This window comes from Corvus hawaiiensis, chromosome 3 (assembly GCF_020740725.1).
Source record: "Corvus hawaiiensis isolate bCorHaw1 chromosome 3, bCorHaw1.pri.cur, whole genome shotgun sequence".
Taxonomy (NCBI): Eukaryota; Metazoa; Chordata; class Aves; order Passeriformes; family Corvidae; genus Corvus; species Corvus hawaiiensis.
Window position 1 is genome coordinate 6,552,599 of NC_063215.1, and position 144,179 is coordinate 6,696,777.

The 144,179-nt window shown below is 40.6% G+C and overlaps 1 protein-coding gene and 1 long non-coding RNA gene across 3 annotated transcripts; one reads left to right on the plus strand and one right to left on the minus strand.

Annotated features, from left to right (window-relative positions):
• Positions 1 to 30,740: 30,740 nt before the first annotated feature.
• PTCHD4 (patched domain containing 4) lies at positions 30,741 to 118,425 on the minus strand. Of its 2 annotated transcripts, none has more exons than XM_048298838.1 (3): positions 117,821 to 118,425; positions 93,279 to 93,759; positions 30,741 to 39,032 (listed from the first exon to the last, which is right to left on the minus strand). In XM_048298838.1, exons 1-3 carry the CDS (start codon positions 118,244 to 118,246, stop codon positions 37,399 to 37,401), a joined length of 2,541 nt encoding a protein of 846 aa, XP_048154795.1. In that variant the 5' UTR covers positions 118,247 to 118,425; the 3' UTR covers positions 30,741 to 37,398. The 2 variants fall into 2 exon arrangements, with proteins under 2 accessions (XP_048154795.1, XP_048154794.1); XM_048298837.1 differs by having other exon boundaries at positions 117,647 to 118,425.
• Positions 80,667 to 87,367, plus strand: LOC125323670. The gene is made up of 2 exons (XR_007202604.1): positions 80,667 to 80,711; positions 86,827 to 87,367. It is a non-coding gene; the product is annotated as an uncharacterized LOC125323670 (long non-coding RNA).
• Positions 118,426 to 144,179: the final 25,754 nt, after the last annotated feature.

Here is a 144,179-nt window from a genome sequence, read left to right on the forward strand (position 1 = left end):
CTTTCTTTGAAGGTCGTGCTTATAAACGGCTTAAAAATAGTTCTCTGAGTGAATCAGGTGTTACTTCTATTAGCTTTCTTCAAAGCCAGAATAAAAGAGTAGATTTTTTTTCCTTTCTTTCATAGACATTACTCTGATATCCTGAAAAAGAAACTGATTTTTTAAAATAAATTATGAGCAAATATTTATTTTTAGATCAGTAGAAAAACTATAAGATCAGAGGGAGCACCATAACAGATGCGCTCTCCATGGAGATTTGGAGATTAGTGAGGAGCTTTCTGCTTATGGTAAGCTTTTTCTGGAGTTGAAGCTGAAAATAAAAGAAGAATTAAATGAGGATTTAATAAAAAGAAGTGGTTCTGGTGCATCTAACACCTACACATGGATGTTAAAACAACCACAGTTTGCAGTTAGAAATGAAAAGGGGGTTTGAATCCCAATACAAATTATGGTTTTACTGTTGTATTAAACTAAGACTTGTTCTTTATCCGATTTTGATTTTCAGATGTAAAATACTGTGAACCATGAGTACTTCTATGATGTGGTGCTGGAGCAGCCCTAAGTCTCACTGAGTCAGTTTGGGCTACCCCTGAGATTTTACAAGTCCATCTTGGCTATAGCTGCAGTCCCTGAGGGCGCAGGGCTGTGGTTTGTGGGAATCTGGGTGGACCAGAAACACATTCATAAAATTGCTGTGCAACAAGAAAACAAATTTGTGTGAACCCACCTTTAGTTTTGCTGCCATTTTTCCAGGTGTTCAGCATGTAGAAAGGATGGTGGGGTGGTGAAGGCAAGATTTCTCCTACAGAGCTAATGTTTAAAGCAGATGGATATTCACCTTGTGGAAGGCAATCCCCTTTTAGGATGTTTCAGGGCGGTCAACAATAATTAAGTTTTGTGTTAGATTTTTTCCCCCTCAATTTTTTCTCTTTAACTGTCAAAAAGAACAAGAATTAAATCAGAAAGTGGAATGACTCAATTGGACAAAGTTTTAAGTGGGTTATTCACTGATCTTGGTCCTCTGGATCATTATATTTTATATCTTGACTTCTCTAATTTTGATTTTGTGCTGATGGATAGGGACAACTTTTGATTCCAGCTATACTGGTTAAAAATAACTTTTCAGATTTTTTTCCTTCTTAAAATATGACAGTCAGAAGGAAAACTGTGGGGGACTTAAAGGCTGTACATATCCAGTGGGAATCAAATGTCAGACTCTAGTCTAAATACCTCACGTAAATAGCAAGTGTAATAAAGATGTTTTCCCCATTTTCTATTATGACTTTTGAAAGCTTTACTTGGGATCCGGCACACTGAGTAGTGTAGGGTGCACACAGAGCAAGGGGATGATGGAGGTCCAAGCATCCTTTCCCTCCCACTGGGAAAAGGGATTTTAATCAGGTACTACTGTATTTCAAAGAATCTGGGTCACATGCCTGTACCATTAGTTTCTCTATTTTCCTCTGGTCCAATCGCTCTTTAACTGTTTAGACAAAGTGTGCTGCCCATCCGAAGAGAGTGAGAAGGAGAAGTTGAGATGGATATCCATATCTTTCCATTAAATATTTTTGTGCAACAAGGGCTCTTGTCCAAGGAACTAGACTGTAACCTTGAAAGCTCTACCCCAAAAACCATACACAAACTTTTTTCATATGGATGTGAGGCTCAATTTCTACTTCTCTGAATGTTGTCTTTGCCAAATTCACTCTTAGGGACCAGTATCTTAAACTATGAAATCAGTCTTTGCTGGAATTATTTCCTAGAACAGTTCTTCCTTACCATGGTGAAAGAAAATTCTTTTAGCAAGGCATTCATTCATTTAAATAGAGATGAATCTTGCAGTACTTAGAATTTCTCCTGGAATAATTGTGTGGGTTTTAAAATCCCTTAGTGGAGTGCCTGGAAAGGTGTTTAGGGTTTTGTATAAATCAATAGCCACGGGATGTAGTTTTGTGCCTATCTCAGGAACCCACATGAACTACTACTATGTGAAGAAGAAAATCAGCAGGAAAAAGAAAGAAGAACAATGAGGGAAAAAAAGGAAGAAAATTATACTCTAGGTGAAAGCAGTTTGCTGCTCTGTCCACATGTACAGTAAGGTACATTTGGGGATAACAAAAAAAAAATTTAAAGTCTTGATGATTATTGAAAGGAAGTGGAATAAAGGCTAAAGACATCACAAATGACAGAGATAAAACCTCCAGCTTTAAATAAAAGAGTTTAAAGTTTTGTAGCTTTGAAGTTTTCTATTCCTCTTCCATTCTCATCCAATTCATAATCTTCCAGAGGTGAGAAATACACACTGGATTTTACTCATGTGGAGTTTTGCATAGAAATTGATAGGAATTAGTGCTCTAATGAATCACAGTCATCTTTGAGCAGACAGTGAGCCATGTTTCATTGGAAAAGAGAGTGAGAAAATGATGATGCCCACTTCCATGGTGTGTTAAACAAGACTTGAGGCTTAAAAGAGCAAAATGAAATTGTTTATCCACTGGTCACACCAAGCTCTTCCTCATGATCTACAGTGGGGCACAAGTGGATGTGCAGGAGCTGCACACTCACTACCTGCCTCTTTCTTCTGATGCCCCACTGCTGGGGCACTGCACGAGCAGAGAAACCTGGATATGGTCTGGCTGAACTCTGCTGAGCAGAAATAGAAGCACACCAAGCTGGCTTAACATCTGTTTTATTCTTGCCTTGTGCATAGAAGGGTGGGACAGCTTCATGCCATTGCAAACCCTTCCAAGGTCACAGTAAATCTCAAAGACAGGCAAGCAAAAATATCTGCAGCACACTAATATTCTGGCTGTACTCCAACACCCCTACTTTTTTTGTTGGCTGCCATTTTCTCTGTCTGCTCAGGTAACTGCCTTTATTCCAAAGGTTCCTCTCAGTTTCAGTGCCAGTTGGCACTGGCACACACAACCCACCCAGGTTGGGCAATAGTCCATTGGCTATGTTGTTGAGTAACTGTGCAGATTCCTATCACTCATTTCTCTTCCATCTCTATAAAGAGATTGATTAAGACGAACAACCCTGCTGGGATGCTGCTGGGATTGATGCCAGAAAGGGCTGCATGGCACAGAGGCATAGCATAGCATAATAAAAGTCATGTTGAGTATCAGAAACTTCACCCACTTTTGGTGGCAGAACCTGTTGCTTCCAGAGATTATGCTTCATGATTTGAAGGAACAGAAGTAAGAAATCAACCTGTGGTGCTATTTACAGAAAAGCTGTATCTCACCAAGGAACGACAACAAGAGAAAGGTTTGCACCTGAACGGCTGAATAGAAAGAGACATCATCAAGTAACAGATCTGTTTCCACACAGGTGGGCATACAGGGACCTGTATTAAGCACTGCCACAGCCCTGCTGGGAATACACCTTCAGTCTGCCACATTTATTGCTGTTAACATCAGTGGCAGGGACGCTTTCAGGGAGGAATTAAGCTCTGCTGTTTGAAACATGGATGCACCATTCTGTGGAAATACAGTGGACACGTAACTGTGCTTAAGCCCTCTGAAGAAAAAGGGTTTAGTGGGTAGCTGACAAATCATTCAGGTTTGGTATGGTGAGAGCTTTCACAGAGGGTGCACTGAGATAAGAAGAGAAGCCATAAATTCTGGTAGTCAAACATGGCCTTTTTGGAAGGTTTTGCCTTGTTTTTCTCTAGCTCCACTTTAATTTTTCCCTTCTCTGGAAAATTCTCCAAGTTCTCATTTGTCACAATATTTCATTCATTTTCTTATTCCCTCATCAGACATGAGTCAGGATAATGTTTTCATTACATTATAGTCTCATTTTTGAAATGTTGCTGTCAACCTGTTTTTTGTAAATAGCTTGTATGCTTTACTTAAATATTACAAGCCTGTTAATGTCAGTAAGTAGCATTTTTCTGGCTTAGGTAAATGCTGAAACATATACCAATGGGAAAAAAATGTTTCAGACAAATAAAAAGTGACAGGAGATATCCTATGAACTGCTGTTTATTAGAATTTCAGTCTTGAAGACTTACAGGAAGGAAAAAATAAAAAGAAGATGCAGTTCCTCTTCAAAGAAATTGGTTTATTATATTTGTTTACCTTCCTGTAGAGTTCCTTTACTTATTAAGGGATGGCAATTGGATACAAAGAAAGTTGTGGGGCAACTAGGGAAGGACAGGGTGTTTATCTGTTTTCAAATACCAAATGAGCCTTGTGCTCCTGCAAGGTCAGGTTCAGCTCAAGTCAGGAATGGTGTGGCACCTCTGATAGATTTGTATTAATAAAAGGGATACTTGGCAAAACAGTGTTTCTGCAAGAGAAAAATCTAGACTCCCAAGTCTGTGAAAGTACTTAAGAATGGAAAGTTATTGTCCAGAGAAAAATCCTTTTGCTAGTCACAACTAAATTTCCTTTCTCCTCTGCTGTTAATAAGGACCATGTGTACACCAGAATCGTAATTAAACTTTGATGAATATCACCGTGAAGACTGTGTTCATTCAAGCACTGATATTAAAAGTACTGCCAACTTGGTGGGATCAAAGCTGAGTTGGAATACCCACATTTAATGTGCATTTGTCTTTTGGGATGCTTGCTAGAAGAGTAATAACCAGATTAAGTAACACCAATTCGCAGTAGAGGTTTTCAGGGTCTCCATGAACATGTCATTTCTGCTTGTGGAGGTTTTGCTGCAATACCTGCAAAGTCAGAACAAGTCTCCTATACTTTTGGGGCTTCCAGAGTTGAACTGATACTGATAGAGGAGGCCATGGACACATGTCTTGGGCAAACTAACCCTCTTCAGCCAGTCTGAGCTGCCTCCTTGCTTTGGACTGGGGAGACACCAACTCACACCAGCAGGTTAAACAATGGTAGCTGGCTCTTAACTGTAGGACAGGGTGGCAACAATCACCTTTTTCCAGGAGCAGCTGAGTAGGAGCATTTTTCCTCCATCCCAGAAAAAAAGTCACTGTGTCCGGTTATGGAGTCTGGCAGATGTTTCAGAGGAGACTGTGTTTGCAGTGTACAAACAGAGAGCATAAATAATAGATATAATAAATAATAAAAACTAGGATAATCTGTTTTAAGCACAGCTCTTGACTAAGGGTTGAAACAAATTATGGTGGGAAGGGGTGGATTCCCCATTCCTTGATGTCTTTAGTTCAAACCTGGAATTTTTATATCAGGAAACCAGTTTTTTTCTACAGAGCATCAAGAAGGGAAATAATGGCTTTAAAATGCTTTTTGTTAGGAGTAGTAATGAGAAAGCCTTCGAGGTTTCAGAAACTGGGGATTATGATTAGGAGCAGAAGAAGTTTGCTGCTTTCTCCTCTAACTCAGTATCTCAGGAAAATTCAAAAAAGAAAACCAGGAAATTTGTAAGGTGGGAAAAGCCTCTTAGAAACAGCAACAATAAAGCTAATGATACAAGTAGAACAATGTAATTATCTGGAAAATAGAAATGCATATGGATCAGGCCAGCTGAATGGAATATAGCCTAGCATGCAGCAGGAATGAGATAAAGACATTCCTGAGGCCATGCACATTATTTTAGACAGACAGAGAGTCAAAGAATTTACCCCAAAGCTTAAGAAAAGACAAGGGAACAACATTTTTCTAGGAGTGAGTGTGATGTTGCTTCTGTCTGTAGCAAATGCAACAAAACTAAGAGGGAAAAGCCAAGAGCAAGATCTTGGATGCCATTTTTCCTGATGTGTAATACCTGGTTCCTCAAACAGAAATGTTGATGGATGGAGACTCTTCAAAATGTTGGGGTATTTTTTTTTCAATTTTTTTCTGCTACTGAGTTTAATAAATCATCATTATTCATCACTGCTTCTTTTGTGCAAAATCCTTTAAATTAACCTGTTGGTGTGACTATTCAATAGCCAGCTTATCCATACAGACTTCAGCTCCACTTTTAATGATGCAGCAATGGCAAATGTGCAGTTTGTATAGAATGTTAAATTGCTGAAAATACTTATTTTCACTAATTCACATTCTTAAATGTTCTAAGTTTTCTGTCTTAAGCTGAATCCTGGAAAGCAGCAACTGCTCACAGAGCCCAAGCCTTCAGGTGTGGTGTTGTAGCTGGCACAGCTGTTGGACTGCCTTGCATCACAGGGTAGACAGGCAATTTGGGGGAAACAGGTTTGCCATATCTGAGACAAAAATAGGTAATAACTGGAATATGGCAATGCTGGCTTGGATGGAATGAAAATTCAGGTTTGAATACAAAAAATCTCTTTGGTTTTGGTGGATTTTTCAAAGACAATTTGTACAATCTTGTAAAATCAGCCCAAGTTCTGATGCCAGGCACTGGTTGCATTGTCAAAGGAATGTGAATGGTTTTCATCTGTAACCCCAAATTCCAGGCAATATGTACTGTTCAACCTACATATTTAGCATTAGAAAGGAAGACAGCCACTGAGTGAATTATGCTTTTAATTAGGACTTAGAAAGAACAACTGAAAAGAAAAAGGAAAGAAAATAAAAGAATTCTTTAGAGTTGCTGAACATTACTTTGTTTCCTTTTCCTTTGTGCCAGTAGTATTCCCTTTAGAAATTCCCAATGGGTATGTGATTTGAAGACACACACTCTGCCTCTTGGCTGTAAACTAACACATGGGATACACCCAGACTGACCCAGTGATGGGATAAAAGGAAATTTTCCATTCCATTACCCTTTATCCTGGCTCTTTAAAAGGCAGCACTGTTGACAATGTGCCAAATGTAGCACATAATGAACCTTATGAATCACAGTCATTGTTCCTTGGGGGTAGAGGCACAGTACAGGGGTTATTGTATATATTAACTAGTTCAGTGATTCAGGTCTTAATTAGGAAGGAAAAGACTTGAATGGTCACTTGGATGTGTGTCTTCTCATGTGCATATGGAAGAGTTTACTGTTCCTTCAAGCATTAAAGATGAGGTACACATGGTAGATCCAGCTGTGGGAGATCCAGCTGTGGGAGATCCAGCTCTCCCCTGGGAAAGCCAATGAGAATTTAACACTGATCTCAATAAGAGCAAAGAGGAAGACAAAGAGGAACACAGGAGAAGAACTTTACCATGGCCATCTGTACTCAGCACTGGTGAGGCAGCAGCTCAAGTACTGTGGCCAGTCCTTGGCGTCCCACTTCAAGAAAGACATTGAGGGGCTGGAGAGAACCCAGGGAAGGGCATCATGGAGCTGGGGAAGAGTCTGGTGCACAAGTATTCAGATTTTGTGTTTTAATACTTTATTTTAATATTGTAGACCTGCTCAGATTGTGCCAGTTGACTTCTGCAACAGAAAATGGTCCCTAACACTATTTAGTCCTTGTACAGATGTAGCTTTTCTGCTCAAAAATTTGGGCACTGGGTGTCAGAAGACTTTTTTCCCTCCATGTCTTCTGTGACTATTCACAATGCTGATACATGGAACTATATAAATATATAAAGTATAAAACTGCATCAACAAGCCTTTGTGTAGAACAGGAAGGGAATTTTACATTATTAGGCAAGGCTTTTTCTATTTTTATTTCCCACTGAAAACTTTGATCACGATTAAAAGGAAGAAGAAAAAAACCACAAAGGCTTTCATAAATGTTGCTTTCTATTTTAGGAAAAATTAAAAAGAATGAAAAATCCAGAATCTCACACTATCATCTTCTTAAATATTCAATGTGTGTGACCAACTGAATTTAGAAAAAGTCATGAAAACTCTACTGTGTTTCTGACATTCCAGTTTTAATTGGATCAAGGTCAGCAAATTGGTATCAAAAGCTACGGTATGTCCAACAAATAATATCTCAATGGTAGCAAACATAGAATAATTCCAAGTTACAAAAAAATCTTTCCTACACTCTGTTTTGATGTTGTACACAAAGTGCTTTTCAGGACTTGAGTGTTCTGAGATTTCTTGCAGTTGATCTGTTGACATACAGGCCATGTGGTAAGGGAAGGAGAGCTCCAAACCTCTTCCAGAGAAGTCCTCTCCTTCCTGGCACTAGAGCTGAGGAGAGAAATCCAATAAAGTGTCAGTGTAGGTTAGGCACATGCTATATGTGTGTAGCTATTTCTTTATTTTCAACTGAGTCAGCTTTGGAGATCGCAGAATCACACAGAATCACACGATCTTTTAAGCTGGAAAAGACCTTCAAGATTAAGTCCTACCTTTGACTGACATCATCTTGACATCTTAGTGACACATCGAGTCATTTCTTTGAACACCTCCAGCGATGGTGAATCCACCACTTCCTTGGGCAGTCCATTTCAATCTTAAACAGCTTTTTACATCAAGAACTACTTCCTGATGTCCATCCTGACACTCCCCTGGCCCAGCTTGAGGCCAGGTCCTCTCATTCTGTCACTTGTTTCTTGGGACAAAAGACCAGCCCCGACCTGGGTTCAACCGCCTTTCACGGAGCTGTAGAGAGCAATCAGGTGGAAGTCAGGTAGTCCAAACCTCAAATAGGGCTGTCTTCAAGGCCATTTGGGTTTCACAGAGCAGTTCCATGTTCAACTGAGCTTGAGTGTCTCCAAATATGGCAATTCCATGACTTCCCTGATCAACTTGTTTCCATGTTTGACTACCCTTATGGTGAAACCATTTTTATCTTTTTTCTCATCAAAATTTCCTTTGTAATGTTTCATGCCCACTGTCACTTGTCCTCTCATTTTACTTCTCTGGAAAAAGTCTGGCTTTATCTGTATTAAGTAGCCCAAATTAGACTATGGAAATCTCCTGTGAGGACCTGACATTTCTTTTTAATAATCTGAAAAACCCCCACTCCCTCAACATATCTGTGGATATCATGTGCATCTCCACCTTCCTGAACATCTCAGGGATGTTCAGCTGGAATCTCCCCAGTTTGGCAATGTCGTTGTTGTACTGGGAGGGGAGGTATGTAATTCCATACTACACCACAAAATTTGGACCAAATGCATCACATTTTTATTCGTGAGTCCACTTTATACCCATCACAGTGTGCAGCCATAGAACTCTTATGGTGCAAATGGTTCAGGCAATGGGCTCTGCTACTACAAAGAGAAAAATATGAAAATATTTTTCTGTCAGAATTTGGGCCACTGCAGAATGTCAGCAAGTTTAATCCCAGGTTATGAAAGGTATGCATACTTTTTTCAGGTGAACAGAAAACTTGTGAAATTTAGCTTGGGTGTGATTTTTATGGAAAACCATAGGTAAATAAATAAAACAATAGGTAAACCAAAATGGTAAAACTATAAAACAATAGGTAAATAGGTAAAAATTACTCTGGTTTATCAACTGTGTAGCTCTACATATTGGGGAAGAAGGAAAATTATGTGTTAGTGAAAAAAAAAAAGCAATAACAACAATCTGGAAAGAAGGTTCATCTTCAGAGATAAAAAGCATGGAATAAAAGGAAAAAATGGCACCTAGATAAACAATAGAAGCAAAGAAATGAAGATGTTAAGATAATTCCTTCTTTTTCTTAATGTGGAGCCATTTTGAAGGTGGAATCATGGGTAGTATACTCTCAGGGAGAAGTGGTGTTTTCCATCCTAAGTTATTCTTTTTGTAAACACTTAACATAAAATATTGTTGGTTGATTTACCAGTCACCTTCACACTTCACTACTTGAGAACATTTTGTTTGTACTTAACAAAGGCAAAGAGCTCTCTGCTGTTTGGGCTGCCTGCTTTAAATGTAAATATGAAGACATATGTTTGCTTTTGGTTTTGACCTTTCTTGGTGGCTTCTGCAGCTGATGAATCTGAAATGACAAGAGGCTCTCTCCCCAGCTGATATTTCTGCTAAAACTTTGGCTAATTGTAAAACATGAAGGAAAACAGAGGAGCTGGCTGTAAAATTGCTGTACTCAATAACCTCAGTATGGGCCATTGATGTCAAAACAGGATGATCAATTCCTGGAACAAAGATTTAAAGACCCACTAGAGAAGAATCTCAGTTTTTAAGAGAGCAGAAATCTATTTCTTACTAACTCAGGACTGTTCTATATATACCAGAAGGAGAGTGCATATCTTGATTAGAAATTCATATTTATACATAATGCATAGCAGAAAAATGTGGATTTTAGGGTCCTTTGGAGATCCCAGAGAATTTAGTCATCACAGCAAAGCTGTGCTGAGCAATCTCATTGAACCGGTTTTTCATTTGTTACCCTTATTACTGAAGGCACTGTGATTTAGTGTGCTGAAAACAAATGCTCTGTATCAATTTTCCCTACATTTACTAATGCTGACACTAATAAATGCAGACTGCAGAGCACTGTATGAGGAGAAGATCCCATTTTTGAAGAACATACATTTCCATCAGTGTCTCGGCTGGCAGGGGAGTCTGGGCAGTGGCTGTGTCCCTCTGCTTGTCCCCTTGGCCTCATGTCCAAGGCAGATTACAGATGCAGGATTGCAACCACTGCAAAATCCTTCCTCACAATGATGCAAAGTGACTGACTTATAAAACTTCAAATGATTCAAATATGACTCTCTTTGGGTACCTTCCCCCATTGTTACACTGATGGGAACCAGTTCACTTGACTTAGGGAACAACTTAAGGAATTCATCACACCAAACTTTGTGTGGGGAAATCATCTCCTTTCAGACTCCTGTCTGGGTGTTTATGGAGCTGCACCAGAGGTTAACTTCACATCAGCCATGGCACAGCTGCCTGAGGAGAGAATTCATCCCACCTTTGAGAACTTCTGTTCCCCACAGACAGAAGTCTGCTGGTTACAGTCACTGTGTGGATCCCAATAAAAATTCTCACCTTTATTCACAAATAATTGAAGAAAATTGGTGGGCTCTGCAAAACAGTGATCTGTTTGGGGTGAAAGCAAAGACAAGAACATCAAACAGGCAACATAGGAAGTACCAAAGCTTAAGTACTATAAAAAAATGGCTGAAATAATGCTGATTTTCTAACATTATCTCACTCTGGCTGCTGTAATTATCATGTAGGTATTAATTTGGAAAGGACGTCAGAAAACTGATCTTCAGCATTGCAGCTGTTATAAACTATGGCCCAGAAAATGTGCTGTGACCACTGCTTGGTCCTGCTTTTACAGAGGTAAGGGATAGTAGGTGTTCCAAAGTGGGGTTAATGGACTGTTTGTGTCTGCAAAGAGCTGCCTTTCACGTGAGGCTGATTCTGTGGTTTCAAAAATGAAGTAAACAGGAGTAGATAGAGGGAGGAAAAGCGAAACAGAAAATAGAAAATGGGATTAACCTTTCTCTGAAAGGCCAAAAATGCCAGTGTGTCCAAGACTCCTAAAATAAACAGGTCCTTCTGAAAAATATATTTCTGTCTCAAGAGTCCCAGGAGTGAATTTTCTCTCCTTGTGAAAGGGAAGAAAAGAATAGGAATTGGAGGGGTTATTTTGATTAACAGGATCTCACAGGAAGGCTGAGTTTCTGACATGGGTTGTCAGTGACTGATTTTGGGGTAGCAAAAGAGAAGTGTACATCACAAGGACAACAAGATTGTCAATGAAATCAAGTTGTGGCAAATTTCACACCCTGGAATAGAATACTTCTTTTCAGATGATTTATGGTCTGTGGAATTCCTGCTCTCAGCAGCAGTACTATGTGGACCATAGTGACCTTCAAAGAGGGAGTGAATTATTGCAAAGATAGCAAGAATGGCAAGAGGAATTCTAATAAATAAGAACAAAAAAGCCCTTTGCCTTTGTTAGAGGTTTTGAACCTTGTCTTCCAGACATTTAATTTGCACCTTGTGGGCATTCACTTTTTCTTGATGGCATTGACAAGTCCCTGCCACAGAAAGAAGCTTATGTGGCATGTCTGTGTTTTCAGTAGGACTTGATAAGGAATTTCACCTCACTCATGGAAATCCTGAGCTTGGATTCATCCCATCTCTTATAGAGCAAAATTTTAAGCACAAACCTTGTTTCTGGTTTCTCTGGGCAGTCAGTGGAGGGAGATAAAGACAGGATAATCTGCCATGCACCGATGTAACAGTGATATAATCCCCTGGCACAGCTCTGCTGCTTTCAGAACATCAGGCACATGCATCAAAAAATGGGTAGGCTAAATTTGAATTTAATGCCAGGTTAATCATTTAGAGAGATGGGCCTGTTCTGTGTTTTATCCACATGCACTGACAACCACTTTCAGTGCAGGGCAGTGGGAATGGATGTGCGCAGAGCAAGGAAATGCATTGTCACAGCACTTTGCAAATGCAGCTCAACGATTTTATTTTACATGACTGTACCCCAAAGACAGAAAATACATGCACACTTATTTTCTTTCTTTGATAAATCTTTAATTAGAAAACCAGTCTTTTCTTTATTATAAAATTTCACAGGCTGATAAATCTTGGTATGTTATAGAGAGAATATTTTTTTCATGAACCTAATATAAAAGTTAAAATAAATAAAAGCATTCATCAGATTATCTCTTCCCCCTCCCACTATGTTCCCAATTACAAAAAACCTTATAGTCATCAATTTGTATTTAAAAACCATAGATGTATATTGCAGCCTTTTATGACTTGAAGGGATGATATTAATATTTGATGATTTATTAATCATTTTCTGTGACTTAATGGCAGGAGTGGAAACACAGCAAGCTTAGATCTTAACCCATACATGGAATTTTAATGTTCTAAACTCAGCAAAACAACAGCCTTCAGGGGGCACATAGTGAACTTGATGATTATAACACTGTCTTTTTAAAAAGAAAACTCCAGTGCTAATTACCATGAAAACATTGAATCAATTACACAGTCGAGCTTGCAGTTTCACATTACAGATTTGGCAGCAGGGTGCTGCTAACGTGGTGCTGGTGTGCTGTGCTGCTATGAGCTGTGGGCATGCCTATGGATGGGGATGCTCCAGCTGAATGCGGCGGGGCTCCAACCACACGGGACTGACACAAAGAGACTTTGACTGAAGGTGCAGGACTGAAACCTGGACATTTTTATAGAACTGCATCGAAGGACGTGACCACTCCTGAACTCACCCATGCACCGACATGCGAGGGCACTTGGAAATGGCCCAAAGTTTGCTTACAGCATGTTTACAAAGCAGCTGCTTCCCTGGAAAGAAGAACCCAAGCAGTGGAATGAAATCTCTTATGAAAAATGAATATACAGTATCTATATTGCCTTATGTTCCTCATTAAAATGATGAACAGTTTATCATTCATATCTAATTAATAGAACAGAGTCTAAAGTCTGGGATTTTGTATCTATTTTGCATAGTCCATTTAATACCCGGTATTTTCTCGCTTGCATGATTAGTGTCTAAGAGAAACAGTTAAATAAATACACAGTCATTTACATAATGTCACAGTTTATTTAAAGCATTTTGAAGCTGAAATGATGAAAAGAGGACTGGGTAAATTACTTGGCAAACTGTACATAATTTATTACTACACTGAGCAAGTATATTGCACTGTCTAAAATAGTCACTGTTAAATTACCAACTTTTAGACACTGTCTAGATATTTTTCTGTGATTTTACCCCCCTCCCCCCAAGCTACAAATATACATACAGTTTTAAGACTGGATTGTAATGGAAGCCCTACTGAAAGCAATTAATTGTTGTCACCCCAAGATTGGCATCAGCAATGAACATAGCAATAATGCAGCTCTTCTTGGTAGATACCTCATTGCTGATTCCCTTGTACGTATCCAGACCTCTTCTGAGGTGCATTTGTCAACACAGTCTCAGATTGTTCTCTCAGAAGGCTTGTTCTAAAAGCCCACTGATGATCATAAAAATATTCTTGATTCTAGGCTTCAGGCAAGTCTCAGAATGTGCCTTACTTGATCTTTGTAGTTTGCCTGTTATTCCCTGGGAATAAGTTTGTTGATGTTTGGCTGTACCCATTGTTCCATCTGTTGGCTGTCATCAGAGAAGGTTCACTCCAAAAGAAATCCCTTCAGAATCACACTCACCTCACCTCACCTCTGCATCTATGCATGAACTAGAACATCTGATAGTTCACCTGTGCATGAACTTGAGCTCCCAAGCTTCCTTCCTCATCAGCAGAAAGAAGTAGGTACTTTTAGGGCACAATTAATTTCTCCTGGCTTTTTTTGACCTTTGTTATGACACAACGGATTGTGCCCAGGAAATGCCTGCTCCTGTCTTTTGGCCAAACATGGACTCTAGAAACGTCCCTGTTTTGGCCAGAAAGATTCCAGGGTCTCATGTTGGAGTCTTGGTTAATACTTATATGCTTGGTTTGGAAGTTTTAAAACCAATCATGATTTACTTGTCAACACTGACCAAGGTCAGACAAAGTTCAACTGCAGAAGCCATGAGGTGGTTTATCCTGAACATACTGAAAAGTCTGATTTTGACGCTTTTCAGGAAACTGCCACCCTGAAATTGCACGGAGGTTCCTAACCATGTGTTTTGCTGGAGGATGAATTTGTCTTAGCTAAGAAAACACAGTTGGATCAGAGATTCTATCAAAAAAATAGAATGAAATTGAGTTATCTTTTTTTTTTTTTGTCGCTAATCATCATTAAAAGAATCATCACTATGATGTGCAGGTGGTTTGGCTGAACACATGGATGCATTTCAAGCTCTTCCACGTTTCAAAATGCTGAAGATTTCATAACTGCATGTACCGTATACTTAAAAAATGTAAGACAAATTTTACATATTCAAACTTTTGATGTTAATGAGACTGAAGTTTGGACTTCATTGAGCTGGTGCTCAATTTCAAACATGAAATTAAGTTCAGAAGGTAACTTCGTATAACAAATGCAACACAGTCTCCCTTCCTAATTTATGTCCTGAAATTTAAAAGCAACAAGGAAAGGCCAAAATGAAACAGCTCACAGAGCATGGCATTATCTCCTCTTTGTCCTGAAAACATCATTAATAACTGAATGGATCCTGGGAAAGATTTGGAATAAAAATATAAGGTTGGTGTTACCCTGGGTATTATTCTAACATCTGTTCTTGTATTGCTGCTCAGTCCATTAACCTCTGTATAAAGGGCTGCAGTCACATATGTTCCAGTCAAGTTGTACCAATAATTTTGGAAACAGCCTTCTCTTGTCCCCCTACAAACTCATGAAAAACCCTGCAGAAGTCAAAGGAAGTATTTCCAACAGTTCCAGGAGGCTGTGGAACAGCCCTCAGTACAAGGAAGTGAAATACAGAATGAGCCCAAGTGGGAGCCTCTTTCCAAAAGGACTCAAGTCTCAAAAGCTGTCACATAACAAAGCCTCTTGTAAGCTTTTGCAGTACCCAAAATGTTTGGTGTTCGTCTACTCTAGTGATGGCCATGGCACAAAGCATGCAAAGAGTCTCTCAAATAGCTCATTAGCAACACTGCCCCTAGGAGAGCATAATCTAAATGATTTCACCAAAATGTTGTACCATTTAATGCTCAGTGGTAACTAATATTGGGAAATGCTGGAGCACAGAAACAGAAAATGAGGAGTTTTCTGTTTGCAATGTACACAAAACATTGCCCTTTGCAATGCATGAGCTGAGAAAGCAGAACCTTTTGCTGATTCATACTGTAAATTTTCATCCTCACAGACCATGAACTGAACTCTGGGTCATGAGCTAGTAAAATTTATCATTTGATTACAAACAGCTTTTAAAAAATATATATACACACACATAAATTAATCATTTATTTACATTTGGCAATAAAACATGAGGTTGCTCATCCATTATTTATCCCTGCAGCAGAAAACAAGAATAGGGATGCAAAATTTCACTGAAACTTTTCTTGCTTGTGCTGTACAACATTTTGTTCTGAACTAAAATCCCTGGAGTCCCTCCTCCCTTAAATTTTGATCCAGAGCAATAAGAAAAACTTCTGCACAGATGGGAAAACACATGGTACTCCTTGCCCAGGCTTTCAAGCAGAGAAGAAATGGCATCTTGCTCCTTTATTTTTGCTGTCTTTTTGGGTGCTTTTTGTTGTTGTTGTTGTGAGTCTTTTTGTTGTTGTTTATTTGTTTGTTTGTTTTTGTTGGGAATAATCTAATTCCACCTGCCACAAGAGAAAACTGAAGATAATTATGAAAGTAAGAGGAAGATGTGAGGGTTGAATTCCTGCTTACTTTTTGGAACAATAAATCCACTGCAAAACTGTTAAATTTTACCAATAGTGGAGCAATATTACATAGGTAAGATAGTATAGGAATTTTTATAGGCAACTATCACAAGGACTTTCTCATTATTTTTTTGACCTAAATCTGTGTGTCTTTTTCCACCTCCCCTCCTCAGAGCTGTAGCAACATGGGTGCAATCTTTGAGCACTTTTGTTTCAAGAGATCTTAGGCATCAGAGCCCTGTGAGTTCTACCCTGTCCTTGTCCTTGGAAAATGCTGTTTTATCAACACTTGCTTTTCTTACAAATGGCATGAAAAGTTGGGTTTTACTATTAGTTTTGACTATTTAGTAATTATTTTTATAATTAATTTTATTCCTAAATCCTGAAAGAGATGGATTTATAAATTATTCCTTTTTGTGTGTTTGAAATGGGATCAAGCATTTCAATATTTTTGCCTGAAAATATTATGTTTCTATTTGTTGAACTTAAATTCCTTCAGTCCTTGTCCTTGTGACATCAAGCTATATTTCCCTGTCATGGCATACTGTCTCCTCTTAGGCCTTAGAGCTTCAGCATCCTGACTGGTTCAAGGCTGGGCTGCTGCTCTTTCAATGCCAACACAATTCCCATGGGACTCAATGCTCCCATGGCCCCTTTCTTAGGGAGATTTATAGACCCTCACCTTGGCAGCTCATGGGAGGGGCTGTTCGACTGTAGAGCCTGACCAGTATAATATGTGGTGGACAGATAGACCTTTGTGCAACAGCTCCTCAAGGTACTGAAAATCATCAGCAAATGGGGTCTGACATCGAGCTGATGCTGAGGAGTCAGTTTATGGCATGTGATTTGGGAAACCTTACCAGCTCATGGTCAACAACCTCGAGGGGAGCAGAAACTCCACTGCTGCCTTGAGGACTTGACAACAGCTCAACCATGGAGTCTTCCCACCCTTGGCTACTCAGTTGCTTGACATTTTTTCAAAATTTACACAGAAAAAACTTGATAGATTTTGTTGCTGTGTGCAGTGGGATCCTAGAATGGCTTGGGTTGGAAGGGACATGATGGTAAATTTCTCTTACACAAAAAACTTAACTGTCAGCACCTCTTTACACAAAGAATTGACCTTGGCCATGTGCAAACACACACACTCACACAATGTTTACATGCCCCTTTCAGGGCAATAGATATCCACACTGCCAGTAGGAAAATAACTGCATCCTTCTATGCAGAAAAAGTTTTCAACAGGTACCAAAGCAAACCTGCTTTGTCCAGGAGAAGCTTGTTTGAGAGTCAAGCAGAGTATTCATGTACTTACAGCCATGCAAAAGCTTTCACACAAAGTTAACACCCTAGGCAAGGTGTAAGAGCAGAGGGATGTGCACACTGAGAGGCACATGGATATCTTTCAAAGAGACAGAATCTCTGACAGGACAAAATAATTCCATGAACTTTAGTGCAACGCCTTACAGAGCCTTCAAGAAGCTGCTCATGCAGATTAACACATTAACAATGTCCTTCTATTCTGTTCTGATCTACTGGATCTCCCTTCACGTCCTCAATACACTCTTCATTGCCTTATCTTACATTTCACGCTTTATCTCTCTCTCTTGTCAAGGAATTATGTTTCTAGGAATGTCAGTCTGTCAGCTACTAAGATGACATAAAAAGAAATTTCTGGTATGCCGTTATCTAAAGCCTCAGATCTGGCTCCTCACACACTCTAGAATTTTTGAAATCTTTTGTTCCTATTGATCTTAGGGAAATTAATGATGTCCAGACATAATAATCCAAGAGCAATACACCACATAAAAAGTTTTCTCTCTGCCATTCCTGACGACAACATGGATGTATTTATTGTGGAATCAAGTTTCTCTGTTCCATGTGGTCTGCACAGTTCCCTCATTTTTCAAAGGTTTTCATTTAGGATGCAGTAAAAATATATTCTTGACAGTGGCTCTTGTTGGAAAAATACTTTGTCTCTTCTGTCTGCTTTATCTGATTAAAAAGTTCCCATTTTGCTTTGCTCTACTTAAACTTAATAAAGTTTTGGGTCACAGGGAAAAAATTGCTCCATTTCTTGGCTTACTCAGCTAAAAGGTACTCAGTGACTTGACATTGTTCTGCTTTTATTTATGTGGTTTTCAGCTTCTGACAAAAAGTGTTCAGGTACAGCTGTTCCCAAACCTCCAAACAGAAGGCAGAGGTACAGACCATATGAGGGCATGGTTTTATACCAAATCCCAAAGCCTGTTGTGGATGAAGCCAAGTCCCCAGGTCCAGATTGTGTACACTTGGGAATGACCTAAAATGACAGTATGTGTGTGAATAATCTCTTGGATAAGCAACTCTGTCATTTCAAGGTGTAATCCAAAGATTATGGCTCATGCTGAATGCTCTTAAGACAGTGAGATCTGTGAAACAATTCCAGATGACCTGAGACACATCAGGACAGTGCAGGCCACCTGCAGAACAGAGGGGAGGAGGGCAATGTGCTGCCTCAATATTAAAAACCCCTTGTCTGTAGAGGTTCTCTGCTTCCTTCTCAACTGTGTATTGTCCCTTGCCTCTGCTCCACCTACATCCAATTTCCACAGAACTGCCCAGCACATTTCCCAAAGTATTTTCTTTTTGAGCACTTAAACTGTGAAAATATTAAGGATTTAATTTTTGCTTGGATTTATCTTGCAGAATACAGACTTATTGTTTTTGAGGAGCTGATCATGCAAGTGGGTCAGCCTGGCGAGATCTCTATACAATGTGACTGATTTCACTGGGCCTCTGTCTGGATCAAGGGAACAGAATTCAGGTTTTCCTTCCTGTTGATGAAGGTAGAGTGTTAAGACATCAAAGGGTTTCTGGCAGGATTTTAGCAAAAGCTGCTTTAAGTTGACTTTACCTGCATGAATAATGGAACCTATAACTTACATTATTAAAAATGAATGACTTTTTAAAAAATTAATGCATTTTTAACTGGCTTTGCTTCCCCTTTCCTTCTGCAATACACTCTTCAAAAGCAGTGAAATTTATTTTTTCTATTTCAGTTCTATTTCTAGGCAATTTCACATTTTTGGGTTCTCCCATTAACACTAGGATGGCTAGGATATTCGATTACATCTAAGGATTTTTGAGTCCTTGATTAGATATCCCTTACTGAGTACAAAAGTGATGAAAGTACAAGCTCTGAAAAATGGCCTCCTTAAAGTTCTCTGTCTGGGGAGCTCCTCTAACAAGGCAATCTCAAAGCTGCTGTACAGCCAGGCTTTTCAAAGCCTTTGCAATGATAAAAGTGCATTTCTACCAGATTTTAAAAAAATCCTAAGCACTGAGCCTCAACAGGAACCAGGCACCATCTTTAGGAATCTCTTACATATTCTGCCTTGTTTCCTGACTTTTGTAGATGTTGGCCACCTTGGGTCATTAGTGCTTTGTGGAGGCTGCTTGTACTTTTGGCACTGTTTCAAGGGGGTTTCTGTTACATTGGAACCTTTATTTTGGTTCAGCCACATCTGTTTTTAGCAAGTCAGCACATGAATCACATTTTTCAGGAACCAGCTGTTAAGGGACTACTTGTTAGATTTTATGAGCAGGAGATCCCTTACAATTCTGCAGTCTTAAAAGAGCTATTCCTCTGGGAATTCCTCTGAAGAATTAAAAATAGAAAGTTGGCTGATTGAGAACATAAGTGCAAATTTATGCTGAGGAGGTATTTATAACAGGATGGCCAAAATGATGTGGAAAAACTATTTAGAGAACTTGCTGTATAGTGTCACATTGAAGTCTTAGGGAAAAACGCTGTTGTTTGAATGTCAGGGGTTGAATTAAATGCTTGAAAAATGAGAGAAAAATAACATACAGAAATACAGAAAATTTATGTGCTACCAAGCTGTCAGTTGCTACCAATTACATTCTCTTTAAATCCAGGCTTTTCCATTATAGGGATGTCAGCAAAAGAGATGATGGGATAATCTTATTTGTAGTCCATCCATGTACGAATTGATTTGGGGAAGAGTTTTAATGTTACAGTGCAGAAATGGATACATTTCTATTTAGAAAGGTCTCTGTCATCTCCATGGCTGAATATGGATAGAGAATATGTGCCAGTGTAACTGCATTTTTATTATCACAGTTATAATCTTAATTTACAGCACAGGCCGAAACATTGCTGAGAGCAGGAAAAAGGATTTCAGTGAATGACTAATTATTTTGCATGGTGGATGTAGGACAGTACTTGGTCTGAACTGCCTGTAAGTATAAAAACTTGAATTTAGCTTCATTTGGAGTTCTCAGAGGTCAAACCCTGGTCTCCACTGATTTAAAAGGCAAGGGCAGTGTGGCTGAGCACAAGCATCACTGATGACAGCCATTAGATCTGCTGCTGGTGCTGCATTTCTTACCTCCAGTCATATTTCAGAGCTGTCATTAGGAAGAAATTCTTGGTTGTGAGGGTGGTGAGGCATTGGATTGCTCAGAGAAGCTGTGCATGCCCCATCCCTGGAATGTTCAAGGCTGGGCTGGATGGGGCTTGGAGAAACCTGGTTCAGTGAAAGGTGTCCCTGCCCATGGCAGGGGACTGGAACTAGATGATCTTTAAGGTCACTGCCACCCAAACCAGTCTGTGACCCTGTGATATGCCTTGGGAGAAAGGGTAAAAGAAGGCAAAGAGAGGTAAATGAAATATGCAGCTCACCCCCGGAGACAGGACCTTCACATCTCCATCCGTCACAAGGCTGTGGTGTCATCCAGATGGTGTGGGGTCCTTGTGAGAAAGGGTGACTTGATGAGCTTGGGGGGCTTGAACTTCTGAGTTGGAAGGACAGGTAAGAAGGATGTAGAAGACACCAGGGAAGTGGAGGTATAAAAATATATTCCCAGAGTGGGAATACAATCCTGAAAAGGCCTGTGGGAGACTTCTTGGTTTGAATCCAGAGAGTAGAGGGGACTTTCTTTGAGCCAGAAAAGCTGGTCCCTCCTGCCTGGAGGCTGTGCCTTTCACATGCCTCATAGGTGAAAGAAGAGGATACTGAAGAAATAGCTGAATTCTTTATTGATCTTTCCTGCCAACAGAAATGACTGAAACCTCCAAAATATGGATAATTGCCAGGAAGGGAAAGAAAAAAAATTAAAACTAAAAATAGATCTATTCCTATCTTAATTTCTATTAACCTTTTACTTTTTTTTTTTTTTTTGGACTGGTGTTAGCCATTATAAATGTAGGAGGGGAGTGAATTTTCCCTTGCCTTCTGCTGTTACAGATTTACTAATACTCTGAGGGCTGTGGACTCCTTCAGAGACGCTCTCTTTTAAGATGTACTCTGGGAAAATGATTAGGACTGCGAACTTCTAACCATTTGTTAAGAGATATTTGCAAGCATCTTCAAAAGAAAATTCTGTGTAACTCTGAAACTATTCTGAAAACACTGGAGCCTGGAGAGGTTTTCTAGAAAAAAAGGTCTGTATTGCCACAGGTGCACAACTTATTGGGTAGTTCTAAAGAGCAAATGTTTAGCAGTATTTTTCAGTGCTGTTTTTGCTTACCTCTGCTAACACCATTACCTTCCCAAAATCTCATGGTGCTTTGACCAAGAACTAAAGAAATCAGGTAAAATTTGAGCTGGTCCACACACACTCAAGGGATTACATTTTGTCAGCTACTTAGAAGACACTGTGATCTGCACAGCACAACAGAACAGAGAGATATGAGCCATATTTACCTTATCTGCAGATAGAAGAAATAACAGCCTTATCTATATGATCAGTCATAAATCACTAGCTTCAAATTTACAACCATAAAACTCATTCATTATATTTGACATTATTTCTTCAGCAAAAAATACACCTTAGATACAAATTTTCAAGTCTATCTGAAAATCTGGTAAAACAGGCTACAGCATCTTGTGAGCTGAAAAGATGGCACTTTAGCAAACAGAAGCATTTAGTCTTCTAACAAGAAGCCAAGAAGAATCAACAGCGTGGCTATCCTGTGGCAGTTTCTTTGCATCACTAAATTTAATTTTTAGCTTTGTAGCTTTTTTCCTCAACCAAGAACAAAGCAAATCCCATTTGCAACTGGTCTTTATTCCTGCCTTAGATGGAATTAAACACCCATCTACTTACAGTTCAATAAAGTCTTCAAATCCTGCATGAACTAAATGAACAAAGCTCATAAGCACATGTTCTCTCCTACAGACACCAGCAGGATGGGAACATTACTTGGAAGGTATGCGTGAAAGTGGGAATATTTATGCTTATAAAGCTGTTCCAGGCTATGGACACCAGGGTTAGTTGTGGAGCATCTGAGCCAAGGTACTGGTTTGATTTTGAAAATGGCATGGTTGTGCTGGTGTATGTTACTCACAGGACAGCCTTGTTCCAACACTGGAGGGACGAGCTCCAGCACGGGGCTGTGCTGACACAGCTCTGCATCTGTGCTTGCAAACTGCTTTGTCTCCTCACCACCCCAGCACTACTCAGTGTAGAAAATCCCTCTGCAAGGCTGTAAGTTGGCACAGATTTGGAATTCAGTAAGTAAATTCCCTTGCACACTATAGGATGAATCCAAGTAAACTATGCTTACATTAATCCGCAAATTCTTCTACTTTATGCCCTGATTTTGCTATTTACAGCTTTTTCAAGCTTGCATGAAAAGCCAAGGGATTGCAGCCAGAGAGACAAGCAGCAAACCCATGGCCATGCAGCAAAGAGGTGTTTTGGGACCCTGGTGTCAAGCCTTGAACTGTTCAGAGTTACTCCAGGGAAGTGTCAGTGCTGGGGAGCCCCTGAGAGCATCTGCAGGAACCTTCACCTTCACAAAGTGGTGGGGAGAAGCTGCTGTAGGCTGTGACACAGCACTGATTGCAAGCAGCAATGACTGCGTGATGAGACTGAGTTCTACTTGCTCCTGCGGCTCAAAGGGAACCTTGAAATTCTCAGGGGAAGAATTTCCAGTCTGCATCAGTGATTATGCTTTCAAAATGCCATGGATTTGGACACAGAGGAGCAATGAGGAGAGGAAGATATTGCCTTGGCTTCTTCCTTCCAGCCCCTCAGTACTTGCAAATCCGGTTCTCTCAAATCACACAGAGCAAGGGCATCTCTAGGCTGAAAGCAAAGGGATTGTGCCTTGGATCCTGAACTCAGTATATTTGTATTCCTTTGGAATCAGCTGGATGCTGAATGTCTTCAGCTGAAGAGTAGAAGAGATTGCAATGGTTCTGAATGAAAATGGCCAATATCAGCACAATATCACACAGTAGATAACTTCCAGAACAGAGATGACCTCCTTGTCTATCATAGAGCAAGAAGCATTATGGGATTCCAATTTAATGTGATAAAATGTCATCACAAACACGAAATTTTAAAGCCATCACTCAATAATTATAATTAGCCTATGGCAAACTGCTCTGGATACTAAAGCAACTATAAAAGGTGAAAATTGTCTTAATTAGCAAAGATGCAGAAAATGTGTGAGACTGACTCACGTCAGGGAAGGCCCCAATTAACCTGGCCCAGATTGAGATAATTAAGAGGGCAGCTCCAATAGTGTAAAGGATGAAAAACTTCTGGTGTGGTATGAGGTCTTGTATTTTTCCATCCCTGGGCCTGTTCTTCAGTGCTACCTTCAGGCACATCATCTGTTTACATAAAATTGTTTCCTGAGCTGGCTGCTGAAAACCAAACCTAAATCCAGCAAGCCCTGAGGATACTCTGCAAACCCTTTTGGTTATTAACTCTTTCAGTATGATCTGTTCAGCAAGCTTTCTGCCTGGATGCTACACACCCCTGTCCAAGCTCTTGTTCAATACAGGGAAGTCTAGACCAGAAGGATTCATAAAATTACTACCCCAGACTAATAAAAGGCAAGAAATAATTTCTTTCTATATAGTGGAATTTTCTGGACCCATCATCTCACAGTGGGTCTCTGATCATTGCATTGTAGCTGAAAAAACTTCGTAGTCTGGACCGATCCTACGCCTAAAAAATTCCTCTCACTGAAGAAGTGAATGGTCTTTAAGTGGTCAATGGTGGTTAAGCTGTTGGTTGTCAAGGGAAGATTGTGCCAACTCTTTCAGGTCCAGATCACGGGAATTCTGTTCTGACCTGTCCTGCCCTGCTGATCACTGTACAAACCCAAGGTGCTACAATGGGTGTGGGAGCCAAAGGTTCATTCAGTTTTAAGAGCAATAGCAAAGTTACTACTGATAATGAGGGCAGCAGGGATTTCTGCATGGACCATTCACTCAGGCACTTACACAGCTTCTCATAAATATTTTGTTTGTATCCCATACTCTAAAATTCAGAAATGCCTGCGTGACCTGCAACCATATATCTAGATATATGCTAGAAAAAGCACTAAGTAAAGGAGAAACAGAGAAAAAGCCACCAGCACAACTACATAATTCCCAAGTGAAATGTAAATTACAGCTAGAAATCCAAAAGTGGTCATGAATGAAACAGCAGAATATGCTCAAGCTTTTCCAGTCTCTGATATTTCTACAGGCACTAAAATCAACCAAAATACAGGTCATTTCTTGGCAGGTGATGGGCTCTTACAGCACCAATAATACCTCTGGAACACTCCATTTGCTGTGAGAAGCTGTGCCAATCCTTTGAGCTGAGGAACATATACATTCCTTTTGTTGCACTATGAGCTCATAGAAACTTCAGCCCTACCAGCCACGGCATCCTTTGTCTGTCTGTGTGGTGCGAGGAAAGTGCCACCTGACTTTCACACTATTCATGGGCTTCTGAGGTGCATGGGAGAGAACCAGCAACTCAGAACAGATCTAACATCCATCCATCAAAACACCAGCAAAATCCAGTAGTGCGAGTAGGCAGGAGCTGTTTGCATAATAACAACAATGAACATGGATTTTTTTTTGGAAGAACTAAAACTAAAATTTCAATCTCTATCTGAAAAATTACTTAATTGAAACTCTCATTAACTGTGATAGTTTAACTTTATTAGGTCCAAAATTATGTATTTATGGGTGTTTTTTCATATTTAAATAGATGCTACTTTTTATTTTATTTCTCACATTAAGTTGATCTGCATTTGCTTTTAGTTTTTAAAAACCTACAAATAAAATTAACTGGACCTATATTATTATTACTTTTAGACAAGAACTGGCTAAAATTCTGAATGAGAACTGCAGTTTCCAGTGCAAATTGAGCAGACCAGAAATAAAATGCTACAGAAGTCTAGAATACAGGCTGGAACAACAGTCTTTATCACTGGAGGGCAGCATAAGTACCAATATAAGCTAAAATAACAAAACCCCAGTATCTTAGACTGTGACTTTTTCTGCCAGAACAGTAATTGCTGCTTCTTTACAGTGGCCAGCTACAAACAAGAGATGCTGCAGCCAGCAGGTCAGACCTGCCTCTGAAAGACAGATTTGTTGTCGTTAATTTTAGTTCATTGTTGAAATTTTCCAGAACAAATCCAGGTTGGGGAGGAGGGAAACTACCCATGGCGAGACAACTCCCGGCAGTGAAATTTGTTTGCAAAACTCATATTAAACTTCTTTTTCCCTGTAATTTTAATAGAAAGTATATTTGCTAAAGCCCTCATCATATTATGGCTACTACCAAACTTGCATGCAGCCTCAAGCCCTTGGGATCTCTCTCTTATAGCCAGGCATAGACTACGCTGTTTCTAGGAGCTCAGCAGGTTTAGGGCCTTGCTGGTTGGAATGAGACTCTAATTGTTTTATTTGCAACATGCACAGAAAACTTGGTCAAAGTTTTCCATGTCCTTGGCAACAAAGAGGAGAATTTCATGCCATAGTTCTGGGCTGCCTTTTCTTATTCATAACAATTTATGGAGTTTCTGAACTATTCCTTGAAATATAGTGAAAAAACCCTTTTCATTCTCTAGGGTACTTCTGTAATTTTGGGTGAAATCTGCATCCTCCCTCATGAAAATGAAACTAGCACAGAATCAATACAAGCAGAAATGGCAGGACCTAGCTCAGGACAGGAGAAATAGAATCATAGAATCATGGAATGGTTTGGGTGGGAGAGACCTTAAAAATCACCTAGTTCCAACCCCCCTGCCATGGGCAGGGACAACTTCCACTGGGCCAGGTTGCTTCAAGTCCCATCCAACCTGGCCTTGAACACTTCTGAAGCATCACTGGCTCTCTGCTTCATTCACCTTGACAGGTGACAACACCTTCTCCCAGGTAAAGCTGTGCTAATAGCTATGATGTAATAGAGGAAAATTCTTTTTCCTCTTGAGATAAATCTGTTAGAAGAAGAATAGAGATTTTGTGCTTTATGCACACATAGTTCAATGAAACAAAAATGGTTCAGGTTGGAAAGGACAACTGGAGGACATCTAGTCCAACCTCCCTCAATCAGGGTCCCTTAGAGCATATTACTCAGGATCATGTTCAGATGACTTTGGAATATCTCCAGAGAAAGAGATTCCAAAACGTCTCTCCGGACAATCTGTTTCAGTGCTCAGTCACCCTCACAGTAAATAGGTTCTTCCTCACACTCAGGTGAAACTTGCTGTGTTCTGTTTTCTGCCTGTTTCCATTTGAAAGGAAGCCAGACACATAATCTTAGCCCAGTACGTTCCCTCTTGATGGGGTACCACAGACCAGGACTTCAGGATACAGAGACTTGAAGGCAAAACCCAAAGATTTCCATTTGCACTGGGTAGAGGAAATGTAAGGGAATGTGGGAATTATTTCATGTGTCTTTAGAAGCTCTCTGTTAACTCCAGGGCATGCTCATGCACCTGCACTTTCAAGAGCAAGAGAAGAGGTAGCACAGAAGACAGAAGCAGGGGCAGACCTCCAAGCCACGGCACAGCTCTGGGTGCAATGTGGGCAGATCCACTTGGTCTTCCCAGAGATGGTCAAGAAATCCTGGGAAGAATATCCCCATGCCTTTGCACTGGAAGGGCTTGAAATTCCAACTCTGCCACTGTGGGAAGAGGAGCTGAGAGCTGCTGGGGTAGTGAGGAGCGGGGAGAAGGCTGAACGAGAAAGCAAGAGAGATCTCAGTGAGAAAGGATCTGTTGGCAGGAGTGTTTGGAGAGGAATGGAACCTGATTATGTTCTGGGGAGACCATTATGTCGCCAGCTCCGTCTGGGAAATTGAAACATTTGGTTGCATTTCACACAGCTTCAGGGCACCTGTAAATTGCCTATCTGCAGATAATCAGTGAGGGACCATATGCCAGCTCAGGGTTGCCAGTTCCCTGGCTCTGACCCACTCTTCCCAAGTCCTGAAATGCCCTGTACATCTTGTGAGGACAGAGGTGCCAGTTCCTGCTGCTGCCCAAGGTCTTAGCTCCACATTTGCTTTTAAGAGAAACCTGTTCATTTCCTCTAAATCTAAATGTAAGGCAACAGGCACCTGACAAAATGGTCCTGTAATATGGATTAATACTGAATATTTTCCTATTGAAGAAAGGGGAAATTCTAATATTTACGGGTAACATATTTTATTGAAGATTTCAGTCTTTAAAAGACATAAGTATTTGGTATAGAATTTCAAGCTCAGTAAAAGGCTGTTATACAAATATGGCCATGGTAGAATGTTGAAAAATGTTAACAGTTTTCAGCAACAAGGGAGCTTTACAAGGGAGGAAAATCAATATTGACTTATGCTGTTTATCCGTAGCATAGTAAAGTTACCTACACCTGAGAAATCTCAGTATTTAAACATCTAATCTAAATTCATACCAAAAAAGAAAAAAAAAGGTTAACCAAATTCTGCAGCTTAAAGGGAGGTAGGAAAGCTGACCATTATGGGCTTAATAAAACCCAAAAAACAAAACAAGAATTGCATTAAAATAAAAGGGCAAGTGGAAATAAACAATGGGAAAAAATGACCTGTATCTTCCTTACAGAACCTGCTTAATTCAGGCCTTGTTTTAGTGACTCTTGGCTGCTCACAGCTGCCTTGTTTGTGCTGCTCCAGTCACTGAGCTGCCCTCCTGGAGCCCCGATGGCCCACCCTAATTCCCACCAAATAGAACAGTCAAACTGGTTACTGCCCATCACCCCAAAGCTACTTCTCAGCGTTTTCATTGCAGTTACAATGAACAGAGATGCCTCAGAAGGATGAGTCTGATTTTATGCACGTACCCTCAGGATTATGGACTGGTTATCCCAAACTATTCCCCAGCTCCGGCAGCTGCTGCCAGCCTTGTGTGAGGGCCCTCATCCTAAAGTATCCACCTCAGCTCAAGGAATTGCAGTGCATGTTTCTCTCCTTTGACTGCAGCCTGGGAAGGGACATCTTTAATATCTGATTTTTACATGTCCCTTTCCATCTGGTCACTTTATGGTGCTCCCATAAAGTATTTGCTACAGACATCCCAGGGGAAGAATTACTTCATGAAAGGACACTGTTTGTCATTAGACTCTTAAATGCTTATAGAGCCTGTGTACCTACTGAGTTTATGTTTTCAGGCAAAATTTTTCAAAAAACATTGTTCTTGGAAGAAACAGAGATTAGTTACACTGAATCTTTCTAAGGGCTTTGAGGAAATGTCTACCTTAAGAAGTTCTCTTTCCTTTTCAGATCAGAATATCAGTTTATCCCAGTCCTCAGACTGGAAAAGACTTATGTTCATGTCTTTATATGCATCCTGATGGCTCCACTGAAGCCAATGGCATTATTCACCATGTTTATGACTTGGCAGTTGCATTTGTTTTTTGCACATGTGGAGACTTGATTTCTTTTCCTGGTGTACATAACTGTTCCTTACCAGATGCAGCCCCAGGACATGTGATTCTCCACTTCTGTCCTATTTATGTCACCATTCATATTTAATTAAAAAGCAACAGATAATGTCGTGACAAATTTTACACTGGGCACGAAGCCTGCTTTTTTTTTTTTTTTGGTGGGGGGTGTTATCTTTTTTTATTTGCAAAGCTGAATTTAACTTCACTGAGCAATTCCTGTCATTCAAAATAGAGGCATATCCAGCACTTCTCTAGTGTGTCACTTGAAAGAAACAATTAATTACATTAAATAAAAAGTTTAAATTTTTTCTTTAAGAAATGAGCTTTAACATCATAAAATACTGTATTCTCATTCTGAGTCAAATATCTTGCTATTTTTTTTCCCGAAAAAGTGCTCAGCAAGGCTTTGCTCTTGCCTGAGTGTTGTATGACTGTAACAAATCACTAAAATGTCCCTGAGATGTCTTACATCAGGGAAATAGAAACCCTGAAAAATATATGTGCTTGGCAAGGTTTTTCTACATATTGTGAAATTGCTACTATAATTGTAGAATTTACTATGTTATGGGAAAAAAGGCCTTTTCTTTTAAGGCCTCTTTTTCTGCAAAGCTCCTATTTAACTTGAAGCACAGACATAAGTGCATCCTTATTTAGCTCAGTATTTAAACATATGCTTAAATTTAAAGATGTCCTAGTCCATGAGACTCTAGAATTTGATTAACTAAATCATTTACTTGAGTACTTTGCCAGATGAAGATCTTCAGAAGTAAAAGACCGCTATGAGCATAGGCTGCATTGCTGTCTAAAGTTATAACTTTGAGAATAAATCAAGCAATGTCACAGTTGCTCTGCAGCCCTGAAGGAGGCTGATGTGGTCTGTCACTGTCCATACTATAAAACAGTCCTGTAGTCTAAAAATTGGGTAAGTGTAAATAAATTGTCTGGTGGGAATTGTCCCTGGCACATGGCAGCAGCCAGACTGTGCCCAGGGATTGCTGGGGAGAGAGCTCGTTTTCCAGAGCAAAGCTGTGCCAGGGACTTCTCTAGGTGCTTAATAGCTGTGAAGATTAAATTCCAGTACCTGTGTCATTGCAAAACCTGGAATCTCCTGGTCTTAAGAACGTGCACTCTAAGTTCTGTGCTTCAACTTTATCATGTCCAGGACTTAGGTCAGGCTCCATGATGCTGTTCAGGAGCCGTGTGGCTCTCTGAGGTAGTGAGTAGAGAACGACTTCTTGTTCAGGGCATGATACTGTCCCTGTTTAAGCTTTCAGAGATGGATGAGCCCTCTTTGAAATTCTCACACAGGTACAATAACTGCAAGGCTGACTCCTTGGACACTCTTTGCTTTTCCACCTCATGGTGAATTCAGAACTGAATTTTGCAATGACCTCTTCTTTTTCAGTAGAGGCAAAATCACACATCCCACTAATCCTACATATTTAGTATTTGGGTCTGCATGTTGGGAATGAGGGCTTATGCCTTGGGAGGTACATACTAACACCACTGCTTGGCAAAATCCTGCAAAATCTCCCTTGACATGGAACTGAAACCAATGGGATTTCCTCCAAGAGAATGTCTGCTTCTGGCAGACAGGGTGTTTTTGTAGGTCAGGGATTATCTTCAATGTGATAAGTGTGAAAAAAGTTCAGTCCTTATTGAGGAAAGAAAATAAGATCAGAGAAGCATCAAGTCAGAATTGCAAGATCTTGTGAACTAAGATTTCTCTATTCATAGAGACTTTTACTCTATTTGATTGACATCTCTATTCAAATTCCCAAGTAAAAAATATCTATCCATGACTAAATCTAAAATAGTTCATGTCCTTTTCTCAGACTGCTTATGGAAAGAAAAGTGATACTTCTTGTCCTTTACAGAGGAACTCAGGCAGTATCCAACACATAGATGGGGAGCTGAGAATCAGTCTTAGAGCAGAGGGCTGCCACATTGCCTTAGCCTGGGATATTTCCTCGCTCCAGCAAAAGCTGGGCTAATCTCTTCATGATTTTGCTATGTAAGCAGGGTAGACACTGACATGCTGATATTGACTACATGGTGAAGGAGACAATTATCAATCCATGTTAGGAATACTGCCTGGAAATCCAGCAGGCTGGTGCAGAGGGGTTGAAATTAAGCAGGACACTGTTGAGGTGCCAATCATTTTTCTGTAGTTATGGCTGTATCAGCATTTCCACTAGAATACTTGTTTCCAGAGGTTTGTACAACTAGCCTGGAAAATGTGCTCTGGACAGAAATTTGACAAAAAATTGTTCCAATTGGGGGTGATAATTTCTTTTTGAGGGCATGAGGAAATATCCTTTTTTTTTTTTTTTTTTTTTGCTGAGACAGAAAAGCAGAGAAAAACTAGGCATTTCTATGATAAAAGTGTGCTGAAAAATAAATGCCTAGAGTAAAGGAATCACAAGAAGTAGAAGTTTATGAGATAAAAACCTCATAAAAATGGAAATATAGTCTTAATTTTTTTTCTGAGTTTTATTACAGACACTTTTCTGTCTGAAGAAAGTATTTAGCTGTTTGGACTCTGTTATAAATTAGTTAGGTCTGTACCACAGGCTGTACTTGGAAGCATTGAAGCATCTTCCATTTATTTCAACAGTTATGCTCCCAGAATTTTCAAAAATAAATAGGGAAATTTTGAAGAGGTTGAGAGCACACAGAGAAGAATAAAGTACAAAATAAGTTCAGCTGCAAAAGGAAGATAGCCTCAGAGAGTGGGGAGGAGAAACTCTGCTTTAATGAGGAAGCAGGAAGAAAATGAGAATAGTGTTGTGGACACACTGATATGTCAAAGCAGGAAACAAAGAGAGCTAGGAAAGATGAACTGCTTCACATTTACTTGTTTTCAGCAGGGTTTTGATTGCCTGTGTGGGCAAGAAAGCCAGCTCCTTGTGCTTGATCTGAACATCCATAACCCATCTCAAATTTGTGGTTAATGATATTTTGCATCGCTAGGGGTAGGATGAGCATCCAAGTTTCACACTGGATCCTTTGCTTTTCAACCATGAAGGAGGTAGAAAGAGATGGAGAAGTGACTGAGTAAAAAAAAAGATTGCATTTGGGAAAAGCCTCTAGGATGAAAAAGAAAGGCTTACAGAAGATTTTCTTTTACCTGACTGCCATATCAGAAGAAGAATTTCCACCTCTCCATTGTTGGGCAGGTGAGGTGATGTGTAGGGCTCTGTAGTGAGAAGTGGGAATCTCTCAAAGAACACCTTAAAAAAGCCCCTAAAATCTTGGTTGGAGTTGTATCAGCTTGTGTTAGCCTGTGAGCTGCTGTGATCACAAATTCCAAGTTACTCCTGGGGAAATGATGAATTCCAGCGCTCAGCGTGGGGTTGGTACCAGGGGTTCATGGTATTGCTGCTCATGAGAAGGCAGAGAGAGAACAAGTGGGGCACGAAATACCTGTGCTTGCATATTTCAGCTCTCACCCACACAGCTCTGTCAGGTAAGGACACAGTTCAGAGTCTTCTCCTCAAGGGTTTGTGAAAACAAACATGGAATCCCTCCCTCCCTGTCCATGGAAAACAGGCCATGGAGAGGCCCATACTGAGGTGGAACAACCTGTACTAACTCAGTCTGTGGCATGGTTCACGCAAGACTACAGTGAAAAGAATAATTTTAGGTGATGGATGAGCTGCTTTCCATATCAAGTTTGCTTTCCTGTTCAAATTCCTTTTGCCTGTGTAAGACATTATGAAAGAAGAATAAAAGTCTTATCTGTCTATAATAATTTGGTTACAATACTCTCCAAACAATGTTTCACTTGGTTTCCACTTCACCTTAATTTTCTCAGATATCCTGATCATCAGTGTTTAAAGCCTTGTTGGAGGAGAAGCTGCCTCTTTGCGGAGAATCCCTTTTCCCCAGCAACACTACACATCTTTTGCTCACTGACTGCCTAACTTTGTTTCCTTACAGTGTTTCCTAGGAGATCAAATGGGAGCTTGAAGTACTCAAAAACCTAGTGTTGCAATGAAAAATAACTTATTAAAGTTTATAATTACTGAAAAATTAATCAGAGACTTAGCATGGTACTTGCATAAAGACAATAAGCCAGGCTCTTGTCATAGTGAAATATGGAATAACTACGTTGAAATAAATCTTAATTATGCTAGAGTTACTACTCAGTGTGACTTAATTAAGAGTAGAGCAGTGAAAGCCTTTGGGGAAAAAAAGAACGCTGATTACACAACCACTTAACTGCATATTCTTCCTTTCCCCCTGGTTCTTTTCCTTCCCATCAGAGAGAATTTCAAAACTAAAGTTGTTCAAGGAACTTCAAATAGACATTAACATGTGGCAGGTTACATTCTAAATAGAAATTGTTTGAAGTAAAAAGTTGAGAATGATAACCCTGAAGATCATCTCTTTAAATTATGCACACAAGGTACCATGCATCTGTATCTACCTCGACCTTAAAAAGTGCACTGCTTTGTTAGGAAATAAATTTCTGAAACATTGAATGGTTTGAGTTGGAAGGGACCTTAAAGACCATCTAGTTCCAACCACCTGCAATGGGCAGCACACTGTGTGCTGCTCCAAGCCCTGTCCAACCCAACCTGGGACACAACCAGGGATGGGGCAGCCACAACTTCTCTGGGCAACCTGTGCCAGGTCCTCACTATCCTCACAATAAACAATATTTTCCTAAAATCCAATTTAAACCTACATCAAGTATGGACTACAGAGGAGAAGACTTAACTGTAATAAAAAAAGGAAAGACAGAGGAATAGATTAAGGTTAAAATAGCCCACAAAGCAAGGTGTAAAGAAATAGACCTTCACTGCAGCCGCCCGAGTGCAGCATGCAACTATGGCTATAGAGTATAGATAGATATATTGTTCAACAAGCACACCAACAATGTAAGAGGCTCATTTGTCATGGTTTCACTTCTTACCAGACAGAAGACATGCAAAGTCAAATATATCATGGCAATAATTCTGTTGACTTCAACAGAGTTATCTAAACAATGAATTCAAAGCAATATACTTTGAGGGAATGAAACCAAACCAAGCAGGAGATACACACAGGGTTCTTGGAAGATTATCTAGACCATATATAAAATCAGACATTAAAGGAATATGCACAATATTGCAGGGGATTTATGGTAACTGGGGTAAAAGGTGTGTAAGGAAGATCCAGTATGCTGCATGTATCAGTGTCAAATTGCTTGGCATGAGCTATGTTGCTTTCTTCACAGGTGCTTATGCAGCTCCAGTTGAACTGAAAAGGTGCTGTAGAATAAGGTATAATGTACTGAAAATAATTGAAAGAAAAATAAGCAAAATCAAGTGGAAGAATTAAAAAAATGTGGATTCTCCATCCCAAAATTATTCCAATTTTCCTTGCTCCACAGAGACTGATGTATCTGCAGAAGTAACAGCTGCACTGGTCTTTTTTGGTGGATGTGGAAACTGGTTGACAAAAATAACAAAATGACATCCATGGAAGATCTGGTTTGTTTTCTGCTTTACTCCTGTATCAACATAGAAATAAAAACCTTCTGGTCCCAGTGTGTGATCAATGTATTTGGTACCTATTATACAAGTGCTATTGCACATGTGTGACACTGAGAGGGGTTGGTTTGACTCCTCATCAAACTCTAGTTCATTTGTGTGAGCCCAGCTTTAATATTGACATCTTCTGATGTCTTGGCTCACTATCTTCTGCTAAAGGAATTCCAGATTTTTAAACAATCTGTTTTGCATAAAGCTTCATAACCAAAATATAAAATTTGAGCTGAATTATTCCTGGGATTTATCTCTAAAATTGAAGCTTGGAAGGCATGGTTATAATCTTTTCTCTTTCTCTTGATATTTTGTCATTTTAAGTGGGGTTAATCTCCCCAGGTCTGGATGAATCTGCATTGCTGCTGTCTGTGTTTGGACTGATTGCGCTGAGCTTCCTTGATCACCAATGGACAGAAATCTGCATTTTAAAAAACCTCATTAATTTACTCCTAATATACAACTATAAAATGGATCAGAAGTGTCTGTCACTCTCTTATGGCCATAAAGGAAGTTCAGATATAAATATCTCCATTGCTAATATCTGAAGTTAGATGAGATGAATCCTGGCTTTGATGGCTTTGGAAAGTGCTGTTTCCCTCAATACAATGCATGACAGACATCCCTGGGATACATATGGGCAGTACAAGAGAAGACCAGGAATTTCCCAGGTGACACCCCCAGAAGTGATAGCCAAGGGTCACAGTGCTGCAACAACCCAGGTTTTGTGTGGGCAGTGGAGGAAATCTAAAAAGAGGCATGGGAAGCTTGACATTCACAATGGAGTGTTCAAAATAGGATGGATATTGCACAATGCCATCAAGATGCAAATCAAGGTCAGTAAAGCCTTCCCAGTTAGAGACACAGCTGAGCCATAACCCAACATTAAAACATCCCCTGCTCCTAAACCTTACAGAACTATTTACTGAACTATCAGTTGTGTCTGGCCCTCGAATATTTTGGGTCAAACCAGCAACCTTGATCTAGCTACTCCTGGAGTTTAGGCTTCAAATTCAAACTTTGGAAGCTTTGCCTGTCTAGAAAGTTTCTCTCTCTCTAAGACATGTTGCACTCAAAAGTTTCCTCGAACAATCCAGAGTTTTGACCACTCCTAAAACACAGAGGTCATTTTTGGCAAATGATAAATGGCAAAGTACAGAAAGTATAGAGAAGAGGTGAAATTGCATTCCTTGGAAACAGAAGCAGCTCATGAACATTAGAACTGGCATTCAAATGGCTTTTTTTTTTGTACTGCAGGTGAATTTTTCTGGCTCTCCATAACCATGAAACATGGAAGATGTGAGACATGTCACGTAGCAAAGAATTAACATCTTGCACAGAGAGCTTTTTAGTAAAACATATGTACACACCCTTGTCAGCAAACTCTGAAGGTTTGAGACTGAGTTATCAGCCACAAATAGACATGTATACACATTTTGGAAGGCAAACAGCTTCCAGATTATCTTTTAAATGTACCCACAAGTAAGACATACGAAGTAGACATAGACGCTCCATATAGTGATATCTTTACATAGTGTCCCCATGGATACTATAGGTTCAGGAAGACATTGCTCATGGAGGATGCTATACCATATTCCAGAGAGTAGAAAGCAAGCCCTTTTAAAATACTGAAAGGAGAGATTGACATGGCAAGCTCCAGTGCAGAACTGGGCCAAGAGCAAACTGAAATGGCTAGATCTGTTTTCATCCCTTCCCTTGGGCTACTGAGCTGAGTAGTTTACAAAGCAGAGAAAGTCATTCATAGTTCTTTACAGTACAGTTTCTAGTGCCACATAGTAACTGTGGATTTACTGCACTCTTCTGTGAAATTTCAACTGCCATAACAAAGCTTTATGTTGCAGATGATCAACACTCAAATATTTAGGAATAATAATAACAATAAAAAAGACATTTCACCCTCCCCTCCCCTTCCCACAGGGGACCAATCTGTCTTCTTACAACTAGGTGTTGATCCAGCCCCATGCAAAGCTTTACAAGGTGGGGTTTTTTTTGTGTGTGGCAAGTTTTTGAATAACATTTTGCTTAAAGAAGGGGAAAATCCCACTTCCTGCAGCATATTGCAGGGACCAGCAAACATATCCCTTCGTCCCTTGGACCAAATATGTAATGATAATACTGCGCAGGTGCTCCAGAGCTGACTCAGCTGCTACACGGTCACGTTGTGCCTGTGAAATGCAATCCATCATTACATTTAAAGCGCCTGCTTGATTAATATTCAGTATTTAATGTCAACACTGATAAATTAGGATTCAGAAGTGTTACACTGCAGGAACTGCAAACAGTGCTGCAGTGGCGATGGCCTGGGCTAGTTTTGTGAGATCTGTTCACTCAAGGGGAAATTCACAATTCAGAAATACCAAAATATATGTATGGTATTAACTACCAGCTGTGACCTCTTGGGTAACAGTGATATGTCACATTTAAAGGAACTAAGTGTTAAATTTCCAAATGGCTATGATAATTTCTTCTCCTATATAAACAGTACCTCTATCCCTTAGCTTTGCCACCCATATTTGCAACAATGCTCTAATTGTGGTGTTACAGGTATACAAGGTATACTGGATTTGGGAAGTACTTTGGCTTAGATAGTTTTAAACATTTACTTCCCAAGTGCATAGGTTTCTTCTTAACTAACTTCCTCAAGAAAATAAAAAATTACCATGGCATTTTCAATCTCTCTTGGTCTTGTAACATTTTCTGATTTGAAATATTGTTTCTTTCTCTTCCATGGACAATTTTTTCGAACAAATCTGCCTTTTCCCCTAATGTTTACTTAATGGTGACTCTTTTTTCCACCTTTGCTTCAGTCCTACATATGACATATTAAGCAATTCCCATTAGAGCTACAGTTTGAGACTCAGGAATACTTAATGGCCAACAGACTCTTCCCTGGTGGAGAATGAGGATTCAAAGGAAACATTTGAGATTATTTCGCTTTCATTATTTTTGTTAAAAAAAGTTTGCACCTTGAGGTGTCATGAATACCCCTTCTTGATCTTCCTTTGCCTTGTCAGACCTGGCCAGCACAAGCAGCTGAGATCTTTGCTCTATTTTCCCTGCATCTCTGTGCAACACTTTTTTAAAAAGAGGATATACTATTATATTTTTCTAAGCCTTTCAGACTGCTGTAACATGATCAGGATTCTCCTGAATCTCTATGCATTCGATCTCTTCTCGTTCCTTCCTTTTGGCCCTTTTCTTTTTCTTGTGGTGCTTTTTGGAAGGTGGGAAAAAGGTTAGAAAGACTGGCAAAATAACAAAACAGTGCAGAAATGTGCAACTGCCGGCAAGCAGCAAGCATTTGAACAGTGTGAAGGTCAAGTTTGAAGGCACAAAGAGAAGGGGGACCAACCCAATAAGAAAGGAAGAAACGTTCTGCAAAATGGCTGTCCCATGCTCTTGGAGGGAGTTCTTTATACACTGAGTTCGGGTGTGCTCAGTAGCTAATACAAATGTATAAAGCAGGGGTGCACAGTGATCTATGGCAAAATTCAAAGTGTAGATAAGGCACAGTATAGAAATGCAATCCATGTCTACATTCCATAAGGTCATCAAGCCAAGGACACCCAGCTCTATTGAGGTGACACTGAGAATTAACCAGAAATTTCCCAGAGGGTGGATAACCAGGAAGAAGGTCAGTATTAACACCAGCAGGATGCCAAAACCAGAAATCAGGACAGGCATAGTTACTGATAAACCATAGTGGTCCATGAAAACAAAAGTAGGGTTGAACACAATGAACTTGATGCTCTGTATAAGAGAGAGTGGCCTCAGCTTCTCCAGCAATTCCACCGCTTCCCTCTGTGTGTTTTCACTAGTCCTGGCCACAAGGTACAAACGAGAAGCAATTATGTTGTTCTCATCTCCAGCTTTGGAGAAAATGATGTCATTTTTGAAGTGCTGGAACTCTGGCTTTTTTAGAAAAGAGCTCTGGAGGATGCTGATAAACTCACTTTTGTTGGTTGCACTGATGTTACCCACTCGAAGGTATTGGTAATACTGTTCAATCCAGGACATGGTGTTGAACCCCTGGCTGAGTGTTTTTAGGTCTTCTTGCACAGTACCATTCCAATACTCCAGAGGTTCGTAGATGTAGAAGCCTATCACAGGGCTGTAGTTGCTGAAATACTTTTGCTGTATGAGGGCATAGGAAACGCTTGGGGACTCACTGGCAAGAAGGTTGATGATGTTGGCTCCATCATTAATCTGTAAGCACCCCATAAAGGAGAAAGAGGCATAGATGAGATACAGTATCACCACAAATGGCTTGACGTAGATGTTGGTAATCCACTCATTGTAGTGCTCTCGGAGGAAATGCTGGATAAAGTGGTGCTGGTACGGGTTGGTCTCGTGGTGAGAAGTGTGCTGATGGCCATCGTTCATCATGGTCTGGAACCACACAGGTTTCCGGTCCAGGTATTCTGCCGAGGGGATTTTACAGCAGAAGATGCTGTGGTACCGGTTCTGCTCCAGCTGGCCAGCAAAAACCAGGCAGGAGCCAAAGAAAGAGAAGATGTAGAAGTAGTTCAGGAGGATGGAGACACACATGTTCTGGCAGAAGACTTTTACAGCTTCGATGTTGGTGAAGGGGCTTGCACCCATGCCGAAGGCTATGAAATACAAGGAGCTTGTCATCGTGTAGGAGACCATGACGTCTGAGTAGGCATCTGCTACTCTGTCCTTGAAAGGCAGATTCTCTCTGGTCCGACGCCATCCTGAAAGGAGTTCAAACACTCCTTTGGTTCCATGACCTAAAATGAGAAAATGAAGTTTATATGTCTGCATATATCAAGGGGGGGTCCAATCATCCCCCAAGTGTTTCATCCTCCAGCAGTAAAAAAATTTTGTCTGCTGAAATTTGTTATGTTTTTGTCACCAGTTAAGCAAATGGAAAATTGTAAAGTGTCTATCTAAAGCTAAATACCAGATTCATCTGCAGGTGCCTAAATTAACAGGCCTGATATTCTGAGACTCTCCATGCTCAAAAAAAAAATGAAGACACTAATTGATTTTAATGGACATTGAATTAGTTCCCAAATGGACTGCAAATAAAGGAGAACATGAAGTTTGGTTCAAGTCTGGGGTTCATTCTAGAAATTCCTTGTGTCATCCTACTACATCTTTCAAGGTTTAAGGGCTTCAACTTGAAACAGTTAAAAATACAAAGAGTATTTTCTTCCAAAGAGTATATTTTATAAAGATTATTTGAGAAATGAATGGATGTGACCAAGAATGGGACTACTTGGCTCTTCATACAGGACAAAGGAAAAATTATGCTGTAAGTACAAATAACCAGAATAATTTGTGTCATTATTCTCTGCCTACTGAGTGAAATTGGAACTTCTCAGTGATAGTACATAACTTTGCACACTGTATGAAAATTGACATGTTGGTGGAAGTGATGGAGAGAAGAATACTGGCTAAGCCATTGTTCCACATTAATTGTCTAGAAAATGTATGGGTTTATTTTCTCTGGTTGTCTGTGTCTCTCTCTTTACTATCCAGAGCTCCTCCTGGTGACAAGGAATTTCCTTAGCTCATGTGAGAGGACACTCAAAAAAGTCAGATGTGGTCAGTGTTCCATGACAGGTTCTGGCTTTGTATTCCATTCCTAAGTATTTTAGGGATATGATTTTTTAACAAACTAAAACGTAATACAGACTCATTTTCATTTTATTTGTCACAATCACACTCTAGGAAGTCTACAGCTATTAAACTTTATGACAGAACGGTAAAACGGAAGCTAATCTTACTGGAAAAGGTTAACAAACAAAAGTTATGTATAATGTGTACATATTCACATATGTGTATGTTGAAAAGAATATATACACACGTGCACATTATTTTCTTTTTTTTTTACCATTAGAGAATTTCAACTTGGGGGAAAATAAAAAAGCTAAGATTCAAAAAAAATCCATCCAAAATGGTTTGGTTTTCAAATTACAATTAAATTTGGCTTTCAAATAATAATTAAAACAATTAAAAGCACAAATTTTAATTTGGATCAGGAAGTGCAAAATTCTCTGCACATTGGATCTAGCCCTGAGAAAATTCTGGCCAATGTAAGGAGACATACTACTGAGCAGAAAAAGAAGTAGATTGCAGATGCTTCTGCCTCTGTCTGTGGGCCTTCACCCTCTGTAGTAAAAGAATTGCATGAACCAAAGCAGGCATGAAGCAAATTTTCTTGTATCAAACCCAGAAATATGACAACAGGAGATTTGCAAATAATAAAGTGTGTGCAACGAAAGGTCTGTTGAGCTTGTCCTTAGATTTAAATTGTTTGGATTCATACAGCTGCTTATGTTGCCCAAAGCAGACTCCTGACAGCTGTTCTAGACAGGGAATATTACAGCATAAACTGTCAGGTTCTGTGAATGTTACCTGCTTTACTGCAGATCTGTGTCCCCAGTGCAAGATAAACACACAGTATTACAGAAGTCTTGCAGTTAGCAAAAGGCCTGTGTGGAAATGCTGCTTTCTTATGAACCAGCATCTCAGTTCAGGAGGGACCTCGAATTCCCTGGTAAGTTTAGGGTGAGTTGTTCAGATTCTCAAGGCACAGCTGTCTTGTACACTGTCATTTTTGGGCCATCAAGCAGAAAGGATTGGCTCCTTCATCTGAGCAAATCTGCAGAACCAAGTGACTAGAACGCAATTTTTACATGTTTATTGCAAGTGTTTAAGTGTCTTGCTGGGTGTGGCCCAGGCTGGCTGGTCACCACTTTGAGTGCATATGTCCTGGCATGGCTTAATTTAATGGTACAGGAATCACAGCACCATTTAGGTTGGAAGTGACCTTTAAGATCATTGAGCCCAACCATTAACCTAGCACTGCCAAGCCCACCACTAAACCATATCCCTCAGTGCCACATCTGCACAGCCTTTAAATTCCTTCAGGGGCAGTGATTCCACCACTTCCCTGGGCAGCCTGTTACAATGACTGACAACCCTTTCTGTGAAGAAAATTTTTCTAATACCCAACCTAAACCTGCCCTGAAGCAACTCGAGGCCATTTCCTCTGGTCCTATTGCTTGTCACCTGGGGAAAGAGACCAACCCCCACCTGGCTGCACCCTCCTGTCAGGGAGTTGTAGAGAGTGAAAAAGTTCCCCCTGAGCCTCCTTTTCTCCAGGCTGAGTCCCCTCAGCTCCCTCAGCTGCTCCTCATCAGACTTGTGCTCCTTCCCCAGCTCTGTTCCCTTCTCTGGGCATGCTCCAGCACTGGAAAGAGTAAAGCAATGTTCTACCAGCTCTATCAACAATTAACAGTAATATGGACTTATTCCAAAATCTCACTTCTCTATCCTCCTACAAGTTCATGTTCACAGTTGCACCTTTGCCATTTTTCAATTGCTATTAATTTATAAGTGTTAGCATATCACATTCTCAGTGATGACTACCTGGGTGCATTTAACCTTGGGGTAGGTACACCATGATTTACAGAGAGGGGCTTTATTGCCAAACACGTGTGGAGAACTACCCAAGAGTATGCACTAATGTATGTGCCCAAATTCATGATAACATTCAAAGTTAAAATCCTGTAATTAAGCTCTAGGCTTTTTTTGCAAATAAAACAAATAGTGTCTTAAGGGAAAAATTATTGATATTTTAGCTTTTTTGAGTATCAGAATTGGCACTGATTTTCTCATGATTGTTATTATACCAATGTCAAATTTCCCCTTATTCTCCTTTTACAAGTAACTTCAGTTCTATCACACAAACACGGGTATTGGGGAATATAATGCGGTAATTCCCTTGCTGACATAAGAGGAAATCTTTGCCTGATCGGTTTCCCCATGTCATTACTCTGATACCAAGTTTTCCAGTCAGCCTCTGTTGCTCTCCCCAGATAAGCAGGTCTATTCACTTCTCCCAACAAGGATACATATCTATTTTTCATGAATGTTTTCTGACAGTTCTCAGGATTCAGACAACACAGTCACTCTATAAAATTCTGTTCCTTCAGCTTCATTCCTAATGCCACAACAACATTGACAGTGGAGTTAAGTTCACTGACCAGTTCTAGGAAGGTTCAGAGGGTCTTTGGCTCTGGGTCAAAACTGCCAAGTTTCTCTGGTACTAACACGACATGAACGAAGTACAGCAATTTTTTATTTGCTGGACAGGCAATGGCCTATGACTGCTTTAAAGGAAAGGAGACAAGAAATTTTTATCTCGTTGTTTGTGAGTGTAGGAGAGCAAGTAAGGGAGGCTGCAGAGAAGATGGAAATAAATAATGCATTTTCTGCCTCAAATTTAAAAACAAAAGATTAATTATTAGCAGATATTTAAAATAAACTGGAAGAGAATAGGGATAGAAACAAAAACAGTGAAATGAGAGATTAAAGACCACTTGATTGAGTTAAATTCATTCAACCTGGAGAAATCAATTAAAAGTTAAGCCAAAACAATCTCTGAACAATTAACAGTCATCTCAGGGGATAAATGTAGATGGGACGGTCCAAGAAGAATGGAAAGAAGCAGCAAAGTATCTATCTTCAAAAAGGAGAACTGGGGCACTGTTTTGAAATGGGGCATGATTTTTTAAATTGAATCATAGAAAGATTTGTATTGGAAAGGACCTTTAAAATTACCTAGTTCCAGACTGCTGCTGTGGGTGACAACATTTAAAAAAAAAATTGGAAAAAAATAGGGTGAATGCCCTGGAGAATAAAACCAGCAAACAATGGCCTGTTATTGGTATATGAAAAGCATAAAGAGAAACTGAATGAATTGGACTTTTCCCCCTTATAGACTGGAATGCCAGTGAGGACTCAACAATATTCAATATAAAAAAGGTATAATAAGGGCAGAAATCAAGTCTATCTCATTTCTATTTGTGAAAGAGAAGATATCACTGGTTTCATTTTCAAAAAATACCCCAAAAACCATTTAGATTAGATATCAGAGAAAAAAAAATCTTTCTCTCTTTAAGCTTCATTAAACTCTGGAGCACACTATCTAAGAAGGCCATAAAGTCGTTTTCATTGCAAGTCTAAAGGTTAGATTAATAAATGTTAATGTAGGTACCAGGTGCAGGCAGAAAGGGGCCTGGGGGTACTGGACTGAACACGAGCCAGCAGTGTGCCCTGGTGGCCAAGAAGACCAACGGCATCCTGGCCTGTGTCAGGAATGGTGTGGCCAGCAGGACCAGGGAAGTCATTCTTCCCTTGTACTCGACACTGGTGAGGACACACCTCGAGAACCGTGTCCAGTTCTGGGCCCCTCAGCTCAGGAAGGACATTGAGACGCTTGAACACATCCAGAGAAGGGCAACAAGGCTGGTGAAGGGCTTGGAACACAAGTACTATGAGGAATGGCTGAAGGAGCTGGGGGTGTTTAGCCTGGAGAAAAGAAGACTCAGAGGTGACCTTATCACTCCCTACAACTTCCTGGAAGGTGGAGGTTGGTCTCTTCTCCCAGGCAACAACTGACAGAACGAGAAGACACGGTCTTAAGCTGTGCCGAGGGAAATTTAGGTTGGATGATAGGAAAGAGTTTTTTACTGAAAGAGTGACAAAGTTCTGGAATCCTCTGCCTGGGGAGGTGGTGGAGTCACCATCTCTTGATGTGTTTAAAAAAAGATTGGATGTGGCACTCAGTGCCATGATTAAGTTGAAGTGGTGTCAGGGCATGGGTTGGACTTGGTGATCTTGAAGGTTACTTCCAACCTGGTGATTCTGTGATTCTGTGATCCTGTCAGTGCTGGGAGGCAGATTCTGTTCAGATTTCTAAGGTCTCTTACTTTTGTACCATCATACCTAACTCTGTCTTGAGATAGTTTGGAAATTTTAAGCATGAAAACCAATCTGTCTTCGGTGTTTTCTTAACCAAAGCATGCCCATTCAGCATTTAGCTGTTGCTTCTGCCCCAATCAGTCAGCTTCTTTGGATAGGAATTCGATCTGCGTTTGTAGCTCCACATAATACCCACTGATACCCCAGTCTGAAGCCATGAGGCTCTGCTGGAAGGAGAGCTGCTAGTTGCTGCCAGCTTTTATAAACTTTCTAGGAAGGAAGTTCAGGATGACTCTGCACTTTTTTTGCATCAAGACATAAAGAAGATTATTTGCTGCAATAGGTGATTGCAGTCAGTGTGGTGATAACCTTGGTGTCTACATTATATTTCAAACAAACAAAAAAAAAGTCTTAAAAGTGCCATAGCACAGCTTTACTCAGGATTTCTGCACTGAGAAACGAAAGTGTTATATTCAGTTTTCATTAACATCCACACATGTAACTTGCTGTTTATACAAAGGACGAACAGGCAGCTTTCTTTTAAATCATAGTGGTGGGAAGGAAGTATATTTTTACATAATAATTCTTTGCCATGAGTCTACTGGAAATAAACTTTACATTATTTTTGTCTAGAGGAAAAACTTTTTTTTTTTTTTTTTTTCCCCTGGGAATAGGCAATACATGTCCTAGAAAAACTTGTCTAATTTATCTAATAAATCTCCCATAATAGCAGGGACCATGATCGTTAGGAGCGTATTGAGGTACAGAATCATGGAATCATAGAATGGCTTGGATTGGAAGGGACTTTAAAGACTATTTAATTCCAACCCCATTCCGTGGGCAGGGACACCTTCTAGAGCACGTTGCTGGCTCTTTACACTCTCTTACCCAGGTTTATTGATTTGAAAACACACGCCATTTTAGAGAGTTTAGGTTCACATCATCACTTTTTTTACAGAGGAAAAACTTTGCATCTCAACACACTGCAGTGTAGAATGCATTTGTTCTTGTGCTAAATCACTAATATTAGTATCATTCATATTTGTATCCCCACTTACATTTAAAAACTGAAGCACAGAGATTAAGCAAATTTATCACAGTCACCAAGGACTGTCTGCATCTCAGGGAGGGAAGAAGCAATAGAAAAAAATTATTAAACTACTTCTTTATAAAGAGTCAGTAAATCCTTAGGGATTTGAATGCAGAATGCAAAGAATAATTGAAGCTCGATCATACTTTAGGTAGCAGTAGGAAATGTGTACCTTAATCTAGATCCCATTCCATAAAGGTAAATCTCAGACAATGCATCCAGCTAAGAAGTGGACCCTAACCACAACTCTGAGTAAAGTAATTCCCAGCTTGATTAAGAAGAAGGAAAAGATAGAGTACATTTTTTAAAGCTAATCTAAAATGTAGGTAGGAAAAAAATGGTTTTACTTTCACTTCTCTCTAGGTGCTTGTAAAGTGATTGTAATTGAATTGTTCATATAGTTGGGTTGTTGACCATTTCTTCTTTATTTAGTTTTGCCTTGACTGTTGTGCTGCTTTAGTGGTAACTGGGAGGGTCTGATGAGGCAGCTGAGGGACCAAACCACTCTCACAGTGGTCACTGGTTTACTCTTTCTCCAGAATCTTAGTACTAGAGGTGAAGTCAGACCTCATCCTACCAGTAAGATGCCTGGGATGGTTCAGACTTTGGAGATAGAGGGTCTAACTGTGGAAGTGATGCACTGATGAGTAGCATTGTCCAAAGGGAGGAGCGTCCTTGAGCCATCGGAATTTCCAGTGGTATTATAGTATTTACATCTTCTGAATGTCACAGAGCTTGCAGCAACTACTACATAAAGTCCAGTCAAGATCTCCTGCTCAATCTCCTGCAGAAATTTTGTTTTCACTAAACCTATACTTCTTTATTTCATTTGGTACATGGTATTTTGTGATATTTAAAAGCATTTAAACAGAGAAATTAAATCCTTTCCAAGTCCATTCTCCTGTGAGGCGACTACGTGCACAATTTGTTCTCTAACCAGATTTATGCAGAAATGCTGACAGAGGGGTTTTATACACTGCTGTGCCTTTCTCTCTTGAAGAGTGTTCAGGGTAAAATTCTTCTTTTAAATAACAGATCCATGTCATAATAAATTGTCTAATTTACAAAGCTGGGTTTTATAGGAAGAATGTTTAACCAAGAGCAATGAAACCTCAGCCAGTTGAGCCATCGTCTTTAGTGACAAGCACCTCAGGGAAATCCCCAGTGCTGCACAGGAGACTTCATTATTGCTAGATTTTAGCACTTCTGATAAACATAGAAAATGCACTTAAATCTGTCACAAATATCATCAAGGAAGTCAGTTATATTTAATAGATATTTTGATTTTCTTAAAAATATTTCTGTCAGACTATGGCCACTTTGCCGTAGGCCTGAACACATCAATGACTTCCAGCTTCCAAATTTTGGTGTATCCCCATTACAATATGAACTTCATTTAAAAAGTAACAGTACATCATGGGGCATTCCTGTTAAATATACAGACTATGCCTTCATGTGTACTCCGAGCAATTGTATTTATTTCTGCTTGCATGAGCATTTCTGAAAGCCTTTTAAATAATTCTGGGCATTTCCAGTGAGACCAAAACATAAAAGAGTTGGTCTCTTCATGGGCATTTCAGTGGAGGCTGGCAGACAGCAACCCCATGATTGAGGCTGAAGAGCAGTGAGGAGAGAGGCAGACATTTGATTCTGTCTGGAGTTGGCTGTATAATTGCATTTCAGAAAAGCTCAGTATCAGCCTAATACTGCTCCCATGAAATCCTGCCAAATTCTCGACCACAGCCGCAGCTGTAGCTGCCTGTACAAGAAGAAAATGGTGTGATGATGTAGCAGTCACAGCTGTAGTTCCTCCCTTGCCTTCCAATATCCTAAGAAACACCAACCTATAAATCAGATTAACATCAATCTGTTGGAAACACAGATTAAAAGTGGTAGTTCATGTTCCCTCTTGAGTTAATTTGTTCCACAGTCCTTGACAGCCCCCTCACTCTACTCTTTCCAATCCACCTCTAAATAAATGTCCCAGACAACACACAGAAGCCCAAACATAAGCAACTATGGGAACTGAGCTAAATGCCATGGAGATAATTTACTTACACATCACATCCCTTTGGCACATCCTTGATCTTTCATCAGTTTCTGTCTCTCATTTTGCAGGCTCTCAAGGCAAACACTGTTATCCCTGTTTACACAGAGGCCACCATAGTGGGACCTTGATCTTGATTTAAATTAAGAATAATTAATGCTGGCAAGAATTTGGCATCTCTGATTCTGAATCTTATCCAATTTTGGATCTTTTATATTGAAAGGACCTTTCCAGAGCTTCTCCATAAGCTTCCCTGGGTAGAAGCCCAGGATGAGCCCTGGAGATGAGCCAAAGACCTGCTGGTCTAGACACAAACATATTTCTAACTGAACTGTAATGACACCTCTTTGTATTCAAGGTTCACTTGCTAAAGTTCATTTTAAGGTCGAATTTTACAACTTTTCATGCCTAGAAACACTTCTTCTTGTTCAAAGGAACAGAAATATCAAATAGCAACCTCCCCCTGCATTGAAATAAAGCTGAAGATGGAGAATGTTTCAATGGATGTGATTAATAATCAGGCTGCACACCTCATTAAGGGAGATTTACATTTGAGCTAATGTATATAAATTACATTTGTGCAAATTGTACATAAAGTTGGAATCCTGCTTAGTTTTCTGCTGTGCTTAGCAATGAATTAAAATGCTTTTCACTGTTTCTCATTTAAGCCTTATAATGAACATTGTAAGTAAGAACTGCACATATGGAAACTTATTTATTGATGGGAGTTTAAGTGACATATAGAAGACAAGATAATGAATTTAGATTAAGTCTTAAATGAATTTATTATATACTTGTTTATGCTAAAAGCATAGGATGGATTTGTGACACTGATCAGAACACTTTATCACCTGGATTTGATAATCCAGTAACATCCAAAAGAATAAGGTAATAGTGAGACCCAAGAAAAGAAAATGTTTTGATTAAGTGTAGATTCTGGCATCCAGCAAAAGTAATCTATACTTGAATCATTATAGAAACAATATGTTTGGTCATTTGCTGCTTTCTTTCAAAGATGGAGCAATAATGGATTCTTTAAAGAAAAGCAGAAAAATGGTTAAATAGTTGGAGTAAATAGAAGGTGTGAAAGAATATATGTCCAAAAAATGATCAGTGCATTTGTAAGTTTGAGCAAATGAAGAGAATGAAGGAGTGTTTGAAGGGAGTGGGACAAATTTCTGGAGTTTTACCCATGAGACAAGTGTATAATGTTATCAGTGGTGGGACCCAGTAGTGACAGGAGAAAACTTTTACTTTTCAGTGACAAGATACATTTGTCTGCACAATCTGAAGTTTCTGAACTGTAAGATTCCAGGCATAACAAGCAATAAGCAGAAAAAGTTCATTCTTCACTTTCCCCAGTGAAATTATTCATTTAACTACTAACGTCCCCTTCCTGGAGCAGATGGAAAATCACCTGGGCAAAGCTCTCTGGGGATTTAGCTCCTGTTGAAAGGGACGTAGTTGCTCTGATCATGAATATTTTTCATACATTCCCAAAATCTAATGGGGCACCATCTTATCACTCTGACTATAGAGCTGGTGCTGGGGTTAACTTGGTTTAAAATACACTGAAGAGAGTGAGTGCTGCATCTTGGCTGAAGAAGCTCATTTTCAGTTGCTACCCCAGGGACAAGTTCTAGCTGAGTAAAGCAGGGCTAACTTCTACCTTGATAGTTACCGACTCAAATCCTGTCAAATTCCTACACTAGTAATTCCTATTTGGAAATTACTCCAGCTGGTGACACTGTGGTGCAGAGCACAGCACCTCTGTTCCTCCCCTGGTCACTGAGATTTCCACCTAGACTGCCTATCTTGATGTAACAGCACACCTTTACTGCAGTGAAGAGAGAGCTTCAGAGCAAAAGGAATGAACCTGTCTGCTGACAGGGTGATATTTTTAACAGTTGTTAGTGCGGGATTTGCTGACATTTGTTTACTTCAGAAAAGGGATGGGAAGGCAGAGAGGGCGGCGACATTGGCCTTTTGCTTCTGTTTGCTGGGAGTGAAGGAAATACAGGGACTGACTCAGCAATTTGAAAAACAGGTATTAAATCTTCCTCTCCCTTCCCAAAAAGCCCCAATCCTGCACTGCATAGGAACGTGGAGGAAGGCTGCTCCACTGCCAATGCAAAGCCTGGGACAGCATTCGGATCATTGCAGCTCCAGGGCTCTGGCTCAGGCCAGTGCCACCAGTGGTCCTGCTCAGGCTGGGAAGCATCCTCACATCCTTCTGCTCCAGAGTCACAGGCAGCTGCCAAGCAGCGGTGTGGCTGCTGCCCTGCTCTGTGAAACACAAACTGTGCTGCTCACACAGCAACACTCTGGGGGAACAGCAGCCCTCTCCCATGTTCCCAGCGTGTCCCAATAAATTTAGCCAGGTTCCCAATACAGGATGTGTAAGTTACATATATACTGTTTATCACAGCAGTGACAGTGCTGTGATAAATAGTATATATGCTATAGAACATGCCTAGATGGAATGCTGTAGATGCAGGAATTCATTCAGACAAGCTATCAAATGGTTATAAAGGTGCTTAGCACTCTTCTACATGGCCCAAAGCCTTTCCTTGGATCTAAGGGCTTCCTCTCACTAGACAAGGGGTTAAAAGCAAAATGAACCAAAGAGAGAAGAAATGACTTATCTGATGATTGGAATAAAATAATTCTCCTTAAACTTCATTGTGCAGTTCTATTGAGAAATGAAAACTGCAAAACGTATTGGTGCTCTGCCTGCTGCTCCACAGCTTGCAGCTACACTTGTATCAAATTTGTTCAAAACCCTGTTACACTAATATGGACCATTCAGGAAGTTATAAGAAATTGCACACATTCATGGAGGAAAATTGCATGGAAAGGGTCATTAAAGTCAGAGATAACATATTTAGGTGCACAGTCAATGAGCCAAGAAGCAGCAGGAGCCCGGGGGAGTGTTTTGGGAGAGTATGACTTGATGCTTGACCTGTTGAAATCCTCATTTTTAAAGCACTTGCCAGTGGTTGCTATCAGAAATGGGATGCTGAGCTAGATAAACCCTTTGGCCTGAGTCAGTCTGAATGATTTTGTGTTCCTTTGTATTCATGGGGCTGACTGCATTAAGATCCAAATGCATGAGAAGCATGAATTAAAGTTGTGCAGCTCTTCAGGACCTTAAATCTGGCGTTTAAGTTTTTGACTTTACTAATTTTAGTATTGTAGCAATACCATTTAGAAATTTGTCTTTGAATTGATACAAATACTTGCCTCTTTTACTGCCTGGTCTCAGCTCCAATTTACCCTTGGCAGTTGTGCACAGCAATGATTAAAAATTGATTATTTTGCCGTGGGATGATATAGTAGTGCATGCATCGATTCCCTCCTGCACTGCATATATGAATGAATGTCATGACATCTGTGAGACTGTTATGGGTATTATGCCAATTTCATGGCAGGGAAATCGAGGCAAATGAAATCTAGTTTTAAACTATCTGGCTTTAAACTATCTAGTTTTGAACTATCAGAAGGATCCGTCGGTGAGCTCATGGCATTTACCAGCCTTGTTGTTCTCATGTAGCACAGGATTTTTATTGCTATTTATGTGCTTAAAGTCTGATATCAATCAATATATGCAAATGTCTTACTTTGGGGATTAATACCTTGGGTATTGGACCAAGACACAGAAGTAAACCATACAAACTCATAGACATCTGTTAAAATATGTTTCTTTCCCAATTTTTAAGATAGCACATGACTGCTGCTTTTCCTGAAAGCCCTAGACTCCTTCCCTCATTGTTTTTCAGCCTCTCCAAAAGTCAGAGCTGGCACCAATGAAGGACTCCTTTCCTCATTGTTTTTCAGCCTCTCCAAGAGTCAGAGCTGGCACCAGTGAAGGACTCCTTCCCTACATGGGTCTGATTCACTCCCCAAATCACTGACCAGAGGACTTCATGAAGAGATGGAATTAGACCTAAAAGCTCTTTCTCAGTTTTGTAGGGTGTGGCCTCACCTTCAAGCTGCTCCTCATAAACCCTGGTGAAATGGTTGTAAATAAAGCACGAGAGGAGATTTTGTTTCATGGCAAAACTCCCACAGCCATCTGATGTGCCTGGTGTTGCCATCAAAAACATGAGTAGGTTGGTTTGTGCAGGGCTTAAAAAAAGCCTTTCCCAGTTAGCAGCATTTAGCAGCTTATCAATGTATCTGAAACCTGACCTTTAGCAGTTCATCCCAGGGGGAGGATCATTAAGATTTTCACTCAATTATTATTCTGGCTAAACTCAGTCTGAAAATTTAAGGCTAAACTATAGTCTAGGAACAATATATGAGATGCCTGTCTGTTTTGGGGAGCGTTCTTTTTGCTTGGAATACCAGGAACAGTGAGTCAGCTGGCTGCCCTACCTTTTCCCATTATTATTTTTTATATCCATAGTTTCAGATGGGAATAATTTTGAAAGTGAAATTAGTTTGAAGATGTATTTTCCTAGCATATCAAGGAGTCTGGAGGAGTAGTGCCTTCTCTGATGAATCTTTTGTTGTGCATACGTCCCTATGGAGGTCATTGGAGTTTCCTAATCTGCATCCATTCTAATGAATTAATTATTTCTAGGGTTAATTTTCTGTCACAGAGGCCAGCTGGTGCAATCTAAGCATGTAAACCATGGTATGTTACTCCTTTAACCTTTAGAACAGAGTGGCCATGCACAAACGTTAATTTGCACCTGGTAATTATTTGGGAAAGTGCAACAGACAGAGTAAAAGCATGCCAGGGAGCATGCAAAACATTTAATATTGTATATATAGTCACAGCCCTGGTTCTGTTCTGTTTTCTAGTAAAGGCTTTAGCCAAAGGGTGATGCTATTCTGCCACTGCAAGTGCAAAAAATCACATTTTCTGTTGAGGTACCATGTTTATAAGCTTGGTGGGGTCTGTAAATTTAATACCTTTGTGGACATGACAGAAAACACAGTGTGCTAATTCAGGTTATCACATTTTTATAGCAATGACTTCACTGGTTGAAAGCCCTTACAGCTGTATGGTGGGAGGGCCAGGGGCTGCCTTGCTCTATGGGGTGACTGACTCAGCAGTGTGTCCTTCCTGCTTTAGGACCAAACCCTCAGCTGTTTTGAGCCCATCACTCCCGCTTGGCTTTACTGTTTGCATTCATTAATTTCTCTGACCATTAAAACCAGCATGGTAATAGGAACTGGGGAGATGATCTCTGCCTCTCTTTCCATCTGACATGCTGCTCCAGCTACCCTTCCTCTCGAAAAAGTCTGCTTACCCCTTATAAGAAGCCCAGTGCTGTGAAAGAAAAAAGGGGAATGAGGGAACTGCTGGATCAAACTACTTTAAACCCTCAGTTTTTAGTGCTTTTGATACACTTTAAAATGTTGCATTGTCAGTCATCTCCATGGGGGTAAGGCAGAGATAACCCAAACCCAGACCACAGATGTCATTTAATAGCTTGATACATGTAACTGAGAGATGTAAAAAAAGTGGAAAGAAGCAGCCTCATAAGTCTGTTACCAAAAGAAGGTTTTGCTTGCTTAACTCAGAAGAAAAAAAATTACAATCTACGCCAGAAGAAAGGTGCTGACTGTTCCCAGTGAATCACTGATCTCATGGAATGCTTTGTTTTATTACTTTTATGTCAGCAAAGCTTTGTAAGAAGCACTTCACGATGTGCTCTCAGTACCTTGAATTTACTCAGAAAGGCAAATAACAATAAATATAAAATGAAATATATTTGTAAATCACTGCAATTTAAGTGTGGGACAGAATGCAAAGTTATGCTTTGTTTTAGAAAGAGATTTTAAGATTACTTGCCTCTGACAGGAACCTATATATCAGTTTATTTTAGTTGATTGCTTCTGAAAATGTTGCCCATTCATCCCAGCGATGACATAGTAAATTGCTCTTTCCCTTCAGTTTTAAAGAACTAAAAATGTTTTTAGATATTGTCATGAGTTATCATTATAAGACTGAGCCAGAAATTTGTATTGTTTCTGTCTATATCTCTCAAGCTGATAAATGGTTGTTATAATGGTGTTTTCATTCATAAGACTCCAACAGCACAACTTAAAAGATTGCTAAATACAAATCAGAACACTCTAGCAAAATATAAAAATGTTTCAGCAAAGAATATTAAAATTCCTTTTCTTACAACAGTTTTATCTGTGGCCTGTAAAATATCCCCTGTGTGCAAACGGAAAGGTGCCCCTGCCCATGACAGGGGGCTGGAACTAGGAGATCTTTAAGGTCCCTTCCAACCTAAACCATTCTATGATTCCATGATTCTGAAATGTATTTTTCAAGAAAAGCAGTAATGAAAACAGAAAATGTTCCCATAAAATGTTCCTACTAAAAAATTGCTGCACAATCTTCATGTTTGTAACCTCTTTTTAGATTTAATATTGTTATTTCATATGAAATGCTAATAATAAGTATCTTTTCATTTTAAATGAAAAGATGAAAGCTTCGCATAGCCATGTACATGGAGTTCTGCTGCTCTAGCATCAGATCACTGCAGTCCTGTGCTGTTTTCTCAGGAGAAATGTTGCTGAGTACCTCAGCCTTCTCCTTGCCTGGTGTTACCAGTTTGCTAGCCTTTTTTACCAGGGGGTTCTGCCTTCTTTGACCTTCTTTTTTCTGGCCAACATGCCTGTAGAAGCACTTCTTGTTACTCTCTGTGTCACTAGCCAAGTTCAGCTCCAGGTGTCTCTTGGTCTTCCTCACCCCATCCTTACACAACCAAGTGTGTCCTATAATCTTTCCAGAATACCTGTCCTGGCTTCCACTGCCTGTACATTTTCTTCTTGTCTTTTAGTTTGACCCTACTCAGCCATGCTGGTCTCTTGCCTTCCTTTCCCATTTCTTGCTCCTGGGGATTGCCAGGTCTTGTGCTCTGTGGAAGATTTCCTTAAAGATCCTCTAGGTCTGTTCTGCTCCCTCGTCTTTAAAGGACAGTTTCCTGTGGGGTCGTATGGACTAGTTCCTTGAAGAGCTGGAAGTTTATTTTCCTAAACTTCAGGGGCTTACCTTGACTCTTCATCTGACCCACATCTCCTCCATCTCTGCGTCCTCCCTTGTGTCTTCTGAGCACACTTGTAACCATTGATAGCCATGCTCTGGTCATGGGATTCACCCCACCAAGTTTCAGGAATGGCTACTAGGTCACAGCTTTCTAGCAGCATGGTGGCTTCCAATCTCTCCTGTGTGTTACCTGTGCTGGGTGTAGAAGCTTTCATGCAGATGCACTTCAGCTGGGCTGCCTAGAGGAACACCTCTTAATTCCTTAGAGATATTTCCCTGATATTTCCCTTTTGGCTTCTGTTATGTCAGGGGACTCTGGCTCATTTCTGTAAGATTTCAAGTGTTCTCCAATGTACTCAGCTTATCTCAGATCAACAATCTGAGGGTCCTGGATAGCACTGAATCCCTCTAACCCTGGCCTGCCATCCCACAGATTGTCCTGTGCAGGGCAGATATTATCCCCCTTGCCCTTCAAATCTCAGACAACCTAAATTGTCTGCCTGGAGATATACAGGCGTCTGTCTCCTTTCATTGACCCAGAGGAAGCCCAAGGAGACAGAGGGTCAGATGCTGACAACTCAGTTATGCCAGGTGGGATGAATCCAGGAGTGTGTACATAAAGACCACAATTATCTCTGAGGAATTGGCTCCTTTGGTGAGGTAGGGCTTTGTACTGGATCCAAGGAGGTGGCTGGCAAACCTGAACTTCCACATCATGAAGTGATCAAGCATATGGTCACATTTTGGCTGCTGTGTGTTGGGGTTGTCTTCCATGGCATATTCTGGGACAATATGTGCTGATATAAACTGAAAGATGTTGTTGGAATTATTACTGTTAGGAGGTCTGCCTTCTGCGTGCCAACACCAGCTACAAGAGCTGCCCTTGCACAGGAAAGAGAGTAATATCAGATTAGCAGGGAATAAAACTGTGGCATCAGCAGATCATACAAATGTTGTGGTTGCAAACTGCCAAGAAGCCTGTTGTCAACTAATTTTCTCACAAACTGTTCTGCAGAAAATTCTTCTTTGCCTTTGTCTCTAGCAGAATGATGAAGGCAGATTTTATTACTTCTGGAAGAGCAGACTGGGAGGTAGTATGTCCAGGCAGACTTGCCAGCAGCCCAGATGAAGGCAGGATGTGTTCATATATCTCCTCCTTGTCTGCTTTCTGAGCTCTCAGGTATGAGCTAAGTAGACCAAAACCCAAAATGCTCATTCTCCTATTGATCCTATTCTCTCCTTTTTTCTTTTAGCATAGGTGGTTGACAGACCTTTGTCAATTTATTTTTGCAGATTTATTTATTCAGGTGTAATATTCTTCTTCTCTAGGGTCCAATCCCTGGCACTTGATGAGTACCCCTGATTCTTGCAGCTTGTCAGAAAACCCAATCCAGCCTTGCAGTGAATCATCTCACTTCTTTTGTGACCCTTGTTTGTCTCCAAGAGCAAAAAAAATTTAATGATGGTCAGTTAGCCCTGAGCTTGCCTTGAAGAGAAGGCAAACTTCTGATGAAAATCACGTTTTTGTTCAAAGGAAGCAGCAATTTTAAGCTTCTGGACCCCAAGGATGAAGATTCTAATCTAAAAAATACAGGTATAGAAGGTTTTTAAGTCAGGGGTCCTGTTTAGCCTACTCTCTCAACTTTCTTAGCCAGGGAACTTGTTCACACATTCACACCACAAACACTATCCCTTGAAAAAGCACTTTGGAGAGACTCTAACCTGAACAGGCACAATTTGACTTGAATATTGACTTGAAGAAGCAGATAATCAAAATTATTTAACTGTAAACCTTTTTATTGTGGTTATATTTGTGGTTATCCATCAATTTCTATCACTGCTCTTCATGTCTCCTTCCCATATACCTCTTATTTTATATTAAAGTGAAGGAATTTCTTTAGCCTTGTTAGTAAATATGCAGCATCCAAAGGAGTGTCTTAGTCTTATTGGAGAGTAGATTTAGAAAAATGAGGAATCTTGCTGGGATTTTCTTTTTATCTTTATTCTTTCAGGACTGAATTATATCTCACTTTAGAATCACAGAATTTGTAAGGTTGGGAAAGGCTTCCCAGATCATCAAGTCCAACCATTAACAGCACTGCAACGTCCACCACTAAACCATGCCTCTAACACTGCATCCAGACACTTTTGAACACTTCTGGGGATTGTGACCCCATCATTTCCTTTGGCAGCCTGTTCCAATGCCTGACCATCCTTTCAGTGAAGAAATTTTTCCTAATATCCAATCTAAACTTCCCCCAGTGAAACTTGAAGCCATTTTCTCTTGTCTTGTTTCTGACTCCCACCTGGCTGCACCCTCCTGTCAGGGAGTTGTGGAGACCCAGAAGGTTCCCCCTGAGCCTCCTTTTCTCCAGGCTGAGCCCCTCCAGCTCCCTCAGCTGCTCCTCACCAGACTTGTGCTCCAGACCCTTCCCCAGCTCCGTTCCCTTCCCTGGACACACTCCAGCCCCTCAATGTCTTTCTTGTCATCAGGAGACCAAAACTGAACACAGGATTTGAGGTGTTGCATCACCAGTGCCCAGCACAGGGGACAATCACTGCCCTGGTCCTGCTGCCACACTATTGCTGGTACAAGTTGCTGTCTTGCACCATAAAGTTTGGTTTTGGTCTGCTATAAATTTACAGAGTACAAATGTAGCCAAGTAATTTTTTTTTTTTTGGTAGAAATACATAATTCTTTCCTTTCCTGTTCTTAGGAGTTGGCTTTAAAAGTGCCTTTAAATGCCTGAACCAAGTGAGATGAGACAAAGTGAGAGAGCAGAAAATGTCTTGTTTGGGGATTATGTCACTCATCTGGGACTGAATCCAGTGACATCTCAAATCAATCACTGATTTAACAAATATTGCCAGGACAGGATAACAGTGCCTGGATAGGCACTGCCTCCCCCAGAGTGCTCCTGCTGCATGGTGATGAAGAGAGTGTGGACCAAGTGGGCACTTATTCTCTCAGACAGGGAATTAACCCTGGAACTGGATCTGAGCAAGTGTAGGCGCTCTTACCATTGATCTACTGACAGGAAGGAGATACTTTTCATCATTTGTTAATGTAGGGTTTTTTTCATTTCCTTTGCTGTTTTTTCCCCCAAGAGTCTAAAAATGGGATTGAGGCCAAATTGAACATTTTATGTCTAAACCATTCTCTTTTTTTTTCTTGTCTTTTTCTGGCAAGAAAAGGATGGAGAGTTGGATGCAAGTTTTTCGAACTTGAGACACTCCATCTTGAACCTGAATTTTATAAATGCATGAAGAACTTTTCCTATAGAAAATCCCTAGGTGCTTAAATGTAAGTTGGTAGACTTTAGAAACTGAAAAAAAATTCAAAAAAAAAATTAGAGAACTGTGAGAAAAACCTAGACATTTCTCTGTAAGAGAACAGCTTCAGTAAACCCTTCCACATGAATTCCAGGTACTTTAGTACACACATTTGTACTCCAACATCTGACATACTCAGTTTGTTCACATTCATTTTTCAGTCCATAATTAAATAAAGCAGGAAGCAAACAGCCCAATGGTCCCTCAGTTCCTACCCCCAGCTGATTTCTCTGCAAGGCTGAACATGGTATATCCTGATATTTGCTGTTTACTCTTCAAAGGCACCAAGACAAGGATAGGCCCCTGAGTTTCCTCTTTAGACAAAGAAATGATTAATTGGATCTTAAAATAGGTGGGATGGATTGTTCTCTGGGGACACCCACTTCACATCACCGACTGTTGAGGGAGTCTCGAAGTTTAATTTTCAGGCTGATAACTCCAGGTGAGATGACATTTTAGTCACTCTTAACATTAAAGAGGAAATTAAAAATGTATGTAGACATCTAAACTGACTGATAGACATCTAAGTAATTTCTCCTTCTACCTCAAAGACAATTTTGAAAATTGCACTATGTATGCATGTGTAGATATATTGACATTTGACAGTTTTCCCTTAGAAACTTTTGAAATTTTATTACACTCAGCTTCACAAATGTCACCTTAACAATTTTCTTGAGAATTTCTTTAAACTGAAACCAGTGAAGAAGCACTGATAGAATATATGCAGAGAAAGATGAGTGCACCAAGCAAGTTTAGTATTTAAGCATCTTTTTATCTGCTTAGAAATTTGCTGCCAGCCATCTCTAATTTGCTTCAGGTTTCATGCAATAAAATATGATTAGAAGCCCATATTGAAAAGTCCACCACGATAATTCTGAGGTGGGAAAAAACTTTGAACACTACAGACATTTATCTTATAATACCTTTGACAGAAAAGCACTAAGAGTGAGGCTTTGGGCTTTCACAAATTCTGGTCAATAACTTTGATATTAAAGTCTTTGGGCTTTCACAAATTCTAGTCAATAACTTCCATATTAAATCCTAAGGATTTTGGTTCTTCATAAGTCATTTTGCTGAACAGTTATTTTTTTCTCTATATAGGGCTTTTGAATGTTGTGTTTTTTTCTGTAAATCAAGACACTTTGTGTTTTCTTCTGTACCTCTTTGACATCAGTGTAGTTTAATGATCACAGCATTCTGAATACCAGTGTAGGGGTTGTGGAAATCAGGCTGATAATATCAATGATTGACTGCATCAGGGATTAACTGGGAAATATTACCCATATAGACATAGGTGCAGAACTGTGATTTAAGAAGGGGGAATCCCTCAAGCACATGAATAATTTCTCATGGTGGCAGTACTTCCATCACACATTCTGGTATGAATGTCTCATTTTGTTCTTGCCAAGGTATGGCAGCTACTGCAGGGTGTCAATTAAAAATATGACATTTTCCTGGGAAATGTGCCACACATTAAACAGAGGCATTTGACACATGCAAGACATAAAAAGCTCATGAAGAGGTACTAATGATCTGGCATCCATTATTTATGGGAAAATGAAAATAGAAGAACCACTAAAATAAGTCACCTTATATGTCTTTACAGCCAACTTTGTGCTTCTTCATCAGGGAAGAATATAAAATTGATTGGATGTGACCTGTTCTTAAGAAATTCATGTTAATTCTTTCTTGTCACTTTATTATCCTGCCAGTGTTTGCAAACTGATTGTTTAACAACCTTCTTCTCTGTCTTTCTGGCTTTCACAGTTAGGTTGGCCAGTCTATATGTTTCTGGATCCTTTTGGTTATGCTGCTACTTAAAGATAAGTGTTATGTTTCCCTAGTCCCATCCTCTGGGACCTCCCTCCACGAATTCTAAGGGAATAATCGATAAAGTTTGCAAGATTATTTGAGATAGTCTCTCAAACCTTTAGAAATTAATTTTCATCAGGCTCTGCTGGGTTGGAGACATTTTCTTACCTGACAACATATGGTTACACAAAATCAGCAGGGACTCCATTCAGATGCCCAATCAATGGTGGCCGGGACTGGAGTATTCAAGGTACCCAAACATGACTCTTAGATTCATACTCTTAGGAAATTCATACTCTTAGATTCATAATTTTAGAACATTGTACTGAGTCCTGAAAGTGGAAGAGATTTGTGGAAAAGTGGAATATGTTTGATCAACTGAAAATCTCTCTTGGCTATGTTTGTTTACTAGTGGTGAAATCCAGTGGTGGAAATGTGGATGTTCACTAACATTTGGGACACTTTGATACATGTTTCTTCATGTCCTTTTCTTTCGGCAGCTGAAAGCAAGACAGAATATATCCCAGGGCTTTCTAAACCACACAAGATACCTGCAATAAGCAGATGAATCCCAGCTTTGAACTCTGTTGATACAATGGGAACCAAGAAAGCCTTATCTTGAATCTAGTTGTTTAAGCAGCTGAACCAAATTCTGTTGCACAAGAAACACATCTACAGTTCCAGAGTAGAACTCGTTTTTGCTTTTTTTTTTCATTTTCAAATGTAATTTTTACTCTAATGCTATTCATCTATGAAGAAATCTTATATTTTGCAATAATCCTACTGTATGACTTAAAAATCATGGTGATGTTAGGAAAAGCCAGGTGGTAACAATGAAGATCTTGTCCATTGTTCCCCAATCTGGATTTCAATCTCCTTGGCACTCTCCTTGAAAGTCTATTTTTTCACATTGATCAAGATATTTAGTTCGTGTTATGGTTGGTGACATTCCTATTCCACCTATTCCCACTGAGACTGGGCCTGAGTTGTCAGGATGCACCCGTTGCTAGACTGGACCACTTGCTGCTCAATATGCAATACTGTAGAGCTAGAGATTTATCCTCTTCTTGACTTAACAAATAAACTATAAATGTAGCCCAATGTTGTTGTGATTGATTCATGTCTTATATAAAGAGATCAGGAATAAATCATATACTCATTTTCTGTTCTTCCAGCCTGCTTTGATTTCAGTTTTTTGACAGTGATCACTTTAATGCCCATTTCCCATTGATTGTATCTCCTATATTCATATATACTCAGGTTATCCAGTATATATTCCCCTTTATCAGCACCAGCTGTCAGTCATTCTCACTATATTATCACCTTCCTTTGTAACTCCCAACTATATTTTCATATTTTATTGAAAATGGAGACAAGATAACTCAGACCTGAATCTAGCAGGCACTGAGGTATTTTTTTGCCACTGTCTCTACTGGAATGTGCAGGCTATTGTATCCCAGGTTTTCAAAGCTGTGCTATGCAGTCATTTTCAGTGGGTACCTCTATATCATTACATTAACAAATGCCCTGGAATGGACACCCCAAAACTCTTTGCCATATTTCTAACTGTCAGAGGCGTTTGATCTGGGCCAAGTAACATTCTCATAAATAGTTCCCAGGCACAGCTGAGGATGTATTATAGGCCAGGAACTGTTCCCAATAGGAAATTTGGATCTGGCCACTCTCTTTTGAAGGCTATGAGAATTGAAACATATGGATGTTGTCAGACAATGCCAGCTGGCCTCCAGAATAAAGAATAAACAGTGGCACAGCCTTGCTAACTGCTATGGATACAGCCATTGCTTTCAGAGATGTAAGATGCAAGATGAATAAAACTCTAAGACAATGTGAATCCAAGCTACAAATTATTGCTTTTTTTTTTTTTTTTTTTTTGTTTCCTTGCTACATATAGGTTCTACTTAGAATCAAATAGACTCCATTTTCTTCCTTGGAATTTCATGCATTTGCAAAACATCTGGAGCGAGGTTCATCTGCACACATGTAACTCTGAGCTGTTTAGACACTCTTTTTATCCACAGAAGACGAATGCTTTTAGAGGACAATTCATTTCAGTCTAGGAGGGCTTTTAAATCAGATCAGATGAGTTATGACTCAACAGTGCATATTTCATCACATTGACTACAAAGAGAACCTACAGTGACCTGCTGAGGGAACCACCTCACACAGTTGTACTGTGTATAGCTCATCTCTTATTTCTTCTGCTGTCTGTGAGATTCAGAATTTCAATTTTGCCTTCTAGTTTTGTTTTTTTTTTTTTAAACAAAGCTTTTGCTGCTCAGCAAGAGTTAATTGACATCATAATACTGAAACCAAGAGACTAAAACAAACTCAGGATAAGTCAGCTATATTTCAGGTTTTCTGTGATAATAAATGATTTTTGCTGTGTGATTCTTTTTTACTCTTCATTAAAAAAAGTTCCTTCATACAGTTACCTTATTTCTTTCCTTTTTTTCTGGTTTGCACTTTGCATAGGAAGTATGACCAATGTACATCTTACCTATTCTCCTTCAGAATTTCCCACTATATTTTTACTGTCTTAATGATTTTATGTTTCAGAGCCTGCCTAACAATTCTAAGGCCTTCCCAAATTATTCTTTTCTGTAGATGAGAACCAAAGAGCCATAACATAAACTTCTCCTCAGAGTAGTAAATTCAATCATGTATTAATAAACACTCACTCTCAATTCAGTCCTTGCCTTTAAACTCTGGAATATTTCTCTCCTATTAGTCAACAGAGACTCCCAAGCTATCTCAAGTCAATTGCTTGTTCAGACTGTCAGAATAAATAATTAATGCAGTTCAGTAATCCTGTGCTTTTTTCTCCCTGTAACTGATTGGTAGAGGTGTCTTATGAATAAAAAAGCCTCCGATTTTTCCTAAATTTTTTAAGGTGCAGAAAAACTTAACCCTCACCTATCAGTGTGCTAAGATATCCAAATACATTTGAGTTTCTGTGTTTTTGTTATATTCAGTTATCTTTCCTGGGCTGAGAGTCATTTCCTCTCTGACTTGAAGGTCTAGAGAAGATGTTTGTTTTATTCATAGGTTTTTCTTTCATGTTGCTGGATGGGCAAAGCATAAACATCTTTGCGGATACACTACCCCTTGGCAGAATTTAAAAAAAGACAAATGAACTCTTCAGGGAGGCTGCAATATCCTGCAATGGGTGGAGTTGCCTGTTATCCTTTAAAATAGAGGGGAGAGATGCAAATCTCATTTAATACCTTACTTTGTTTCAGCTGGCTCATCAACCCCATTTTCTCACTTTTTTCTCCTCCCTTGTTGGTCATGATTCTCTTTCAATGATCGCAAATGGAGTTTGTCAATTGTTTCCTACCAATATCATGGTCTGGCTATGAAGTCCTGTGTAACTGCTGCTTGGGATGCCAGACAACCCCACAGACCCTCTCCAGCTCTCCAACATCAGATACTCTTCTGGAGCAGAACCCCCACACAAAGTTCTCTCCCTGTCAGGTGAAACTTTCTGATGTACACTCAGGCATTCCAACACTTATCAGCTTGACGTTAAGAGTCCTGGAATATTTTAATTGCCAGACCTGGCACCAGACTGAATCATTTAATACTGCTGAACTGTTGGGATTGTTCAACCATTGGAAACCATTCACAGAAATAAAAGCTTTCTTCCTGGAAGAGCCTACTTGGAGTTTGAGCTTCCTTGTCAGGGCTACTGTGACAGACTTGGCATAGCAGAGGGGTTTAGGTACTCTCCATGTGTAGATTTAATTCTTAGGAAGAGAAAAATATGTAAAATGAATATTTGACAATGACTAGAGAATGTTCCAGGAGTAGAAGCAGATAAAATAGGTAAGAAGTTAATATTGACAGCAGTGGTTGTCAAGTAGGAAATACAAGTAAGTGTGATTGGGTTTTTCATCTTGTCATGTTCTCTTTTATGCCACATTAAAAACCTGTGGAGGCAAGAATTGGATCTTCTGTTTCCAGAAGTTTGGAATGATCCAAAGGCTCACTGGTTTGCGGGACTACCTGAACGTGTTTGGAAGCCACTCTTAGCAGCATGAGCAGGCACCAGGTTCCATAAGTGATGTTTCTTTAGCCTATCCACTCATGGGTGATGTTTGCTGCTGCTGCCTGCCTCTCTCCACTATTGCAGTTCAGAGAAAATGAATACATTTGGCCTTGTTCCTCAAAAGGCAAGAAGGTTCTCCACCTCTTTCCTTCTGCACCTTGCACTTCAGCTTGCCTAATTAATTTTCTTACTGCAACACATTCTTAGGAAGAATAAGCTGCTATTGCAATAGAAAGTTCTTGGTTCAAGATGACAATGTCCCAAGGTGAATTTTTTTTAAAAGTGGTGTATGCCTTATAATAAAAATAGCATCTATCTTAACTAAAGTGTCTGGGAGTCAAGTTTTCAATCAGTATCCAGCAAAGCATTTTTGTCAGGTCAGCAAACATTGGCAGAGCCTTGTATATATCAGGAAGAACAAAAAAAGTAAATATAAATTGAAAAGTTTAATTCAGAAGACTCAGACTTTGCTTGATTTGTAGCTGTGGAAGAGAAGAGATCAAACAATGTTTTCTCCTTTCTATCTTTCCAAAGATGAGGTGGAGATTTGAAGGAACATAATTTTTCATATTTTCTGCAAGTCTTACTTTAATCTAAACCTGAATTTCATCTTGGAGAAGAATTTACGGCATCTTAGAGTGGTTGTGTGCTTAAGATGAGTTCAAATCACAAAAGCTCATACATTTACTGGAGGGGTTGGCATCTGAGAGAAGCAGAGGTGACAAAGGATGTCCTGCCAATACCAAGGTACAACCCCTGTATGCCGGGTGTTACATGAGGCAGGCAAAGCTTTGTAGCCTCTCTTGTGCTTTTCCCTTTTCCCACTCCATTGGATCAGGTTGCCAACAATCTTTTTTAAAAGGGGAGATAGAGAAATCCCAAAGAATTTCTCTTTCAGATATAATACAAGCCAAACATTTTGCAAGATTTAATAAAAATGGTTTGTAAAACACTCCGATTTAATCAACTTTTCATTTCACTGTGTGTTTCTCCTGAAAAAACAGATCAAGTTGTACTGGTCAAGAAGGTGTAAAATGAAAACTAAAGCAGGATACCACTCATAGCAATTCATTTTTCTTTCTGATGAGGTTACATTCTTGCATGGTGAAGTGTCCTAAATTCAGAAAGAACTCAAATTACCATGAAATACCATTTTTAACAATGGACCATTACCTTTGAAAAACCATGTGGCAGTAAATATATTTTACTAAAGTATTGTCCAAAGACATTTGTCAGGATTAGAGATACATTAGCATAGGTTCTTAATAGCTCAAAGACTATATGTTTTCTGAAGAGATTCGAATGAGGGGGAAGGAAGAAATTCTCTTCTCTGACATTAAGCTAAAAAAAAGTCTAATTTGCAAAAATAGCCAAGAGTATTCAGCTGCAGTGTTGTGGTAGTGGCACCAGCAGAGCCATCAGTTCATAAATGTGAGGGTGTAGAAGAGCCTGAAGCATGAAGAAGTACCAGCCCACTTTTCTTACCCAACTTATCTCTAAATATGTGAAGGTGAACGCAGTAGATGTGTTTCCACAAAATAAGATGCACACCCACAGCAAATCTCATTCAGAATAAAACTGCACAGTATTTCAAGAAGCTGTGCTTAAAAATAACATCTCAGACTATCAGAGTCAGCGGGAGAAAACAAGCTATTTTCTATCAGAAAATTCATATTTTGGTAAGTTTTTCAAGAGACGCCTTAACTCTTTATGGTTTCCAGTTTCAGGTAACTGGAACTTTTAGTAATCTCAGATTGGTTAAAATTTCAGATGTCTCACAATCAAAATGGATTTTTTGTTTGTTTGCCTAAAAACAAGTGTTTGCTGAAAAGCAGAGTCAATTGTTTTCTTTAGTTTTTGTCAAACAAGCATTACCCTCAGGGGAAAAGCATGTGCTCTCACACAGAAATTCTTTAGCTGAGTATGCTTTGAACAAATTGTTTTCTGATCAGTGAGGCTTTAGAAAGAAAAAAAATGAAGGAACATAAATGCAAATCCCCAAACTGCCTTGCATAAATGCCATAATGCAGCCTGACTTCATGTCACATTTGCTCAGATTGTGGTCTCAGGGCATCTGGAAGTGCCTGGAAATAGGGAGGTCTTTACTGCAGTAATGGATAAATCCATGGCAAAGATAACATCAAGGGGGGTTGGGAGTAATCATCCCTTCTTCAGCCAAAAAAGAGGAATCTAGTTCCAAATGATCATCCCTGCTCTCTCTTTGAGCACTGGAGAGAAAAAGGAGACCCTCCAAATAGCTGATATAGGGACATCTTTTTATTGAGAAATATTAAGAAGTGATTGCATAATTATTATGGCTAATTTAGTTCAAAATAATATCCAAAGCCTTAATCAGTCTAGACAGTACGTAGAGATTATTTTTCCACATTCTCTTCCCTGTAATGGCTGATCTTCTTAAAGAACTTAATTTTTCAAAAGAGTTTTTGTGAACACTGATGCGTAGGCAAGATCTGAAATTTAAAACTATCACAAATCTTGCAGTTCAGAGTCTGAGAAAAAGTAAATTGACATTGTGTTTCAAGAGAGAGCTTTGTAAATGCTTGGATGTGGAACAAAAGTGGCCAATCTCAATAGATAACACTTTGGACTTGAAAAGGTATTCCAACAGAGCTTTGAAATTCTGTGTACATTGTTCGCCATGCAGCATCGTTTGGGTTGGAAGGAACTTTTAAGGGTTGTCTAATCCACTCCCCTGCCATGAGCAGGAACATCTTCAACCACCTCAAGTTGTTCAGAGCTCCGTCCAACCTGACCTTGAATGTTTGCAGGAATGGAGCATCCACCACCTCCCTGTGCAACCACTTCTAGTGTTTTACCACCCTCACTCTAAAAAACTTCTTCCTTATATCTAATCTAAATCTGCCCTTTTTCAGTTGAAAACCATTACTCCTTGCTCAAACATAAAATATCTGCCCCATCTTTTTTATAGGCCCTGATTTTCCTCACCATCTTTCATGGTGCTGTCCAGACCTACTGACTAAGAGTTCAAAACACAGAGTGAAGTAACTGAAGCTGTCTGGAAGAAAATAAGTAACTTGAATTATATTTTTAGTAGAAAAGAAAAGTTAAAAATAGTCATAAACACAGAGACATAAGCCAAATCTGCATAATAAACAGGAAAGTTGTTCTAAAACATTATTACCAGTTTAATTTTCCCATTCTGAATGCCTGTGAAGTGTGGCACTACTTAAATGTACTGCACATCATAAAACATGAACATCGCTCCAGAGTCTAGGCTGTGATTCAAGAAAGAATCCCGTTGGGAAATATTTAAGCATGTATTTAAGTGATTGGATTTTAATGCATGTTTAAAGCTAAGCATGAACAGAGATGGAGTTATGTCTGTGCTTAAATACTTTTCTGAATTGTCATTTCAATTATATTGTCTTAAACCCAAGTACATCTGCTACAATTTCTTAAATTACTTTGGATTCGCTCCTGTGCATAAGACCTCCATTGGTTCAGCTTCATTTTATTCAAAGTTGGTCTCTAGTCATGTAAGAAGTTGCACCAAGGATGTCTGTCCTGATGGAAATTAGGGAAAGGGTGATTTTTTTCTGTCACATCCCTTAGACAATATAAATACACTATCATTTTTAGTAATTCTGTACAGAACTCTTCAGGCATGTCTATGGTGGAAACCAGAGGTAAAAACATTCATGAAAAACAACCTAGAGGAGAGCAAAAAGATTTTCAAGCAAATTTAAAATGTTTGGGGTTTGTTTTGTTTTAAAAGCCCCTGAGAATAGAAACATTCAATATACAAGTTGGCTACTGAAAAACTCTTCTTTTGTTTTTAAATATATTGAATTTTAGCTTCCTTATGAAATGTTTGTTATGTTCTCAGTTCTTCTTTTGAGCCCGTAGGGATTTTTCAACCTTGTTAAAATATGCCATCTGCCAGAGATATCCGTTATAAAATTACAACAGCATAAATTTATGTGCCTGCTTCATTCTTAGGAGAAACACCAACACCTTGAAGTTAAAAGAAAGCAGCAGGATTTTACAGACCAGCTTTCTTAAATTAGGTTTCCTCAATTAGCGCGATACAATCAAATAAGGCAAGTTCTCACTAGCACTAAATAGAGAGAAGATAATTTCCCTTGCGAGGCCAGCTAAGGTTATTTGATTACTCCCATCCCAACTTTCAACTCAAAAAAAGTGAAATTTTTGCTTGGCCCTTCAAAGTATGGCATAAATAAAAAAAAATAAAGAAATTTTATATAAATATTACCAACTACATAAAGGATTGTACCTTTGCTAATAATGTTATTTGACTATATGGAAGTCAAAAACTTGTGCTGTTTTGAAGACCACAGATGTGTTGAGGTATTTTTTAGTCCACTGCATTTATACCTTCTTCCATGAGAGATAAATAGCACCAGATCCCCCTCAGGGTGTTACAGAACTTAACCCTACAGTTAACTAGAAGTATTCCAATTCAAGTCAGTTAAATAGCTAATCCATAGATTTTTTTTTTTTTTCCTTTTGGCAAAAACTGTAAACAAAGAAATGGATTAAAGTGATAAATTATGGAATATTCCCTGTTTGTGGTGAATGATGCTGAATGCACTTATCACAGAATTCTACAGAAAAGATTACATGAATCTTTTCTCTCATATTTTAACCTCCCATGTTCCACCTTCATTTCTCAGAGTTGTACATAATTAATTAATTCAAAAATAGAGGAAAAACATTTTAGAGCGATCAAAGAATAAGAGATCACCTTCAGTTTACCAGGAGTGGTGGGGGCTCTGTCTCACTGTGAAGGAGATCATCTCTTTTCTGCCTGTTTTCTTCTAGCCTGAGCTGACTGTGTCTCAAAAATGCCACCAGCAAAACTCAACAGAATTATTTCATGGACAGAAGAAGTCACAGTGAAACTTGTTAGGAAAATAGCAATCTGATAGCAAAAAAGGAAGACAAGATCCAGATACTAGTGCGAGTAGTGATGGAGTAACAAGTGATGGTTAATGCTGAAAGAGACCAGATCTAGAAGGTGATTGGTTGTATTGCATGGTTGCAAAGAAACGCTCATCCAATTTAGGTCAGCACTAGCCCAGGGATGGGAAGGGCACAATACCTGCATAACTTCTGCATGGAGTGTGACATTCAGTTTACATGCTGCTTCCTGGCTTCCCCCTACCCAATTTTAGGCAATTAAGAGGCACCTACATTAGTATTTTTTGCACTGGTCTTCCTTTTAATCACTGGAAAGAGCAGTTGCTGAGATCAGGAACACCGGCTGGGGATCCCTCTTTGCCTTTGGCTATAAAGAGCCTTGGGCAAGCAGGAATCTCAGATAAGCGTCTGAAGTTAGGAGAGAGCAGGTGGAGCCTCAGGCTGCACCAGAGGAAGGTGTGGAATACGTATGATACGTTTCCATCTCATGGAAACTAGCCATGGGCTGAAAAAATGGGTCTGATTCAGAGGCTGTTCCTGATGACTTTCTGTCTTCAAAACCCAGTGAAGGAGGAAGTTTCTGTATCATGCTCTGAAGAAAATAAAAAATGAGGCAAAGGGAAAGAAATATCAAATATCAAAAAGTATGTGCATCAGGGAAGGAACAATATCCAGTCATACTAACTTCACCCTCATTTTTTTCCCTGTGCAGGGATGAAGTACTTAAGAGTTGCTTTTCTGTTTGAGTAAGGGCTGTGTAATCATTAGAGCAGTGAGGTGTAATGCTGTGTGAGCAGGAATTAATGACAAATGAACTCTCAGCAGAAAGAAGAAGTGCATTTCCCAGCAATGACTGGGATGTCCTGCAGCCTCAGCCATGCTCTGCAGCCCAAGGTCTGCAGGGGGAATGGTTGTACTAACAGGTGCTGAAAGTGGGGAAACATGCAAGCAGTGATGACAAAGGTGGGATTTTGGTTTTCAGCATGTGTCTGTTGATTGTCACTGTTACAGGCTCTGAGGTAGTGAGAAGCCTGGAATGTATTTTCCTCATTGTCATCACCTCCATCTCTATCTGTTCAAGCATCATAGCCTGTTCTTAAATAAACTCAGTCTTCCTTTCCCTTTGGCTTATCCTTCTCCTCTTTATGCAAGTTCCTTCTCTATTTTGTTTTGCTTTGTTGTTTTTTGTTTTGTTTTGTTTTTTTTCCCTCTTTGCAAGAGCCAAGTTTCCTTTGGAGTGTCATTACTGACAGGCTCACAGGAACTCTACCTGCTGCCAGGGCTTCTCCCGTCCCCTCCTCATGACTGTGTTTATTCCTCACAGTCACATTCCTTCCCAGCTACCATCTGCCTATTTACTGTTTTCCTTCTCTTGGGCCCAATGCAGTGTCCTTGGAGAACAATAAGATTGAAGTCTACATTTTCAGATGTTTTCGCTTATTCTTGGGTACCATCTTGAAAAAATCTTAATCTGTGCTTCTGGCAAGGGCCATGAATCAAGGGCTCACACCAAATTCAGTGGAGTTAAGGTAAGCAACAGCACAAGGAGGATGAGAACATTCTGTCTTTCATTCTTTTCCTGCTTTATTCCCTCGGTTCCAGAAATGCAAGAATTTCTATTGTCAGTCCTGGGAGGGAGGTCACATCAGAGAAACACAATGGTGCTTTTGGTATTCTGCCCTGCAAAGAGTTTTGCTTGAAAACTGCCAGTGTCAGCTGCTTTTCCTCATGGAGGAAGGATCTCTCAGCACACACCAATGCAATGTGGCATTAAAAACATTCATAAAAACCCCAGCTTCCAGCAAACCTGAAATAATACTCTCCCACCTCTTGGGAGTGGAGCGAGCACCATTACTGCATCAGGAGACCTTCAGCTCCCCTCTGCCAACACTTTTTGCTTGGTTTAATCAGCTGAGAGAGCATGTTCCTACTTTGTCAGAGCTCAGATTCAGCTGCAGAAAAAAAAATGCAAAGCTCTCACAAATTAAACAAAACTCTTTAATTCTATCCTCAGAATTTCAAACTTGTATTTATATAGTTACTTCTATTTTAAGATTGTTTTCCCATCTCATTGAATAAAGTAACTAAATGCCAGTCTGATTAGGGAATTTAAAATTTTGACATCTAGTTCCACTAAGGGGGATGTTTATGGCAATTAAAGACGAATCACATTATTTTGCTCTCGAGCAGAGCTTAAACTCTGGAATGCTTGGACTGTTATTCCTAGAGGTGATTTTTACAATGATTTCTAAGAAAACAGAGAAAGATGTTTGGAGGAAAAAAATGAGAGGAGAGGGTTGTATGGATAAATTTCTGTCCTTATTCTCATATATCTGTTTCCTGAAAGTAAGTGTCTTAAATCGCCAGCTGATTCCTTGTTAAATTCTAGAACAGACAGTTTTTCTATGACCTGTTTTGTCCAGCACTGTGGTTAGAAAACTGAGCCCACCATACTGGGTAGTGATACCATCCTGATGCATATATGGACACAGTGCTGCTCTGTGTGACTGGGTCCACAAGCCTGTGCTTTGTGAGGCAATGGGTTCCAACAGAGCATCACCCAGGGCTGAAAATAATGCTCAGGGAAAAAATACTTGGATAAAACAGCAGAGCTGAATTCATGGTAAGCTTCATCAAACCAAGTATGATTGATGTAAACTTCCCCACACATTTGTGTGCTACTTTGAGCTGGAAATTCCAGCCTAATAGAATTGGAAATTTTTGTACTGTTCCACAAGAGCACCAAAATTCAAAATAGGAAAGATGGTATGGACATATTGCTGCAGAAGTTTGTGTCCCTATGTTGTGTTATATCTTCTATGTTAGTATAATTGTAGTTAAGCTGATAGTGAAATCCTTTGGATTACATTTGCCTATTTGTCATGATCTAGCCCTGCTTCATTGTCTCTCCAGCAACTAGGAAATTTGGATAAAAATATCAAAATTGCCCACAGGCAATAATTGGACTAAGCTCAGGAAGGCATTTAGAAGATAAAGTCTGCAATTACTCTTAGAATTGAGTTGAGATTTTATCATCTTGTTTTCTTTCTTTGTTATCAGCTGGCATTTGTCCTCCTGTGTACAATGCAAGGGAAACCAAGGCTGCCAGGACGTTTTTCAATGCAGCCAAGATCCATTTAAAGCCTGTATTTGTATCTTTATCTCTTACAAATGTTTACATGGCATGGCATGAGGGGATGGTCTCATGAGCATGAAAGCTACACAGATCTCACATTATTCTCAGAGAAGTTGCAGAAGAACAATGACCTGGTACAAACCAGGTTATTCAGGCTACACACTGCTGGAGGTAAAACCCAGAAAAGATGCTTAGGTAAAAATATCGAGGGAGGGACTCTCTATCCAAACAGGAAAGTGAGGCCAGATGTTTATGATAGGGATGTTAGCACAAACACTTGCTGGTGGAGGTGGCACTCTGCCCTCTCAGGTACCCCTGGGTGAGGTGTCCAAGCTGAGGACAGCCTTCTCCTTTGCAGCAAAGGAGCAGCAGCTGCTCTGTATCCTCTTGAGACCATAAGAGGGATGACTGACCCTTGCAGCTGTGTCCTTCTCCCCACTGACTGCGTGAGAAGCAGTTCAGGCATATCCTTGGTCTGTTGCATCATCTCTTCATGAGAATGGTCATTTCATTGTTCTCCTGTCCTCTGGTGTTGTCCAAAACACCTTAATTCAGCACAGCCATTAAATATATGCTGAGCCCATTCTTCTTTAGGAGACTTCTGTCATATTTAACATCAGTACTAAAGACTTTCATTAAGGGAGACATTTCATTGAACTATGGGTGTCCTGATGTAAATACTAATTGAAGTTAATAGGTTTTCTGCTCACTTCCACATTATTAAACATTATTAAATGGTATTAAACAACCCCATTTGCAAGCTCTTTCAGGCAGGTGTTATCTTTAAATGACATTCATGTTTAATGTCAACAAGCTAGAAATGTCAATGTCTTGCCAACCTATGATTTCATAACTCCTCCTCTACAATATTTCAAACAAATCACCCCTTCCCTTTTCCCCCCAGCTTTGAATAGAGTGCTTTAGAATATTGAAGTAAAAATATATCCTTTCTCTGCTCTAAACACAATGTGATTTTAAATTCAGGAGCATGTGGAAGTTCATCTACTGCATCAAGCTAAATGGGATTGATCTCACTAATTTTAGAGGTCTGAAAAGTTGTGCATCTGATCTAGACCAGTTGTCAGGGTCTAGCTAAGGTCAGTTGATAGAGACCATAGCACTAGGTAGGTAAAATATGAAGGATTTATCACTTTCTAGAGCAGCTGCTTGTAACAGCAATTATAAAAAGAGTTAAGACAATTAATTAGTCTATAAAACTAAGTTTTGAATAGCTAAGATGAACTTTTATGAAGGCATTTACCACTCTCCACTGGGTCTAAAATCTTTCTGCCCTGTATAATAAGGAGCTCAAATTGCTGTTTGAGCTTCAATCTCATGTTAGTTGTTAAAATTCATCTTAGACACAAAGGTAAAAAAATCTGAATAAAACTCCGAGAGTATTTTAAAAATGGTGGACAAATCAAGCAAAATTGCATTGATTAGATAAAAAGCTGATGTGGTTTTATTTATCTTATTCCCAGTGATGGCTTTAAAACCAGAAAACACAGATTTCACGAATTTTTTTTTTATAGTAAAAAATTTTCCTCAGCGGTCTTGATGACTCAGCACTCAAATTACCATATTTCGATATATGACCCAGTGTAATTAGGACAATATTTTTTTCAGCTGGTTGTTACTTTTGTGCTGTAGCTGAGTCTCCAGAACAAGCAATTTATCTCAGTGATGAGCCTGCCCTCTTTTCAGTATTAAATGGCTTATACGTTGTAGCTGTTACTTGAAGCAGCAGAAATTGGGAGACTCTGGACTGTTCTTTGGAAACCTCTTTTCTGCCAAATCCCCTCATTTCTGCAGTAGCAGATGTTTGCATTTTAAGACCTAGTGTTTTTCATGAGTTTTTGTGCTTAATAGCACTTTCTCTGTGCGTGCACAGAGCATGTGAGGGTATTTCAGAAGACCCTGAGGATGAAATTAATCTCTCTCAACTTTAGCCACGCAGAGTTTAGTTTATACACAAAACTTGTTGTCCTTAGCTCCCTCTCTTGTCAAACACAGAGAGATGAGAACATCAGTGGGGGCTCAAAACTGTTTCCAACTCCCACCTGGGTGTGGGGAGGAGCATTCCCTGGGGGTACTGCTCTACCTGGCCATGGCGGGCTCAGCCTGGACACCCAGTATATGGTTTAGAACCAAATGCTTTGGTTTTAAATGGTTAATGTTAGAGAAGACACATTCTTGTACAAATCTGCTTTACATGGCAAATCAGACCCTCTGCTGCACAGGGCTTGGGAAAGCCTCAGGGAAAACTGTGTAAGTCTCTTTTTCCTTGAGGCTGCAGCTCCTGACAGATACAGGGGATGCAGCAGCAGCAAGGACATGATCATGGGGGGACAGACAGGTTGAAAAAGGCATCCCAACACAAGGGCACAGACTAGGGACAGACAAAGCACAGGGGAAAACACCCCAGAGCATGAAGATGGGATGTAAAAAGGGTGCAAAAGCAGCAGCACACCTGCCACTTTCTGCCTTGATATGAGTGACTCTGGCTGGCAGTTTACAGGGTCCTGTTCTGCCTCAGAGCAGTGGGGCAGAGGAGAAGGCAGGGAAGAAGGTAAGAGACAAGAATCTACAAGCTACAATATTCTTCTCACTCGAGGCTCTGGGACGAGAGTGAGGGACATCAAACAGGTTCCTGACTCACAGTTCAGTAACGGGACCTTGGCAGTGGAGGAGGAAAGGTCTTGCCTTAGCTCACAAGCTCTTTTGATCTGTACCTTGATCACAAATTCTCAGTCCAGCAAGGGAAAAACATCCAATGGTTTGATCTGCAGTGTCAGCCCAGCCAGCTTCATTAGCTTATTAAAAATTGATTGATGCAAAACCTCTCCCCAGCGCTCATCCCCCCATATATGTGGATACAAAGTAACATGCAAATTAGGTAATTAACTGGGTTTTGCTTCATTAATAGATAAATCAGAGCAATAAGAGTCTTCCTAAATACTAGCTATGCATTTTTCCAAAAATAAGACATCTAATGCAATTATTTATATTAGATCTTTTGTATGTGATCACAGAGTATAAAAAGAAATTAGAGTTCCATGTTTATTATTATTAAAGAATCCCCCTAGTCTCTTTATTTCATTTGGCTTAAAATAGACAGTGATGTTTCTATTGTGATTCATTAATTATCAGACTCACATTTTAAATCATAAGTCAAAGATTCATTCCCACTTTCAGCTTGCTCCTTTTTATACTGGAGTTAAGGGTATGTTGGAAGGACAGAAAGCCAAAGCTGAAATATTATAATAAACCCTCAGATAAGCAAAGCAGCAAGATCCCGTATACTAATCTGTATTTTTGAATATTTTATTTAGAACAAATAAGAATGAGTGAACTGCAGCTTTTGAGCACAGGCCCTTCCATGGAGCTGAAATGCCATCTGAAGGAAGGTCCACTGATATTTAAGATATCTGGCTTTGTTTTCCCACCAGATCTGCCAGAATATGTGATCACTTCGTAACCATACACGATCACTTCAAAAGTTTCCAAATATATATTCATAGCTGTACACTTCATTATATAAAACTGCCGGTAGAGGGAAATAGAATTTTAATTATGCTGTAATTTTTAAGCTGTTTTCATATATCTGTATTTTAGACTAAAATTATTTTGTTACTTCTTCTCTGCTACAAACTGGTTTATTAAGCAAGAAACAAACAGTAAAAAATTTGATAACTCCATCATGTAGGTGAAATGTCAGTTATGTGAAAAATGGGCATGAAAATTATCTCAAAGTTAACTGCAATGTTATTGTCTCATCATAACTACAGTGCCATCATAGTAGCTGTTCCTGAGAATGTATCACTTGTGCCTTTTCTTCTGTCAGGGTAGAAATTTATTTCTATAGAAAGATATTTAAAATATTTTAGCTAACACAAAGAAGAAATTAAAGACATTAAAACTTCATCAGAATAGATAAAAATTTCAAGTTGTCTCTTTTGGGGTTGTTTGTACTTCTTCTTTTTCTTTTTTTTTTTCCTCTCCTGAGCTTCATCTTGAATATCTTCACCCATTCAAAGACACCCTTTCAACTAAATTATTTCTCACCACACTTTCTCCCTCTTAGATAGATGCTTCACTTTCATACAAGGAGGTATTACTGGCAGAAGAGCATAAAGGAGCTTATTGATTCCTCCTCTGTCTCTCAGGCTCAGTTCTCAGATCAAAAACCCAGAAGTTTTAACCTCCTTATCTACTCAAAAAAACATGCTTAAAGGAGAAAATCTGTATTTAATCCATATTTAAGTGGTAACTTTGGAGTTTTTTCTTACTTAAATACATTGCAATGCTGGAGGATGAAACAGGATAAAGCCTTATCAACAGTCTTGCAATGACGGCTGCTGTTTGCCCATCCCAGATGTGCTGGCAGCCACTAAGCCAAAAAATGAGAATCTCTTCACAAAATCACTATATGAGGCAGGAACAGCTGTACAAAACTGCCTGCTGGTGTTTTCTGGGGAAGCAGTGCCTTGCCTGGTGTGAAGGCACATGGCAGTGGAACTGTGTGTTAACGAGGAATACAACAAATCCATGGTACCTGGACAGCCATAGTTCCATAGTGCACTACTCCCCTGGGGGCCTCATCCCACTGGTGACTCTGGATGCATTTTGCACCTATCCCTGAGATGAAAAAGAGAGTTCTCTTGCAAAGCCTCAGCCCTTATATCTCACCTTTAGATAAACGCTCGTTTATCTGTGAAATGCCGTATGCCAACTTTCTGATAAGAATTTGATGTGATTTTCCTACTCATATATGTGACAGTAAATATCCTTTCAGTGCAAGTCTCTTCAGGACATTGCTGATCTTATAACACAGGCAAGGTTAATTATTCTGTGACTTCAGTTAGAGACTCGAACAGAAGGATGCTGATATCAGCTAGGGATTATGAAACTATTTGCCATTGCTGTTGCTACTTCTCTGGTGAAGCTGGTGCCAGTAGCAGTTCTGCTGGCACTGGGGCTGATCTCTTTCTCACTTATCTTTTCATTGAGCAAAAGAGTTTTCCTCTACTCCCCTTTATTAGCCAATGTCTAGTGTGTCTGAGGTATTTCCAGCAATACTCTGACCTTCCCAATATCATTATGGCTCTCCAAAGTGGATATGGTTATTCTTTCTTACTTGTAGCTCACTTGGGTGAGCCTGTCTGGGTGTAGACCAGCAGATGAGCCAGCTGCTACCCTTCATTATACTCTTTAAATGCTAATCTGCCCTTGAATGGAGGTCCCAGAGTGCATAGTACAGACATACATAGCATTAGAGCAGCTGTCTCAGTCCTCCTGACAGAGTTTTGGTGGTGGCTTACAGCCAAACATGAAGGAAACAGCTCTACCTCAGTGGTGCAATGCACCTCCACCTCTGCAGCAACACCCTCCTCAGCCAAGTAATGCATGGCCTCAATACAGACCAGTTCAGCTGCATCTGTCTCAAACAAATGCTTTATAGTGAGAGAAAATATTTCAACCACAAGTAAATCAAATTACAAAGTAGTTTTAGTGGCTTCTTCTCTCATTTTATGCAGTGGTGGCAGGCCCTGGGCACCTTCCCAAGCAGATATCTGGCTTCCTCTGTGGTTACTCCCACCCAGCTTTTGTAGCCCTTGGATGGTGTGGTCCTAAACCATACCATGCAAGGGAGTCACAAGGGACATGTTAAATTTCTAAAGCCTGGTCTCCTCTGTGACATTGATGAAACCTTTCAGTTTTCCTTTCTCTCAGACTCCAGAAGGATTTTGTGTTGCAGGGTCCTCAGAGCCTGGAGTGGATCTCACACAATAGGGACATGCTACGAGCACAGCAATAACAAAAGCAGAAGCCAACAGCACTTCTGCTGCAAGATATCCCAGAAAAATTAATTTCTGAGGCAATTCCATTGACTTTGATGGACTTATCCTGTGAATTCAACCATAACGATGAGAAGCCAGTGTGAAAAGGGCATGATTTCTGCCATTTCCACACTGATTTGTTGAGAAGAGTTTTTGGGAAGGCAAAAGATTGATGAAGGATGAAGTATAGGAATCCCTTCTCTGTCACACCACATACATATTTTGCCTGACAACAAAGCCAGCAATATATTTTTTTTCTAACACAAAAATACACATACATTTTAATCAAGTATTTTGGAGTATCTGGTACAAGGAGCTCTTCTGTTTCATGCTGCTGCCATTTCTCTGCTCTTACCAGGACCAAACTAGCAAGTCTGTCCAGACAAAGGCATTGTGGGACTCTCCAGAGCTCAGTCCAGCCAATGGAGGACCTTCCTGTAGACCCTTGTTTACCTGGGATCAGATAAGATGGGGGTCTGAGAGACAGGTAAAACCTGTGAGCTGGACTCTGCCTGAAGGAGGAGGAGCAGACTCCACCTGGGCAATCAGGAACACAACTGCTGCAGCCCATGGTAGGTTTTCACCCCTCAAAACCCAAAAAGTAAAGTGCAGATGAACAGTGTAGCTAGGCTCATTTTACCAATTACGTTATCTGAAGAGCAATGAGAAAATTTCAAGAGATGTAGGAAAAGGGGTCAGGATGCTGAGAACCAAGTACCTTCTAGCCAGTCAGGTCCTTTAGTGCTCCTCACAACAGTCCTACTCCCATCCCTCACACGAAACTGAGTTTTCCCAGATCCTTGGAGCTGGTGTGGGCAGACATTACAAACCAGGCCGTGGGTGAGCAGGCAGCACATCTCCCAGAATTGCTGGGATGGGGCTGGAAGCAAATTCCTCTTCTAGCCTCACTGACTGCTAGGATCCTCTGCTGCTCCACGCAGATAAGCTGAGGCCTTAGTTGTCACTTGGAAGATTATAGTGTTTGACTATTAAAAGAACAGTGTTAGCAAATAGGAAGAGGCAACAAGGAGACTATGGATTATGGTTTGACAATGTCACCTCATGTGGGGATTACCAGCACAGGCAGCAGGCAGCTGGCACAGAGGGATTTACAAGGATGCTGCCTGTAAGAAGTGTGGGGAAACACTGCTATCCTGAGTTCCTTAGGAAAACCAAAGAAGTGATTTGCAAAGCAGTTTGAGGAGGCTCATAGTAACATGTCATACACTTGATGCAAATAGGAATCAAATGCTGTAACTGAAAACAGAAAAAAGAAAGACTACAGCTTCGTTCTAAGAAGCTAAGGGCATACAAGGTTGTGGGAAGAAAGGACAAAGGAAGAATATTAGATGAACTGCATTGACCAGGGGAAGCCTGGAGTACAGAAGGCAAAAACAAACTGTGGAAAAAAAGGTATGACTACAGGAATCTGTGGAAGCAGGGAAAAAATATGACCATATCTCTAGGAAGTGGTCAGCAGCAAGTAAAATGGCCATAACAGGGATAAAAAGGAAAAAAAAGTAATATAACTGCTTTATTTCCATTTCCCTTTGAAACTGCTCTCTACTGCAAGTAGTTCTAAAGATAGACTGCACTAAGAAGCAGTTTCTGATTTCCAGAAAGTACTAGGTTCCCAAATGGTTTAGATATTGACTTAATCTTTTATACTGGAAATCCAGTACTCAGCACTGATCTGAGGAATGCAAGCTACCAAAAGAAAGCCATAAAGGGTGAGCTGCGATGAGAGAAAACTTTCAGTAGACTATTCCTGCCCTGCGTTAAAATCTGAGTCTCTGCATATGGGTTCAAATCTGTTGTGAAATCCTGGCTGTGATGATCATAGAACCAGCAAGTGTGTTAAGAAGTAAGTGCTTCAATTTTGATGAGGAAGAGCTTGAATTTGAGCTCTTACTGAGACTTATTCCTTCACTGTATTTCATAAATCTGAAATACTCAGTCTTCTCATGTACCATAGCAGTGTGAAGGGCCAGCGTCACTGAATCACTGCCAGTTTGTACTGGAAAGACATAAAAAAGGGTGTCAAAGGACAGAAGATGTGAAGAACTAATCATTCTGTTGACCCTAAGAGGTAGAGTGCAGCAATTGCTAACCACAAAAACCGACTTTCATGTCTAGGAAAAAGCAAATATCAGTATGAAAGAGCAATATCATTAACAAGGTACCAGATAAGGGAAGTAGGTGAAATTAATCTCTGTGCTGAGAGGCAACACATGGTTTATTACACACACGAGCATCCACCAGCTCTCTGTTGGGACAGCCACAAGGTAGAACACTGGAAGGGTTTATGGAAGAGCAAAGTTTTTAAGACCAATGTGTAGCAGGAAGTGATATGAAAACAGAAACCAATAGAAGACACAAAGTATGTCTTCATTAGAGAAAATCCCTGTGATGCAACATCTCATGGAGTCCTACTGTTTCTTGTATGAGTTCAGGAAAATGTGATCAAAAGCCAGTGAGGCATATGAACAATAATAGCTTTCCAGTATTTTTTGCACATATTGAATTCATATGAATAAAAAACATGTAGGCCTGGAAGAGTTTGTTGTGTGAACTAGAAATTTTCTAGAACAAATGAAGTAAACCACCAAACATCCGTGTGTATCAAGTGGCCAGTGGACCTTGTGCACTCAAAATTTTCTAAGAAGAAAGGGTTTGGAAGTTAATTTGGATTTTGGTTGTAACTTGACAGTCTTACAAAATGCCATGAAATAGCAGAGGGGTTTTTATTATCAGTCTTGCAAAACAAAGGATATGCAACAGAGATATAAGCATAAGATTATTCTGCAAGAATATTTGTAGGAGTCTGGTGAGTAAAGACAATTATCCAAAGTTCCCTAAAGGCGAGCATAAAATAGGAATAGTGAGATAAGGTTGAGAAGCTGAAAATTTAGGCTGAGCATAAGCAAATCTGATTTGTTACGCAGACAGAAGACAAAATTCATGTTCTTCCATAACAGAAAATTCATGGGTTTTGAGACCTGGGAAAACTATTTTGATCATATGCCAAATCACTGCAACCTTTCATTTCTGCATCAAAATCACAGTTTTGAGGTCTAACCTGCACACTACAAAATGAAGTCTTAGTCTTAATTTTTTTAATCATAAAGTCCGTCAAGCCCAGAAGAACTGTCCCAGTGATGAAATGCTTTCCATGTAAAAGAATTGTGTCCTTATTCTCATATGAAGTGGTTTTCCTGCAGCTTCCAGACATAGGGCTCCTGCTATGCCATCTCCACCTGTCCTGCACGGCTGTTGAGTGCTACATGAACATCCCGTTCCTCCCAGTGAACTCCAGTTTTCCAGTCTGTTTTGAAATGTACTCTAGGAATGGCTCAGCAGTGCCACAGAGATGCTGCATGACATGACAGACATGCATGACATGACATGACAGACATCTGCATTTCATCAGGTGAGTCCACACAAAATGCCAACCAACATCTTCCTAAAGTTGTTCTCCTAACTGATGTCACCTTCCCCTTCTTTCCCTAGCAGACTTTCCCCATTTTTTCCTCCCATGTTAACAGCAGCATCACACTGGGAATTCATATTCATCGTGTTATCTACTGTGATCTCATTGTTTTTGTTCTGGGGATGCAATTGCTCATCTTGCAAATGTGAATACATTCTTTGTTTCTAGATGCATAATCCAGCACTTAACTGTGATGGAACACATGTTGACAAAATGAGCTGCTTAACAATGTGCTGGGGCTGCGTTTTCATTATTTTTTAGCTGCCAAACCTTGCATTATCTAAGAAGTTTACTACTATTGATTTCTTTTTCATTCCAGGACATGGGGAAAGATGTCGAATACCATAGCAGAATTTTTTTTCCTCAGTTATTTATGTCTTTCCAGCAGGAAGAGTGTGCATTTACGATTTAATATTTCATTATTATATTTAATATAAGCTACTATGATTTAATGTAGTACAAATACGTGCATGTATCAAAATGTTGTGCAGGAGTAAATCAAATTACCATTATTTAAATAGACTATACCAGCATGGTTTCTTTTCTCCTGTAAGCTTGCAGACTGATTTTTAAAAATCAGGTTTATCTAATAAAACATATTTCCCATAATATCATGCACACTTAAAAATAATTTTATGGCATAAAATTTAATATTTTTTTTCTAGATGGATGTTTGCTTTAGGGTATTAAAACATCTGTTGACATTGTATTTTGCAGTAAGATTTTTGAAAATAAAGTTGTTGGAACTTTTGTGCTTAAATCTTTTATCTAACAAAATGTATTGTTTTCTTTCATTTGTGATGACAATTTAAAAAGAGAAAGGAGCTACTGGATGCTTCCCTTTATTCATTTCCTCACACCCTGGCTTTTTTCTGGCCCTTTTTTCTCCATTTCCTTTTTTTCCCTCAGAGAAAATGTAAAGTGATATTTTAGATTGGAAAGTAAAGAATTTGAAAATTACGAAAACTAGAAATTTATCACTTCTTTTTCCTAGGAAACAAAAGGCTTACTACACTTGAACTACTAACATAATTCTTGACCATTTGTTTTCAAAGGAATTTATGAGAAATAACTGTCTAATTTTGCTGGAACCTGGTGATATTTGAATTGAAAACTTTAAGGCAATTGAATTAATTCAGAGGAGATGGTGTAAAAGCTGGAAAGCACCTCTTTTGAGGAGCACCTGAGGTCTGAGGCATTTCCAATACAACCTGTGTACTCCATTTGGCTATTTAAGCTAACAGTGGATCAGTTCACAGTTCCACACACTGCTGAGGGAAAAGTGAAAGAACCTGATCTGCAGGTTAAAAAACTATTATTCAACAATTTCCATGATGCTTTCACTTTTCCTTACTAATATCAGGTAAAACAACCCCCTCTAGAAATTAAAAACCTTGCAACTTGCTCCAGGAAAAGACATTGAACAGGCCATTTGCGTCACTGGTTGATGAAATTAAAAATACGTTCATCTTTTCAAATAAACATTGAATGAAGTCCAAGGAGAATTTACCAGTAGCTAAAATATAAGATTTCCTAAGGAATGCATTATTTGCTGTGCATTTGGCAATACACTGCCAGGTCCTAGGGAAGTGGAATGCAAACATGACAGGGTCTAGTAAAGGAGGTCACAAAAGACAAGAAAAGGTCTCCTGGAGCACTGACAATGTTCTAGAAATTGAAAAGCTGATAAGTGTCTTTTTCCACTTGTGAACAAAACTCCCAAGCGGTTAAGATTTATCAATTTCATTGCTATAAAACTGAACCACATATACAGTTTTTGACATTTTTAATATTAAATAAATGGATTGACATTTTTGCCTTCTTTTGCCCAGTTTTCTGTGTTTATGCAGTTGGTCTTCTTTGTCTGTCCTTGACCACCAATTACTTTAACACCTCCTGACCAACTTTAAAATCATCATAAATATCTACACTATTTTTTTTTTTAAATAGTCCATAAAGGGATACTATCTATTACTTTCCCTTCAGGCAAAGAATCAGTATTTTAGAGGTCAAAATCCACGTAAGAGAAATCTTTTGAGACTTGCTTCATTAACTGCGTTGCCTGACTCCAAATAACCTGAGAAAGAGTTAGAACATCTCCATCTATGATTAGTAAAGCCTCCCCTACTTCAATATCCTACCAAGGTTATTCATTTAAAAGCAGGCTAACTGCACGATAAAGTTCTTGCTGTTTCTTAGCTCTGATGGGAGACACTGAAAGTCCACATAAAGGAATACAAAAGGCACAGAGCTGCTTGGAGAGGGATTTTGACAAGTGCATGTGACAGGACAAGGGGGAATGGCTTTAAACTGAAAGAGGGTGGAGTTAGATGGTAGAAAGGAATTCTTCCCTGTGAGGGTGGTGAGGCCCTGGCATAGGTTGCCCAGGGAAGCTGTCGTTGCCCCATCCCTGCAAAGTGTTAAGGTTGAGTTGGACGGGGATTGGAGCAATCTGGTCTAGTGGAAGGTGTCCCTGGTCATGGCAAACGAATTGGAACTAGATAATCCTTAAGGTTCCTTCCAATCCAAACCATCCTGTGATTCTCTGGTTCTACTTTTGCAGTAGAAGATGAGGTGAGTCCAGCAGCTCCCACTCCAAAAAATGGTGTCTTGAAGTTGACTGTGAGTGTGATGGGAGGGATGTTTGCACTGGTGGTTCTTCTTCCACAATACTCAGTTTTTGTACAGCTCCAACATGCACTTCCTGGTAATGCTTTCAGCAGAGTAGTCAGCATCTCTCCTTTGGAGCCTTCTCTTTCAGCTTCTGCCATGAGAAGATTGCTCTTTAAATGGGTTTGGGTTTTGCTCTTTTCACAGTTTTCTTTTGCAGTGATACCTACTCTAAGCACAAACAGGCTTTTTGTTCCCAGGTCTCCCAGTCTAGTTTTAGAAGGTTTAAATTGCATTAACAGAAAACGTTGTGTTAAACAGTTTCCACTTATGGTAGAAGGACAGAAGGTTTCATTGCTCTGCACTCAGTATACAGAACACCTCCCTGCCTTCAGCTTCTTGCAACTCTATGTCCTCCCTGGAGGATAATAATTTCTCAACAGTAACAGCAAAAGTATCAACTAGAACCTCAAAGAAACAGAATTTTTCACCCTCTAGGGTGTCACCAGGTGCAGTAATCTGCCACTAGGTCCCCCTTTATAAAGCAATGCAAGTACTCCCTCTAGTAGGTTATAGCTGTGGTTTCTGAGTTAGTGCAAGGTTTGCAGAATACTATAGTACTAAATGGTTTCATGGCAATGCTAGAAAAATAGTTTTCTTTAAAAGCAGAATATCAACAGCAGTGGAGTTCATGACATGAGGAAAGTCTATGGTATTTAACATTTCCAGGGCAAATTTGCATTTGAATATGGATTGGGATATGTGGGTAGGGCAGGTCTGTGTCATTTCAGGTTGTAGAGGAATACTTTTCCTCCTTGGACTCTAGGAATACAGAGTATGAGCAAAAAATTTCCTAGTGCTGAAATGCCAGGGATGACTGCAGGAAAATGCAAGGACAATGTGCCGAGGCACAGCTACATGTTCTCAGGGAACTGAGAATGATTTTAGAGACTGCTGAGCCACATAATGTGGCCATTGCATTCACCAGTGAAATACAGCCACGTCTGGGTAAAAGCCAGCATCTGCTTACCAGAGCAGCACCTGCACAGTGCTTGGAGCCAGGCAGTGCTCACCAGCACTGCATCTGACCTGCACAGCAGGAGGAATCGGAGGAAGAGACAAATGCAAATATCCTCACTGAAAACCAGCCCAGACAGTGGGGACAGTGTGCTCGCTCTTGCATAACAAAACCTAAAGAGCATTTTTAGTGATCCACAGCGGCAAAGACCTGAGGTTTTCACCCTATTCAGCCCTGTGCCCGCATCTTCAGCTGCTGCAGCTCTCCCTGCCACTTTGGGCATCCAAAATAGCATCTCCTTCCTCACCCCACCATCAGATGAGTGTGAATGAAATGTGACCTGTTTCTCCACATGCAGCAGGACCAGCACATGGAAAGTTACAGTTGTCATACCTGGCAATACTTTTCTCTGAAAGGCCAGGAACACAGGCACATGACGGTGGCATGAATAACATGGGCTGCTGCTGTCATTTTTTACTGCTCATGGACAAGTGAGCCCTGAGCCAATGTGGATCCTGCATGCTGGATGTGACTGCAGGCAGTTATCCCACCAGAGAGGAGAAGTCACTTCATGGGAAGGAAATGGAGTGAAAAAGGATCAGAAATGGAAAGATAAAACTGAATTATTAAAAGCTCAACTAGCTAGTGGCTGCACAAAGGACATATAAATGATACAATACTGAGTAAGGTCTTTTTAGTTCGTTTGGTATTTGCAATAGACTCCTTAAGCCTTTGATTCTATGCAAAGTTTTTAATAGTGTAGATGAATATAGCAGATAAATATTGATTTAGAACATTTGGCAAATGGTCTATTGAGTTCTGTATCCTTTTTCAAACTCTTCAGGGGAAAATTATCAGACTAAAAGAAGGCAGCTATGGGAAAATTTCTTCACAAGTGAAATTCCTTTGTACCCATTTCTGAACTAGGTTTTTTAGCATGGTCATTAATTTTTATGCTTCTTCCTTATGGTTATGGTTTAGTGTTGTAATATTATTCAAAATAATGAAGATGTTTTAGCTAGCTGTGTAAAAATCCAAACTTTTCTTCATCAGGCTGAATTTTGAGCCACAACCATATCTCACAACAGTGAATTCCAGTAATGATTTGCACACAAAATGTATTCCAGGAGAAAAACAAATGCATTTGCTGCCTTTCATTTTTGCCCAAAACCCAGAGGCACAATTTTGGATTTCCCTGCAGAGGATCACAGTATCTAATGCAGGCAGAGAGCCTGCTTGATGGAGCATAGAGTATTCACTCTGTGCTTCCTTGGGTACCTGAGTCCACCTTTCCTTCCCAGCTGAAAAGAAACAGCAGTGCAAGACCGAATTTTTCCAAAACACATCAAAGAACACAGGACACATCCTCAGCCTACCCCACAGCTGCTCTTTCCTGCAGATCCACCATGCTCCTGCAGAGACCAGAAGCCACCATCAATCTTCCTTGTGTATGGAGCTCACAGGAAAGTATGAACTAGTAGTAAAATATCTGGGAGAAAAGATCTGGCAGGAAATTTTATCCAACCTGAAATAAGCACAACCCTACATATAAAATATCCTAAAAGTATTTGCATAAACATAGATACTGTGAAAAATTACACTCCACAGTCGGACCAGACAGACCCTGGAGTTATAGGTGCAAACTGCAGCAGTGGAAATGTTAAGAAATACCTTTATAAATGTGTGGATTTTTAAGCCCTGGAAGAAGCTGTCAAGGCAGGTTGTGGAATTGCTGTTGGTGCTATTCGAGGCTGGATTTATCAGTGCCCTATTAAGGATGATATATGTGGAGCTAAATTTTTTCCATGATGCAGCTCCTTTCCAGCCCAAATTACCAAAGGTAAATGTGATGTGCATCGATACATACTAAGCACGAGGAATGAGACTCCTGCTTTAATGAGATCAACACGCAGAAAAGGTGCAGCCAATAAAGAACCTTAAATAACCCAGTTGCAGGAATGAACATTGCCATGAAAAGGTAGAAAAATGAAAGCAAGAGGTGTTCAGACAAATGTGTGGAGCAACGGAAGAGGGAATATCCTTTTCTATCAGAACTGAATTGGTGTATTGATTCAGTAGTAATCATACATTTGAAGTGCAAAAACATACCATTCTTTTCAGCTTTTGACTTTTTAGGTTAAATCATTCTCTCTTCTTTTGTCAAACCACTTTCTCCCAAGGATTTTAGAAATGCTTGCAACAAATTAGAAGCAGTTCAAGTGACAGCTACCAGACTGTTAGCCACAGATGGAGAGCTGAAGAAGATGTTTTATTAATAACAATAACAAACAACAGTGTTTGAAGACTTATCTTGGGATAAATATGTTAATCGAGTTCCAATTAGAGTCAGAAGGAGGAAGAGTTTATCTGACTTTTTTCAAGAAACAAACCCAGAGAATGTATTTCGTACTTGTTCTGTCATTACAGATCTGGCAGGGATGGTCTGTGCTTGGGCAGTGGTCCACGGGTGAATGCTTCAACCTATGCAGAGCCTCAGAGTCACTGACCTGCAGCCCTGCAGTCCTGCAGCCCCACCCTCCCTGGAGGATGACATTTGTGTTGATAAGAGAGCTTCTGAAGAGTCTCTACAGGAAAAGATGGACCAGAATTCCATCTCTAAGGGATTCGAGGCAGTCTGTGCATATCTGCTGTATATGCAACCACATATCTATGTCTTAGAGTTTATGTATATAACAGAATCACAGAATCACAGAGTCATCAAGTCAGTTAGGTTGGAAAAGACCTCTGAGATTTTGAGTCCAGCCTGTGACTCAACATCACCATGTCGAGTAGACCTGAGTGCCTCATCCAGTCATTCCTTAAACGCCTCCAGGATGGTGACTCCACCACCTCCTTGGGCCTGTTCCAGTGTCTAATCTCCCTTTCTGTGAAGAAAGTCTTCTTCATATCCAACCTAAATGAGATCAACACGCAGAAAAAGTGCATCCAATAAAGAACCTTAAATAACTCACTCTAGGAATTAGCCTGTTTTACCACCCAAAACCCACAAAACCTCAGGCGTTAAAGTCTAAGAAGTCACACTTTTTCAGAGATGGATAGAACCTTCCAGAGATTAACACATCTTATCCCAACTTGTCCAAATAGCTGTGGAGTTTCCTATTTCTCCCTATTGGCTGCAAAGGAAATTGAGATTGTGTCACTCAGTTAAGGGGGGAATATTTGAGACACATGAATTGGTTGCTACAAACCCCACTGCTGGGACTGGGGCTGGCTGGACTGCTTTGTACATCCCTTTCTGCTGGGTGTGAGAAGGCCCAAAGGACTTGGTCAGAGATAATCTCCCCTCAGATGTGTTTGAGGAGAGGACAGTCCCAGTCCAGTTGCCTCTCCCTAACCATCACCACTACAGGACATAGTTGCAGGACCAGGCTGCATGGTGCAAGTGCAGCAGATTACCCCAGGACGGCTTTAGTCTTCTACTCAAATTCCAGGAAAGACTGTTCTTGGGCTGTTAACCTTTCCTATAGAAATGAAAAACTTGACAGGAAATACACGATGTTATGGGGAAATCAACTTTACAAATATGCATAGTTTCTAAACCCATTCATATGAATTATTTGTGTTGGATGTCCATCCAAAAAATAAATAATCTTAAACATTTTTAAATCTTCTAATTTATTTCCCTGCTGACTCTTTTTTTTTTTTTTTTAATTCCCATTTTCCTCTGTAAAAGTCAAGAACAGAATTTTATAATTAAGGACAAGGTGCTTCCAAGCCCTTAATGATTTGCTGAATGAGTAGGGACATGAACTGCTGTTACATCTAAATGACAGATTCACTGCATTTCTGAGTCATGGACAAGTAGGGGTTTATGTCAGGAGGTCTCTTTTCTCTAAAGGGTCGTTCTCTTGCTCTTCATCCAGATAGCAGGTGATCATATGAGATTCATATGGGATTTGCTTTACTGCTGCATCAAAAGGACAAACCCAAAGTCTGAGTCACTTGTGAAATGTTTCTGTCACATTTGTAATCAGGAAGTCCATTGCTTGAAGGAAAGGTTAGAATACTGAGATACTTCATGTACAGGTAAACTGGTGATAGCCTGTACTCTGGCTCTCACATTTGTCTTCTGAGGTTTGAAAAAAATAATTTCTCATCTGAACTAGGACTTTTTTTCTGCAATTTTCCATGACTCTGCCACTAATATAACACTGTGACATCTCAAATTTACTGAAAGGTGATCGCCAGTCATTATTTCAACAACTGCCATCCGAAAAAGGTTAGATGGCTTCTATCTGAAATGCTAATAACTGCCCGGAGTCTTGTCTGCTATTGCCTTGATTCCTCCTTCCATTTGAATAAGTCCAGGGAAGGAATAATGGGAAATTTTAACAGAAAAGTCTGCACTGAAAGTACGATCTCTGCCATCCATCTTGAGCTCTTACATCAGTCATGGGGCTACTGCTGAATACATGTAGCCTATTGGTTCTTAAAGGTTTTGTATCTGTTTACTACATCTCTACCAACAGTGTGGTTACTGGCAGGAATGGCAGCAATATTGGGTAGAGCACCCACTGAGATGTTCTTTACACAGTCAGTCACAAACAGCTGTTCCCACAAATATCTTATGGACTTCATGGTCTGGCCTTACAAATGACAGGAACTGCTTCTCACATCCACTGTGAATCCAGCCTTCTAAGAAACACTTACCCTTTATAGTACAAAAAGCATAATTACACTATAATTACATTGTATATGGTTTTTATCATAAGATTTCCACTAATCTATATAATGAAGCACTTCATGGACTGGCCAAAAATAATTACAATGTAAAATGATGTAATTGGTACACCTGCATTTAAAAATACACAGTCAGGACCTCAGCTGAGTTAAATAATTATCTCCCTGATGATATCAGTCTGGTTCCTGTGCATTAAAAAGCAGATCATGGGAGCAATAATATCTCAATTATGTAGTTAACCTTCTGGTTATATTAATTAGTGATGATTAGGCATGGGAAACCATAATTATGTCACGTACATAACACCCCTTTGAAATTGCATATGAATCCAAACACAAAAGGTGGATGTGAACATCTAACCAGGGCCAGAACAAATCTGAAACTTAATTATGTGACCCTCTTTCTCCTGTCTGAAACACAGCCAGTCATGACAGCTCTGCTGATGTTAAATTTGTAGAAGAAACTGCAAGTTTTATTTGTCCAGAAGAGAAAAGCAAGGTAGAACTGTCCCCTATTCTGATTTCACATAGAGGTTTCTAAATTCTGATTAAAAAAAAGACAACTAAAACATCTAGGCCCAGTTACTTAATAAACAAGGAGGCTCTGAGACTAAAGAAGCACCTTTTCATCAACTCACAACATTTATCCATTTGCCTGGGGTATGAACAGGTAAAAATCAGGATCCCTTGCTCCTGTCTGCAGGAGATCCTGGCAGCCAAAGAATTATTTGTAGGGGACCTTTCTGAAGAGTTTCTCCTGAATGACTTCAAAAATGCAGTGGTAGACACTGTACTGAGGAAACTTTTTCCTGAGGCAGCTGTCTGAAGAAACTGTGGTGTTGGGAAGAGGGAAGATTTTCCACCACTGTCCTCATGCCTAACTTAAGACTGAAATTTTTCACCTTCAATGATAAAGAGGAGAAAAGCCAATCTGAGCTAACACTCTTCCCCCAGTTCAGCAGAGATGTGCTTTATCCCAGCAGACCATTCCTTCACTGCAGGACTGTGGTAAATAATTATGGTAGAGGTCATTCAGTCTAAATTTAGAAAAATATTAAGCATTTCACTTTTCTGTAGGCTTCTGTCACCTACTGAAACCCAGAGCCGCTCTGCACTGCAAGAGGAATTGTGAATCTAAACATCCAGGGTTATTCATGTCATTCAGATGGCAGCATCCTGCCACCCTTGCAGGAAAAAGGACAAGCCCAGAATATCACAAAATTTCCATTAAAATTAATCCTTTGAAAAGTGAATGTTAGAGGAAACTGCATATTTTTGACCAAACAAGTGTGTTTTAAATGGATGGTTTGCAAATGTCAGGTTGAAGTGTTCCAAAGTTGGGAGCTGCCAGAATTAATGCTGCCTGTGTACTCTGCATTGTACTTGCAGGGTCTGTGTCACTGTTATTGCCTGGTTTTATCTTTTTTTTAACCTAAGTAACTTGAATTTGAAAGTTTGACTTGCAAATCTGGCATTTTCAGTTCAGGGAAACCCCACCTTGTGTACTTTTTCTTCTGTATTCACTCAATTATTATTTGATGTGCTATTTGCTTTCTGCTGTGCCAGCAGCAAGGGACACTGGTACAGCATGGGCCAAGGTTTTTTATTGACCAACAGAATCAACAGTCTTGGGGTCTGCACTGTATCCACTCTGGTGTCAGACTCCAGGTCCAGCAGAAAACTGCCCAGTGAGGGCCCAGGTCTGTGAGACCCTGGGGGTGTTCTGGGAAGAGCAAGGTCTCATTAGGTGGCAATGTCCCTTAAGGGACTAAAGGCACACGATACTTTGCAGAATGTAAACCCCTTAGATCTTGGTAAGACATTCTTCCTGTCTTTTCCTTCGTTAAACTGTAAAAGTGTTGCCTAATATTTACAAGCAGCAGTTCCCAAGCACTGCAAGCTGTTCTCTAATGATATTTTCAATTTTTCAATTCAGTTTGAGTCTCCTGAATGAAATTTCTGAAGAAGAGTTACATAAATGCTTTCTTTTGCAACCTGAATTGCATTCAATATAATATTATAGAAACAATCCTTGCAAACATCTCACTTCAAGAGAGGTTGTTTTTTCCTTTCCTTTTGCTCTTGGCAGTGGCTGTGACAAGAATGACAGCGCAAAACACAACAGAAAGTTATAAATGTCACTTTTCCTAAGACAGCAAACAAAATCATGGACTATTGAGGTGGGAAACTGAGGCACCCAGAAATTCTCACCTCTGTCTCACCCTGGGGCTGCAGGGAAGGTATAAATTGAGGAGCTCCTTGGGAGTGAAAAGTTTGGGACCTGTCAAGCAAAGAGAATGTGCCACCCATATCTCCAACCATCTAAAAAGAGACACCAACAGAGGAATGTACAATTTAGGGAAGGTGCTTTTCATCCCTACAGGAGCCTTTTGTCTTTACTTCAACTTGATGCACAAGCAAGGCAGTGCCCTTTGGTTCCTGCTTTGATATGCACCTCCTGACACACCAGGAAAAGGCTGCCAAAATCTGATAACAACCATAACCCCTCTTCTTCACTGTCATCCTTTGTTCTTCTTCATTGTCATCCTCTGTTCTTTGTTTCCTGAGCCCACCCCTCGCACAGGTCAGGAACCGTTCCTGTCACAGCCTGGCATGTTCTCTGCTGACTGTTTTCCCTTTCCCCATCTCAGCACTTTCTTTCCATCAACTCCCCTGACATCACAGAGCCATGCACAACATCTGAAGAGCTGACACAGGGCAGCCCATGCTAGGGGCCATTGTCACAGTTTAGCAGGGCAGATGACTGAATTAGGGTCTTTGGCACAGCCTTGTTTATCACTATTAATGAGGCTGAACCAAATGTGCATGTCCTTGGGGTTTTTTGCCTCACTCTTCCCTTTCTCTTTTGGAATCTTGACCAACCCCTCTATTCCACTCCTTCCCACCTCAAGTAACTGCTCCAGAAATTTTGAAATCAGGACTGATGACACCACAGCTCAGCCGTTTTGTTTAGTGACACACAGGCATTATTAGGGGATGGATTAAATATGAGGAGTTTTCTTAGGGGAAGATAAGAAAATGTGGTCTTTTGGGAGGTTGAGGTTTTAAGAAAAGTATAAGACCCTTCTTCAAACCTTGACTCGAGCTTGTGGCTTTCCATGTTTAGTTGTCTCTTACCATACTGTACTTGGTCTTGAGAACTAGAAGCATGAATGTAACTTAAGCAATTAGCTGTAAGAATGCAGTGCTCTGGCCACAGGTAAGATTCCCTACCACTAAAAATCCAGTATGAAAATATTTAGGTCTGGGCTGCCACCACTGAGATTTTGCACAGGGTAATCCCTGGGGTTCAGACTCATGGTATGGCAAAACTCTGACAAACGGATGTGAGGGCACCAAACAACACTGCCTCCATAACTGAGCTGGGCACCTTTCCTTCTGCCTTTCCAATGCAACTTCCCAGCAAACTCATCAACCACACGGATGCACTAAAAGTGCTTGGAACCAAACAGTAACAGAAGGAATGACAGCAATTCTTCTGCCTAAAGAGCTGGGTTTTACGTTTGTTCTTCTTCTACACCTTCTCCTGTCTGGGTGCAGCACAAAAGAAATCTCAGCAGCTGATCTGGGATTTCACAAACCAGGGGATTATGCACCACAGATCCTGATAGGCTCCTGTGCTCACAGCCTGGCAAACACAACTGTAATCTCCTCTTTGAGATAAAGTCCATCAATCTTATTCTTACACCAACCTGTCCCGCTCTGCCCCTCAGGCAGAGCTTGAAGAAAAGCCCTCCTTGGGAAAGATGTTAAAATCTGCCTTTCCTTGGTACCCTCCTGTTTAACTTACTCTTTTGGCTGGCCTCTCATCAGAGTCGGGTCAACACATATCCTTGTTGTCTGCTGAGCCAACTAGTTTTCAATAACAATTTCTCCTTCATTCTGTAACAGAGATCAATAAAACTGCCCCTCTCTCATATTGGCTGAGATTCCAGGAATGTCATTTGCTTTTTGTTGTAGCTACTGCTTTGTTTTGTTTCCATTTTTCTTTCTGTTTTCTTTTTTTTTTTTTTTGGCAAGGCACAGATCAATTTAGCAAGATGAAAATGACTTAGACTTTCACTCAAAGTAAAATCTGCACTTTATAACTGAGGATGTAATTTACAATCCTGTCATTAAACTCTGTTAATCCTATTATTATGAAGATAAATAATTACCCATAGCGAAGAAAGGGATTCCCAACAGAGTAGAATTATATTTTCCATCAGTAATGAAAAATATCCCTGCCGCAGTGACACTGGAAATACAGATAGTGAGTACTCCCAGGAGTCCCAGGAAAGGTTTGCTACGCAGGCAGTCCTTCATGGAGCTCGAGAGGGTAGCAGTCAGGAGAATCAGCATCAGGCTCACCAAAATCTTGCCCCTGGCCAAGAGACTGGTCTGGTGGAAGTCCTTCCAGAGGCTAAAGGATGCTAGTGAGTAGAGCTGCAGATCCTGGTGATCCAACTGCATCTTGTGCATCAGTTTACAGAATTCGCTCTCCCACTTCTCCCCAATGAGGTCCTGGGTGACAGAGCCATATGTTTGGAGGTAGTAAGTGATTTGGATGGCTCTGGCTGATTTGACTCTCTGGTCCTTGCTGTTTGGCACTTCCATGACCCCTCCAAGCTGGTGGCCAATGAAACTGCTCCTTCCATCCTGGGAGAGAAAGCAGAAAAGATGAGCGTGTGGTTATCGTGCATATGCCGTGATGCAGTGATAGACTCTGTCTCCTCTCACAGACATGCCGAGAGCTCTGCTCAAACACCACTGCACTCAACAGGAGCCTTGCCATTCACCTCAGTGAGCTCTGGGATCTGTCCCTGCTCCCTGCCACAACTCCGTCTTATTCATTATAGGCTCATTTGCATTTCTGTGCTGCAGTTCAGGGACTGCTCAGATACTTGTTGCAGCCTCAGATGTTCCCAGATGTCCAGGATCATCCAAAACATTGCATGCAAGCTCCTCACCCCATGGGAGAGAATGACCTCCCACACTTAAGTGATGGGCAATGACAAATCTCCAATTACTATGAAAAGTTTGAGGTGAAGATTAATTTCTGGAAGATTTGTGATTTCTTGACACTTTGGAAATGATTTTTAGAAGTTGGATGTGTACAGAAATGAAGCCTGATTCCTCAGTATACAGACAGATCCACAAAGTTTAATAGCTACTCTGTCTCCAGAAAAATATAATTAAAATCAGACTTTTTGAATAGTTTATTTGAGATTTGATGGATTAATATCAGTGGCACAGAGAAAAGAATCTACCTTAACACCTCAGTCTAACCAGGATTTGTTTTTTTATACATTTCAAGAGTATAAACCTTATTCTGGTCTCAATTATTTCAGTAAATGCTAGGACATATAAAACTCCATGACAATCAGTAAAGGACACATCAGGCCCACTCAGGATCAGCCTCTGTCTGTTAACAAGACCAGGCCTTTTTCTGTAAAGTTATCTGACCCCATTGAAATATTCGTTTGGGGTTGTTTTCTGCTGTTGTAAGATGGATTTAATAAGAAAGGTCCTGTAAGAAAGGTCCTTGCTCTGAAGCCACTGGCTGTGGGATAACTGTATGTGCCCCTTCCAAGACAGGGGAAGCTTGTGTGGGTTTAGAAGATCAAATCCAGTTGCAAACTGAGGAAGAAGACTCAGTGAATAAAATTGTCCCAGCACAAGTAATCTCCTTGATCAAAAAGTCTAAATCCAGGGATTAAGTGTCTATTGCACACCAAATAACATTTTGCTTTCTCCCCCATATAAATTGGATTATAAATGTTCAGATTTATTTCCTCTTGTATTCAATAAAAACACAAAATGATCAAGGCAGTTGATGTCTAAACCACCTTGCAGCAGTGAGTTCACATTAGATAACATTCTTTGCCTAGGCGCACTACTGGAACGAGCTGACAGCTTGAATTTGGGAGAGGCTCTGCTCTCCACATGCACACATGGAAGCAGTCATCTGCAAAAGGCCAGAACCTTTTGGGGGAGACATTTAAACATCTATTACATCCAGCATTAACCATTTCTAGAAGCACCTGTGCTGCATGCAGGTCATTATCTGAAATTGCTAGATAGTAGTAATGATCCCATCCTAAGGAAAAATCAGTGAAATGAGGCTTTATGAAACATAGATATCTTCCAGCATGTTGACTGATATTGTAAATATCAGAAATTGGGAGACAGTGTTGAAAATATTTTATGTACTCACCTTGCCTTCAATCAGGTATGTAAAGGAGGTAATCCTCCCGCTGAGAAATTTCTGCCTATGCCTACTTTAATGGCAGGAGCTCACACTGTTCCCAGCATTTGCCTGCCACAGCCCAGGGAACATGACAAAGTGCTTTTCAGAAGTTCATTTTTTTCCCTATTCCCAGTTGTTATTTCCCACCAAAACAGTGGCTTCTGGCAAGGGTATCCTGGCACGAGCTGACATGAAAGGTGGACCGCAGTGTAGTGCCAGCTTCCCAAATCACCTGGAGCCTCATTGCAAATGTCACATAAGCAGAGACAGCTATCACAGAGGGGCAGCTGCTGCTGTTCAGACTCCAAAAAATCCTTGTCCCCAGAATTTCATGCTCGAATCCTGTTTGGATTTTTTATTTCTACTCTTTCTAAGGAGAGGTCATACCTAACACTCACGCACTCACAAAAAATTCATTTCCAAGCTGGCAATTAAGGCTTGAGCAATGCAGTCCTGGCTTACATCGGATGCAACTTTGCAGCTAAAAATCCCCACTTGGCACCGCTTTGAAATTTTGGAGAGAAATTTCACATTTCCTCAGTGTCTGGACAGTGCTGACGTTCAGAGGCTTGCAGACACTGCAGGATGCTTTAGCAGCACAGCTCCCAGCCCAGGCAAAGCGCTGTAATTCAGGTTTCATTGATTCACTATGCAGCAGGCATGGCAAGGTTATGGGAAACTTTGTGATGACCATCTGCCTTCCCCTGCGAAAGGTGCAGCGAGCAACGGCAACGTTTCAAAGGAGGCAGCAGAGCAGGCACAAATAAATCATGTTCTGCCGTATCTCCCATGAAACAGCAGATAACAGCTATTTTTTACACTGATGTACAATAGGGCACCCAGCTCATATGTCAGCAAAATAGAGAGTAAGCTTTCAGATGGAATCGAGGAAATTGCAGGCGCTTGCTGTGAGGACACTTTGTCCATTCCCTTCCTTCTGGAGGCAGATTGTTTCCTATCTAAGCAAGGGTTTTGCCTTTGCTGCTGTTACAGTGTGCAAACATGAACCTGGCACCACAGATATTGGGAAAATGGGGGTCTTCTCTAATACAGCTCTTGGAGAATCATAGAATGGCTTGGATTGGAATGGTCCTTAAAGTTCATCTCATTCCAAGCCCCCTGCCATGGGAAGGAACACCTTCCACTAGTCCAGATTGCTACAGACCCTGTCCAACCTGTCCTTGACCATGCCCAGGGCTGGGGCAGCCGCAGCATCTCTGCAGTTGTTACAACCTTAGCAAGGAAAACAGAAGAAATATGGGGAAAAACAGTCTTTCATTTATCCCATTTTATGGATGGCAACTGATGTGTGAAAAAATCGAGACCCAGTGCTGCCAACATGACTTTCAGCATCTCCCAGAGTCCAAGCCAGGGACCTACCTACTTGGAGTCTCATGGGAGCTTCAGGGGAGTTATTCACTGCCCCAAGTTCTCTGTTGTCCTCCAGGACAAATTTAATTAAAGAACGAGTCATGAATGGCTAAACTCCTGAACTAAGCCTAAGGTTTGGGAAACAAAATGTGGCCACAATGACTTGTATAAATGTTGTCTGAAGATCCAGGCAGGTTTTGAACAAGATTCCACAGAGTCCTTCATGAAAAAAGGTGCTTTCTGCTGATAACTACCACGTCCTTCCTGGTATATGCTTACATGCTGCTCTTTTTAATTCATCACAATAGTTTAATGTTTCAGACTACTGACTCCTTACACCTTTTACCTACATCTGCTGCTACTCTCTGATCCTATATGCAGAAAAACACCTGCCCCCCCCCCAAAAAAAAAGTAATAATAACAGTTATTGGTTGTACATGATTTTATACCCATGTATCTCCAGAGATTCTACAACAGAAGATGCTAACTATCTTTAGCAAGGTCACTTGCATGGTTGGAATCTTGTTTCAGATTCCCAGTCTGTGTCTATGTGTCTTTCTTTTTCCTTTTTGAGTTTTTTTTAAATGTCTGATGAAAACTTAACAGTGTCTTTTCTCCCAGATTCTGATGGCAAGTAATTCTCTCCAGATCTGACCATCTTTAAAGATGCAATGAAAAATAAATCACTTGCTGGAGCATGTTATATTTCATCTAGAACAAGGGCCAAGCAAAATTCTATGCTTCAATGGACACTATTAAATTGTTTTTTGTGTTCTCCCTTCTCCTTTTCTAGATGCCCCAAAGCCATTTGATATATTTAGATTCTGAAAGGGAGGAGAATAAGAACTAAGATGACAGGCATGAAAAGGTTCACACTCCTTTTCCCCCAGCATGATGGAATTTGCCACCTGTGTTTATGCAGACCTGACCTTGCATGTGGTTGAAAATCCAAACTCCTTGTATTTTCAGCAGTAAAATTCACTAAGTGTGAATGGATGGATACAGAATAAACCCCTACCATGGTTCAGGCTGGAAACTTATCTGTAAAGGATGCTTGGACCCTTAATTTCCTGAGAAGATATGTAAGTGGCATGGGAAGTTTGACTTGCTCTGGAGCTGAGGGCTTCTCAGGTTAGAGAAAACCAGCTGCTCCTACTGAGCTAAATATCTTTTGCTAGTGATAATAGTAGTAGGCACAGATCCTCTCAGCATGCAGCCCAGAGGGACACTAGAAATACTCCCTCACTACTAAAATTACCTGTGACCTTTCTTTGGGTTTCCTTAATATTTTCAGTGCAGCTGCTGCAGGCCCAGCTCCCACCTGGGGGTTCTGTGTGGTCACTGCAGCACCAGCCCAGGGCAGGGCCTTATCATCTGCTGGGGTATTTTCTTTGTCCAAGATCGCATTAAGTTAGAAAGAAATCAGGACTGTAGTCACTGCAGCAAAGGGAGAGCCAGCTGTGGGGATTGGCACTGAGGGACGTGGTTTAGTGGTGGGCTGGCAGTGGTAAGTCAGTGGCTGGACTCAGTGATCTTAGAGGTCTTTTCCAACATAAATTATACTCTCATTCATCTCTGCTTTTAATGGCATCAGCCTCCACTGGGTTCCTTCTCATAGGAAAAAGGGAGGATTTGAGGTATTTTTGAGAGGACGTGGCTTCTGCCTTCTTAGTGCCCCTCTCAGCAGAGGTTGGGCTGGTGAGGTTTTTAAAACTCATTTCAGATCCCTGGCAAGGAGGAAAGGACCCCTTGTTCCCTACTGCTTGATCACTCATTCAAGTACAGCTACAGGACATTTGCCAGCAAATTTACCTCTATTTCTGCTTTTCTTTAACTGCTACCTCTCATCAGCTGGAGTGGTGGTTCATTATCAAGCTATACTACAGAAATGTTAGGATAAAGCATGCCATCCTGGTTGCATGCTATTTTATCTTAAAAGCTTAAAGTGATCAACAGAGGGCAACCAGGAATGTCTGTTGAAATACATTGTGTGGTAAACATCCTAGTGAAATCAGTGCAGTTGTTTCTCCCTCTGATAAGGACATTCCTACTCTATTGTAGGTCACAGTAAATATTAAGCAAAAACCACAGAGGTTAGGATGAAGCAAGTTGCTTTTCAGCCAGCTGACTGTTTTCAAGGTAAAAAAAAAAAAAAAAAAAATTTAAATCCCCTTTCCTTTAAAGTTTAACATATTGGGCTGCTCATGTTCCCCTCAGCCTCACTGCAAAACTTTAGAGGGAGGTTTTTCCTCCTCAATCAAACTGATTTTTCTGTCCCTGACCCTGGTACAATTATGCACGGAGATCTTGTAGCAGTTGATCCCTGTTAAACAGCCACCAATTACCAAAAATTCTTGCAGCATTCCTTTCCAGCACAAAGCACGTAATGCTGATTCATGTCAGCATTTTCCCATAAATTTTTATGTAGCAGTTTTCCTGCCCCTGCGCTGTGCAGCTGTTCTGTATGGATGAAGGATGGAGGGAGTGTCCAGAGCAGGTGAACACTGAGGGCAGCACATTTGAGGTAGAGCTGCACCTTGGATGGCTGGGAACAGGGACACAGTGATGGCCAAGGGGTCTGTTCATACAGCAAAAATGAAATGTATGAAAGTGGCCATGAGAAGTTATCCAAGAAGTAATTGTCTAACTCTCTGCTGCAATAAAGAAGAATTCAGTTATTTCCAGCTACCCAGCAATGATGAGGCTCAGCTCACCAGCTGGTCAAGCAAATTTGGTTTATAGTCACTGAGAAGAGTCAGGCACATCCAAAGGATGATCTGCTCCATCCTGAGGTACAGGTCAGAAGCAGATTTGTTCTCTGCAGTTGCCTGTCTCTCACCATTTAAGGCAGAGGCACGAGATTACTTAAGACTAGACCCCAGATTTTATCATGCTGAAAACTGCCTGATCTGCCTTGTCATTCTTGACTCAAGCTGGCCCCTTCACAGACATGTCCTGCAGGTTAACAAACCCACAGACATTCATCCCCTTCCCAGGGAAACCATGGACCACTAGTGTGATTTTTATGTGAAAGAGATTACATAGAGTATCCAATAGGGAACCATAACCATTTGGCACCTCTTTCTGATGACTCTGGGCCTGTGCTCCTATCCTCAACAGCTTTGGGTTTCTATTTTTGATAAAAGAGACAAGAACAGGTGAGAAGTGCTCCAAGAGACTTATATATTGTAGTATTAATAACAGAGAATAAGAGAAATGTCCCTAGGACTAAATCAAATTATGGAAGAATTCATAAGGGTGCAATAGCAAAGTGTGACTGCTGTTAGAGAGCTTCTCTTTGGATGAGCTTCTGGCAGTGGACAGGCTGTTTCTGAGTGGCTCTCCTCACTTTGTTCCTTCAGTATCACCCCCTCAGGTTTTCTGAGAATCATAGTGTGGTCAGGGTTGGAAAGCACCTTTGAAGGTCACCTGGTCCAACCACCTGCAATGAGCAGGAACATCTTCGACTAGATCAGGTTGCTCAGCCATGTCCAACCTGGACATGAGTATTTCCAGGGATGGGGCATCCACCATTTCTTTGGACAAGTTGTTGCGGTGTTTCACCGCCCTCAAGGGACATCTCTGTCAAGGCAAGGGAAGGACAGAGGGAAGGAGAAAAGTCTCTAACTTCACCTTCTTCCTTCTCTTGCACATCCCTCTGGGATGAAAATATGAGATAAGCCCTCTCCCTCCGAGACCAGCTCTACTCCACTTCCTTCCTAGACTGTATTTCACATTTACATCCTTTCCAACCCTCCTTCATTCTTTGTTCTATCTTCCAGCTCTTCGTTGTTCAACTGACCCCTTCACTCACAAGGTCAGATTCCCATTTGGTCCATCTCAGATCCCGTCCCAGTTCCTCTTGGAAAAGAGGAACAGATTAACTGCCCGCCAGAGCTTTGTCCCCAGCTGTCCTGAACAGCACCCGTGCACCCAAGGACACAGTGATGTCCTTGAAGCTGATGAGCAATACCCACGTGGGCTGTGATCACTCACCTCCCTCGGTGGGAAGGGTGCTGGGAGACAGTGGCAGCCACAGAAAACACAAAGGGAACTGAAGCACTGGGAGATCATTTTGTGGCACAGCTTGTCTCTCTGCCTTCCATCAGGAGCAGGACACAGGCCCCGCAGTGAAACAGCTTTGGCATAGACAGTTCGGGGAGGTGAGCTGATGTCTGCACCCCAGCCACATGAGATGGTTGCAGGGGTGAAGGGCACAGCTTGCTTTGGATGCCCAGCAACCTGGGGATGCTAGGGTGGCTCTCTCAGAAGGAAGGTGGGTGGCTCAGCAAAGTTTGTTGTAGGTGACACAAGTTCACCTGCCACAGGAGATCCATGTCAGCAGGACCTCTGAAGTCGTAGGTTACCCTGGGTGTGTAAATCTACCAGGTCAGGCATTAAAACGCAACCATCTTGTTTTCAACTGGAACAGAACCTATCCAACCTGGGACAACATCTAAGTCTCTGCCAGTTGCTAAGCCATGAAAAATGCTCAGGTACAATTAAAAAAAGGAAAAGGTGCTTGTCTCTGTGGTCTTGTTCACAGCTACTGTTCATCCCAAAAGATTTTGTTTGTGCCAAGGAGAAACACAGGAATGAATCACTGACAGCAATGCCTCAAGGGAATTGCACAAAACACCAATATTTGGATATATACAGTTAAACACTCTCACTGATATATGCAGGAATGTGTTTGAAGAATGCATTTACCATCTCTCATATTTGGCAGTCTCTGTGAATCTATACCATGAATACTTTTAATCAATGAATGCTCCATATTAATTCTGATTTCCTCCACAGCTCAAGCACAATATTAAAAATGTTCAAAGGAAAGGAAGAAAATTGCAAAGAGCATTAAAAATATAAGAAATGCTTTTTCAGTCAGACCAGTGGTCCACCCAGCCAAATTTTCAGTCCCTGTCAATTTCTAAACCACGATGCACCAAGACAGTGTCTTCCATAACACAGATGTAAGATGCCTTTGGGACTTTCAGAATATTGTTGATTTCCCAGATCTTCAACAAAAAAGAAATGAAATGAGCTGCTTGGAAGAAGAAGGAATGGAACTGTTCAGTTTTTTAAATAGAATAATCCTTCTCCTAAATGCAGTGATTTAAATTATATTAGCAACAAAAAGTATGCAAATTAATGAATTAAAGCTATCTTGTACCCCAGTGAAATCCAAGACAGTTTTGTTATCTCAAGAGGGTCCTGACTTTCTCCAAATTGAGTAAACAGGACAACATTTGACCAACATTCCTTCTATCTCTTGAGAATATTTAATCTTAAGATTTCTTGAGATCCATGGAGATATAGGTTAAACAAGATTCTAATTACTAAATTTAAAAAGACAGCAGAATGCACCAAAAGTATAGAAAACCTTCTTTCTTGTCTGCTTTTTGTATCAGAAAAGCAGAAGACATAAAACTGCCTTGCAAAATTTCATCACATACTCCATAAGCCCAAGCTGAAGAGCTTTGGGTGAGTGAGAATGGGATCCAATGACTATCCCTACCAGGAGATTCTAAAGAGAGGACACAGGTTTTCATTGATATATTTGTCGGTTCTCTTGCTTTGTGAGCACCCCACTGTGTGCCTCTTCTAATTGCTTTCCCTACACCACTTGAAGTCCAATACACAGAAGACATAGGAAGAAAACCTACCAGAAAGCAAAAGGGATTGGATTTGCCTGGTTTTATTACTTCATTTAAAGGAAATATTAAAAAAACAAACCGCAGAGACTAAAAAGTGAGCAGTAAAGCAGATCCACAGGAATCATTTAAGCTCTTACAATCTGAAGTTTCAATAATGACACAGAAAAGGGTGGGTTTTTTTCTTTTAAAATTATGTTCTATGTTGGTAAATATCTCTTTAATTTTATCTGTCTCTGCTCATCCTATTTTCTCCAGGGACCAGCAGCCAAAGAACTGAAACACTGCAAAAATGTTCTATCAAAGGCAGGAAGAAAAGAAGTAACTGAGAATCAGACAGAGCCAAGTGTGATGTGGCAAGATTTTGGGACTAGAGTGGTTCTGAGGTTAATTTACAGCTAAACTGGATTAGCTAAACCCAGACTTTGAATACAAGATGCTGCTGTGCTCTTATCCAAGTCCTAGCAGGGACTTCTACTCTCACAATGCTCAGTAAGATATGACAAGGCACTGCACAAAGCAGATACAGTTGAGGACACTTAACACTCATAGTTGAAAATTCTTCTTTTCTAAGAGATAATTAATCAGTTTCCCCTCTTTTTTATTATTCTGAAATTTGGCATTGTGAAGCAATTTCTCTGCCGTGAAGCATCCCTCCCTTCTCTCCAGCACACACTGGTTTTTAATGAGTTTGGCCATTTGTTAGATGGAGAGAGCCAAAAAAATGGCTAGTTTCAGACATTTTCCTTTTTTATTCTTTTTTCTTTTTTTTCATGGTGCTGGACAAGAATCTAGGAAGGGGAAGTGAGAAGGAGGCATTTAAGTAGGCCTGTGTTTATGCATTAAAATCTAACTAAAGCTGGGGTTCTGCTGACTCCCGCCCAGGGTACTTTTGAATTCAGTACATTCAAAGAGATTTTTGACACCCACGCATGAACATCAGCAGGTAGTTTTATATTTGTAAATTCTGTCTCAAGATCACCTTGTAATGTGTGCCCTTTATGGTAAAATCCTGTGTTCTTAGTAGCCCATAGTGATGAAGACGTTGTCATGTGCGATCCTCTGACAGGTCTTTAATTCTTATTCCACTTATTCCACAGTAAAGCCCATGGCATCATCTGGAATTGTTCAAACACATGCAGATGCGGTGTTTGGGGACATGGTTTAGTGCTGGGCTTGCCAGCACTGGGTTAATTGTTGGACTCAGTGATCTTTCCAACATAGATGATTCTATGATTCTCCTCTTTGGGCTTCCCATTGCCTCTCCTCACTGCAGAGCTCTTACACTGCAAGTTCACTGACACTGTCAGGGCTGGATTTCTGTGTTTCCTCAGTCATACTCTGTGGGAGAGGGTGTCTTGCAGGGCAAGAGGGTATCTTTGCAAGGTCAGCACAGGGCACATTGCAAAGATAAACAAGTGTTAAACAACAGCATGAGACAACCAGGAAATTTTGCACCATCCCAAACCCTTCACCTAGAGATTGCAGGGGCTGCCACTGAACAAGCTCTGCATGCCTGGAAAATTATCTCGATGCAGCCTCTGTGCTGTGGAGGACTGGGAGGACACAAATGAAGTCCAGCAGATGCTGAGGTCTCGGTTCAGACCACAATCGCTGGTCCCCAGTGAGGTTCTGGCAGGGCTCAGGACCGCAGTGTGCAAGGTGCTGTGGAAACACATAGCTGGAGAAGCTGCCCATCCTCCACAAATCTTCCCATTCTGGTGCTGGACTTTCTTTATTTGCTGTATTTCACAGTGTGAACTGGTGATGCTGCCAAAGGAGAGGTCCCTTCCCTCTTTGTCCTAAGCTTGCATCTCCTGCCTGCCAAGCTTGTGAGCAGCTGCTTATGTGGTAAAATCCAGGTTTATACAAACTGAACAGGAGGGGAAAAAAAAAAAGAAAAACCAAGTATTTAATCCCCTCATCCCCTCCTTGCTGCCATCTGGCAGAAGGTTTCTTTAACATCTCTGCTCAGACCCCCCAGTCTGGTGGAGATATCAGCTGTGCCACACCTGAACAGCTCCATCCTCAAGGTGGCTGTATTTCACAGCTGAGTATTTGTCCTCACTCTGGGTACACAATCCCTATTATCTTCAAGGAGAGTTTCTGATTTGGATGTGCCTCTTCAGCCAGAACAAAGCTCAAAACATGAGAAGTCAAAATTTAGGCTCTGAGGTCCTGAGTCAGGCTGCCTAACCAAAGCGTCAGCTTGGAAATGTCAGGACTACTGTGAAAATGTCAGGACTACTGCACTGCCTGCTCCAGGAAAAGAGAACAGGGCACCCATGGAGGCCAACTTTGATCTTAAATGGATTGAACCTCATTCTTAGGGATTTTAGCCCTCATAAATCCTGTGATACCCCAAAGCCTAGTTTAGGCACCTTCATAAAACGCTTGAAGTTAGGCTATATGTGTTCCTAGATGTATATGTTAATGTAGTGCTGCTGTTAAGAATGAGCTCAAGATACAAAGTAAGATGAATATTTAATTACTGTGTATAAGCACTTCTGGAGAAATGCAGAATATACTCTGTAAATAATAATAGTATTAACAACCATCTTTTCAACTTGTTTCAGATGTTTCTCTGCAATGCATTAAAGCTTTTCTTCCCAAATATACATTTTACAATTACTTTAATGCAATAGATGTTAAAAAACAAAAAAGGCTTTTCAAAATCACCTGCTGTGCAAAGTGATTTTTCAATTTTATATTAGTATAGTCTGTTTGGAAAGGTTTTGGTTCTGGCAGAACAGGAAGGATTGGACTTTTAATTTTAAAACAAAAATGCTGCAGATGGTGGGACCTTGTGGTATCTAGCCACCTTTGGATTTCAAGCAAATATTTAGGGAAAAAATTCTGATAGAGTAAGCCAAAGAGTAATCAGATGGTAAAGCACTTCCAGATGATAGAATTCCAGCATTTGTCTTCTGAGTACTCTGCAAAGTCTCTGTCTCCCTGCTGCAATAAACTGCCAATATCTGGCAATCTGTTTTGGAAGAGGATGGCATTTAATTCCAGTTCCTTCAGTGGGAGCTAATTCCTTATTCAGATTAATGTATTTTAGTTCTTTTGAAACTGTCTAATAATAATTTCCAAAAAGAGATTTTCAAAGTCCTGTCAGAGACTTAGAGTGAGAAAAAGTTGCAGTGGACTTGAGAAGGACCCTAGATTTTCACCATGGTTATTCCGGGAGGTTTTTCTCATGTCAGTGCAAACACAGATTATTCCCTAGGATTTTTGGAAGTGCTTCACCTGACATGAGCCTTTTCTCTAAAGATCTCTAGATTTAGCATATCCTCATGCTTGCAGACATTTCATGGAACTTTCTTTTTTGGGTGATTTGAAATAAACATATAGTGGCATTCAGCTCACCTAATTTTAACCATCTGAAAGGTTAATGGATAATATGAATATTATTTATCTGGTCCATGATGTTTTTGAATGGTGAGTTTATCCTGTCCTAATTCAAATGTTTAGAAAAACTAAAATGAATTACTCCTGGAGGTTCACCCTTCTATCCTCTTATGCACACTGGGCCCACTTTAGATTAGATGCTGAATAGAAAAGGGCTCAAATCAGAGGAAACAGATGTGTTCCTATCATGACCCTCTACATGAGCACCCACAGACTGCTCCATCACGGACCCTCAGTGGCAGGGTCACAGCCTGATTTTGAAAACAAGACCAGGTCCCATCCACTGCAGCAAAGGTCCTGATGTTGTGGACAAAAAGAGGAGAAGAAACGGCCTGACTCCACAATTCTTTTCAAAAACATCACCAGCCATTTCCTAGACACTTGGTCTGCAACCATGCTGAAGTTGGACAAGAAACAGTAGGAATGATCCAGCTGAATATTTCATAACTATCCTGTTCAACTAAGTTTTAGGACTATCTGCTAATTCTTCCCTGGCACAACCAGAATACAATTAAGAAATGACAAAATTCAAGAGGGACAAAAGAGAGCCAATTTCTGACATTAGGGGTATGAGGATTTTCAAATTTGAAGTGCTGGGGACCAATCAAACAGTGCACAACATGGCAAAAGGACTTTTAGAAATCATCCAAATCCAAATCAAATCACCCATCAAAAATCCACAGTCAGCACAAAACTCCAGAAGAGGACTTGTTTCATTCTAGAAAGAGAACAAAAGGACCAAAGAAAAGAAACATTCCGTCAAGGCTTCCCTGATAATTTAACACATCCTCTGCAGCCTCCAAAGCACTGTTCAAGCCCTATACAGGGAACTGTGTGTATCCTGCTGAGCTTGATCTGCAAGAAGGTGAAGGAGGAAGGAGAACATCGAGTACTGAAGTGTCTGTACTTGCAAAGCAGTATCAGAATCAGAAGTAAAAGTGCCTTTTCTCTGGGGGCTGCAAAACTCCAACTTCAATCAACTTTGTGTTTGACCTTGGTCATGTCATTTCAGTGCTGCACCTTCACTTTGAGATCTGCAGAACTCAGCTAACAGGAATCAGTTCCAAGAGAGGACCCTACTTTGCCCTTTGGACACCAGAATGCAAACAAAGCTCTTCAGAAAATGATATTATTTTCTGCTCAGCTTTCTAACTGCTCTGGATCTGTCTGTGTAAATTCTGTGACTCAGCTGCTGCTGACATGTCCTCCTTGCTTAATATTATCTGTGAACTTCACTCCTGTGCAATTCAATTCCGTTTCCCGATAATTAATAGAGATGTTAGATGAGACCAGACCTAACACAAATTCTCCAGATACCCTGCAAGATACCTTCCGTAAACTTGTTACATTATCATTTATCATGATTCCTCATTTACAATCTTTCAGCCAGTTTCCAACCCACATGACTGATTTCCCACCCAAGCCAATCTGAATTAATTTCCCTATTAGGGTTTCCTCATAATCCTGCACAGGCCAGGGAATGGGTTAGACTGACCTTATAAAACATTTATGTCTTTGACCTCTTGATGTTACACAGAAGAGGGTCATAAAACTGCAACAGCTCTTTGGATTTCTCCAGCAGCACCACAGCTCTCCTTTATGATAGGAAAAATCAATGTAAAGGAGAAATCACAGCAGAATATAAATTCTTGAAGGCATAGCCCTACACCAAAACCACCATCCCACACCCCAGACTGCTCCTTTACCAAACAACATCTGAAATGTTGTCCCTTGGGTCCAGTGTATCCTTATTGAACAGGCTGTGGGAAAAGCCAATTCAAATGGTTTAGGTGTGAATCTGAGTTTTTTGAGCTTCATCCTGGGCTATTCCCTATCCTGGTTACCTTTTTCTAGCTGCTCTAAAGGAAATGAAAGCACATCCCATTCTGCCTTATTTTAATTTGTTATTTTTGCTACTTCAAAATGTAATTGAGTTCTCCACAACAAAAGTATCAGAATAGTTCCTAAAGGAGCTTTGTTCAGATCTGTTAAGTAGTGACAAATGACTTGTTTTAACTTGCCTTTTAAGGTGAATATTGTGATGAAAAGACCATGGATCTTATGCAATTACAGCATTTGGCACTTATATAAGACAAATTTCCCTTCATGGACATCCTCTTTCTCCCACTTCCAATATTTGATATTTGAGGCAAGAAGATGGTAAAAGTTGTAATGATACAAGCTTTACTCTTCTAGGAGTGTAAAAAAAAAAAAAAAAAAAAAAAAAAAGCCACCCTTTTCTTTAAAATTGAATTCCCCAAATCAAAACATCAAATGCTTTATGAGATCAGGGGAGCTCTTAAGCTTGTCAAGGTTGTGAAATTTATTTTAGGGTATATACCCAAAACCTAATGCTTGTGCTAATCTCAAAGCCTGGGGAAAGAAAGGAGTGGAGAGACATTTGTAAATCTTCAGAAATGTTCACATTTCTCTGCTGGTGTCCCAAATTTCTATGCAATTTACAATGACAAATCTGTTGTGCACCAACTGGCTGACCAGTGTTTTCTACATGCAGTTGGGAAATCAGTTATGGGCAGGAAAATTAAGGTTAGTTAACAAAGAAACACCACTGTTAGAATATTTACTGACAGACATTCCAGCCACTCCTGAAGAGAAGTGGGTTTGTCATCTGGATGCAAAAGTCTACATGGTGAAATCTCTCAGGGAATTTTTTATGCTTAACTGTGAACAAAACCTTACTCAAGGAGTCAAGAGCATGAACAAACTGAACTGTGGATTGTAGGGGAAATATGCTCATGAATATTTCCATGTTGCATCTACTCAGCACTGTGTTAATGTACTTAGTTAATGTATTAAAATCTGCACTAAGAAATCATCCTGGAAAATGTTTAGGAAAAAGGTGATTTATATTTAAGTTACAGATTCTGACAAAGAGATGGAATTGCATCATGAAATACTGCTAACATCTTTCTTCTTAATGAACTGCACAATTTTTCACAAACTAAACTGGCTTGGAAATGGAAGCCAGGATCACTTGTCCCATCAATACAGTGCCTTGGTCTCCAGTGTAAAACTGCATTAACAAGAGCCAGAGCACTCTCCTGGGGGGTAAATTTGTGTGCAGGGGGACTGGGCTGTGTCCTCAGCCAGTTGGGTGACTTTATTTTGCTGCGATTTTCCTTCCCTAAAGTTTGAACATGGGAAAACACTTCCTCTTAAAGTGACTTTGTTTTTTTCCTCCTTTATTTTCTAATCTAAGGTATAACACGTGAGAAAAATATTTTTGGAATAATTTTGAAAGAGTACCTAGAAAAAACTTTAATACAAAAAAATGTTGGAACATTTTGTTAGGGGCATGTCAAAATGAAACTGTGGGAATCCCTTTCCATCCTCCAAAATGAAATCAGGGGCAGTGTGGACATTGTTTCAAAAATGCTTTTGGTTTCAAGAGTACTGTAACTTCAGATGGAAAAAGATTCAGCTGAAGATTTTTGGGCCAGCCAGGTCATGCATGCTTTAGTCCAGGCAATGCAGCATTTAGAACAGAAGCAGCAAAACCCTCCATGGTCAACTCTGAATTGTAGCACCCTTTAAGAAGCTGTTGACACATGCAAAACTGCAGTATGCATGTGGTAAGAATAACACCTGCTCATCAGACTGACAACACTCATGTAATGCTGGGGGAAACAATTACAGGAGTTGTAAGGAAAGCAAGACCCTGTCTTATATGAGGGCAGATTTTCTGTCTTGTTTCAGTGCCAGACTTGGGCATGAGGTTTGGATGCCCCCTGAACAGGCCCTGTAGGTGATCTTTATCTTTACATATTGTGAGAGGCTACATGTCTGTTGTTTGGGCTTCCCTGTGGAAGAATTTAATGGGGCCTCTCAGGCCTCCCACCATTAGCACAAGGCAATGACTGTGGCAGACTGGAGACATCTTTAATCCCCCTTCATACCCTTGCTTACACTGCACTGCACTAAGAGTCTCAGTGGTGTGTGTTGCTTTCAAAGGTGTGGGGCAGAAAGGCAGGACTGCCCTTTACCTTCTCAGATGCCCTCAGCACAGACAAGCAGGCTTTAGGGCTTGTGAAATTTGTAAAGAAGAATTTTTCTGCAAACCAAATATTTGCCATCATATGTACTCAGGAAACATTACACACATGTGGTGCCAACTCGTTTTTTTAGCTATAGACCTTTATCAGACCAAAACTTTCTGCAAATTAGCCAGCTAGTGACATGCCAGTCTCACAACCCATGATCACCCAGCAGTTCACTGGCCGTGATGCCAGTTTGCTGGCAAGAGTGGACTGGAGGAAGGTGTGTTTGGTGGCAAAGCATGAAACTGGGGAGAAAAGCTGATCTGGCCAGCTCACAGCTGTGAGTGCTGTCTGGTGTCTCACAGAGTATCACAGGGCATGCAGAAATGCTGTTGTGTAGGAGCTGCCTACCAATGTATGAGTGGTGCTACGGAGAAGAAAAGACTTCAGCAAAATTTCATACCAGAGCTGCCACCAAAAAAATGATTGCCAGTTTGCCCTTGAGCTGATTCCACAGTAAATCTTTTTAGCTGGAAATCTTCCTGCCGCCACCAGCTCACCCTTGCTAGTGTCACCAAAGACCTTCAGTACCTCACCTTAAGCTCCTGCTCCCAAGTGGCCTGACCAGTGTAAAAGTGAGGCTAATTCTCACCCAGCGAGTCCAGGGCTAGGGCAATGACATGTGCCACTGCATGTGATCCTCTCTGCAATGCTCAGGAGCTCGGTCACTGCTCTCTCCCTTTGTAGGATGCTTCACAGCCTCACTTCCAAGAACTTCCTTTCCTGCCTATTCACATGAGCACCTTGCACCTTGGTAGGTAGGAAAACAGAGAACAAAACAAATACAGTGAGAAAAAGAGGTATAAAAGACTTTATAGCTTGCTCCTTCGGCCTCTCATTGTCCTCCCTTCTCCTTTCCATCACACACAGCATCAGCTTTCCTACATTGTTGAAGACTTTAATTTGTATTTAAAGCTGTTTTACTGCTCAAGTCCCAGCCACGTCTCACTGTTTGCAGTTTGAAGGGGCAGTGGATGTGGGGCCTGCATAAATTAAAATCCTTCAATACAAATGCGAGATCACGGTTTCCCCAACTCAATTCACTTCTCCTGGAAAACCAGTCAGCAGGTATTTTGATTGTGACTTCTGTAAAAACCACTGCAGAGAGTGCATAGAGGTCTTTTATCTCAATGTCTGAAGAGGTTTAATACGGGTTTTGCTCTTAGATTATTATTTTCCAAATGCCTAGCCCAGCCTTATCTACCTCATTGTTTGCCAACTAGAATATGTATATAAATGCATACCCTCACATGCATAAAGGATGCTAAATAATTTAAGAACTTCTTTTTGGCCGTATTTATCAATCTAATTTTGTGCTTACAAAGTTCCTCTCACTTTTACCATGGAACATATTTGAGAATCTCCTCTCCTCTCCTCTCCTCTCCTCTCCTCTCCTCTCCTCTCCTCTCCTCTCCTCTCCTCTCCTCTCCTCTCCTCTCCTCTCCTCTCCTCTCCTCTCCTCTCCTCTCCTCTCCTCTCCTCTCCTCTCCTCTCCGAATATGTCACATCTTCTAATCCATTTTATTCCCTTGCCTTGCTAGCATGGTGGTATCTGAATTTGTTTTAATTCTTGTTACAGATACCAAGAATACCCATTTGTTGTAAATCTGAAGAGAGAAGTTCAGAGCCCTCCAACAGCTCCCACAGCCAGTAGAGTAAGGGGCTACAAAGACATTTTGGGAAAACACAGAGATGGCTGTTATAAGAAGATACCATGTCAGTGTAGAAACATTGGCAAGCATTAACCAAATATTTAATAAAGGAAATAAATGGGTTTTTATGTCCACAGAGGACTATCTTTTTTAGGAAGAAAGTAAAGTTCTACTGGACTTTCTCCCTTTGGCAAGCAGATGACATCCATCCCAGATCCACAGGGATGAGCCATTGTTACTAGCAGAAGGGATTTGTAATTGCATCTTGCTCTTCTCTCCTCCTAAACAACCTTCCAATTGCTTCTTTATTATTATTCACATCAAGGCCTGGCATTGCACAAAAGGCCGTGTCCCCCTGTAAGTGCTGACAAAACTAAAAAGTGGAATAGCTGGGAGGGAAAGGCAGGAAGCAGATGACCAAGGTCATCCAAAAGGTCAATGGAGAATATTTTCTTTGCAGTCTTCTATATGGCCACTGCTCTCGACTGCTGGATGGGAAAGAATGAGCCCCACACCCAAGGAACCTTCTGTCTGCACCCCTGGTCAGCTGAAGGTGGAATTTCCCTCAGAGACTGACAAGGAAAGTTAAGTTCCAAACAGAAGAACGGCAGTGAAAAGACCACCCAAACACTCGTTCTTGCTTTGATAGGTCTCTGCTGCCTTTCTGCTGTTTGTTTATGTTGGAATAGCTTATCATGGTACAGGTTAACCTAGTTTCATGTCCCTGGTGCAGCCAGGACTCATAGTCTGGCCTTGCTTTTACAAAACAGAATTATCTTAACACTTGGTCTATCGAAGCCAAGGAAGAGACCTTTTCTAATGTACTAAGCAAAGGAAGGAGTGGAGAATTCTCCTAAAAATGCAAGGAAAAGCTTAACTTCTTGCCCACACTGAGCAGACAGGCTGCCTGATCACATGCTCAAGAACTGATATCTGCAGAGACATCTCCCAGCAAAGGCACAGCTCCACTAGCCCATCCAAGTGAGGAGGGTCAGGAGCCCTCCCCAGTGCTGCTGGACAGTACGGAAACACAGCTGGAAGAGTAAAAGGGTCTTTTTTCCCCCCAAATTAGTTTCCCAATCTGTGAGCCAGAAGATGCTACTAGCCTTCAAACATTTTCCACTTGCTTTCATGCTACTGAGCAGCTATTCCGAGCTCAGCCTGCCCCATCCTGTCTTCATCTGAGAGGCTGAGATGAAAACTATCTGCAGCCTCCAGCCTCCCTCTTCTGATCTTCTCCCTGCACATGTTTCATTATTTTGCTTTGACTTGGTAGCTTTTTCCAGCCACAGAGCACAAGATCCTGAGCCACATGCTTGGATTGGGACGGGAGGTATCACAAATGGGTGCAGAGCCACACTGCCTCTAAGGAAGCATCTGCTCATTGGAGTTAGGGCAATATTACACTCTAACTGATTTTACTGAAGGAATAATCAGGGTGTTTTATTATTGGTGCATAGATGCCTACGCTGATGTAGGTGGCCTCTGGTTTCATGTCTTCCTCGTCCCATGGAGATGGCCTGTGCCTCAGGGACATCTAAGGAGGGATTAATCTTAGAGCAGTCAGAAAGACTCTGCAAATGTAAATGGAGAAAGACTCATTTAAAAATGCAGCTGTTAATGTGAGAAAAGTTGAGAATCTGGCCAGTAGCAAAACTGCAATTAGCGGTTTCAAGATGTTAAGTGAATGCAAGTAATGCTTCAGCTTAAGCAAGAGCAGATTCAATATCCAGCTGATGAGTTTATCACAAATGTGGTAATAGAGATTTCTGCTTTATTGGCTGCTATTTCACCTAGTGTTCATAAATGACTGATACTTAATTAATTGAAGGCAGTATTACAGAAACCAATCTGCTGACAAAGGTTCCTTTAAACCAGCAGTTGACATATTTATTTTGATCTCAGACAGGCAAGTTCTCAGTTATTATCTTTCTCAGACACACTAGCAAATAAACATGAAAAGAAATAAAGAAACAGTAAAGATGAAATGCCTGAAATAATGTTTTTATGCTTTTTTTTCCCCTTCCAGATAAGGACTCTGTTCATAAATAATTTTCAGTATTTTTGTTTGCAGTTTTTTTGGTTGTTTCTGGAACAGGACAGCAAATTTTCTGAGGTTATAGGCAAATCAGGGTCAAAAAGCAATCTCTTCCCTCATATTTCATGGTACATGAGAAATAATCCTCATGTAATCAATAATTCTGTTTATACCAACAAATAAATGGTACCTCAGACCACATTTTGAGGGCACTATGTGCTCACTTCTAAGAACACTGTGCACCATTATTGGCAGGATGGAGTAGATTTACCAACCCGGAGTGGGCTCGCTCCCATGCTGTCTCCCAAGTCTCAACTAACAGAAACAATGCTGATATATGCCAAAACTTGAGATTTAACAGTTTGATGACTGATGGTGAGTGCTCAGTGTAGGTTTGCCCAGTCTATGCAAGTTAGGGCACAGTCCAGACCCCAAGCACAGGAACATCATTTTTATGTCCTGAAATGAGGAAAGCATGGGCAGTGTTTCTCCAGGAAGTATCTCAAAAGTCTTCATCAAGGCTTCATGCATCCAGCTTTGTTTTCCTGCTCTGCCATGGTCTATCTGCATGACCTTGGGCAAGTCACTCTCTGGCTGGGCTGCAGACTGCAGTGAACAGGCTACTGTGTCCCCAAAGCAACGGGAGCTGGTGTTTTTCTATAGCCTGGTTCACCTGCACTAGCCTTCAATGACCCCTGAGTTGCCAGAGTGGGCTTTAAACCCATCTCAGGCATTGGAAACCAGCCTGCAGTCTCTGCTCTGAATGTGAGTGCTGTGTCTCTGCTCCTTCTCTGGTGAGTGGAGACACCAACTTCCTGTCTTACAGAGGGATAGTGAAAGTAGAAGTATTTAGGGCTATAAGTTCTTCCAACACTATAGCAAGTAACAGTTAAACAATTATCCTTCACATCCAGATTTCCTCAGGAAAAGTCAAGCACCTTCATCAGATTTTGCAGCCCAGTAACAGCTGCTTCAAATCCAGAGCAGTTTGCTGAAACCTGCTTGAGTGTTTCCCACAAAGTTCCCATGGGAAACCTGCCAAGAACTTCAGCCAGCCTCACCTGAGATGTTTGAACCTATTTGGCCTCCATCAGGAGATGAGAAGAGAGACAAAGTGAAAGCTACTCACAAGGTTGAGGGAAATAAAAAATTAGAAGAGGTTTTTGCAGCTCCCAGATGGAGCAGGAGTGGAACAGCTCAACACTGTCATTGTGGTTCCCAGACCAGCACAGTTCGACACTTGACCCATGGCAGCTGCAAACCAAACACATCTGGGGCACCTTCATGGTTTGTAAATCCCATTATGGTTCTTAGAATAATTTTGCTCAGTCTGAGGCCATTATCAAAAGAACAAATCAGAGCAAAACCTATCAGTATTAACAAAGCAAACGTGACCTTTGGAAAAATGAGGTAACCTAGAAATCCTGGTGGGTCTTAAGGGTGCAAGAAAGTTTAGCTGAGAAGAATCCCAAGGGCATGGACCAGTGAATGTGATGAACACTGGCCCACACTGAATAAGGGCAGGCAGATTTGGCCCTCTTATTTGCAGTACCATGAGGTTTAGCCACAACTTTTCCTTAGTGTCACAACTCAAGTACAAAGAAATAAAAAAACCCACAGATACAGCCATAGGGGTTGTTTCCCTTCTCTGAACATACAGAAGTTTATCTACCGAAGTGGGTGCAGCATCCGAGATGTTTCTGGTTAAACACGAGACACCTCAAAACAAGAAATACAGGCCTGAGTTTCTACAGCCTTTGCTCAGAGCTGCAAAGAGAGGAAGGCCAGTAAACAGTGTGGGAGCTGGGATTAAATCAAAATTTTACCCATAATTGTAGGAGATCATGAGATGTTGCCTACAACTTCCTAACTGTTGGTAGATGGGACAACAGAAATGACAGTGATGAACTAGTGAACTAATTTATACAAAACAGTAATTTAATCCCAGCAGCTGGAGTCAAAGAGACCTGAGAAGGTGAGTCTCTGCAGATACACTGTTGCTGAAGACCAGCCCAGGTTCAGGACTGACCACAGCTCCATAATAGAGCCCTTACCACATAAGAAGAAGGAAAATAGTGCAAGGTGTGTTTCTCTTTTTCAATAAAAGCAGGAACTCTCCCTATCCACAGAAATGGGTTGTAATTGCTGGCTTTTCTCTGAAGTGCAGTCACAGACTTCGGCAGCTTTACCTTCTTTCACTGGGAAGGAGGCAGAAAGCTGCCTGCTCTGTCCAGCTTTAAACTGAGATACTTAAGGGCATTTATTCCCTCACCCAGAAGATGATACACAACAGCTCCTTGGGGGATTGAAGGTGCTGGGCTGGTGTTTGGCAGTGGTCAGAGTTAGACTTCTGTGTTATGGGAAAACCTTTCTCTCAGTGTGAATTATCTGGAAATCCAATAAGTAACTAAACCAGACCACATTATCTTTTCCTTTGCTTTTCTCTTTACAAAAACAGGAGCTGTAGGCAATCTTCTAATTAAAAAAACACATTGCAAGTGACCGCATCCTAGTTTTGACAAGCTCAGTTAGGGTTTCCCTACAGAAGAAAATTAATCTGGATTGAGAGAATAGGGTGACTATTTCTGAATAAAGCTGGTTTATAACACTGTTAGTCTAGATTATCAGTGTTCTCCACGGAACTACCTTAATCTTAATTTTAAAAATAAGCAAAATGTAGAGGATACAGTTTAATTCTGCAATAGCGGAATTGCCTTTGCAGCAAACTAGAAGATAAATCTTGTTCAGGGATATTTAATCCACAGTAACTTCTTTTTCTGAGCACTCTTTGCACTCAGGACTTTCCAGCAGTGGCAAGGACACCTTTTCATTTCCACACACTCAACTCAGGCAGCCACAACTCTGTACAAAGAAATTACTGTAACATCTACAGCCACGGGACCAAATCGAAGCTGTTCCACCTGGCACTTTTACTGAAGAAAAAAGAGCAATAAAATCAATCTATGTCTCTGCTTCAGATTTCAGAACAGAGATGACTTCATGGGATTTTTTTTCTCGTAAATATATAGTAAGAAACGAATTAAACTTCGGGATCTTAGCGCTGGTACTTGCAAGAGTACCCCCCTTATGCCCAAGGAACTCTTTGAAAAAGGGGCAGTGGCAACCCCAGAGATCTCTGGTTTACAAGAAGGAGCATATCCTCTTCCCTATGACCTGAGTCATGAGTAAATAGTGTACTAGGGAGTTTGTTACACTCTGTTAAATAAATCTTGCCTCTGGTGCAATGCCCAGGGGAGCAGGCAGATATATGGTAATCCACAGAAACTTCTTTCATGAGCCACCTGCAAACTTTGTGCCTTATTTACTCACAGCAGGCTAATCCTGGTGAGCGGAATTGCTCCAGATGGGAGGGAAAGCAGATGGGTGCTTGTGTGCCAGGGAAATAGTCCTGAGATAATTTGTGCCAAATTCTTTATTCTTTCAATTGGGGGACTGAAACTTCTTTCACCTTTTACCTTGTTTCAACTTTGCTGGAAGCCTCTAGCTGGTGGGATCCATCCCAAAACTCCAGCCCATCCATCAGTGACAGAGTTAATAATTTTCACACTGAGAGAAAAAAAAAACCAACCCACTTCCCTTCACCTTCTTTGCATGCACGTAAAGAAGGCAGGACACCTGAAATTGCTTCTGGCCCAAACCTCCTGCTGCTCCTACAGCACTGGCAGGGGCAGGGAGACACAGGACCTCACTGTGCCTTTGAGGAAAGATTTTTCTGGCCACATTAAAGACAAATTATTCCACCACAGCAGGGAGGCTGGAAAAGGTGATTGTGCAAACCAGCTCTCAACCCCCCACCGACCTCCTGTCCCTTTTCCCGCAGGTATTGAACCTTCAAGGCATTGCAAGGTCTCCCGTTGCTCAGGCTCTTCTCCGCTCCCTTCTTGTCCTGCTCCAGCAGCGTCCAGTCCCCCACCCTCCCTCCTTGCCCAGAACAAAAGCAAGGCACCGGATTCAGCTGCTTCACGAGGAAAGCCCAGATCACACACATTTCGATAGAGAGAGATAGATATGAATATATTTCTCTTTGCTGTTTAGGACAAGAAATGAAGTGCTGCCTCTTTAATTGGCAAAAGCATGCAGTAAGAGCATACCTTTAATTTAGTGTTGGGATAGCTCACTTGCACCCTGGCTGTTGTCTTATTGGAGAGGGCAGCCTGCCTCAGATCCTCTAGCACTGAAATAATATCATCCAGCACGCATTTCTTATCCTGATTTCTCAACACACACAGATGGGAAAAAGTATAATTATAGCCTTTGTAGTTCACCTTCATTTCCAGCACGGCTCGGTGGATCTGCAGGATCACATCAGCCTGATGCAAAATATTGCCTCCGGGTTTGGAGAGGAGAATCACCCTGCCATACCTCCCCGGGGTGTGCAAGTCCGAATACAGCTGGCTTTTGGATTGATCGAGGGAGAAAAGGCTGCTGGCTAAGCTCCTCTCGATCTTGGCCAGGCTGTGGCTGGGGGCTACCAGGCTCTCCAGGTCAGTGTCAGGCTGGAAGCGGTTGAGCAGGCTGAAGCCGAAGATGATGGTCAGGACTGCGGGCACAGTGAGGAAAAACACCGGATGCCTGCTCACGAATAAGCCCAGCTTGTAGAAAAACGACTGGAGCCCTCTGTGTATCACCTGCCGCAGCATCCTCCACCAGATCCAGCCTGCAGATGCTCCTGGCCGTCTTAGAAAGCACATGTGACATGTGTAGCTCCTTACCCCTTCCTGCCAGTTTCCCTTTCTCTCTCCCTCTCTCTCTACTACTCCTTTAAAAGACTGCAGCAAGTTGCAGCAAGACAGCCAAATATTGATCAATGGGGTGTGTGTGTGCGTGCGGGTGTGTGTGTGTGTGCCGGAGATGGAAGGGACCGGGCAGGGGAGGGAGGGGGGGGGGGGGGGGGGGGGGGGGTCCTTGCCTTTTTTTCCCTCTTTCTCTCTTTTTTTTTTTTTTCCCCCGCTCTCCTCCCTCCCCCCAAGCCAGGCAGCATCGCCGCTCCCCTTCCCCTCCCTCCCCTCCCGCCCGGTGCCCCCCTTTCTCCGGCGAGGCTCGGGCGTTGCACCGGGAGCGCTGCCGGCTCCGCAGTGCCCGCTCCGCTCCGCGCCGCGCGTAGCCCCGCGCCCGGCCCCGCTGCTCCGGGAGGTGCGGGCAGCGCTGCCCCTTTCCCCCCTCCGCCGCTTCGCACACACACACGCACGGAATTCGCCGGGGCCGGAGGATGATGCTGCATTTTAACGTCCCCCGACCCCTCCGTGCCCCTCCCTCGCTCCCCCTCCCCATCCCCGCCGGTTGCCGGAGGAGGGAGAGCTCGGCCCGGAGACTTGGCGATCCGCTTTCCCACAGCAGCAGCAGCAGCAGGCACCGCGCTCCACTCTCGTCCCCCGGCTGCAGCAACCCCACGCCGTACTCCTCTCTCCATGCCCCCGTTCCGCGGCTGCTGCATCTCCTCGCCGCGCTTCTCTCTCATCCCCCTGTCCCACCGCATCCCCCCCGTGGAGCTCCGCTCTCATCCCGCTGTCCCACTGCATCCCCCCCGCCGCGCTCCGCTCTCACTCCCCGGTCCCACCGCATCCTCCCCGCACTCGGCTCTGCCCCATCCGCGCTGTGGTTCTCGGGGGGTAGGGGGACACGCGACACACGGCACACACCGCTCCAGGCAAAACTCCCAGTCCAAATTTCTCCTTTCCCCATGTGCCCCGTGCTCCTATGAGGAGGAGGGTGACCCTGGGAAATGCTGGACACAGGGGCAGGAAGGGGAGAGGAGCTGCTCCTTTCTGCTGCCCCACACCCTGGCACATGTCCCTTGGCCAGCTGCTCTCTCAGCAGTGACCCAGGGGAGGTAGGACACATCTCTTGACACCCTCCAGCTGAAAAAGAGATTTTCCAAGCAAAGACACCACCAGACCATTACATAAGAGGAGGAAGATTCTGCAGCTCCTTCGGACCAAAGGAGAGCAGCAGAGAAATGCATTTGCAGCAGGCAAGCTGCCCACCAACTCTTCAGACAGCAAGGTCTGCTCCTCTGGGAGCCTAAGCCAGGACTGCCCGGGACAGCAGGTCCAGCCCCAGCAGAGCTGACAGGAAAGGCAGGAGGAAAGGCAGGCTGGCTTTATACTTTTAATTCTAAATCCCAGAAATGTAATTAAAAAGCAAAACCCAAAAATGCAGATCTCTGCTTGGTGTCTCCTCTTTCACCAAATTTCTGTTATGTTTTAGCAAGTTTTGTCAAGCAGAAATTATTTATTATGGTATGGGACCAAGGACACTGCAAAGTCTGAGAGAACAAAGCTCTTCCATAATAAACCCCTACAGAAACAGGAGGGTGAATGGAAACTGGGGAGCCCAAAAATGTCAGTTATCAGCTGCTGTTGGATTCAGTACTACACAAACAGCAGGCTGCACTCAGCTTGAAGTGTTTATCAGTGTTCTGGAGAAGAAACAGCGTATTCAGCAGTCCCTTTCATGCTGACATGCCTTCTACACATGCTTCCTCTGCTACTAATGGTTGGACTTGATGATCTTTGAGGTCTTTTCCAACCTTAATCATCCTCTGACTCTATGATTCTGTGTGGATGAACAGGACTGGAGGAGAAGGAGCCCATCTGTGACGGCTTTGGAGGGCCTACATTAGGGCGCAGAGACAGGGATTCAGATTGGGAGCCTGAACTCCTTCAGAAGTGTGGAAACAACTGCCTTAGTAAAACTGGCTTAGTTTTTAGGTATTTGATTGGGTGCTGCAAGCACATAATGGCTTTCAAAATCAGGCTTTTTTTATTTAGTGGCCTAGATATTGTTGATCTTCAAATGCGGACTGGAGTTCTTACAGGCAACATGAAGGAGAGGTCTAAGGTGGGAAGTTCTGTAGAAAAAACCCTGTCAGCCATCTATTTGCTCATCATAAGATACTGCCTTCCTCAATAACCCCAGGAAATGCTAATCTCCGTTGGTACATATTACAGCTCTTTGTCTATTTTATGATGTACTTATGCCAATGGTTGAGTGCTCCCAGTGAATAAAGTCTAAATGCAAAGGTTTTATCGAACCTTTGTACTTACACACAGAAGTGAGACCTTCAGTGGGAGCCCAGAGCCTGATTCCTAATTTCTACACGTTCAGGCTTCTAACAGCCCTTGACAGAGTATGTGACCATGTCTAAGCTTGGGGTGGCAGAGATACCTGAGCACTATGGGCCTGGAGCCTTTGGATCCTTGGCACTTACTGCTCCTGTGACTGAGATGGAGTTGGGAGCTGGTCTAACAGGGAGAAACCTGGAATCACTTCTCTTGGTTGCTGTGGCCTTGCCCAGTGGGTCCTTCGCAGAGCTGATAATTGCTCAGGAGCTTGGCCAGATCACAAAATGATAGAATGGTTTGGGTTCTAAAGGACCTTAAAGAACATCTTGTTCCAACTCCCTGCCATGGGCAGGGACACCTTCCTCTAGGCCAGATTGCTCAAAGTCCCATCCAACACAGCCTTGAACACTTCCAGGGATGGGGCAGCCACAACTCTGAACAGCTTGTTCCAATGACTCACCACCACCACAGTAAAGAATTTCTTCCTAATATCTAATCTAAATCTACAGGTTTTTGACCTTAAAACCATTCTCCATTGACCTGTTAGGTCACAGACAGTAATTGAGGTGATTCATTACAGCTGGCGACCGCAGGAACAGTTCAGGAACACAGCACAAGTTGACTGGACTACCTTGGGATAGGCAGGTCCCTCTAGTGCCTGAATAAGATACAGCAAAGGATGATTTTTTTCTGCAGCTTCTTGAGGTCTTGGACAGCACCAGGACAAGAACTGCCAGGATGCTGCAGTGGAGAATTCCAACACAGCATGGCTGAAATGAAGACCGTATAAAGAGGGGGCAAATAAAGTTGTGCAGCAAAAGGTGTGACTGAGTACATGGTGCTCCCTTCCTGAGCAGGAGGATAAAGAATAGTGCCAAAGGGCACTGCCATTTGGTCTTGCCTGTCCCTGGGAGTACATGGTAACAACGTGTAATCCAGCACTAAGGCCAGTAAAACTGGCTTAATTTTTAGATACTTGAATGGGTGCTGCAAGCACATCGTGCCTTTCAAATCCAGGCTGTTTTTGTGTAGTGGCCTAGATACTGCTGATTTGAAGGCGCCTGCAAGTGTTACCCCACAGGTAACGTAGATGATAAAGTGAGCAGTGCATTATATTGGTCATCCCAAATGGCAAAATCCATGGAGGATCTAAAAAGTCAGCTTGAAGTACGTCTCAGAAACAAGCGGGGCATCAGCACCTTTTCTGAGAACGGTGCTGGGATATGCTGACATTTATATCCTCCCTGGTGTTATCCAATGAATCCTCTTTAAAGTGGAATAACAGACATGTCAGGGATGTTAGCTGGGGGAACTGAGTGATGGTTCACAGACTCTGGAGCTCAGAGAAATAGCAAACCACAGACAGAAACTAAAAACACTCCGGAATATTTGAGACGATTCAGCTTGGAAAAGTGCAGATCTGTCTGAGGAAAATAATTGAAGCTGCCTATTCCCAGAAAGGAGACAATTTTGGAAACAATTGATTCAGCACAAAGAAAATAATGGGATTACAGCCCAGGGCAAAGTAGACATGGTTTTGGAAAAGGCTTTGGAAAAGAGCAGAAAGTCAAAGCAAATCAAATTTACTTGCAGGTAACCTAAAGCAAGGAGGATGGGAACAGTCCATCTGATTCTCTGATGAGGCTGCACTGGTGGACTGTGTTCAGCTCAAAGGGCTACTGAGTCAAAATAGTGTAAATAAGAATTGTCAACAGGCTTGAGGGGGTGGCATAGGTGTACTGAAAACAGGTATGCTGGGTGTCCAGGAGCCAGATTGCCATATGGAGATTCAAAAACAAGTAAAGGCACAAACAGTCCTATTGACATAGTGATTTTAAGTTGTTATGGTTTAATAGCTGGGAGGATATAGTAAAAATTAATGGTATAAAAAGACATTAAATAGTGAAAAAATAATGCAGGGGGATAATTCAGAATAGTGACAGAGGCTGCGTACATACGAACAAAACAAACTTCAGACCAACAAGCAGTTCATGTTCACACACTTTTATGATTTTCTACCTCAAACTGGAACAAAAACTCTAATGTGCTATAGAGTTTAGTTTTAGAAATGTGGATCATAAGAAAAAATCCCTTAGGAATTCTCATTTCAGTTCTGGATTTCATTGAACAGCAGGACCAGCACTGCACAAGGAAGGCAGGGATGGGAAGGGGGAGACAGAAGAGGTTTGTTTCTACTGGGGGATGACAGCAGTGGAGAAAGGATGTAAGAACTGGGGTGACCTTCAGGGAAAAAAATACAAAGCAAAACCAGTGGTTACTGTGGTTGAATTGGCTGTTTTGTTCCTGTGCTATGTAGTGGTCTTGAAAATAGTTGGGAAAACCCTTCCAGCTGAAGAAGGGGGGGGGAATGAAACACTGAGGTGCCTTTTATGTGCCTTTTATGTCAGGCCCTGCAAGACCAGAAACCTGCACCCATTGTCACTGGAGATTTTATACAGAAACACCTGACACTGCTGAAAAGTGTGGACAGCCAGGCTGTCAGAAGAGGCCCAGGAGGCTGTAGTGGTAACAGGAAAAAAGTAAAAGCTAAAGAGCCTTTGAATCTCTGGTATGGGAGGAAAAATGTACTGGATCATGTATTGATATATTTTTAAGTATTCAGCTTTATTACATAAGTTTTATTCCCCGTGTTGGGTTCTATTTCCTGAAGTAGATGCAGAGCAGTTGGAGAAGTTGCTAAAATACTGCTCACATAAGTAAAGAATGCAAGACAGGGTTTTCAAAGGCTTAATATTTGTTGGATAAACTTGGCCAATCCTTTCACACATGAAAAGCAGATTTGAAAAATATTGGATGTAAACCCAGTGCTTTATTCTGCACATTGAGCAGATTGCTTTGTGTCTCCTACAACAAGTTACTTTACTTTTGAAAAGAAAAAATTGTCGATTAAAAAATCCAGCTTTTTTGAATATATTTTAAATATTTTTTCCCCAATTAATTCTGAAAATCGTATTAAATTTCAGGGGTTTTAACCAAAAATTAGAAGCTTTCTTGGAAATTTATTAGAAAGACACAGACATGTTTTTCTCCTGATTAGTTATTTTTTTGATTGCAAAATCATCCTTGCCATTTTCTAAGCTTATATATCTAATTCACACTGTAACCTGATAAAAGCTCCCAGTGTTAGAAAAGAACTGCAAGACCTGTAACAAATAAAAGCAACATAAAATGCATAATGTTAATGTTATTATATTTCTTGAGAGGGCTGAAAAATTAAAATGCTGCAAGAACACAGCTTGCGAAGATAGCTGGAAGCAGCAGGCAGTTAAGTAATATGTTCTGTGTGGGTGGGGAGGTTAAGTTGTGGTTTTGTTTTCTTTTGTTAGAGAGAAAATATTGATTCATCTGGAGAAAATGGAAATGACTGAGGAAGCTACTGCAGATGAGAGAAAAAATCAAACAAATGCATTCCCACATGTGTTCCTTATCACTTCTGTAAAAATTAAACCCCATCTTTTCAGCTCTTGCTGCTGTGCTTCCTACTATCATAAAAGGCAAACAATGAATATTCATTTCTTCTGTCACCATATGACTTGATTCTCATGTCCCTGCCTATTTGGAAAAGTACTTTGAAAACAAAGGTGTCTGCTACATCCCATTCCTAGATGGAGATCTGTGGCTCTGTCAATTGTACCTGCTACCCAGTTCTCTGTGAGGGCTTTACACAGACACCAAATTTATGTTGTGAGGTTTCAAACTGACTGGGGAAAGTACTGCAATGTATTTTTAATGTTGAGGTTCCAGAGGAAGGCGGAAATCCTCTCCTAAGCACAGGAATCCCAGTAAGAAATAGATGGTATTAATTCTTGGTCTGACAACATCTTGGATTCTTGCCTTATTTCACCTCCTTAGGGAGGATGGGGGGCAGTGTTGTCCTTTAGCCCAGATCAGAGGGTGATGCCACACAGCAGCGTTATTTTCTGTTTACAAAAGTGGGTTCAGGATTAAAAGGCAATTCCATAGATCTTGTAGAAGAGACCACCTTCATAAAACATCCTCCTAAGAAGCTTCTTGCTTCTCCTTTATTGAAGCTGCCTCTGCTTGTTCTGTCCCCTTAGTCTCCTGTTTAGAAAGCGGCCTGAAATGCCCTTTGCTGTGAGTCCTGTGAGGGCAGGGATGAGTGTAGTAAGAGAAGCTGCTACAGAAACTGATGAGGAGGAGCAAAGAGCAGCCAGATCTAGGATTTTATTCCTTTAGACTGACACAAAATCAAGAGATATGCAATAAATCTCTCCTACAGGTATTGTTGGCTGTTAAACATCATGAGGGCATGGTGGTTTCAATAAGAGGTAAAAAGGAATATGAAAACTAATTAATTTCTTACCTAGGAAAGGAGGCTGAAGATAAAGTACTTTATTACTCCTAAAAGAAGCATTGCTTTAAGATATTTATAACAGCGAGCCAGAGAACTTGTTTCATGAATAACAAACCTACATGGTCATGAGTCCATGCAAAATGTATCAGCATAGCTTCTTTCTTTCTGTCTTCTACAGAGTAATGCAACATTTGAAAAAAACCCAGATCAACAAACCCATACCAAAACCAAAAATGATCCATCAGGGCTGTAAATGTTCTGTCAACTTGGGACCTCAGGACGCATTTTTGTGAACCACTGAATGCTCCCAGTCACAGTTGTGGTGGGTGTCGAGCTGTGGGTATGACTCTCCTGGTAAACCAAGCAGTGCCAGGGTCCAGTTTCTAGCTCTGGGTCCAGCTGGCACAGCCTGTCAGTGTCTACAGCAATAAAATATCCTTGTCTCTGGAATAGCTGCATCCAAACCAGCCACTCAGAATGGTCCCTGGCTGGTGCTGGATCCTGAGCCACTCTCAGGAATGCACTGGGAAAGTGCTGGTTGTTTTGGGCCAAAATATTTCCAGGCACCATTCTAAAACTGAAGAATACAGATGATTGCATTCCAGTGCTTGGGAATGTTCCCTGGCAGCTTTTAATCTACTGACAGAGGTAATTATAGGATGGGATTTGCCTAATCAAATGTAGATGCCAACATCTGGGACAGTTGTCTGGGTCTACCCCAGACAATGTATAGCTGATGACGAGAAACACTTGGCCATAATTTGTCTCAGCATATGAGATCTACTCATCATTGAGTGGATGTCTAACCACAGTCACGAGGATTGTTCCATAAAAGCTGTATTAGATTACACTGACTGCAAGAGGAGCCCAGAAGGACCAGGTCACTGCATCATGAACAACACAAACCAGTATAGACGACACAGTGTGATAATATTCCAAAAACAGGTATTGGGGTCAGTGCTAGAAGCAAAACTGAGCAAAAATCTGTGACAGAACAGTGATTCAGTCTTGAACTCATAAACAATCCCTGAATGATCTTTTTCTATATTTTATTAAACTTCTATCCTCTTATGCTTCCTCAGCTTGTATCTCCTGCCTGCTTTCACAAGATGTGACTAAGTCACATCTGTGTAGATCTGAATATATGGGGACCTGATTCTGTTTGCAGGTCCCTTGGCAGCAGTGTAAGAGCAATTGTAACAATTTGCATTTATACACTCCCTTCCACCTGATAGCCTCAAAGTGCTTTACAAGTACTGATTGGTTATATTTCACGTTACTCCTGTGGGATGGCTATAAAATAGAAAAATAGAAGAGCAGATTCTGAATGACTGGAACTAAGACATAGGCAAAGAGAAAAGAAAAACGGAGTGTTAGAAAAAGGAAAGACTGTTATTTCTTCATAAAACCAGGAAATTTGTGATTTTGTCTCTGCTTACACCAGCTGGAAATTCAATTTTCATGCCCTAAATTCCTGGCAAAGCAAGAATTTTATTCAGGTCATATTTTGTCCTTAATGAAAACTCTGGATGTTCTTAGCTCTTGACACAGCACATGCACTACAGAGAGTAAAGATGATTCCCATGTGTGGTATCAGGTTTTTGTTGCACTGGACTAATTTAATGAATTTAAAAGCAAGAAAGGCTGAGTGAATGATGCAGAGTCCCCCATAATTTGAGACTGTAGATTTATATAGGCCAAGTGATCCAAGGGGATGTGATCCAGTTTATCTGACTCAGTGTCAAGTTCCTCCCAAAAGAAGAGCTGAAGTTCACAACATGGTCAGTAGAGATAGGGTGCTCTGGAGGCCTTCAAGGAGATATCTTGCCTGCCTAAATTCAATCACCTAAATTAGATAAAGTGGATCTTTACAAGGGTTTCAAGGCACCTGTCATCACTACTTGTCTGGGAACTTGGGTGCTTGCTGTAGGACTGCTCTGATAGGAGCCAAAACCACAGCTGTTGGTTAGAGGGACCCCCCGTTAAAGTGGATCCCTCATAAGGAAAAGATATATAAGAACAATCAGAGAATCATTAAGATTGGAAAAGACCACTAAGATCATTGAGTCCAACCAATGGCAATTGCAACCAGCCTTCCAGAAACATGGGATAGCACCAGACCTGGCAATAGTCCGTGCAGAGCCCTACTAAGAGCATCCTCTCTCCCTCATAGTTTCCCATTTTGACAAACTCTTGCAGGTTTGTGCATTACCCTCTTCCTAATCTCCTATCATTTGCCTTATTAATATGATGTGGAGCCAATTTTTTAATCAAAATGTTATGCAGCAAAAAGTCAAACACCAGACTGAACTCTAAATAGGTTATAGCTTTGTTATTACCTTAATTAGCCACTCTTGGAAAATCATCAAATATTTAAATTGCATTTGTTTTATGAGGTGTTTTCTGTAAAATTTTGGTGACTAGTATTAATTAATTACATTCCCTCTTACTTATTTATTCTTCATTAATTTTGCCTTTCTCTCCTACCCTGCATCAGTTCCGTTATTGATGCTGCTGTAGCTTTCCCAGGAGATATTTGTTGTTTATTACTGACACGTATTATTGACAAGGCTTCCCACCCTTTGGAACATCCCCTGAATTCTGGCCTTTTGAAAAACACTCCTCTAGAAACTCTTGACTATGCAAGATACCTCAGCCTGTATGTAAATTTTCCTGTTTCACAGAGCCTCTCTTTTTTTTTGTAACTGTGCTCAGTAACTGTGTCAGGGGTGTCATTTCAGGCAACTTCGATGGGAGGAATACAGAGGAAAGGAGAACGGTAGCAGCTGCGGAAAAAAAAGCCCCAGTCCCAAAGGAACCTTTTAATTTTGAAATGTCAGAATTAGTACAGAACAGGGAGATCAACAGGCAATTCTGACCTGATACAAACCTCACCTGTTCACTGAAAGTTTGTCAGTGCAGTCTCCCTCATTGCCCAAATGCACCCCCCTCTCCTTTCCTTCTCCATATGCATTTAGCGCTCTCTAAAACTGTCTCCTTTAAGCAACTTCTTCTGCCTATGATGGATCCTAACCCCCACCAAATACCTCAGGCATTTGATGGTTTAGATCATTCCATGAGGGAACGGACACTGTGGTCTATCACACTAATTAACATTTGCTTAGACTGGATCCTCTTGACTCTTCATCAAGGTAGTATAAATATTTGATAATGTTTTTGCTTCTATTTTCAACAAGAGGGTAAGGTGTGATCAAATCAGATGGCTAAAAAATTGATGCCAGAAACAGAGGAATACAAATTAAAGTAGAACAGAAGTAGAAGAGGTTGTGAGAACACTTGGATGAATTTAAATTGGATTCTCAGATAACAAATGGAAAATATCTTGGAATTTTTGTCAGGTGTCTGTGAACTCCTAGAAGTCAGGTAAGGTCCCATAAGATAGGATAAAGCAAATAAAGTGGATGTTTTTTGAAAAGAAAGAGGAGGAATAATAAGCCAAAGGCTACTCACCAGTAAACCAGAGGTAATGAAACAATAACTATCTGAAAGCTCACAGAAGGAAATGAGCAGGAATGTGGTTTTGTACAGAAAAAAAGTGTCAGTTCTTTCTACAACAGGCTCCAGGATAGCTAAAAGCCGTCATTAAATATAAGACTGTAGGATGCCTGCTAATATTTTTTAATGTTATTTTATCACAAATAACAAACTGGAGAAAGATGGTCATGCTAAATCTAAAGTAAGATGGGTGGAAAGCTGGTTAGAAAATGACTGCCTGAAAGTAATTATCATGCATGGGTTCATTTTCCAAATGGATGTACTGTTGCAGATTTGTCAAAACTCTTTCTTTGGTCTAGTATTACCAAGTAGTTTGAATTATAAGGATGATCAAATAGGGAGAATGAGTTTTCACTTCATCACAATCTGTGCACGTTTCAAAAAAAAATAGGGTAGTTTCCAAAGGAGTCCAACATCACATGGAATGTGTCTCTAAGACCTGTCACTTAATACTGCTGCTTACACCTTTAAGGCTTGATATGGGTTTAACATCAGTGTTGTTTAAATTTATAAAGCGATGAGCCAGAGATAGACTTGATTTGGACAAGTGTGGTCCAGAGTTGAAATTTTAATTTTGAGTGAACAGTTCAAGGATAAGTTGCTGTTTGAAAGGTCCTGTCTCAATGCTGTGTTATGATAGTGTACTCTAAACTTTAATTTCTAATTTTTGGACAAAAAAAGGTCACCCCTGTTTAATTTGCTGAAGGACCATTTCCGTTGCTTATACATGAAAAACTATAAGGAGAGTGGAGAGAATTCTATCATTACAGTCCTCTTTCTATGTCCCTTGCAAATTCATATCTGCATGACAGCAAGGAATCACTGTCCACTTGTCTCATGCCGTTTATCCAAGCAACAGCCTCTAAACATATCAAATGGACTTCACTACAAGCAGGTTGCACTGCATGGCACGAGATGTCCTACCTCAACAAACCATGAGTTAATGCCTCAGTCAATAATATTCCTCTGATGTTCTTTGCTGAGTTTAATTATTGGGTTTGACTTCAAGATTCTGTTATCATCAGCATGAAAATTATTGCCTGAGCAACTTGCTGCAGCAGAAACCTCATCATTTGCTATCAATGGCTTTTAATTAAGTTGCAATAAAAGATAAACAAAAGTTTTCAAAAGCAAATTTACCTCTGTTTAAATATCTCTGTTTTCCATGAAGTCAAGTTGCCCTGCTGAAGTGGCTATGAAACCCATGAAGAACCTCTTTCATCTTTGCTGATTCCAGTGACACACTCTCCCATGGGGAGGGATTATGGAGCAGAATTTCAGTAAACTAATTGCAGAGAGCTCTGCTATAAGTCAACTTGATTGCCCTGTCTTTTTTGTGAATAGCTCTGTCTTGCCAAAAGGAGATGAATTAATTTTTCTTTTAGGAATGCCATGCCAAGATCATGAAGAGCTTTGAGTATTAGGACCAACTTATTGAATATGATGCGATACTCTGAGAATCACAGAATCATCACAGAATCACAGAACGGTTTAGGTTGGAAGCGACCTTAAAGAACCTTCCTGGTTCCTTCCCATGGGCAGGGACACCTTCTACTAGATCAGGTTCCTTCAAGCCCTGGTCAACCTGCCCTTGAACACCCCCAGGGATGGTGCATACCCATCTTCCCTGGGCAACCTGTGCCAGCGTCTCACCATCAATATCCCACTCCTTCCCCTTCCCAAGTGTTTATGAGACTTGTCCGTAATCCAAAATCATCTCCTCTCTGCAAACTTCTCAGTTCTTTGTGCTTTACCTATTTTCCATCCTCTTGGGACGGTACTGGTCCCTCTGAGAATATTCTTCGCAGAATGCATATGCAGAGGCAAAGAACAAAGGGGGCATGATGGGTTTTTTTTGAATATATGGAAAGCACATCTAAAAGAAGAAAGAATTAGTATGTTTTGCATGACCTTGGCGACTGGGATAACATGAAACTTCAGCAAGCAGGCTGTTGGATATTGCACCAACACCTTCTAACACAGAGAATAGGCAAGTGCTGGCATCAGCTGCTTGGAGAAGGGTCCCAACCTCCATCAGAAGGTTTTAGGAGTCTGCTATGACTTTCCTACTATTTCTTCTCTTGAATTGTGGATACAAAACTCATCAGCTTTGGAGCAGATCATATTTCTCCAGCCTTACCCTCCTCAGGGATGAAAAAAAGTGAAAACATGGATGTGGGCCTTTTTCCATAAAACACCAAGAGAAAGGAAAAAATACTTTTCACACACATACACACACGGATATATATATATATATGTTCTTATGTTCACTTTCAGTGGTCGTGAGAATCTGGGACACACTTTTGCAGATATAGGATATTCTTTACCTCTATGCATTTACCTAACAAAATATACAGAATAACACAGAATACCCTTATCTGGGTTCTCTATTTTTTCATGTCTGTTTTGCTGAAAAAGTGTGAATGACAGATTTCTTATTTTCTAGAGATGTAATTAACTTCTCCTCCCCCTACCTAGTAGATGCCAAATGACTTTCACATGGATCCAGGAATTTAATTAAAGTACAGAAACCAAGGGTTTTAAAAATCATTTTTATTAGTTAAATAAAATTATCTTAAATGTCCTAGATGCATAAGCAGGGTTGGAGAGCTTTTAATGACATGATTTGCATCTGTGATGAAGCTAAACTATAATGTGTACAAATAAATGGAACAAATAGTTTCAGAACTCCATAAGATTTTATCACTGCATCACCATAGCAAATGTCATCCTTCCAGAGAGAAATAAAAAATTTTCCCACCTTTTTGAGTCCTAAATTCCAGCTTCCTGCTACTTGCTCAGTGCTTTTCACAGTTTAAATGATTTCACATTTTTATAACTCCGGTAGGAACCCTGAACTTCTTGAAATTAGTTTAAATTATTTATATAAATTTAAGTAATATCTCAGTCCCATCTTGTTCTAAGTAGGTTAACAGAGGTGTCAGAATTTAAAATTAAATATTAAGGACAGTTAATATCGAAATAAAAACATAATTGGAAATCCCTTCATTTCATCTGATATAATTAACTTTCATAATTTTATCACCTATACATTTTTCCTGTGATTTCAGTTTGCAGAGTGTATTTTGTATTGCACTACTGAAATAATATGCAATAGAAAGTAATGAAATTCATTTATGGGATGGGCTACAACTCACATAACTTTGGCTCTTTAAAAATATGTACCTAGTCTTATCAAGTTAGAGAGGTCTCTTAATAATCATCAAAAAGACATCTTCACCAGGAGGTTCATCTTAGACTTTTAACTCTTTTTAGATGGGGATGAAACAGCCTTTGGACATGACTGTCTGCAGGTACTATTGATGGCTCCTTGACAGTTTGTTCAGACCAGACCCCCGACCTTCAGATCAGAGAATCACAGAATGGGTTGGAAAAGGACCATAGAGATCATCTCATTCCACTCCCTCCCAAGGGCAGGGACACTTTCCACTATCCCAGGTTGCTCCAAGCCCTGTCCAGCCTGGCCTTGGATGCTTCCAGGGATGGGGCAGCCACAGCTTCTCTGGCCAGCCTGTTCCAGGGCCTCACCATCCTCTACAGTAAAAGATTTTTTCTAAAATCTAATCTAAATCTGCCCTTTTAGTTTAAAACATTCCCCCTTGTCCTGTCAGTACCTGCCCGTGTAAGGGTGGTTGAAGTCAGGTGAGATGACTGCACTCTTAGAGAGGGTAAGTGTCACTTGTGTCATCAGGTACCATCATTCATCCAAGCTGTTTACCAAAGATATCTCTCCTTGCAACTGGGATGAAAAACCCAGTCAGAAAGGGCATGGAAGGATCCCTATGGGCAGAAATTGTGGAATGTTTCAGTAAATCTGTTCCCCTTCTGTACTGATGTTAATTAACAAGGCTCTGTGGATAGATGCAATTAAGAGTCACAGCAAGCAAAAAGAACTGCATCCATCTACCATGAGATAATCCTGAAACAGCCTTATCATGACACTCTGGCCTTTCCCTTGATGCCCAAATCCATCTTCCCCCTGGAAGTGCTTTTTTCAGATGCTGACCATCGGAAGTTCAGTCATTCCTAGGTAGTACATGTGCTAAATTTAGTCCAGGCTGCTGTTCATGGAATACTAGGGCTCATGTCCAGATCAACACTCCTTTGTGCAGGGCTTTTCTTTCAGCCATAAAGAAAGAAGGAGAGTAAAAACATCTTAATGCAATGCCATTCCCCCAAGAGAAAGTGGAGCAATCTCAGGAAAACCAGTGACAGAAGAGAAAGGGACCAGAGTGAAGTCTGAAGGTTAATACTGTGCCCTTGGCATTCTCTGCACAGGAAAGCTGCCAAGAGTTCCCTTAGTCATGCTGTTTTTTTCTGGAGGCCTTTTGACTTCACTTAGATGTGGAATGGAAAGCTGCACACAAAATAAATAATATTTGTGAGATCAAATGTCACCACAGCATTCTTCTCACATGATGGTCTTCTCAGCGTATTTTCCTTTAGAAACACCCTTTCCACCCCATTTCAGATAATTCTGCTTCCCTCGCTTTCTATCCATTCTCCAGACCACTCTGGCATGGCCTTTTCATGACACCCTGCCCACTACAGTAGCTCTGAATTTTGTTATATGCAGCAGCATACTTTTTTTTTGTTCAGCAACAGACTGTGCCATCTTTTGGCACAGATTATTTTTACTAGTACCATACTTATTGTTTAATGCTAATAAAAATTAATAATAATAAAGTGATCATTTAATACTTAAACACCAATATAAAATATGAATATATAGATAATTAAAAATTAATAAATACCATCACCACCAATAACAACAACAACAACAACAAAAGAAGAGTAAGGAGAGCAAAATGCTCATCTGAGGGAACATATGTCAAAAAAAATTCTTTACTATGAAGGTGGTGTGGCCAGGCACAGGCTGCCCAGAGAAGCTGTGGATGCCCCATCCCTGGAAGTGTTCAAGGCCAGGTTGGAGAGGGCTTGGAACAAGCTGTTCTAGTGGAAGGTGTCCCTGCCCATGGCAGGGAATTTGGAACTTTAAGGTCTCTTCCCACTCCAACCATTCTGTGATTTCTGTGATTCTGTGATAAAAGATGACATTGGATTTACTCAAACCACATCTATTTGCAATATGGACAAAAATGGAGATACCCATTATGCACTTCTAGAAACTCATGGTGATCATACCTACAGAAATATGTCCTTTTTGACTCTGCCCACAACCCTCATCTATCCCCTCTGAAGACCATTTAATGCTCATCTCTGCCAAGCTGATTCAGATGCCAGCAGTGTGACGCAGGGACAAATGTTTTCTCCTTGTTTCCCCTCCATGTGCCCCCCTTCACTGGAATGAAGATTAACAGGGTTAAAAGGTTTAACAGCAGTGAGAACTTCAAGAATGGAGCACAAAAACCTCCTGGAAGAGATGGAGGGATTTCTGTCTGACAAAGTTCATGTGTCAGTGAACCAGAGCAAGGCAACTGCTCAAGAAAACATACGTTGAGGTAAACTAATGCCTTGTGGGAGCCTTCAGGCTGAACGAGCTTGTGATTGGCCTGCAGGACATCTCATTCCTTACTGTTCCTTATTCATTTACCATAATGGAAATAAAGAAATCGAAACAGGAGTGTCTGACAGGATAATAGGCTTGTGATGTTCTGAAAATAAACATCTACCTCTGTTTGATATTTATTATCTATAAACTGCTTGCCTTATTTTTGGCAGTTTTATTGTGTCAGGAGACCATTATCCTGTCACAGCACTGTATTGCACTGACATTATCGCTTAAGCAAATTTTGGTACTGAATTTACAATTGTGTGAGTATTCCCAGCCTCACACCACTGAAGGCTCCAAGCAAAGTAGGGCAGGTCTTAGAACACACAGGTGATGGGGCTGCATCAAGGCTGATGGAATGGATCAGTTCAGCTACCCGGTAAAGAAGTGGGAAAAGTCCTGGCAGATGGATTGACAGGGGGCCTATTTCTTTCTTCCTGCATGCATGAAGGGCATGGAGCAAAGTGTCACTGCAGAATTACAGCCTCTCATGGATGCTAATAATTAATCTTCTGTGCCTGGGAACAAATAAGAGAGCAACCTGGTAATACCATGTATCTTATGGGGAATTATTATCCTAACCATGTGCCCAGTAATTAAATTTTAAAATAGAATGTAAACAAAACACGTTGTTAATTTGCATCAATTTACTTCTGTGTGAAGACATAAGATTCTGAGATTGGCCAGATATAGTTCCCAACAAAACCAACCCAGTGTAACAGGAAAATTATTCTTATTCTTGCCATAATGTTTTGTAGTGTTTCCAATATGAGAAAAAAGTTAAAAGTCTTTAAGAAGCATTTATTAAATTGTGGATCTAGTGAAAAGTCACTGTCTATAGTTTGCTAATGACTCAAGAAAGATGTGCTTCCTGGAAGAAACTACAGAGAGAGTTTCTCGGTATCTCAAGGATGCATTGTTTCAGAAGAACTGATAATTTTTCTATCCAGAGACCCATGAGGACCACCCTTGTTGTTAGCCTGATGATTTCTCATGGTGTAATAAACAGGAATCCATGAAAAGCAGAGATCATAACCTTTTGTTAGCCAATTAATAAAATTCACAGACTCAGTTCCCAGGATAGAAAGATGATATATTTTCCAGTGCTGAGAGTCTGTAGCAGCATGTTGACCAACTAGTTCAATTTCATTTATAAAATGACCTCCTGTGAGCCTTCACCCAGAGACTGTAAGCTCTGTGTTTGGGATTTTGATGTCCATTAGAAGCAGAGGCAATATTTTTAGTTTTAACAAGAAGACTTCACTTCCCACTGAGGGACTGAACTTCTAGTGTAAGATGTGCAGCCCTGGTAAGGAGGCTGTGGATGTTAATTTGGCAGCTTTACAGTCTCTTTTCTTCAGGGTTTCATGCTGCTCCTGCTTGCAGAGATGCCAATCTTGCCATGTTGCCTCCATACTTTCTACTTTCCAGTACCTCAGGGTATTTGACAACAAGCTAAACAATTAAACAACAAATTGTTTAGCTGTACCTTCAGAAGGGGAAAGTTTGACACTAAGGGCATTGTAGTCCTGCCTGACTCTGGCAAGTAGGCACAGGTCCTGATGGATATCAGACAACACTTATGTAGAGCCACCATAAGAGACGTAAACATCTGTCCTGTTTTCCAATGGCAAGGTAAGAATTATCTAATTTACATTTTTTCCTTATCTCCAGTTCTAAATGCATAGCTTTTCTGCACTACATCCCTGTTATTTTCTAAGTTTGTGAAAGCTAGACTCCTGGAATTGCTTTTCTCACAATGGTGTTTACTTATAAAAACATTCATTTTTCAAGCTGTAGTGTCCTATTTTTAATAGCTTTCCTATTTTTAAAACAGCATTGATTCTATTTTCAGCCACCTTCCCTTCTGAAGCACACTAAGGACTCATGCTTAAGTAGGAGTCAGATGTCAAAAAAAAAGTCTCAGGCCAAGAGAGGAAAATGTTCTAAGACATATTTTTTATGCAGAAGGTATAACGTTACATGATGATGGTGTTCAAGGCTGGTAAAAATATTCACGTGTATTTCCTCCACAGAAATTTCAAGCACCTTATTGATCCCAAAGTTTCATTGCCAGAAGTTTTCTGACTTTTTTTTTTTCTAGCCAGAAATTTTTGCCTGGGCAATTATCCCATCACCATCCTCCGTCTGCCAAGAAGCTGCTGGACTCAAGTAGATGTCTGTAATGATTAGGGATCAATTTGATTGACATGTCAGCCTGCCACAAACATTTGCAAAAGCCCTCCTGTTACAAGATTTCTTTATCTCAAAGACAATTCAGAAGCCCAAGCTCAATTATTTTTCATTTTCTGGGCTCTGTGGTCAGTGAGGAGGCACATGGCCTATAGGGTAGCATAGTCCACTTATGGAAAATTTTCCCTCCAGAGGAGCATTTTCCTCTGCGAGTGACTGGGAACAGCATCCTGACACTGAGTGTAGCATGAGTCGAATGGCTTTGCAGGTTGCTTGAGAGCATTGACCAGCTTCCCTCTGATCCTAATAGCAGTTTAAACACTTTGAGGATTCCACCTGGATGTGGGGATTTCCAAAGCTGGAGCTGAATCTCAGCCTGGACAAGCTCAGAGAAGAGGCCTGAGTTTGAAGAACAAAGGGTGGACGAGTCTAATTCTGTTCTTTATAGTAAACCCTGCCTGACTTGATATTTGGTGTCTTTCAGGCTAAGACTTTTTTCTACAGTGGGCTGCTGAACATTGTGACATCCCTCACCATTTAATTGATTGTTCCTCATCCAAATTCGATCATCTGCAATTACTTCCATCAGCCAAAATCTTCCAAGATCAGAGAGTTTACAACAAACACCTTTGTCTCATTGAAGCAAGTCGGAGTTTTGCCAGGGATTTCAATGAAGTCAGGATTTCGCTCCTGAAATTTTTAGTGTTTTTTAATATGCTAAGGCAATTTAATTTTTTTTCCTGGTAAGGACCTCTCTTTAAAGGAGGTTTCTGAAAAGTTCACTGTTTCTTTTTTCACTCAGACCTGCCAAACAAAGTTTGGCTGGCATCCAACATTGAAACATATTCCCTTTTCTTCCTCCCTAACTTTCCAGTGACATTAAAGAGTACGTGCATTAAAAAAAAAAAAAAGCCTAATACATAATGCAAAACATATCTGGTGGAGGAGGGTGTGGAAGAAAGCAATTTAGCTCTTGGTCACCAGTCTCTGTTTCTTTTAAGTTTTTTGGCATGATTGGATCAACACCAAGTTTCACAGATCAGCACATGTCAAAAAATATCAGATGTTAAATTATGTGGGTATCTTAGCCAAAAATGTAAACATGATATATTCTCATAACTTGGTGCTGAGCATGACTGCAAAAAATCCCATGAATTTGTCTTGTGATGGCAAGTGAAGAGCAGGAAGATGTCAGCCAGAAAGAAAACTGAGGAAAGGGAATATCACTGTTTGAAATAAGTGCTGGAGAATGGCTCAAAGAGTGTAAAATGTAATTTTTCTTTACATCTTCTGAAAACGTAGCTTAATAAGCTACCACTCAAATGAAAGTGAACTAAAGCAAGAAGTAAACAGCTGTGGGGTTTTTTGAGGGGGGTGTTTGTTTGGGTTATTTTAATAACAAAGCAGCAACATGTGTTGATATTCTTGGAGGCCACAGCTACCCTTCCTAGATTCAGTGTGTTTGAGTGGTAGGAAGAATGAACAATTGGACATGAAAGCTATTCAGAAATCAAAAGAAAGATAGATTTCCTTTGGAATATGTGGCTTTGTTAAAAATAATGTATGATCAAATGGAATTAGTCTTAATGCAGACTGCCCCAGGAATCCATTTCTGTGAAGAAAATAATTCTTTATCGAAAATAGCAGGCTTTCAAAATTGCTGATGAAAATACAAGTTTCATCTAGAGGAGAAAACTTTATGCAAAGTTTATCAGCTCTATAGAGTCTATAGTTTTCTCTATATAAGAAGGAAAGCACCTATGGAGTCCATAAATTCTGTAGCAGCAACTGATGACAGAGATGGCTGAGCATGAAACCTCTGCACTCCTCTCAGATTAAAACTGATATGAGTTTGTCAAGTGCATTAGTTTAGAGTTTCAATCTCATTGAAAAGTCTCTCTGAAATGACAAGGAAAGCATAGTTACACATATTTATTCTTCATTATTAGGATGCTACCAGAAAACTGCATTCCAAGGTTTGAGCTTAATAATCAGAATTAAAACCATTACTGGTTCACAAAGTAGGCTCATGGGAGAAACCTTTGTCAGGAATACAGGACACATGGACCACAGGCTGTTGCAGGAAGAAGAAGCAAGAAATGCTCGGAAACTGGAGATCTGTTGCAGGAATTCACTGAGTGTGGAGGACGACCTTGAGCCAACTGAGAATAGTTTCTCTTTTCTCTGATGGAAGACATAGTCTTTGCCAGAATTTGTACATAATATTTGTGGAGGCTGCAACTCAATAGCAAACGTGAGATTCCATCCCGAGGTAAACACTGAGACTGGCACAACAGGAAACTATTTTCCAAAATGTTTCCATCCTAAACCAGGATGAAAATTTTAAGAAACATATCACATAACTCATAACTTTTTCAATTTAGAATTGTCATTTCATAGTGAAATGTTAAATCAAAATTATTTTCTCCTTTTTTTTTTTTTTAATTTAACTTCCCTGAACTGTAAATTACCTTTCTTTTTCCATCACAATGAGCCATGTACACCTCTGTCTTCACAGTTTTAAAATTTTATTTTAATATTATTAACAATGCCTTCTGCTGGCAGGCATGAGGGAAAACTTGAATCCTGTGTGAGCATATTATGCAGGCAAATTTCATCCAGCAGAAACTCCGTTCCCATATATAGCCATCTTAATATGTTCTCATGATGAAATATTAAGGAATAATGGTAATATCTGTATGCTAATGAATTCAAATAAAGTTCATATTAAATCTTGTTTTAATGACGGATAAGCAAGGGCACAGTTTCTGAGCATCTTGAGTCCATCTAATGTGCTAATCCTGATGTGCTGTGCCTGCGTAAGCAACTCCAACAGCAAAGGTTTTGTGCTTCTAATAGGGCCAAGGATCTGGTTTATTCAGAGATTCATGGAATATTCTGAGTTGGAAGGGATACACAAGGATCATTGTGTCCAACTCTTAAGTAAATGGCCCATATGGAGATTAAACCCAGAGCCTTGGTGTTTTTAGCACCAGGCTGTGACCAGCTGAGCCAATCTCAGGGTCTGTGCACACACCTGAACTCCTCCAGCGTCCACACTCCAAGCTGAGGAGAAGCTGCAGAGTCACGATAGTGAAAAGCCGGCTCTGATGCTGCACAGGGAAAAAATATTTCATAATTCAAAGTCAGTGTCATGCTGCCATTATTAATAACTTCTGGCCATTGCAGACTGTGGGTTGAGTGAAATCATACCAGGCTGAAAAAGGCCATGGTATCAGCAGATTAAAAGTGGATTAATCAGGTGTATCTCCAATACAATGTATTTAAAGTAAAGCTCCTAACAACTCCGGTGATATTTGAATTAACCCCTAAGGAGTGTACCACTTTTCTAACAATTGTTACTGATAATATTTCAGATAGAACTTAGAACCTAATATTTGGAATATCATGGACTATTTAAAGTAGATGATCCCTGACATATTAAGATGTGAGTTCTGCTCTGATACAAATGATACCATGATGAATTTTGCCTTTTCTTTTATACCCCTGTTATACCTTTTTACAACTTCTGTATTCTTAGTGCTTTTTGCCTACATTCTTGGACTGGTTTGTTCAGCTAGGAGACTAAACATCTTAGAGGCTTCGTAGTTAGGGATCAGTCTGTCCCAAACCCCAAGGTCCTCTCCAGAACACATTCTGTAAACTAAGATAGAACTATCCAGGGGAAGGTTCCTTGGGGAGGGGGGGCTCATTCAAGCCTCTCACTGGGGAATTTTTGATAGATCTGCTAATTAGTAAAACCTATAATGTTGTACCAGATCTTTTGGGGGGGGTGGGAATTGCGATGTGCATTTCGGTCCATTCAACCTCAATGTGGTGCACCTAAGGATCCTTAAAATAAATACCAAGGTAAAATCCCTTTTCCCCCTTCTAACCGTGTTTGCCTCTTAAATTTTAAGACTAGGAAAAGGCATCACAAAAAGTCTTGAGAAGCCTGACAAATCCAGACATCACCATTTAATTGTCCTCTGAGTGCTTTCCCCTGAAGCACAGATCCCCTTGGGGCTGGTGATTTGAGCAGTGTTTTGTGCTTCAGAAACCTGCCTGAAACCCAAACTTTGCAGTCAGAACTTAATCCAAAGGCAAACAAAGTCATCAGGAAAGTTTGGATTCCGTCCTCTCAAGAGAGTAAAGGAGCCAGCTAATATGTTGCTCTAATTTTTTTGAGTTTTCTTTTTTCACCTCCTTTAGAGAGTAACTAAGCTTTGTGGCAGAAATTTTACTTGGAAGAAAAAAAGAAACAAAATATTTCCAACAGCAAATTTACAAACGTGGAAGCATAAAAATTCACTTCTTCTTCTTAGAAGAAATTCTTCTAAGAGACTGTGTGGAGGATCCATCTCACCTGACTGTATCTACCTAAGGGGTATAACAAGTTCATTTTGTGAAACAGTGGCATAACTCCTGTCCAAGATTAAAAAGTCTGGAGTCAGGTTCAGTCTTGCAAAGCCAAAGTTGTACCAAAAAGCCATTTACTTATTAACAGTGATCAGTATCGTGTAAAACACAGATAAAAAAACCCCAAAGCACTGTTGCCCTAACATTAATTTGTTTGACCAGAAACCTCAAATGAGGGGAGACCAACTAATAAACAATGACTTTCAGTGAAATTGTGAAACAGGTATTGAGATCAAAGTGCTGTTTGAGAAACCATCCTGGGAAGAAACACAAACTTTGTGAATGTTAACCTTTGAAACAAAGCCACAATGAGGAGTAAGACTTGAGTGCTATGATCCAGAAATACACAGAATATTTACTTAAACTCCCAGGAGATGTGAGGTCACCAAATTTTCTCTATTCATTATTCACAACGAGAAGGCAGAAATTACTTCCTTTTACCAAAACCCCTCTGAAACACCATCAAATGGCCTCATCCCATGTTTCCCTCACATGGCACCTTGACATTCCTCCCAGATCCTTTCACATGTTCCAGGTCTTTGGAACCTCATAAAGTCCTCTAAAGTCCTCCAAGTCCTTAACCTCAGACCTCACAAACCCTTACTGGCCAATTCCAGCCCACCCTGCTGTCCCTGGGACCACCCTACCACTGCCAAGAAGATCAGAGTTAGCCAGGCATTAGCTTGAACTGTTCTCCAAAAAGCCTTATAACTGCCTCATCCATCCTTTTAATTTTTTTTTCTTCTGTGTATCCTGAAACTGGGTTCATTTGGCCACAAAGCAAGGAACAAAGACTGTCATTGCTGTGTGAGGACTGGAGGGTGCTGCAGGACTGAGGGACAGGGTGAAGGAGATAAGAAAAGGACAGAGAGAAGGTCTGGGGAGAAGATTGGTTCAGTAACCTTAAAGACAAGTCAGGAATAATATGGGGAATGCAAAAAATATGAACCTACTTACAGGGAATTAATTATTGAAAAATGCAAAGCAATAACTGTATGAATGAATTCTCCAGTGAAATTAATTATACAATGAGGCAGTTATTGCAGCAAAAATATCCAGTGATCAAGAAAGGTTAAGAGTCTAAGCAAAGAACAGGAGCTTGCAAACAAAGTATTTTCAGGACATGATGGCCTTGATGGCCTTGACATGAAACTTTTAGTTTGGGTTTTTTTTCTCCTTTCAGTACCTTCAGATCATCTCATAAGGAGTTGTTCAGCCTGAAGAGAAGAAGGTTCCAAAGATACCTTATCATGGCCTTTTTGACTTGCAGAGGGCCTATAAAAAAGATTTCATCAGGATCTATTGCAATAGAACAAGGGGTAATAATTTCAAACTAAAAGATATTTGATTTAGATTAGGCATAAAATGGAATTTTTAGACAATGAGGGTGGTAGAACATTGGAACTGGTGCCCAGAGATGTGGTGGATGTTCCATCCCTGGAAACATTCAAGGGGGTCTGAGCTCTGTCCAAACTGGTCCAGTTTTGCTCATTGCAAGGGGTTGAACTGGATGATCTTTAAGGGTCCCTTCCAACAGAAACTATTCTGTGATTCTATGATAAGACTGGGTGATGTGGGACCATTATTTTATCGGGGGAGGGAGTGAATGCTTCAGTTTGAAAAGAAACAGTTTCAATTAAATGTCAACATTTGTAGTCAGAAATTGTTCTCCAAATAGTATGCTAACTTTCAAACTGCTCTGAAGCCTTTGCGCAGTGAGTCTACAAATGACTGAAAAATTACACCCAATTCTTCTACAGAACAATGTGTGATGCTGAGAAGGCAATAAATCATTGGTAAGAGGGGTAAGGAACAATTAAGGTCAGGTTGGAGGGGGTGCTGGGCAGCCCGATGTAGTTAAAGATGTCCCTGCTCATGACTAGATGACCTTTAATGTCCCTTCCAACCCATTTGTGAAATTGTGTGATTCACAAAATAGGGAAATGGTGCACAGAGGCTTCTGGCTGCACAGCATGGTGACAGCTACTGCCCTGAAACCATTGTTGTGAAAGACACAGCTGAAAATCTCTTCTGGTCACTGAAATATTTTGCCGTGCCACTTTTTATAAGCAGAAGAGGGAAGAAGCCCTATTCAGTGCCAATGATCCAGCTCCCTTGTCCTGAACACCTCTCACAGTGCTCAGATTCAGCTGTTTCAGTGCACCAAGGTTCCCTCTGGATCTCATCCAGAAACATCTCCGGTCAAACAACCAACACATCACCTGGAAGCACCTACTGACTTGAACATGTGTGAACTTAATTCTGTTCTGCAGTATCTATGCAAACCCTAATGATATCAGTAGAGTAGAATTTGGATCAGGAAACTGAGGTAATTGGAAATAGAATGTGGCCAATTACCTTTGCCATTTCTATCCACAGTGTGAAAGAAAAATGGAAAAAAACCCCTCACCTCTGAGTTTGTCCTCACTGCAGGGCATTTTTTCAAATTTTATTTGAGATTTACTTTTCTGACTTAAGGAAAGAAAAAAATACTTAGTGGAAGATGCATCTGACACATGGATATAGGTTGAGAAACTGTAACTGCTTCCCTGAAAAAAATCACTAGCCCAGTGAAGAAAATCAGCAATATTTAATCCCTTGCTTTCCATCTCATACATAGCTGTAATTGGGAAGCAACATTCAAGCTTTTGAATGTGACCTTGTACGTTGATTAGGTTACTCCCCCAGCAGTTGAATCTCATCACTTATCGCAGCCCTTCACAGAGAACACTCTGCATAATGTGGAACATCCAGGTGTTTAAGGGATTGCAGCTGCCTGAGGGATCACTGGGAAAAATACAGACATTGCAATCCTGCTCCTTGTGGAAGCAATAGTCAGAGAGTCTCAAATAGGATGTTTCCCATGTTATCCGGAGTGAAAATCATAACCAAAATGCAATCCCTGTGGAAGGGAACTGCTGCACACTGCAGTGGAGGCCATACACCTTGTCAAGAGTACACCCACACCCAAATGGTGTCCAGGAACAGAGCACACAGGAAGTGTATAGGTAAGTTGATAGAAAAGCTGGTGAAGGCATTATTTGTATTTCATTAGACACACAGCATGACCAGATTTAGTACTTACCTATGCATGAAAGAGCATAAGGTAAGATTTTTATTTATATGCTCATAGCTTGTACTCTTTCTTGCACAGATAGAATCATATATGCAATACAGCTGTATTATAGCTATAATTATATATTATAGTGCATTTAATTGATATGTAATGTTATATTTATATATTTATAACTAGATTACAGATACAATTATATATATAATCTGGACACTGAGGCACAGGAGGGCCTGCCACCTTGATTGCTGATGTTTGTGTGGATCCTCTTCACTTCATGGAGGAGGAACTTTGTAGGTTTTACATGCAGCACAGTGGCCATGATAAGCACTGGGGAGTGTTACTCCTGACTTAAACTCAGGGGTGTGATAAACTGTGTAATGAAATCTCAGCTCTGGATGTGATCTCTCCATTAAAATAACTCAGAACAGGTCATTTTGAATGCAAGGGAAATTACAGAGTCTGTTGATGGGTCAGTCTTTTTTAGCATCCC

Coding starts and splice junctions, on each gene's coding strand:
- PTCHD4 (XM_048298837.1), bottom strand. CDS start 118,246: ATGTGCTTTCTAAGACGGCCAGGAGCATCTGCAGGCTGGATCTGGTGG. Junction 93,760..117,646: donor ATCCCAACACTAAATTAAAG/GTATGCTCTTAC, acceptor TTTCTCTCCCAG/GATGGAAGGAGCAGTTTCAT. Junction 39,033..93,278: donor AATCCCTTTCTTCGCTATGG/GTAATTATTTAT, acceptor TTCTCATTTTAG/GTCATGGAACCAAAGGAGTG.